This window comes from Prionailurus bengalensis, chromosome B3 (assembly GCF_016509475.1).
Source record: "Prionailurus bengalensis isolate Pbe53 chromosome B3, Fcat_Pben_1.1_paternal_pri, whole genome shotgun sequence".
NCBI classification, from domain to species: domain Eukaryota; kingdom Metazoa; phylum Chordata; class Mammalia; order Carnivora; family Felidae; genus Prionailurus; species Prionailurus bengalensis.
Window position 1 is genome coordinate 88,433,933 of NC_057355.1, and position 144,179 is coordinate 88,578,111.

Here is a 144,179-nt window from a genome sequence, read left to right on the forward strand (position 1 = left end):
TGGGCTTTGGTCAGTCAGACACAAATTATTAACCCCAAATGACTGGTATCAATACTGTTTGATATATGTGCGGTTATAGGTATTGGCCCAGAGGCATCTGTCATATGAAAAAAGTGGGCACTTTTCATAGAGGGCCCAAGGACTCTTGATATACGATGCAGAGGCTTAGATTGGGAGCGGGAATACCCACTCAATGACAAATACGTGTGTGAGGAAAACAGTTTATGTGCCTATACACCTGAGTTTTTATGCCCCAGCTGAAGCTGTGTTTCATGGGCTACTTGGGAAAAAGAAGGCACAACAGTGCTCCTTAAGAAGGGGACCACTACATCAGGTTGTCAATCAAAAGCCTGTAATCCTGTTAATTTTACCATCATTAACCCAGGAGACTAAAAATGGCAAAGGGGCACCCGAATTGGCATCTGGATTCATGGGCAAGGGAGAAACCCAGGGACTGTGCTATATTTCAAGAGAGTCATTACCACCCATCCAACCATGTCCCATCAAGGCTTCTACTCCTTCTATGAAGAAATAAGAAGTAGCCCCCTCCCATTTCAGTCACAGCAAGAAACTTGTTTCTAGCCCTAGCAGAGACTATAGCCCAGATTCTGAAGATCTCTTCTTGCTATGTATGCGGGGGAACCAACATGGGAGGTCAATGGCCATGGAAGGCTAGAGAATTATATCCTTGCAAACCATATAAGGGAACAGAATACCCCAGTCCTACTACCAGGGCTTAGCTCCTCAAAACCTCAATTATTGGGAAAAACTGCCTTGCCCAATGGGGAAGAAAGTTCACCATTTATGTTGGAAGCTTAACATGCCTAGGCCAAAGATTTTATAACTCAACTGTCTGGGAAACCCAATGGTGGGGCTCCCCAGATCTCCTTGAGCCAGATCCCCACCCCTTGTCTAACTTCTCTGATCTCTAAAGGCTTGGGACAATTTCAATGCAGCCATCAAGTGGTGGGCCCCAGGTGGACTATACTGGATATGTGGAAGGACAGCCCATACAGTACGTCCCTCAGGTCAGGGTCATGTGTGCTGAGAACTATTCGTCCATCTTTTTTCCTGTTCCCACTTGCCAGAGGGGAACAATTGGGAGTCCAAGTGTACGGGGACAGGGAGACTCAATGGAAATGACGTGCCCTACAAACTGGCGATTGGAAAGATGATGAATGGCCTCCCGAGCATATAATCCAATATTATGTCCCTGCCACCTGGGCAGAGGATTGCTCCTGGGGCTACTGCACTCCCATTTACACACTAAACCACATAATCAGACTGCAAGCAGTTGCAGAAATTATAACCGATGAAACTGCCAGAGCTCTTAACTTACTAGCCAAGCATCAGACCAAAATGCACAATGCTATCTATGAAAATTGCTGGGCCTTAGATTGCTTGCTTGCTTCTGAGGGAAGAGTTTGTGGAATATTTAATCTGAGCAACTGCTGCCTACAGATAGATGATGAAGGAAAAGTCTTAGAGGAGATCACAGATGCAATGAGAAGGGTTGCTCATGTCCTAGTCCAGACCTGGAAAGGTTGGAACCCCGGGGAGGTATTTGGAGGATGGTTTTCAACACTCAGGGGATTCAAAACCATCACAGGTATTATCCTCTTGATTTGGGGGCCTTGCTTAATCCTACCTTGCCTAGCTCCCCTGGTTATATGGTCTGTCTCCAGCCTTATTGAGGTAATTGTCAAAAAGAAAACTGCCACGCATGTGATGATGTCATGGAAATATAAACCTCTAAACTAAGATGATGCTCTTTGACCCAAGATAGGGGATCTGAGCATCAAAGGGGGGAATGTGATACAGCCCCTCCCTAAGGAATGTGGTGAAAACCTCAAGACAAGGGAAGGTAACGTGGCTATGTGTGCATGCATGGCATTCCTCATGACTCTGTAACATAGACTGCCCATTCAGACTGATTGGGAGACAAGGGAGTAAAAATTATATCAAAGACAACACCCCACTGCACTTGGGGCTCAGTCTTTTGGGGTCTTAGCCCGATGAGCCTGTGCTGGCACAAATAAAGCTGCTTCCTGGAAAGAAAAGTCTCGGTGTCCCGACACTCCGTGTGTGACTGGCCTCTACAATCTTAGGGTTTGTGAGTTTGAACCCCATGTCAGGCTCTGTGCTGACAGCTCAGAGTCTGGAGCCTGCTTCGGATTCTGTGTCTCCCTCTCTCTGCCCCTCCCCTCTTGCCCCTCTCGTGCTCTGTCTGTCTCTCAAAAATAAATAAACATTAAAAAAAAAAAAGAAAAAGACTATCATCATACTTTAAATCTATATTTAGGTTATGACAAGAATGGAAATATGGTCAAAATATTAAATATTCTACAAGAAATTATAGGCCAAAAATATGGTCACATCTGGAGATACTAGGATAATGTGTGACCTCAATATCAATGCAGCCTCTCTTATTGTGTTATAGAGTCCATAGTCACTGCTTTTAAAAGAATTGATTTACAAAGCAAATAAAAAATGTCATGTATTTATAATTTTCTTCTGGGAACTCCGATTATGAAAGCTTGTCATGCATGATGTGGAACTAAAGTCATCTCCAATTTTGTACACTTTCAACAAACTATTTTTCACTTTTGAGGTCCAATTATTTCAGACAGGAGTAGATATTAGCTTTCAGAAAACAAACACTAAAAGCATGGGTGTTGATAGGAAAAAAAATCACATAAAGAACTAGAAAAGTTCAGAATTTAAAGTGCAGGAGGAAGATATTAAAGCATGATTTGTTTTCAGTTATGTAGTAGCTACTGCCCCCCTGAGGTTAAAAAGTGTTAGTGACTCCAAGCAATATTCCCCTCGATTGAAATTTATTATTAGCACTTACTTTTTTTCTTTAAATTTGTAAAGTATTTACTTATTTTTGAGAGACAGAGACAGAGCATAAGCAGAGGACAGACAGAGACAGAGTGAGACACAGAATCTGAAGTTGGCTCCAGGCTTTGAGCTGTCAGCACAGAGCCAAACACAGGGCTTGAACCCACAAACCATGAGATCCTGACCTGAGCCAAAGTCGGACACTTAACCAACTAAGCCACACAGGCTCCCCTATCCTTAGCATTTTCTAACATGTTTCTCTGAAATGCTTCCCTTTGCTGTTTTTATTATGTTATTATTTATTTTCTTCCTTTAGTGATTCTCTCCTTTGTTCACTGAAGACTTAATAATATAAAAAATCAGAGTCAATTAAAGTGTTCCCTGAATTCAAGAACTAGTTCAGCAATTCCACAAATAATAGAAAGTGAAAATAATACAGAGAAATGTAATGACACATTCCTCAACGAAAAAAAGAACACAGAATCATTTTTGTCTCTTGACAAGTTTTGTCTCACATCCTTCTAAAAATTTAATAGTAAAGAATTTGCTAGAAATAAAACTTTATTAGTTTTATGAAATCACAGGATTCAGAAATAAATGACAATTATACTCTATTGTATGAGTCCTCTAACACATAAAAAAATCTTTCATTGATGGGCAAATATTAAATATGCCTTCCTCCCTACAGATATCTGACTGGTAGGTTAGTTCTATAACTTTCTAGAATCATCAGCAACTGATATTTTTAGCACAAAGCACTGCTGTATAGATCATTTTTACCTCTAATCTCTGAGGGCTTATGTAACCTACATACTATTACATATAATATAGTGATTGAATGGTAATATCTCTGAGTTACTTTTTAGCTACAACTTCCAGGAAACATTTATGCTACATATGGTGTCATTGAGTTGTGAAAAGAAGTGTCCATTTTTAACCCAGACTCCAAGCAGGGAGGGACTTCCTGTAGTTATAGCCCACAAGGAATCCCCACCCAGTAGAGTAGACCCAGCAGGCAGAAAAGACCATAACCACACAACATTGTGCAGAGAGCTGCTGCCTCGTGTCACCTTCCTCATTAACAAGAAAAGCAGGCAGATGGCTTTGTCCAGCATTTTAAAGGCAAGCATAACCTTTCATTAGAATTGGCTGATGAATGGGAACCTGGGTGGTTCAGTCAGTTAAGCATCCGACTTCAGCTCAGGTCATGAGTTCTGCATCGGGCTCTCTGCTGACAGCTCAGAGCCTGGAGCCTGCTTCAAATTCTGTGTTTCCCTCTCTCTCTGCCCCTCCCACACTTCACGCTGTTCCTCTCTCTCAAAAATAAATAAACATTTTAAAAAATGTAAAAAAGAATTGGTTGATAAAGGTTCAGCTGTTAAGGTTTACTTTGAGCAGTTTATAAGCAAATCCTGTAACTAGGAATAACAGTAAGAACTGTATATCACGAAATAGAGTGTGGAGGAAGAGTCGAGAGGGTGGGACTCAGGAGAAAAATCTGGGCAAAGAATGTATCAGAAAACAGACCCATTCCCAAGACATGCTGATTAAGAAGTATCTGTGAGAGGGGCATCTGGGTGGCTTAGTTGGTTAAGTGTCCGACTTCTGCTCAGGTCATGATCTCACAGTTCATGGGTTTGAGCCCCAGAGCAGGCTCTGTGCTGACAGCTTGGAGCCTGGAGCCTGCTCCAGATTCTGTGTCTCCCCTTCTTTCTGCCCCTCCCCCGCTCATGCTCGTGCGTTTTCTCTCCCCCCAAAATAAATAAACATTTAAAAAATAATAATAATAAAAAAAAGAAGTATCTGTGAGAGAAGAACCAGAGACTGACAGTGGGATTCTCTTTATGCATACCATTCATACTCTTCTTGTGGGTGTGTAACAAAGGGCTTGGACGAAGATGTCCAGATAACATAGCAGATCCCAGAGTGAGCTGTAAGATAGGCCATCAAGCAGAAATATAAATGGGGTGATGCATGCTTCCCACCTAGCACAGGACTAGCCATTGTTAAATGGGACTATGTCTATGACTTAGAGTGATCTTTAAGTCTATTTGGTGGGAGTAACCTAAAAGTGATCAGCCAGCTACAGTCTCCATTAGGTGGCTGAGGGGTGGGAAACTACACACGCTGAACAAGTTTAAAGGGACAGGCAGACACAAATTACAGTAGCTTTCATAATTATGGCTCATGATCCTACTCATTCAATATACTAGTTACAAAGATGTGGAGTGAATCATATATAACTCCTGTTACTCATTGACATTAAGGCTTTTGTTGTCTTCAGAAAGCTGTAAGTTAGTAATCCTGCTGGATAGTGTTAGAAAGACCCCTAAACCAGATGGGCAGATAAAACACTACGACTCCTGGGACTGTATCCAACTGTGCCACACTCTCAGTTCCTCTGATTAGTTTCATGAATACCAAATCCCTATTCTTTGCAATATCAGGTCAAAAGGTAAATTTATCATGGTCACTGTGATCTTCGTTTCACCAATAAGTTTAATTCTTCTCACATAATGGGGATTTGTTGTAGGGGCACATTTGGGAATCAGGATGAAAGGATTCCAGAAATAGCAATTCTGTAAGATTCAAGGCAATCTAGGAACCATTCCCCAGCTGGACTTCATGGATCTTAACCTTAATGTTCCACACATTTTGTTTCTTTTCTATCATTTTTCCTCTCATTACAGAATGGCTACTGTTCTCTGGATTTTTCTATTCAACTTTTAGGAGTGCCTTTAGAAAATTTGATCCCATCCCTTTGTTTAGGAAAGAGACTGAGGTTGGCTGCTTAACTCAGCAGAGGGCTGTAAGAGGGAGGACATCTCGGGTGTAGCAGACATGGTGACTGACATGTCTCATACACTATGTAAAACATTTGGTTTTCTTCATCTGTAGTGGTAACCTTAGGTTTTAAGTTATAAGTGGGTTTTAACTGTGACAGAAACTGAGCCATATATAACATATATCATAGCTACATCATTATTAAACACATTTTGTGATTATATTCTTAATAAATAAAAGTATTCTCTGGACAAATTTAAATGTATCTCTGACAATCACAGCTTCATAATCTATTTAATCAAAAGAAATCCCCACATCATTCCACAGAAATATGATTTTATGGAAGGTCTTGCAGAAAGGTGGAGAGTTTTTTTCAATCCAGTTAGTCTCCTTCATTAGAGACAGTCAGATTCTTAAGTTTTACAGACAACAAATGCTATTAACTTAAAACTGTAGGGGCACCTGGGTGGCTCAGTCGGTTGAACGTCTGACTTCGGCTCAGGTCATGATCTCACAGTTTGAGTTCGAGCCCCGCGTTGGGCTCTGTGCTGACAGCCCAGAGCGTAGAACCTGCTTCAGATTCTGTGTCTCCCTCTCTCTCTGCCCCGCCCCTGCTCACGCTCTGTCTCTCTCTGTCTCAAAAATGAACAAAAAACATTAAAAAAAAATTTAAAATAAATAAAACTGTAAGGTGCAGGTGGAGAAGCAGATGTAGCTGTCACCTGTATAGGCTGAGTACGCGCAGTGCTATGAGTGGGTGATGAGTGTTCCTGCCAGAGAACCTACAATAACAAAACATTAGTTCCCTGAAACCATGCTGGACTTTAGACTCCAAATGGAAACTAATCATTAGAGTCATTTACAACAAGCCATGTCAAATGTGTGTATGACGTTCAATAAGCAAACATAATCGAAAAGGTTCACTGTAAATAGATGAGAAGATGAGAAGACAAGAACATACACAAAACTGTAGTCTGTTGGTCTAAAGTCTGCTCAGACTATCAAATTTATTTTTCTAACTTTGGCAAGATCCATGTCTACCCTCATGCATAATAAACATACCTAATTAAGAACATTTCATAACATGTCTTAGCAATCTATCTCATGGTCCTAAAAAATGGAACATATCATCCTTAAAATGATTAAAGGCAATTGTTAATTAAGCCATTTCACAGATTATTACTTAGGATCTTATTTTCTCAAAACCCCTGTTAAAATACAGAACCTAATTCTGGGTATTATCAAAACCTGGGATTCAATGAAAACATTCTCTTTGGTCACATGATATTGTACTACCATTAATATTTCAGTAACTTGATAGCTTTTCTAATAGAAATACTTCCTTGCTGAAAAAGATATATTTGATAAATCAGTTGGCTTAATGTTCTCATTAAAAATAGAATTTTAGAATTAAACGTTGCAAGAGACCATACATGATGGCATAATCCATGCTCAACAGAGGAAGACTGCCTGACTGTGCTCCCTACATACATTGTTAGCACTTAGTAAATAATTAATAAAAGAACTTCATCTAATTTCATAGCTTCAGCTATCAAACTGTATGCTTATGGTTCCAAAACCTGAGTCTCCTGATTCCAGAATGCACATTTCCAACTGACTGTTGGACTTCTTTGTATGGAAGTCCCAAAACATGCTGAAAATGTTGCTTTTAGCAGAACTTGCTATTTAAATTGTGGTCCAGAAAGCAACACTGGTATCACCTGGGAACTTGTTAAAAGTGCCAAACCTCAGACTCAGTTTCAGACCTACTTCAAAATCTGCATTTTGATTATCTGTAGGTGATTCCTATGCATGTTCAAGTTTGGGAAGTACTGCTGTAGGATACATCTCTGTTGAATTTTACTTCTTCACAGATGTTTTCAAACATGCAAAGTATTTGACCTATCAGCATCTCACAAGGATTTTATGAAGATTAATGTTTAAACCTTTGCAGATTAAGTTATTTTTAAATTGCCTTGAAGACAGGAACTATCTGCTCTAATGCACTAAATAAAGTGAAATGTAATCCTTCATTTCTAGAGGTTCTTTTATCAGTATACTTATCACAGTTCAAAATGACATCCTTACTGTAACTCAAAAGCAATCTCCAAATTTGTTATTCTTAAAAAAATCTCTAACCTCTACAAAAATTGTTGATTCTATGGATCTCCCTACTTTGTCAAAACAAACAGTGTAGTTCCCAGAATAGGTTAAACATATACAGAAGGATCATTCTGGGACTGCTCTGCCCTGTTAAGGCAGCTGAGCATTATCTGGACCCAGGGCAGAAAACAGCATTTTCCCCAGGAGAGCAAGCCACATTTCCTATGGAAAACAGATTCACACCACTTGGCTCTGCAATGCACGTTTCTTTACTTAAATACTCTGGTTATTGCAGCTGGAAAACACACAGTGCTCTGTTAGAAAGTAGGTGCACGATGTCCTGCTTGGAAGCGGTTTTTCTAAATTGGCAAACACCTCCTGCATTATAGGCCGCCCTGCTCTCTTTTAATGACAGTATCAGAGAATGCCGGATGGCTTTGTAGGTCAATGATCACAGTTCCTCAGAATGTGTTGTATAAAACAGATTTAAATATTCTCCATCAAATTCTAGTCAAGGTTTATTTTGGTATGTGACATGTTATTCGTTCCCAATTCACTAACATTATCTTTAAACGTGTTAAGTCATTTGCAGGATTCAGCAATTTACAGCTATCATGTTTTACTTGTCACTGAAAGTACTTTACAGAGATCAGATGACCAACAATCTGGGGCTTTGACAAGGAATTCTTGAATTGGATAAAGAGGTAGGACTTGACTTCAGTGGAGCTTTGAACTCCAAAATTCCACAATTTCTCAAGTTTGAAACTACTTCTACATTCCTGGGTAGTAAATGTATGATTATAACATCTAATCTTCCCTGAAATTCATGAGAGGAAAAATTTTAGATGGCTTGGTCATTAAACAACTAAACAATTATGCTTCTTGGGGTGCCTGGGTGGCTCAGTCACTTAAGCATGTGACTCTTGATTTCTGCTCAGGTCATGATCTCACGGTTCATGGGCTCAAGACCTGCATCGGGCTCTGTGCTGACAACATGGAGCCTGCTTGCAATTCTGTCTCCCTCTTTGCCCTTCACCCCACTCTCTCTCAAAATAAATAAATAAACATGAAAAAATGTTTTAATAAAATAAATCATTACATCAGTGGAACAATTTAGAAATTTTTCTTGGTGTAAAGTTTTAGATGACATTAATCAAAACTCAAAATAGTTGCAGTCTAAACCAGGCTTAAACAATTTACAGTAAAATGCTAAGTTTTAGGGGTGCCTGGGTGGCTCAGTTGGATTAAGTGCCTGACTTCTACTTAGGTCATGATCTCATGGTTCATGAGTTTGAGCCCCACATCGGGCTCTCTGTTGTCAGCACAGAGCCTGCTTTGAATCCTCTGTCCCCTCTCTCTCTCTCTCTCCCTCGAAAATAAATAAAAATTAAAAAAACAAACACTAAGCTTTAGATCAGCACACAGAAACTGTAGAGAAGACAATTAAATATGCAGTAACAAAATATAAGAAAATAAACATTTATACTGAAGAATCAAATTTCAAAGAACACCATGAAAGTAACAGATGTTTGTCCTACATGGTCAAAAGAAGTAAGCAATATTCAAATGCCTTGATCTATAACTAACTGGACATTTCTTCGAAACCAAAGGATCAAATGTCAATATGCACCATCACTCAGCCACTTGCTCTCATTTTTGTGAAAGAAGAAAAACTTCAGAGGGTTTTACCAAATGTAATAGGAATTTATCTTCAATTTTCTAGTTTATATACTATAGTGGAAATTGTTCTACCAAGAAGCTTTTTGAAAGTCGCGAGCATCAATCCCGAAGAAAGTTTTAAGAATTTAGGAATTTATGAAATTTGTGAAAATATCAAATTTAGAAAGTTTTGCTATTTATATCTGTTGCTTCAAATGAAAAAAAAAAACTTGAAATTAATAAAAAGTGTTCTTCAAATAGTACATGATTTTGCTCATTACAGTGGAAAACCATTAAATGTTTTTCAATTTTAATAAAATACACTAAAAAGTATTAATCCAGTATTTTTTCCTTTGTCTTTTACCATGCTTTCCCTTTGCTACCTTCATTTTTCTTGCCTTTTTTTTTTTTACCACATTGCTTTAATTTTTTTAAATGTTTATTTATTCTTGACAGAGAGAGAGAGCACAAGCAGGGGAGGGGCAGAGAGAGGGAGACAGAGAATCTGAAGCAGGCTCCAGGCTCTGAGCTGTCCACACAGAGCCTGACATGGAGCTCGAACCCACAAACTGTTAGATCATGACCTGAGCCGAAACCAAGAGTTGGACACTTAACCAACTGACTGAGCCACCCAGGTGCCCCATGATCAGATTGCTTTTATTGCTTTTTTTCTTCCACTGGTTTGGAAGCTACATGATCTGGTTTGAAAGTTTCATTGGTTTCATCTGTGTTATCCTTAACTTTTAAAAATACATAGCTAATTTTATGTTGATTAAGCCTAAAATTGACATCTCCATCCATCTTCCAAATGCTTGAGACATTTTAATATTTTTGGGTTTTGTTTTTTTTTAATGTTTCCTTAGGAGGGAAAAAACCCCCAACTTCCCAGTATCACATCCTCAACCCAAATTATTGGACTTTATGTCGGTATAATCCATAGATGGGAAAGAAAAAAAATCTGAATTTCTTTAGTAATGTAACTTCATTATTCCATATCTAGTATTGTATACTGATTATTATATTCATCAGATAATAATACATTAAATCTAGATCAGCTTTTGTTTTTCTATTAAAGAAAGGAAGGATGAAGTGTTTTAATTTCACTACATAAACTATTAAAAAGCAAGCAAGAGAAACCATCTGAATTACTTGATAAAATGCTCAAGATGAATGCAAATCAAGCATGTGGGAGTATAAACAGTATGCATGCATGTATATCGGAAACATGGAAAATGAAAATAAAATGGAAAGATGAGCATTAGAAAGCAAATAATCCTAATTTGTTGGTGTTTGAAAAATAACTGAAAAATTATTTTCATTTAAAATAAAACCAAGTGCAATAAGCCACAGCACTTAATTTGTAACAGTTAATGAAAAATGCATTCGCTTTTGTCACTATATAATTCCCAAACACTACACCTAAGACTAATGCTTAGGTAGAACTAGAGACCTCTCTCCAATACTGCACATCTTTTCATCTGCGCCCTTGTGCTATTTTTCTAAAGGAGATCTAGGAACAAATTGATATGTAGTATGCAATGTTACTGGATCAAAGTATTTGGATTTTATTATTAGGGCAAAGGGAATGACATCATCAGATTTGTATTTCAGTGAATTGAAGAGAGGGGTGGAGGAGACTGGGGAAAGTAGACTGGTTAGGGGGCTGTTGCCCCAACCACGTAAGATATGATGAAGGTAGAACAGCAGTAAAACAGAGAGTAGTAAATAGATTAGGGGGATTATTAGAGAGGCTGAACTGGTGAATATAGTTACTAACGATGTGGAGAGTAATGATTCATTGGTTTCTGGCCTGGACAAGCACATTCTCAGATGCAGTCTGTGGAGGTAGGGAATATAAGACACAAGTTTATCAGTCAAGTGGGGAACTGGATAGAGAAAATGTCAGCTCACTTTTGGAATCAGCCAACAAAAGAATAAATTTATGTTGTTACAACAAAATAAAACTACACAGATGAGGTCTAAAGTTGTTTTTTAATTTTTTTAATGTTTATTTATTACTGGGAGACAGACACAGAGCGTGATCAGGGGAGGGCTAGAGAGAGGGGGAGACACAGAATCTGAAGCAGGCTCCAGGCTCTGAGCTGTCAGCACAGAGCCCGACGCGGGGCTTGAACTCACAAACTGCGAGATCATGACCTGAGCCAAAGTCAGTCACCTAACCAACTGAGCCACCCAGGTGCCCCTAAAGTTGTTTTTAGAGATAAGGCCACTAGGGGGCAGTAGGCTCAACAGTGAATACAAAATAGTTCTGGACCTACTGGAGCTTCTCAGTGCTGCTGCTGAGTTCACAAATGCTCTTTATTCACTCTAAATTTCATTAAAAGGGTTAAACATTTCGTTCTTCAACAATCAAATTAAATAGCTAATAATTTAGTAATATCTAAATTAGACACAGATCCCAGGTTATTTCTTTTAAATGTCAAGTTAAAAGGGCATGATACATTTGCTCCTCCTTATCCCTTCAATACAAAGGTGCTTCAGCTTGTGTAATTGAGTTAGCAGTAAAGGGTAAGTACTGACTTCTATCATTCGAGAGTAACAATGCATTCTTAAAGAGCTTAAGTTAAGGGGCCACACAAATAAACATGCATCATCATCACAGGGGCTTTCAAAAGTGTGTTTAACTCCAAAACACAATTTCCTTATAGCCAAAACAACTACTTTGGGGGGGGGATGAAAATACTCGAAAACTGATGGTGGTTGATCTGTCTTAGGCTCAGGTCATGATCTCACAGCTTGTGAGTTTGACTCCCCATCAGGCTCTCTGCTGTCACTGCAGAGTCTGCTTCACACCCCCGTCTCCCTCTTTCTCTGCCCCTCCCCTGTTTGTGCTCTTCCTCTCTTCCTCAAAAATACATAAAAACATTTAAAATAACTGTGGTCGATGATTACACAACTCTGAATATTCTAAGAACCTCTGAGCTGTACACTTTAAATGGGTGAATTGTGTGGGTGTGTGAATTAAACCCCAATAAAGCTATTCTTAAAAAATGAATACTTTTTAATCTACTCATAGCAGATTTTATAATTGGTCTAATTTTACATCAGGCTTCTCAGGCTTTATTAGACTTTGAAGTAAGCAGGAAAACACAGAAAAAGTATATTTTATTGGTATTTAGGCCTAGCACAGTTCAATTCAAATAAAATGGAACAGAGCAATTTATTTAATTGAATACAACATATAAACATTTTTTTTTAAGTTTCTGTTTTATCATACGATTGTGTTCATGCAAGTACAATCATCAAACTGTCCTTCCAAGCATTTATCATAGCACCACCTTTTATTTGCAGTACTTGATATAAATTTCATTGTCAAACATATCTGGCTTTAGCAATGTAAACATTTGCTGCAAGTAAACTTTAAAAGGTAAAAGTGAAGTATACTAATGAACAAATCAAAATAAAACTGAGCATCACCACATGATATAATTCAACAAAATATTATATAATACTGTTTGAGTAAGAACTTAATGCATTTCACAATATGGAAGCAGAAATAAGAAATAATATGTAAACTCCCAAAATAGTGTTAAAATACTGAAGGACATAATGTAAAATTTACCTCAGAAAAACAAGGGGAAACAACATAACCATGCAGTAAAAACCAAATTTGCTTTAGTAGTGATGACAGTTATTTTACTGCAAAGCCTTCCTAAAACGCATTCTGACAAAATGGTTTATTTTCTATCTCCCTTTTTAAAAAACTTATCACATCTCATTACATAGGTTGGGTACTTTATGGGAATTTCACATTTGTCAGTTGTGGGATTGTTACCCCAAAAAACTTTCCATCTCTAAACTATTTTTCCAAATGACCAAAAACATTAAATTATCTTCATGAAAATTACCATATATAAAGTCAAATAATTCCTAAACAAATCATCATAAAAATAAATCTGCCTTAACAGAATAAGTACAGAAAAAGGTGTATACATAAGTGCTTGAAAATCACAGATATATTTCAATGAATAGGCAAAAATGTTCACATTTATCATTACTGTCAATGATTTTGCTTACTTGGTTAAAATCAAGAAACAAGTTTTCAAAAAGTCAGCAAGGACATTCAGTGCCACTTTGTATTTTTCTGCAATATACAAATGAGTTATGTCTCTGTAGTGCAAGGCCAACTCTATTTCAACTCTTTAACATAATTAAGTTATAAAGACCTCAGATTTCTAAAACCAGCCATAATACTGTGGCAAGCAAAATAAATTTGTTCTTATTGCTCTTATATTCCAGCTTATTCTACAAATGTGAACATTTTTCCACATGTCTCAAACCATACTAATACAAAGAGTCTAGAGAGATACCTGTATTGGTCTCCACAGATAAACTGAAAAAGGAAATTGAAGTATTATTTCATCTTAAGTGTCCTTAATATGTTTAGCACTTCAAGCAGCACTTGACACAGCAAGTTTCTTCAAGTGATCCATAAACACTTGTAAACTAACATCATCTGTGAGAATAGGTGCTCCAGACTCCTGGAAGAAAAGAAAAATATTTGCTATGATTAAAACATAGCAGTTTTAACATAGAGTGTGCTGACAGCACAGAGCCTGCTTTGGATCCCGTCTCCCTCTCTCTCTCTGCCCCTCCCCGGCTTGTGCACATGTGTGCTCACACTCTCTCTCTCTCTTTCTCTCTCTCTCTCAAAAATAAAGGAATAAACATTTTTTAAAATGTAAATAAGTATGGGGCGCCTGGGTGGCGCAGTCGGTTAAGCGTCCGACTTCAGCCAGGTCACGATCTCACGGTCCGTGAGTTTGAGCCCCGCGTCGGGCTCTGGGCTGATGGCTCAGAGCCTGGAGCCTGTTTCCGATTCTGTGTCTCCCTCTCTCTCTGCCCCTCCCCCGTTCATGCTCTGTCTCTCTCTGTCCCAAAAATAAATAAACGTTGAAAAAAAAAATTTTAAAAAAAAAATAAATAAATAAAATGTAAATAAGTAAATAAATAAATAAATCACAAGAAAATCACTGTAAGCAGAATAATGCCTATGCTCCAGTTGTATAATACAGAACCTGACTGGCCTTACTTAGTCCCAGGTTCCCTAGAGGGAAATTCCTTGGAATTTCCTAACATAGTGTCTTTGAAAACATAGTGTCTTTGTTATTCATAAGCCGTCAGATCACACTTGAGTTTATGCTTTGAGATGAGATAACTCAGGATGAGGGCCAATCACCAGAAAGATCAATATGATTAGAGGGTGGGATGGGGGGATTTAAGACAGCCTGACCTCTAGGGAAGGGAAGTGAGGTGAAGGGAGGGAAAAGAGGAAGGGAGCTGGAGATTCAATCAATCCTGGCTGGTAGTAAAGAAACAAACAAGTAACTCTGGACACCAAAGCTCAGTGGAGCTTCCTGTTTAACAAATTTATCAATGCTAGGAGGGTGACACAACCTGATTCTACAGAGAAAGAACACAAAAGCTCTATCTAGAACCCTTCCAGACCTCACTCTGTGGGTCTCTTCGCTAATCCTTATTTGTAATCTTTAAAATAAAACTGTGATCATAAGTAACAGTGCTCTCCTGAGTTCTGTGAGTTGTTCTAGGGAATTATCAAACCTGAGGGGGGGCTTGTGGGGAAGCCACCTCCTACAACCACACACACATACACACGCACGCACACGCGCGCGCGCACACACACACACACACACACACACACACACAGATATGTAGCTAGTTGGTCAGAAGTACAGGGAACCTGGGATCCCACCTGCAGCTGGCATCTGAAGTTGGGGGCAGTCTTGTTCTGAACCATGTCCTTTCACTTGCAGAATCTGCATTACCAGTAAGTGGTCAGCATCAGATTTGCACCGCAGAATCAGAATAGCTCCAGACCCAACTTAATCTTTATAGTACTAAAGTAAGTGCTCATTTGTCTTGACTGTATTGCCGCTTTTATCACTACTAAGGAATAAATCTCTCTTGGTGAGATTATTGCTGCCTACTAAAATACACTTGAGAGGCACCTGGGTGGCTTAGTCGGTTGAGCTTCTGACTCTTGATTTTGGGCTTCTGATTCTTGATTTTGGCCAAGGTCATGGGATAGAGCCCTGCACTGGACTCCACACTCAGCATGGAGCCTTTTTAAGATTCTCTCTCCCTCTCTCTCTCTCTCTCCCCCCCTCCCTCTCCCTCTCTCTCTCCCCTCCCTCTCTTCTCTCTTTCCCCCTCTCTCCCTCTCTCCTGCTTGTGCTCCCTCGCTTTCTCTCTAAAATAAAAATAAAAAAATAAAATTGCACATATTTCGGGGCACCAGTGTGGCTCAGCTGGTTGAGTATCCACTCTTGCTTTCAGCTCAGGTTATAATTCCAGGGTCATGGGATAGAGCCCCATGTCAGGCTCTGTGCTGAACATGGAGCCTACTTGAGGTTCTCTTGTTCTCCCTCTCCCTCTGCCCCTCGCCCCTGCTCACAAGCTCTCTCTCAAATAAAAAAAAAGAAAAAGAAGGAAAATAATATTGCACATATTTGGGGGCACCTGGATGGCTCAGTCAGTTGAGCATCTGTCTGTTGATTTTGGCTCAGGTCATGATCCCAGAATCCCGGGATCAAGCCCCACGTTGGGCTCTGCACTGAGCATGGAGTCTGCTTGAAATTCTCTCTCCCTTTCTCTCTAGCCCTCTCCCCCCCACTTTAAAAAAAAAAAAAACTGCACATATTTTAACAGAAATGCCAGTTGGAAGGAAGAATATTTACAGTGTTTTTATTTATTTTTAAATTTTTGTTTTTTTTGAGAGAGAGGGAAAGAGAGAACAAGTGCGGGAGGGGCAGACAGAGAAGGGGACAGAGAATCTGAAGCAGGGTCTGTGCTGACAGCAGACAGCCCAATGCAAGGCTCAAACTCATGAACTGTGAGATCATGACCAGATCCAAAGTCAGACACTTAACTGACTGAGCCACCCAGGCATCCACACAGAATTTTTAAAATAAACTATTCTTATAACTTTTCATTCAAGTCACTTTAATTGATCTCTGTGGGTTCTAAGTAACAAGAGTTAGGGAAAATTCCTATCCTTTATTTTAATAAAAACTGTGTTGACAGAATGACCCTGGTAATCCAATCCACTAATAATGAAAAAGGTTTTCTAGGGGTGCTTGGGTGGCTCAGTCAGTTGAGAATCTATCTGACTCTTGATTTCGGCCCAAGTCATGATCTCACAGTTCCTGGGATTGAACCCCAGGATTCTTGCTTGGGATTCTTGCTTTCTGCCCCTCCCCCACTTACTCTTTCTTTCTCTGTCTCAAAATAAATAAATAAATAAATTTTTTTAAAAGTTTTTCTAGATTTTATATCTGGATTTTTAAATTTTTCACCTAATACTCAAGTTCTCATTTATAAGTAAATATAAAAAATCTAAAACAAAGTAGTTAGGTAATTTTCAGAGATTAGCAAGTGAGGATCAACTGTAAGATGGAAATTTATAGCTCTTGTAAATTCTAGTCTGGCATAGCCACAGACCTGCCATAACTTCTGCTGAATAAAGACAAGTCCATTTTATTATGTATTTTCATGAGCTAATTATAAGAATTTTAAAAACTTGTTAAGGAAGGGAGACAATAGCACTGGGATTAACAGCTTGGAGTTTGGAGCCAGACTGCATGGGCTCAATTCCTTGCTCAGCCACTTACTGCCTGTATGACTTTGAGGAAGTTACTTAACCCCTCTGTGTCTTAGTTTCCTCATCTTTAAAATAAGGATAATAACAGGACCTATTTCACATGGTTGTTATAACGATTAAATAAGTTCAACTGTATAAAGAAACAGAATACGTGACACACACAACAGGAATACGTTTCAACTATTATCATTATTACTTTTTCTGAAAAACCTATTATTTTATAACACTGAAATATCTTTCCTTATTCAACATTCACAGTTAACACAGAGAAGCAAAGGTCTCAAAAATATGACTTAGACTAGTAATAACCTGGTAGCTCTTGGATTTTTTCTTTCTGCAACTATTCCTGATTTTTCTTCAATTTACACATTTTCCACCTCAATTCACCCAAGCTCAGATCTATTTCTCCTGGTCAAGGCAAAATATATATCAATTTTCTAATTTATATACTGTAGAGATCTTATTTGAAATTATAAATAGTAACGGTCACCTCAAACTTATCAAAAACTTGCAGCTGATTGATCTTAATTTTTCAACTGTGCCTTTTTCCTCCTTAAAATATATCCAGGTTCAGGCAGAAAGATCTAAACTTTATATCATTTAGTATATGAAGCACTACAAGCAATGGGGAAACAGTGTTGCTGTGGTGCCCTCTTCAGGCCATCCATAGATAAAACTCACTGGGGACTCGATTTCTGACAAAAAGAAAACTAAAGTGTAAGATTGTATAATTTTTAGTAAAATGCCTGGCTATGAAGTTAACTTCCTAAATAGCAATCATCAATTTAATTTAATGATTAAAAATTCAGATTCTCCAGTCATAAAGGCCTAGAGTCAAATCCAGACCTGCCATAATTTGCCTATGTGATCCTGGATAAGTTACTTAAGCTATATAAGCCTCAATTTCCTCTTCTGAAAAATACAGTTAATAGTACTCCCTCATAAGAGTGTTTTGATGATTAAATAGGACTGCATAAAAATCTTAGCACAGTAACTAAAACAGCATAGATTCAATTTATTAGTTATGATATCTATAAAAATATTAGCATAATTTACAAAAATCGTAGGTCAAGAAAGACCTTAGGGCTCTCATTTATGCCTCTAATGCCTTTGCTTCCAGGCTATAATAATTAAACTTCAAAGTTTAAAACAGATTTTCTTTCCTATTTAAAATATCTTTAGGGAGAGACTTAATTTTTTTCCCCATTGATAACAAGAAAAACTAATATTTACCAAGTCTTACCATGCATATCAAGCACGTATTAAACTCTGTAATACACAAGGAAGAAAAGGCAAAGAGAAGACTTTGAAAACTTATAGAGGTTTCAACTACCAGCCCAGAATGATGTTTCTCCATGTTTAACGGCTCAACAAGTTCTTTATAAGTATACCAACTACATCTCCACGTTGTAATTTTTTTTTAAGTAGGCTCCATGCCCAATGTGGGGCTTGAACTCACGACCCCGAGGTCGAGAGTCGCATGCTCTACTGAGTCAGCCAGGTGCCCCCATGTTGTAATTTAAACCCGGAAAAGCAAGAAGCAAGTTATTATTTACATGATCTAAACTACATTAAAAAAAAAATTTTTTAAATGTTTGTTTATTTTTGAGAGAGGGAGACAGAGTGTGAGCAGGGGAGGGGCAGAGAGAGAGGGAGACACAGAATCCGAAGCAGGCTCCAGACTCTGAGCTGTCAGCACAGAGCCAGACGCGGGGCTCAAACCCATGAACTGTGAGATCATGACCAGAGCCGAAGTTGGACGCTTAACTGACTGAGCCACCCAGGTGCCCCTAAACTATATTTTTTAATGTAGAAATTAAGCTACAAAGATATATTTTATTTGGTCTGCATTAATGTGGGCTCACAACATTTTGTTAACTAAATTATGTGAATGGCAACAATCAGCTGGAGGGGAGGAACAGTTACCCCCTTTGGAAAAGGATTTCTGTATCCTTCCCATAAGCCCTCTGACCCCAGGTATTGCCTCTTCACAATGAAGAGTATCAGATTTTCTTATATTCATCCAGCTTCACTCATCTGTTAGTCGCCTGGCCCCTCAGAGCATTTGATAGGGGACCCGACAAATACTATTTTAAAGTATCCTTCAACCTCCCCTTCTCCATATTGATGATTAATCACCATTTCCATGAACTTTATTAACTGGTGCTACTTTCCTGTTTTCTTGCAACTTTTTTCCCTAAACAAGTTTCTCTTTAGTTGTGAGATCCAGAACTAAAACCAGTACTCAGATAACTAAAGTATAATGGAAAGGCTGACTTATGGTACATTCTGTATTCCAAAATTCCACGTCATAGTTGGCTTTTTGTTCTACAGCAAGTGGAATGGGGTAGAGGGTGATACTGATGATGTATATGTATATCCATTATATGGGCATACATTTTTTTACTCTCATGTGCTATATACTCTTTCTACATCTTCCCAGAGTGAGCTCCTGTCCTCACTATAAAAACCTTACCTTTCAGAACTTTTAGACCATGGATTCAACTTATTTATCTATATCATAAATGCTCCTTAACTCCTGAACACCTCCACAAAGCTCCCATACTCTAATCTCTGTTCTCCTGCCCAGATCTGTAATACTCAATACATGCTACGTTTAAGTACTGTGGAAAGTCAAAAAGTAAAAGGACATAGCTATTACTCCCAAGTAACTTACAAACTAACGGGAGGGATAAGACGCAACAGAAATGGATGAGGGGCACCTGGGTGGCTCAGTCGGTTGAGCGTCTTGACTTCGGCTCAGGTCATGATCTCGCAGTCCATGAGTCCGAGCCCCGCATCGGGCCCTGTGCCGACAGCTTGGAGCCTGGAGCCTGCTTCTGATTCTGTGTCTCCCTCTCTCTCTGCCCCTCCCCCGCTCAAGTTCTGTCTCTCTCGCTCTCAAAAATGAATAAATGTTAAAAAAAAATTTTTTTTAATGGATGAAAATAAGGAATGAAGGGGCAGAGATAGTATACAAATCAAGTCATGCAATGACAGAAAAAATTTCAAGGAGTAAGTGAACTTTGAACTCAGCCTTGATGGACGGCTACCATGTGTACAAGTGGTGATAGGGACAAGTCACACAGAGGGTAACCTGCTTAGTATATTCAAAGTGGAATAAGACTAAACAGTAGCTAAAAGTGGGAAAACTTATTTGGATTATGCCATAAATGACCCTCAAAAGAAGGTCTTATAAAGAGTTAATATGTAATTCCATAAGGGGTTATTTAAGATTAAAGATTTCTAGGAAGTACTCTGACCAAGAACTGCATTACAGAGACTACTCTGGCCAGTGCCAAAATGGAAAGAAAAGGGCTGAAACACTGACAGTCTATGTGAATAGTAACAGGGCTTGACCTCAGTTAGTGACCAGGAAAGGAGGGAACAGATAAGGGAAATAGATCCAACCATTTGTGAACAGTTAGAGACAGAAGGGAGAAAATAAAATGCAAATGACTACAGTTCCAAGCCTTGGGAAATGAGATATGGTGGGGCCCTCTGTAAAAATGAGAAAGTCAGGCAGAACAAGATGGTATGAAAGAGAAGTTCAAGTTGGGACACACAGCTTATGAAATGTCTACAGGAAACTCAAGTGATGTGTAACAGTCTATAGCTCAATGTGAGGCCAAACCAAAGGGAGAGGTTTGTAAGTTAGCCTCAGATGAAAGCTGAAGACACAGGATGTATGCAATTGCCCAGAAGAAGAGTGTATGCAGAGAAATGAGGGCAAAATATTGAGGCACCTCTATATTCAAACAGAAGGCATCTTCATCCTAATCACGGCTTCATTTATTTTCTACCCAGCCTGAACTTCATAGTCATTTAACATTGCTCTAAATTATTGCACTCCCTTTAATGTGTCCATCTTTCTTATCTGAAGTGCTAAATCACCCCCCAAAGTCTATCATCTTGGATGCAATGCCTGAACTATAAAGCATGGCTAAAGAACATAATGGAAGCAAGCTACAGAAATTAATAGTAAATAAAGTGGCCCCTCACTGCTGTAAAAGCTTCTTATTTACCTGCTGTTGCTTTCTTATATTCTGTATAGCTGTTTGTTTGTTTTTTTAACGTTTATTTATTTTTTTTGAGACAGAGAGAGACAGAGCATGAACAGGGGAGGGTCAGAGAGAGAGGGAGACACAGAATCTGAAACTGGCTCCAGGCTCTGAGCTGTCAGCACAGAGCCCGACACGGGGCTCAAACTCACGGACCGCGAGATTATGACCTGAGCCGAAGTCTGATGCTTAACCGACTGAGACATCCAGGCACCCCTCCTTATAGCTGTTTTAACATCTTTTCTATTTTCTAGTCCTTTACCCCTAGCATTTCTCACTCTTAGCAAATAATTCACCATTACTGAAAAGAAATAGGCAATTACCCAATGTGAGCTTTCTCTCCTCAATGTCCTTCTCTGTCATCACCCTTGATACCATTTGCTTTTGCAGAAATAAATGTCCTGCCTCCTTACCAATGCTGAAACTCCATATCGTGCTTGTGATCACATGATCTGCTTTTGAGGATCTTAAATATCTATAAGCTGTTATAACCTGTTATTTTGTCAGCATCTTACACTTGGTCTACAAATAAACTCCATGCCTTTACCCTAATAACAATCAACCTTCTATCCTATTACTTGAAATCAGGCTAAATTTGAAAAGAACCATTTACAATTACAACCTCCACTTCTTTAGCACCCACTAATTCCTTACAATCTATCTTCTACTCAACCACTATTTAAAACTGCCTACCAGAGGGGCGCCTGGGTGGCTTAGTCGGTTAAGCGTCTGACTTCGGCTCAGGTCACAATCTCGCGGTCGGTGGGTTCGAGCCCCGCGTCGGGCTCTGTGCTGACAGCTCAGAGCCTGGAGCCTGTTTCAGATTCTGTGTCTCCCTCTCTCTGTGACCCTCCCCCGTTCATGCTCTGTCTCTCCCTGTCTCAAAAATAAATAAACGTTAAAAAAAAATTTTTTTTTTTAAATAAAACTGCCTACCAGAGGGGTGCCTGGGTGGCTCAGTCAGTTAAATGTCCGACTTGGGCTGAGGTCATGATCTCACAGTTCATGAGTTTGAGCCCCACGTTTGGTTCTGTGCTGACAGCTCAGAGCCTAGAGCCTGCTTCAGATTCTATGCCTCCCTCTGTCTCTGCCCCTCCCCTGCTCACACTCTGTCTCTCTCTCAAAAATAAACAAACATTAAAAAAATTAAAATAAAATAAAATAAAATAAAATAAAATAAAATAAAATAAAATAAAATAAAATAAAATAAAATAACTGCTTACCAGGGCCACAAATGACCCTTGAAATCCATCTACCCTCACCCTCCTTCAAACATCTGCAGCATCTCAGAATCTGTTAACTCTCTTGCTTCTTTTTTCTATAAAGTCCTCCCTCACCTATTATGCCATGGTATAGTATTCTTTTCATTTTCCTCCCACCTCTGTGATTATTTATAAAATACTCCTACCACTTGTACTTCCTCAAGGTTTTATCTCATCCTTCCTCTACCTCTCTGCACTCTCCTTGGACAAGTAACACTGATGACTTTAAATATAACTTGTCCATGATCAACTTTCACATCCTTGCCTCATCACCAAACCCAAATTTCTAACAGCCTGCTCAATCTGGCCATCTAGATGTTACCTCAAACTCAACGTACCTAAAATCAAACGTTTTCTCTCTACCTTCCCACTTACTGGCACATGTTCTCCTAGTTACCCAGGCTCAAAACCCTACATTTACCTTGTACTCCCTCAATTATTTTTTACATTTATTTATTTTTGATAGAGACAGAGCACAAGTGGGGGAAGGGAAGGAGAGAAGGAAGAGAGAGAAGGAGAGAGAAGGAGAGAAGGAGAGAAGGAGAGAAGGAGAATCTGAAGCAGGCTCCAGGCTCTGAGCTGTCAGCACAGAGCCCGACGCAGGACTCGAACTCACAAACTGCGAAATCATGACCTGAGCCGAAGTTGGACACCTAACTGACTGTGCCATCCAGGCGCCCCTCCCTCAACTATTTTTTAAAAATTCAAACCTACAGAACAGTTGAGAAAAAAGTACAATGAACACCCACATACTCTACCTAAATTCACTGATTAACATTTTATTTTGCCACATTTGCTTTGTTTCTATATATTCTTCCTCTCCTTTTTTTTTTTTTTTTTGTTGAATCATTTCTGTAAGTTGAACACTTCATGATATTTTAACCCCAAACAGTTTTTTTTTTAATGTTTATTTATTTTTTAAAGATACACAGAGTATGAGCAGGGGAGAAGCAGAGAGAGAGGGAAACACAGAATCTGAAGCAGGCTCCAGGCTCCAAGCTGTCAGCACAGACCCCAACACGGGACTCAAATGCATGAACTGCAAGTTCATGACCTAAGCCAAAGTCGGATGCTTAACCGACTGAGCCAATCAGGTGCCCCACCCCCAAACACTTCAGGATATATCTCCCAAGGTCAAGGACACCCTCCTATATAACCACAACAGCAGAATCACACTCCAGAAATTTAATATTATACCTGTATCTGATATATGGTCCATATTCAAATGGGATACAAATCATCCCATTTATGTTCTTTATAGCTGTTTTCTCTAATCTAGAATCCAATTAGAATTCAGATTTTGCATTTAGCGATCTTGCCTTAGAGTAACTTTTACTTTCCTACAACTTCTAGCAAATCTCACTGGTTCCACTTTTAAAATATCACCAAAATCTATTCCTTTTCACTATCTTGCCTTCAATCCCCCTCATTTGGATTACTTCGAAATATAGTTTCAACCTACACACTGTTCTCAATTAATCTTAAGATTCAACTGTATTTTCTAAGACTCAAATTTGCTCCTCTGCCCAAAAGCCTTTAGTAATGTTTTATTACTTACCAATAGATTCAGCTCCTCAGCACTCAATCTGGCATTCAAAATCCTCTACAATTTAACTGCACAATACATTTCCAGTTTATTGTTCTATTCATCCCTATATGTCCCTGTACCTTACTGTCCTCTACCTGGAATTCCCTTCCTCATACAATTTCTACTTCTTCAAATAGTAACCATTCTATAAGGAAATGTCCCCTCTCCTGAGCTCTTTTCTTATCACACACTGTCTCCTGCTGCCACCATGTGCTCTCTTCCTCTCTTCCTTCTCTAAACCCTCTATATTTTATATCTTTCTAAAAGAACATATCTTATAATGACTCATGTATTTTAATTACTCAGATATGTATCTTTTCCTAATACTAGACTACAAACTCTTTAAAAGCAGGGATGATCAAGGGGCACCTGGGTGGCTCAGTTGGTTAAGTGTCTGGCTTGGGCTCAGGTCATGATCCCATGGCTTGTGAGTTCAAGCCCCGTGTCAGGCTCTGTGCTGACAGCTCGGAGCCTGGAGCCTGCTTCAGATTCTGTGTCTCCCTCTCTCTCTGCCCCTCCCCGGCTCATGCTCTGTCTCTGTCTCTCTCAAAATATAAATAAACATTTAAAAAAAAAAAAAAAAAAGCAGGGATGATGAAAACAATGAATCACTAAATTCTACTCCTGAAACAAATATTACACTGTATGTTAACTAACTAGAATTTAAATAAGAACCTGAAACATAAAAAAAAAAAAAAAAAAAAAAAAAAAATGGATGATCACTATGTACTCTAAAGTACCAATACAGAATCCTGTACATTGGACACTCAATAAATGTTGATATACTGTATCAAGAGGTAGGACATTTAAAAAATTAAAATATATTAACAATGATTTCCAGGCTTCCTGCCACTCTTATTCAACTACAATCCCTGACCTCTCCAACTTACTATGTGTGGCCCTTTTGTAGTTCATGTCCTAGTATTAGCTTAAATCATCACTTCCTATCTTATACACTATATTGCTTTTTGTCTCAAGGGTGTAGTACTAAACTTGGGATATGAAGGAATTCTATTTGACATAATTTTTATTTTCTATGGTGCCACCAAATGCTTAGTTCGATTTTCTACTCATTTTTTCATTACTTTTGCAACAGAAATCATTAGCAAATATGCTTAACTGACTGAGCCACCCAGGTGCCCCAAAATTTTTTTTTTTAATGTTTATTTTTTGAGAGAGAGAGAGAGAGAGAGAGAGAGAATGTGAATGGGGGAGGGGCAGAGAGCGAGAGAAGCAAATATGTAGGAAAATGTGTAGTTCTCATTAAAACGACAAACTATAAATACATAAAGAAACAATTTCCCAAATCCACTATTTACACTTACCTGTCCCCAGGCATACATATTATTATGAGTCTGGGAAGGGTTGACTTTTGAAAGCAGGAAACGGGCCTTAAAAGCAAAGAAGAAATAACATCCATCAAAAATAGATTTAGTTAATATGAGCCAAACAAATACATTATGTGATCTAAAATTTAATTAAAAGGCAACTTTTTAAAAATGAACTAATTTTGGAAATATGTAGGCCACTACATGTTACAAATAAATATACCCTCTTCTCTCTAAATCATACATTCATAACAAATAATAAATTAGTCAAAAATTCAGTATATAAAAATTATGTGTGCAACAAGTAGGACAAGATTAGTGTGAATTTTACTAAACACTTGGTCTGAAACATCATCAGAGGTCTGAAGTTCCAAAAAGTGACCTACACATTCTTTAAACAATGACTCTCAAACTTTTTTAAACTGCAGGCTATTCCATAAGACAAGTTACCTAACATTTTAACCATCTATCCATTAAGTCATATCATTGTAAAAATAATAACCAAAATAAAAGCAGAAAATAGCACTATACATGGTAAGATGGTAAGACATTGATGAGAGAACCAGGCATGAATATAATTTCATATTGGAAGAACACAAGCAGTCCTATCTTTTGAAATTTAGTACAACACAAAATCATTTTCTACTCTATGAGTAAGCAGCTTAACACAAGAAAATTGGCTCTAGAGTCAGAACACCTAGATTCAAATCCCAGTTTCTCCATTTACTGTGTTTCCTTGGCGACAAGTAACCTAAGTCTTGGTTTTATTATCTGTAAAATGGAGGTAACAACAGAATTGTTAGGAGGGTCCAATGGGATAAGGTGTGTAAAGTACTATCAGCTTTGCAAATTCTCAATACGTGGTAGCTCCTATTATACATATAATAAAATCCTAAAAATAACTGCTATCATTTCTGAATAATAGTTACTGATATTTACCACCTACTTTATAATACTGCACTAGGCACTACGGATACAACAATAAATGAAGCAAGATCCCTGCCTTTAAGGAGAAGAGAAACAAACTTATAATAATTTATAATTACTTTATTATAATTCTAATAAAATTACAAGGGAGAAGTAAAAAGTGTTTTCAGAGTGTACAGAGGCACCTGAGGCACCTGGGTGACATAGTCGGTTAAGTGTCCAACTCTTGATTTCTACTCAGGTCGTGATCTCATGGTTTATGACACTGAGCCCCACATCGGACTCTATGCTGACAGCACAGAGCCTGCTTGGGATTCTGTTTTTCTCTCTCTCTGTCCTTCCCCTGCTTGCTCTCTCTCTCAAAATAAATAAAAACAAAGTTAAAAAACAAGTGTATGGGGGTGTCTGGGTGGCTCAGTAGGTTGAGCATCCAAGTCTTGATTTTGGCTCAGGTCATGATCCTAGGCTCATGGGATTGAGCTCCACATCAGGCTCCATGCTGAGCATGAAGCCTGCTTGAGATTCGCTGTCTTTCCCTCTGCCCCTTTCCCCCACTTACTCTCAACCTCAAATTAAATTTAAAAAGGCGAAGGGGAGGAGCTCTTGAGTGGCTCAGTCAGTTGGGTGTCCAGCTTTGGCTCATGTCATGATCTCGCAGTTTATGAGTTTGAGCCCCACGTTGGGCTCTGTGCTGACAGTTCAGAGCCTGTTGCATGCTTTGGATTCTGTATCTTCCTCTCTCTCTGTCCCTTCCCTGCTTGCACTTTCTCTCTCTCAGAAATAAATAAACATTTAAAAAAAAAAAAGAGTGTATGTTAAGGGGTCTTCAACTTAGCCTTCTGAAAGGCTATATGCACACATATATGTACATGTGTATATGTACATGTATCTTATTTAATCCTAATAATTCTAAAAACCACAAAGCCTTTTGTAATATCATAATGTTTTCCTATTACATAACATTTTCTAGAAACCTGAAATGACAGAATAAAGAAAACAAAAAATTGTTACCATAAACTTCATATTCATAGACTTTTTCATTAAATACACAGATTAAAGAAAATTACACTGAAAAAGGTACACTAAATTATTTTCCAACTTGCTCTTCTTGCTCAGCTAAAGCAGACAAACCACCATAACACCATCCTGGCTCTGTTATTAAATCTGGGCTGGTAGCAGAAGATGGGAGAAACTGCTAGCTTTAGGTAACGAGTCAATAACCACTGCTTTGCACTCAAAGCTAAGGCAAAAAGCAAGCATATTTTCCCTTGTAAACCTCCTCCTATCCATCTCCTCCCTCTTTTACTTGCTTTGGGAAGCAGTCTATTCAAACTAAAGTCAGAAGGCAAATAGCAACAACTCATTACAAAACTAGCAACAAGCAAATTAACTGTACTTACCTGGCTACCTCCATGTTCAGTATCAATGTATCTTGGCATTGGAAATCTGGAGTGAAGAATCTCCTGGGCATCATCCACTGGGGCTTGTAGAAGATGGCGGAAATTTTCATATTCTGGCATGTCTTGGTATCCTGACTTGCGCCACTGTGCAATGGTCTAATTTTAAAACAATTAAAGGAATTATTACTTTTAATTTCTTACCTATTCAAAATCTTTAAGAGATTTTTACAAAGGAATTAATCTTCAGAAAATAAGAAAACTATAGATCATTATTTCATTTATCTCAGGTTTTAAATTAATACTACGTATTTTTGAGTAAATACATGAAAAATGAGGTTACTTCTCCTTTAAAAGTAAAAAGAAGTAATAAACCAGAAAATTTGCTAACAGAAGACTTCCCATATACTTCAAAATTAATCACCGACTATTACAAAATCTTTATCAATGGAGTTACATTCTAGCAAGACATGAAAACATAAAAACTTTAATAATAATAGCAATAACACTATAAATATGCCTGGAAAGAGCATCTGAGTCAATTCTTTTATTAAGGTAATGGCTCCAAAAAGCATGGGATTAAATCGACCAAAAATTTAAATTTGGTTTGGTTTCTAACTTAACTGCATCAGTCAATACATACTCTGCATCACTTTATATCTTTGTAGTTAACAGAGGAACAGTCATGTGCATTTCAGACTTCTCCTTTAATTACATTAACAAGCTACTTAAAATTACACACACACACACAAAAGCAAAATATTTCACTCTGTCATGTAATAGGCATTATTCTTAAAAATTAAAGGACATTAGTACTGATATCAATTAAAAACAATAATCAGTAAATCTTTTAAAAGGTCTAGATAATATTACTCAAAAGGATATTTTGAGTAACACTTCTACTCTTACAGTGCAAATCTAAAATCACAACTAAAACAATTGGAAAAGTAAATCTGCACAAGTTACTATAATTCTAGACTAGAAGTTTGAGTGTGGGTCTATGAAAAACGAATCTCTATCTTTCAAGGCATCCAGAAAACAGTACTTTCTTATACAGAGAAAGCATTTAATTATTGCTGAGTAAGTGCAGGAATGAACAGACCTCTGCTAAAGAACTGAATTAAAGTTTACTGACTACTCAAATATTCTTCTCTTTTCAATAATTTACCATTCCAATTAAGAGAAGGTATAAATTGGGGCGCCTGGGTGGCGCAGTCGGTTAAGCGTCCGACTTCAGCCAGGTCACGATCTCGCAGTCCGTGAGTTCGAGCCCCGCGTCGGGCTCTGGGCTGATGGCTCAGAGCCTGGAGCCTGTTTCCGATTCTGTGTCTCCCTCTCTCTCTGACCCTCCCCCGTTCATGCTCTGCCTCTCTCTGTCCCAAAAATAAATAAACGTTGAAAAAAAAATTTAAAAAAAAAAAAAAAAAAAAAAAAAAAGAGAAGGTATAAATTTTAATTCACTTATGCTTTAAATGAGTTTTTAGATCATGTGGAATATTTTTAAGAATAAAGTGCTTTATACACATCATACAGAATACTTTTTAAATGATTACGTGAAATAATGAAAGGGAAAGCCTGCCTACTGACAAAGGCAGACTTTTCTCCTCTTGAGGTCTTCAGGTAAAATCAAAAGTATTATACTCCTGTGTTTATATCAATGTCCTTACTTTCACAATACTATGCTTTGTGTAAAATCCACTTGTTGAATCATATGTAGACAAATGCACAAAATAACCACAGGTGGGTAAACTGCAAATGAAGTCTAAAAACCTGTAGTAGGAAAAATCATATTTAAACCTATTTTATAAAAATGGAAATAAAAGTTTATCATAGAGGAAACAGTAGCCATTTAGTGAAGAGGGGAAAGTTTCCATAAATAAAAAGACTTTATTGCACATACATGCATAGCTTTAAATGCTATGGAATCTTACCTCACCATGGTAAATCAAAATCTGGAAGAACGTGTCCATGAGAAGAATGCGATCTGCAAGAATACTGCTGCTATCAAGAAGAACCGGCTAATGGAAGAAAACAATGAGAGAAGAGGAAGATGGAAAAATAAATTATTTAAAGATACAAAATAGATCTTTCCAAGATATTTTTAAAACTTTGAATTTCTACCTTACAACTTAAGACATCTTGCTTTCATGAATTCTTACAGTATATTTTAATTTTCTGAGAAATCACAACAACTAAAGTAACAATAGAAAACCAGAGTAAAGCCAAGAGAAAATCAGGGATAACTCCTAAGTCTGGTGATGACCCCACTGAGTGACAGACAAAAAGCTTGGGAAAGGGGAAATTTGGAGACAGAAAAATAGTTCTAAATAGAAAATGAAAGGGAGTGGCCAGAATTAATGACATAAATTTGGGTATCACATGCATAAAGATGGTAATTAAAGCTATGTGATTATACTGTATCACTCAGAGAAAGGAAGACAGAGAAGAATCCAGAGATAGAGCCCTAGAGCATGCCACCACTTAAGAGATCTGAAAGGAAGAAGTCAGCAAAAGGAGACGGAGAAGGAACAGGCAGTGATTAGGAAGAAAACTAGTAGGAACTGCAGGTGTCAGTGAAGCCTAGGACAAAAGGTTTCTAAGGACAATCCTCATTAGGTAAATGCTGTTGAGAGTTCTGGCAAGATGTGGGACATTGGTAGCTGCTTGGTAAGAGTTGTTTCAGTGTAATGTTAGGGACAAGAATCTGAATAATCTAGGTTGAGAAGAGAATGTGAGGTGAGATCATACAGTTACTCAGGTAACTTACTGAGTTTAGCTGCAACTGAGACCAAAGAAATGAGGTGGCAATTAGAAAAAATGTGAAGCCAAAGGTGGTTCTGTTTGTTGGTTTTTAACGTGGGTGCTATTTAGGGTTCTATGTTAATGAGAATGATCCAGAGGAACAGCAGGTGATGATGCAGGAAGGAGGAAAACTCCAAAAGCAAAGCCTTAAGTAAATGAAGCTAATGGTGTTCATGGATTAAATGGCAAGGTTAGAATTTAACAGCAGCAGGTGATAGGGATGGTGGGATTCCAAATTTCTTCTAAACAGTAATCTACATTTTACAGGTATCTAAATTTACATATATTACTCTGAAATTAGAACAAAATCCCTAAAACTTTCTTTCCTGATTCAAAGAACTACAAGACCAAATAAATAACGAGACCATCACATTAACACCTTATATTTTCTAGAAAAGTAGAAACTATGACAAACTACCAAAAAAAAAATTATAGTAACAAAATAGAATGTTTTATAAACTATTTTTTACAAAACAGTATATAAAGGCATCACGAGAGATCATGAATCAAGAGATATTATAAATACCCCCTTTATACTGACCATTCTTCAATATTATTTTCACATATAGTCATTATATACTTTTAAGTGGTAAAACAGACAAATTAGCTACAAAATAGAAAAAACTGTTTATTTGATAATAGGTTAAAATAAGTGGGACAGTTTGCTAGGAATGGCATAGCTTTATCACGGATAACTTTATCATCACCTAAGCATACATCTTTATAATCAACTGTATCTCATGTTCAAGAGAGGCTACAAGAAAATGACATTTTAAGCAAGAAGCTTTGTTCAGACAGAATGTCCTGTCAGACACTAAACCCTGGAATAAGCTACAGGTTCTAGAATCATTACCTCTGGGCACTGTTAAAGATATGAGAACAATCATAAACCCTACAGAATTTGATCAACCAAATAACTGCATAAATTGATCTTAAAAGTTTCTTCCACCTCAATTTTTCTATTTTTTTTAAATGATTTCCTAGTGCAATCTAGCATATAATAAGCACTCATAAATATCTGCAAATATATGAATAATGTAACATAACTTCTTAAACTAAATTCTTATATGTAGTAACTATATTCCAAGAAAAACTTAATTGTTTTCACTTTTTGATGACACATCACAGCAACAACCAATTTTTGTTTTCTGTTTCTCTTACCTCTGGTGGTCCACTAAAAGAATATGCATACAGAATAGGCTGAATCATGATTAGAGACTGAGTCAAATCTTGACGCATAAAATGATGACGATAATATGAACTCTCATCAGGACTATTGTTAAAAACTTGCAAGAAAGGAGATCTTCTTAAATGAAACATAAACTACAAGAAAAAAACATGTGAGATAGGTTTTACTGATTTTATTGCAACAGTTTACTATTACAAAAGCATCTGATTATAACTATTAACACAATAAAACAAGTTATAATAAGAACATTCTAAACTGTACTCCTCAGAATCTTACTATGATCTTTATCAGTTATTTAAAAATATAATTCAACAAGACACTCGGTTGAATGTCCAACTTTTTTTATTTTATTTTTTTTTTACATTTTATTTTTGATATATATATTTAGAGAGAGAGAAACAGAGCACAAGCTCTGGGCAGAGAGAGAGGGAGACACAGAATCCGAAACAGGCTCCAGGCTCTGAGCTGTCAGCACAGAGCCCAACGCAGGGCTCAAACTGACGAACCTAGAGATCATGACCTGAGCAGAAGTAAGACACTTAACCGACTGAGCCACCCAGGCGCCCCATTGAGTGTCCAACTCTTGATTTTGGCTCAGGTCATACTTTCAGGGTCATGGTGTCCTACACGCAGCATGGAGCCTGCTTGGGATTCTCTCTTTCTCTCCCTCTGCCCCTCTCCCCAGCTCACATGTGCACTCTCTCCCTCTCAAAAAATAAGTTAATTAAAAATATGTGTGTAGGTGTGTGTGTGTGTGTATGTATATACAGAACAATAAAAAAAATTAAAGTAAAAGAGGTGACTCAAAAGGAAAACAAAAATAGGAACAAAAAACTCCTTGCTCTGGTCTAAGTTATACTACATGGTGCATTATCAGCATCCTTTGTTTTTATTCCTCATGTCTTTGGCCACAACTCTGAACTTTTTTATTACTGTTCCTTACCACCATCAAAAGACTCCAAGAGTAAAAGTAGATTAACAGATTTTCTACTTTTTGTAAGGCTCCCAAAAGTTGTACTGGGAAGGGTCAGCGATGACAAAAAAAAAAAAAAAAAAAGGACTTACATATATTCACATTTTTAAGTTATTCCTCATCCCTAAGAAACATTCTCTAGACTTTTTTTCATTACTTCTTTCTCCTTTCACTTTCCTTCTACCCACTCCTCATATTAAAGAGCTCAAAAGGGGAAGAGTTAGGCCTGAAATAGAGTCTCAGATACAATCAACAGAATCAGCTCTCCAAAGAACTCTCATTTGTCTTGGAGTTTCCTCCCAACTTCCTTCAGCCCTCAGGGCCCAAGTGCTTGTGTGTTGCTCCTGCCTGGGACTCAGTCCACGCTTCTCTCCCAGCAAAGGCAGCTCAGTGACATTCTCACTCCTTTTCTGTTTTCAGTGATCAGAACTCACTGAGAGGCTCTCTCATCCCTCACCACTTTAGCCATTCCTTACTAACAGAAATGTGTAATTGGTAAATTTGGGGGTAAATATTTTAGAAATAAAGACCTTCTTTAAATGTAAGCTATGCCACCTTTTGGAAGACCATCAGGCTTTGAAACCCCCCCAAAAAAATTATTTCTGGGCCCTCTGCTATTTCCAATAGAGGGGAAAAAATGGGATGTCCAGATCTCTTGGGAGATCTATCAACTATCAAAAGCCTAAAGAGAAGGTTTGGAGTTAGGAGAGAAGAAAAAGGAAAGTGTATGGCTTTCAGTCAAATACTTATTAGGCTAATGCCTTCATTCTCTTTCCTATTAGTTTCTGCTACTAATAGGCCTAAGGATTCCCAAATCAGAAACGGTTCTGTCTGCTTTAAAACAAATAGACTCTGCCTTTTGCTAGCTCTCCAAACCTGCAACCAGAGGTTTAGGGAAGTCTCCCTGCATAAACAACAAGTTTCTACACCAGAGATCAATAAAAAATGTTCAAAAAAAATATTAATAAGAGTAGTTCAGAAAAGAAAGCTGAAGGTTTAAGCAAAGTTTTCATGGGCAAAATTTAAATTTCCACATCTCAATGTAATCATTATTCCAGACTGAGCTAAAATGCTCCTTCTTCTATAAAGGTGTATCACAACATTCACTTGGAAGGATTCCTCTAAATTTCCTTTAAGTTTTGCATATCTCTCATAGCATTTCTTTCTTTCTGTTCTGCATTAGGTGTATTTCAAATGACACCCTTCAAACTGAAAGATCCTTGAAAGGAGGATCCATGTCAGCCATCTTTATTCTCCTAAAGTTCCCTTCACACAGAACTCAGGTGAATAAATGTTATCTATGCTATTCATCATATAAATAAGCAACCTAGACTTTTTAAAATATTGATCAAAATAAGACAGGTAGATTCAACTACCCAAGTGGAAAAACTTCCCTAAGATACATAAAATCAGCTCTTTCTATTTACCTGGTATATCAGATTGTTCTGTAAGACTAGCTGACCAGTAAAGTTACTTCCTTTTGGTACTACTGTAATTAGATCCTTTATATTAGATGGAAAGTTGAAAGTTAATCTGCCTGACATCTGATTCTACTCCACACTAGGACTCCAGTGTAAATTTCTACTCACCACAAAGAGATGAATATTTTCAAGGCCATCATAAAAATACTATACATTTAGGGGTGGGTGTAAAAAAAAAAAATACTATATACTTTTCACTGACTACTCAAGCACAATAGTGATTTCTCAGCTATCTCAAACTTACAACATTACCAAAAGAATAACCCAATACAACAGGTCCTATAAGATGAGTAATAAAATACAACAGGAAAAATGAGACCCAATGCTACTGTCAACACTAAGAAAAGAACATGGACCTTTTATCTACTCACCTGAGGGTAAAGGGAGAAAGTTTCTGAAAATCTGAAGGAGCTTGGATCATCTTTGTGATATTCTCCAAATTTCTGACACTAAATAAAATAAAATGTGTTAGCAATATTTTCCCTGGCACACAGCTAAACAACCCTCTTGCCTATATGTTTTCTATTTTTAAAAAGCTATTACTCTTTAGAAGGCAGATCATTGATATAGGATAAAATTTGAATATTACATAATTATAGACTTACCAAGAGAATAATTACAACTAAAGAAATACATCTGAATTTGAGAAGCAAACAACATATTGCTCCAATGAAGTAACCAGTCATCTTCAAATGTTTGGATTTTTTTTTTTTTTTTTTTTTTTTTTTGAGAGAGAGGGCACAAGTGAGAGAGAGTGAGAGAGGGAGAGACAGGTAAGTGGGGCTCACCAAAAGCAGGGCTCAAGCTCACCTGATGTGGGACTTGAACTCACAAACCATGAAATTATGATCTGAGCCAAAGTCAGATGCTTACTGACTGAGCTACCCCAGCTGCCCTAAGAAATCTTTTTTTTTCTTTTAAGTAAGCTCTATGCCCAACATGGAGCTCGAACTCATAACCCGAGATCAAGAGTCACATGCTCTACCAAATGAGCCAGCCAGGAGCCCATTGTTGTTATACTTGGGTAACCAGTGATATCCATCCACAAGGCTAATTTTCAGAGTAGGGCATGTTTGAGACTTATGTCCAAAATTTTCCTTGCATTATTAACATTTTGTATATCTTAAATATAATCTATTATTCCATTGAAACATTTTTCATATCACTAAATATAATCTATTATTTCATTTTTAAAAGCTGACTAGCATTCCACTACATTAAAATATACACCATAACAATCTTATCTAATCCCTCACTATTAGCATATATATTTATCCTGTTATATCTTTAGGATAAATTCTTAGTGGTAGAATTTCTAGGTAAAAAGAAGTTTTTAAGTTTTTGATATATGTCACCAGCTACCTTCTACATATAAGGTTATACAAATGTTTATAAAAGTTGTACAATTCAAACCTACAAGCTATGATGCTGTTTCCCTGAATACTAACCAATTCTTAAGCGTTACTGTGTTTTTCTAATTCTTACCAGTTTGACAAATATTGTTGTCTTTTTCTATTTTCTAACTTTGATTATAAATAAGATTGATAATTTTTTCATATGTTTACTGGTCACTTGTATTCCCTCTTTTGCTAATTCCTTGCTCATGACCTTTGCTCTTTTTGCCCAAATCTTATTGATTTATAAGAGCACATATACATGAATATTTCCACATTCTGCCAAATGTAAAGAATATGTCCTACATACAAATCATACATAAAAGATGGCATTAAATTCTGCTAATGGTATTTTTACTACACAGATTTTGTTTCATTTTAATATATCTCTTAATATTCTTATTTAATGCTCCTGCTTTTCATTTCATGTTAAAAGTCCTTCTGCCTCCAGGTTAAATGCATATTAACCTATTTCCTGATAAATATAGCCTAAAGTATAAACTATATATACAACCTAAATAAAGTATGTATCGGGTATAAGTATATATGTATAGGTTAAAGTTGTATGGGTTATACTACAGATAACAATACAAAACTTGCATTATATATATATATATATATATATATATATATACACACATACATATACACATTTCTAAACTTTGCATTACTTCTTAAAAAATTTTTTTTTAATTTTTTTAATGTTTATTTATTTTTCACAGAGAGAGAGACAGGGCATGAGTAGGGGAGGGGCAGAGAGAGAGGGAGACACAGAATCTGAAACAGGCTCCAGGCTCCGAGCTGTCAGCACAGAGCCTGACGCGGGGCTCAAACTCACAGACCGCAAGATCATGACCGGACGCTCAACCGACAGAGCCACCCAGGTGCCCCACTTCTTAAAAATTTTTTGAACATTTATCAAGTGCCCTAGCATTAATTACTGGAATCATGAGGAGCAGTCCTATACAACCTAACCAAAATACAAATATAGATGGGAAAAAAAAAAAAGATTGAAGCATAAAGGAAGTGTATCAAAGATTCATGGTCTGACTTATTCAAGAGTTAATAAAACCAGGCAGATAAAGCAACAGTAATATAATTTTCTTGAGGCATACAAATAAAAGGACCCTAATGGTCAAAGTCTAACCTCTATAAGAAAATGGTGGGGCACCTGGGTGGCTCAGTCGGTTAAGCGTCCGACTTCAGCTCAGGTCGTGATCGCCCAGTTCGTGTGTTTGAGCCCCACGTCGGGCTCCGTGCTGACAGCTCGAGCCTGGAGCCTGTTTCGGATTCTGTGTCTCCTTCTCTCTCTGACCCTCCCCCGTTCATGCTCTGTCTCTCTGTCTCAAAAATAAATAAACGTTTAAAAAAAAATTAAGAAAAAATAAAAAGAAAATGGTACTGACAAATGTGGTCATCTTTTTTTTTTTTTTATTTTTTAATGTTTATTTATTTTTGACACAGAGAGAGACAGAGCATGAATGGAGGAGGGGCAAAGAGAGGGAGACACAGAATCCGAAGCAGGCTCTAGGCTCTGAGCTATCAGCGCAGAGCCTGACGCGGGGCTCAAACCCACAGACCGTGAGATCACGACCTGAGCTGAAGTCGGACACTCAACTGACTGGGCCACCCAGGCACCCCAGAAATGTGGTCATCTTTAAAAACAACACATCTAGGGGCGCCTGGGTGGCTCAGTCGGTTAAGCGGCCGACTTCGGCTCAGGGCATGATCTCATGGTGAGTTCGAGTCCCGCGTCAGGCTCTGTGCTGACAGCTGAGAGCCTGGAGCCTGTTTCGGATTCTGTGTCTCCCTCTCTCTGACCCTCCCCCATTCATGCTCTGTCTCCCTCTGTCTCAAAAATAAATAAACATTAAAAAAAAATTTTTTTTAATAAACACATCTAAAGTGCCTCGTCACACTAATGTTAAGAAAAAATTTGGCTGGGGTAGCATTTAGTAGGAAAGTCCCAAGAGTCTTAAACAAGAGACATTTCCTAGGCCAAATCTAATCAGATGAACTGAACAGGGAAAATACAATTATTTTCAAAATAACTAACAAAACACTTGTTAGTGGTAAACCAAAAGTCTAAAATGGAAAAAAAAAAAAGTCAAATATCAAGTTTAAGTTGTAAAAGGATGTCACTCAGTAGAAAAGGTCAGGAGTCAAAAATGTAAGGAACAACAACAAAAAAGGTAAGAAACAAATCCATGAAGCTGGGCATAAATAAGATGGACTCAAAAAGAGACTGAGGATGGATGCAACAAATCATATGTTGATACCAATGTCTTAAGTGATGCTGACAAAGGGAAGCAAAGACTTACAGTAAAAGTGTCAGAAGCAATTGTGGTACAGCACCGATCTGGCCATACATTGCCCCATTATCTACAAACAGTCTTTTTTAAAAAAGATGTTGGGTTTCGGGGCACCTGGGTGGCTCAGTCAATTAAGCATCCAACTTTGGCTCAGGTCATGACCTCACGGTTCACAGGTTCAAGCTCCATGTAGGGCTTTGTGCTGATAGCTTGGAGCCTGAAGCCTGCTTTGGATTCTGTGTCTCCCTCTCTCTCTGCCCCTCCCCCCCCCCCACGCTCTGTCTCTCTCAAAAATAAACATTAAAAAAAAATTTTTTTTAAGATGTTTGTTTTGTTTTTTGGGTTTTTTTAATTTTTTTGAGAGAGAATGCATGCACACAGGCTTGCATGCAGGAAAGAGACAGGACATAGGGAGAGAATCTTAAACAAGCTCCGTGCCTAGCTCAGAGCCTCAGATGTCACTACCATGAGAGCAATGACCTGAGCAGAAATTAAGTCAAACACTTAACTGATAGAGCCAACCAGGTGCCCCAAAAGATGTTTATGTTTAACAAAAATTAGAGTCATCAAGAAAAAAAGAAAATTATATTCACTATGCCAAATTAAGGCAAAAAGTTTAATATAATTTCATAGATTTTTTTTCATTAGCAAAAATTTACAAAAGTATAGTACCTAAAAGGTATTACTAACCCCTTCTCTATTTGTTATAATTGCTACAGCTAAAATTTCAGCAGTGCGAAATCAGTACAAAAGTGTTTAGCTTCCATAACTAAGGTTCATTGGTCATCACCTGAAGCTTCACTTCAACTCAGTCGGTTGAGTCAGGCTCAGTCGGTTGAGCGTCCGGTCATGATCTTGCGGTCTGTGAGTTTGAGCCCCGCGTCAGGCTCTATGCTGACAGCTCGGAGCCTGGAGCCTGTTTCAGATTCTGTGTCTCCCTCTCTCTATGCTAATATTCAATCAAAGAAAAATGTAAAGATCACCTTCTTACCACATTTACCACATATGAGGGTCTCTTAGTCACTAGGGGTTCATAAGAGACTGTGATTTTGTCAAAAATTGGTGTTTGAACTCTGCATACCATAAAATGCCAGCCACGATGATGGACAGTTTTCTAAATCCTATTAGCAATTTCTTCTAGCCATCTTACAGTCCTGTGTGGCACTATGCAGTAGGACTATGCTCACTTGGAGAACTCCATTTCCAGCTTTTGATGTAAGACAAGGGAGGCCACCAATAACTGGTGAAAGCTATTTTGCCCAGAAAGCAGGGTGATAGTCTGATAATGCCAGCCTCTCCTTCCCAAATTACCTCTACCAATTTTCTCTTACACACATTTGCCAACTGAATTATAGGAAGAGACAAGCTAGGGGTGCCTAGGTGGCTCAATCATTTAAGCGTCTGACTCTTGATTTCGGCTCTAGTCATGCTCTCATGATTGAGATGAAACCTTGCATCAAACTTCACATGGAGTCTCCTTGGAATTCTCTCTCTCCCTCTCTCTCTGCCCCTCCCCTGCTTACATGCATGCTCTCTCTCTCAAAATAAATATGTTTTTAAAAAAGAGAAGATATGGGGCACCTGAGTGCCTCAGTTGGTTGAGCGTCTGACTTTGGCTCAGGTCATGATCTCACGGTTCACGAATTCAAGCCCCGCATCGGGCTCTGTTGCCGACAGCTCAGAGTCTGCAGCCTGCTTCGGATTCTGTCTCTTCCCTTCCCCTGCCTGCACTCTGTCTCTCTCTCTTAAAAAACAAATAAATGTTAAAAAAATTTTTTTTTAAAAATGGAAGAGACAAGCTATACTGGTGTGACAAAAGAGTAAAATTTTCAGCATGCCATGACTCATCTATTCTCTATCCCCAAAAGCCCTGCACTGCCATTGTAATGCTATAAAACTGCAGAATGTGCAGACATGAATTATAATTTTAGGTTTTTGTAATTTTGTACTTTTTGTTTAACTGTCTCATTTAGTTCTTTACAAGGCCATTTTGTTTTATATTTTAATAGTATTTCTGTTTTACAAGTATGTCAAACAATGCAGCAAATTTTGAAGTTCAGGTATAAGATAGAAGAAAAAGATTCTAGACATAAGCCCACAAAGAATTCTAAAGAATTATAATCTTCTGAGTCATTTCACTAGACTCGTGCAGCAAAGGACACAGAAAAGGTCTATATTTACAATGAAAGCTACTTATCAGTGGGTTTTATGTGGACTGATAACCAAGTTGTACTATTAAATTTTATGTCATATTTGATAACCTACAAATTCAGAAATAGTTCTAGTAAAATGCAAAAGCATTTTCCAACAAATCACAGCCATTTAGCAAATAAAGGTGCTGATTACTTCAAATACCTTCTTCTCAAAACAATAAAGTGTTTATTAAAACAAAGTCACCTTCATTGAAAAGGCTCAGGAAAGGGGTTGCCTATCTGGCTCAGGAGGTAGAGCATGAGACTCCCAACCTCAGGGTCGTGAGTTAAAGCCCAACATCGGGTATGAAGCCCACTTAAAAATATAACAGCTTCTCTATTCAGTTTGATGAGTCAACTGATTTCACTAATGCCATGTCTAACTGCTAAATGATAGTGAAATTCAAGAAAATGTTTCTGCTGTCCTAAACTAGCAAAAGTCAAAATATATTTAATATTTTATCTTCCTATCTAGAAACAATGGTTCACCTTAGAGGAACTGTGTTGGTATTTGTACTGATGGTGTCCAATTGATGGTTGACTCTATGAGAGGTTTTACCTCTTTTATTTTTTTTTTTTATTTTTTTTTTAACATTTATTTATTTTTGAGACAGAGAGAGACACAGCATGAACGGGGGAGGGGCAGAGAGAGAGAGAGACACAGAAAATCGGAAGCAGGCTCCAGGCTCTGAACCATCAGCCCAGAGCCCGACGCGGGGCTCGAACTCGCAGACTGCGAGATCGTGACCTGAGCTAAGTCGGACGCTTAACCGACTGAGCCACCCAGGCGCCCCAGGTTTTACCTCTTTTAAAAAGACATGCTGATGTTGTAACACTGTTTTCTTCACAGAGAGGTGCTAGTATAAAAACACTCTTGAAGTTAAAATGAAAAAAAAAAAGTTTTGGATGACGCTACTTAACGACGAATTTTATTTTATTTTTTTAATTTTTTTTATTTTTGAGAGAGAGAGAGAGAGACAGACAGAGCACAAGAGGGGGAGGGGGCAGAGCGAGAGGGAGACAGAATCTGAAGCAGACTCTAGGCTCCAAGCTGTCAGCACAGAACCTGATGCAGGACTCGAACTCATGGACCACGAGATCATGACCTGAGCCAAAGTCAGACGCTTAATTGACTGAGCCACCCAGGCGCCCCTCTGATCTTATTAAACAAAGACTAATTCACTCAAGAATGTGTTAAAAACTACACAAAAATCTAAACAAAGAGCACAAAAAACTCCTGCTAGAAACAGAAATCTGATAGCTTAGGGGCGCCTGGGTGGCTCAGTCAGTTAAGCGTCCAACTTCGGCTCAGGTCATGATCTTGCGGTTTGTGAGTTCGAGCCCTGCGTCAGGCTCTGTGCTGACAGCTCAGAGCCTGGAACCTGCTTCAGATTCTGAGTCTCCCTCTCTCTCTGCCCCTCCCCTGCTCATGCTTTGTCTCTCTCTGTCTCTCAATAATAAATGTTAAAAAAGAAAAAAGAAACCTGATAGCTTAGCAGAGAGAGTTCTCAACAGGGTGTTTGACTAAAATGATAGGCCAGAGTTTGCTGAGTAAAAACGGGGTATTAAGAACAGAACTTAATTGGGGTGCCCAGGTGGCTCAGGCAGTTAAGCATCTGACTGTTGATCTCAGCTCAGGTCATGATCTCATGGTTCATGGGATCAAGGCTCACATTAGGCTTTGTGCTGACAGCACAGAGCCTGCTTGGGATTCTCTCACCCTCTCTCTCTGCGCTTCCCCTGCTTGCTCTCTATCCCTCTCTGTCTCAAAAAAAAAAAAAAAAAAAAATACAACTTAATTGGACCACCTGGATGGTTCAGTCAGTTGCACGTCCACCTTCAGTCATAATTTCATGGTCTGTGAGCTCAAGCCCTATGTTGGGCTCGCTGCTGTTAGCACAGAGCCCGCTACAGATCCTGTGTACCCCTCTCTGTCTGCCCCTCCCCTGCTTATGCTTTCTCTCCCAAAATTAAATATGTTTTTTAAAAAAACTTAAAAAAACCCCAGAACTTAATTAAGCATTCTAGGTCATACTGTAAATAATGGGTTCCTGCCGTGTCAAAAACCCAAATATACCATCATTATCAATAACTTTACTAACACATACTTTAGTAACATAGATCCAGATAATCAAAACTTACCCATATTTTTGTATGTTAAAGTGTATAATTTTTATATCCCAATTAACTTCTCTTAAATAAACACAGAAAACTAAAACCATAGCAATGAAGAAAAAATATGCAAATAAGCACTAAAAAACAGTCACAATAATTTAGGATCAAATTTGGAACAAATGTGATACCAGCACCCCCCACCAAAAAAAAAAAAAAAAAAAAAAAAAAAAAAAAAAAAAAGAAAAAGAATAGGTTACATAATTGTCACTCTTTCATTTTAAAGAAAAAGGTATTTTAGCTCAGTTGGAGACATAAAGATACTTACTATTCATTCAAGCTGCCTTTCTCAGCAAGTTGAATAGGTATCCCTCATACAGTCTTGCAGTTAAAGTGTTAAGTATGTTGAAAGAGATTATCAGCAACAAGTACTTATGACAAACAAAAACATACAGATTGAATAAAGCACCATGTTTCCATCTTACCAGTCGAATGAGCTGTCTGTCTAGCCATCTAAGTACATCTGGTCCTTCCTCTGTTTCCGCCCTGTAGATTGCCAGCCGGGCCATAAGAATGGCAGCTGCCTCCTGGTCAAAAGATGCAGCAATGTTTTGGATTTGAGTTTGAGCATCCGCCCAGCTAAAGCCAAGAAGAAAGCATAGAAATGCGCTGCATTATTATATTCACAATATCATAGTTGACTATGACACAGATTTAAATTAAAATGATGCAGAAAATTACTCCAATATTTCAAAATTCCAACATCATCTGGAAAATTAACATTTTAAAAATCACTAACAGCAGTTTCAGTATAGCATTATTTTTCAGAAAAATATATCCAAACCTAATAAAGTCCTCTAAAGTAATTATTTTATTTATGTTTTTATTTTATTTTTGAGAGAGAGAAACAGAGTGTGAGTGGAGGAGAGGTAGAAGGAGAGGGAGACAGAATCTGAAGTAGGCTCCAGGCTCTGAGCTGTCAGTGCAGAGCCCGACATGGGGCTCGAACTCACAGACTGCGAGATCATGACCTGAGCCGAAGGGATGCCCAATTGACGTAGTCACCCAGGCACCCCAAGTCCTCTAAAGTAATTATAAAGACAAATCTCCAAACACACTCCTTAAGACATTAAGATTTTTACAACTAAGAAAATAGCACAGGTATGTGTGTGAATGTGCACATGTGCACATAGATATTCAAGTCTCTATATCAGACTTTAAATTGTATTTCTTCAAGGGCATCTGGATGGCTCAATAAGTTAAGCCTCCGACTTTGGCTCGGGTCATGATCTCCTGGTTTGTGGGTTTAAGGCCTGCATTGGGCTCTGCACTGGCAGTACAGAGACCATTTGGGATTCTCTCTCTCTCTCCCTCTCTCTCTGCCCCTCTCCCACTTGCTTTCTCTATCTTATTTAAAAAAAAAAAAAAAAAAGAGGGGGAGACTGAGTGGCTCAGTTGACTGAGCACCCAACTTTGGCTCAGGTCATGATCTCACGGTTTGTGAGTTCGAGCCCCACATCGAGCTCTGTGCTGACAGCTCGGAGCCTGGAGCCTGCTTCAGATTCTATCTCCTTCTCTCTCTGCCCCTCCCCACTTGTGCTCTGTCTCTCAAAAATAAATAAATGTAAAAAAATTTAAAAATAAAAAAATAAAATAAAATAAATTTTTAAAAAGGAAAAAAAAAGAAAATTTATTTCTTCAATTTTTTAAAGGCAGAAACATGGAAATATAACAAAAATAAGTAACTCATTTACTAAACTGTAAACTAAAAATTATCAAAAATTATTTTCTCATTGGTATTTAATTCAATTAATGGAAAAAATAATACAATTATAGTTTCTATGTATTCTTTTCCTTCCATGCTAAATGTTAGTAAAAATTTTAGTTTAAGGGATTAATTTGCTATTACACATAAAATAGCAGTAATCTATTAAATTCACATGTTCTATAAATACAATCCAGTCAAACTAATTAGTTTTAGTAAACTAAAAATTATCAAAAATTATTTTCTCATTGGTATTTAATTCAATTAATGGAAAAAATAATACAATTATAGTTTCTATGTATTCTTTTCCTTCCATGCTAAATGTTAGTAAAAATTTTAGTTTAAGGGATTAATTTGCTATTACACATAAAATAGCAGTAATCTATTAAATTCACATGTTCTATAAATACAATCCAGTCAAACTAATCCTGGGGAGACCCAGCAACAGTTTTTGTCTAATGTTTCACAGAGTTTTGTAATACTTCAGCTGATTCTAATTCCAAAGTACCTTACTTTAAGCAAGTCTAGAAAAATTTAAAGATTTTTGAAAAGCTAGACCACTTTTCATGACTCAAAGATGCAAGAAGTCATCCCCCCAAGATTTAGGCAGTAACATATTCAAAATTCTTCCTTCTTTCTCTATTTTTAATTTTTTTCAAGTAGACAAATAATTTTTTAATATTTTCCAGATGACTGGTAACTGTTAAGTATCTCAGTCTAGAGAAATAGCAAGAGGCAAAAAAGAATGAGAATCAGTAAAAAAATAAGAACCAGCAATTTTGAAATTATTTTTAAAGTAATTTAAACTTGGTGGTTATACTAATGGTTTACATTATTTTTTAAATTTTAATTTAAAAAATTAATTTTAAAAAATTTTAATTTAAAAAATTAAAAAATTTTAATTTAAAGAACTAAAACCAAAATTATCTAAATCAGCATTTTTCCAACTAAGATGACCATGATATTCTCTTGCTGCAATCTGAAACATAAAGGTGACATTTTAACTACATTGACAAATAAGCGCATGCAAATTCATGAATTAAATCTTATTTAGCTATAAATTAAAAATTATGCTCTTAAAATAAAGTTTAAAGAGTTTGTTCACATTGTAAAATCTATCTTTATTTCCAATATCCCCTCCTCACTGTAGTTCTTACAAGTAGTTTTAAACCAAACTTTCCAGGTCAAAGTTGTTTTCTATATGAAAAATAGGGTAACTTTTGACTGTATCTCAGGAACCTGAGTTCTTTACTTTCACATGGCTCACTTAAACAAGTACACTCGCCTAGGCCCCTAAAATCATATTACTAATAAATAAAGAAAAAATAAGTGCTGATTATTGAAAATAGGATAAGTTAATTTGAAAAGATGGGTGTTTGGGTGAGACATAATGACATAACTACCACAAAAACATACATGATATATAGCTCTACAATGGCCTCATAAATTCTGTGCAAACTGAAAATATATAGGGGCACCTGGATGGCTCAGTGGTTAAGTGTACGACTCTTGGTTTCAGCTCAGGTCATGATCTCACAGTTTCATGGGTTCAGGCCCTACACCGGGCTCTGTGCTACCAGCGCAGAGCCTGCTTGGGATTCTCTCTCTCCCTCTCTCTGACCTCCCCCACTCATGCTGTCTCTGTCTCTTCTCAAAATTAATAATAAAATAAAAACTTAAAAATATGTAAACCCATGAAATTTCTCCAAGAAACTCCCTTTCTCTTAAAAGACTACCTATTCTTGTTTGTTTCACGTTTTTATTTAAATTCCAGTTAGTTAACATATAGTGTCATATTAGTTTCAGGAGTAGGATTTAGTGATTCATCACTTACATATAACACCCAGTGCTTATCTCAACAAGTGCCTGCCTTAATGCCTATCACCTGCTTAGCCCATCCCCCACCCATCTCCCTTCCACCAACCCTCAGTTTGTTCTCTATAGTTAAGAGTGTTTTATGATTTGTCTTTCTTTTTCCCCCCTCTATGTTCATCTGTTTTGTTCCTTAAATTCACATGAGTGAAATCATATGGTATTTGTCTTTCTCTGATTTATTTCACTTAGCATAATACATTCTAACTCCATCCATGTTGTTGCAAATGGAAAGATTTCATTCTTTTTGATGGCTAATATCCCACTGTATGTATACACACCACATCTGTATCCATTTGTCAGTCAATAGACATTTGGGTTCTTTCCATAATTTGACTATTGTATATACTGCTGCTATAAACATCGGGGTGCACGTATCCCTTCGAATCAGTATTTTTGTATCCTCATGGTAAATACCTCGTAGAGCAATTTCTCAACTGTAGGGTAGTTCTATTTTTAACTTTTTGAGGAACCTCCATACTGTTTTCCACAGGGTCTGCACCAGTTTGCATTTCCACAAACAGTGTAAGAGGGTTCCCCTTTCTCCACATCCTCACCAACATCTGTTGTTTCCTGTGTTAATTTTAGCCATCTGACAGGTGTAAAGTGATATCTCATTATAGTTTTGATTTGTATTTCCTGATAATGAATGATGTTGAGCATCTTTTCATGTCTCTATTGGTCATTGGCATGTCTTCTTTGGAAAAATGTCTATTCATATCTTTTGCCTTTTTTTTTTTTTCCAGAAAGAGAGCGAGAGCACGAGTGGAGGAGAGAGGCAGAGAAGGAGAAAGAATCTTAAGCAGCCTCTACACTCAGTGTGGATCAGTCGTGGATCCCATGACCCTAGGATCGTGACCTGAGCCAAAATCAAGAGTCAGAGATGTTCAACCAACTGAGTCACCCAGGAACTCCTCTGCCCACCCTCCCCCCTTTTTAAGTTTATTTATTTTGAGAGAGAGAAATGAAAGAGATAAAGTGTGAGCAGGAGGAGGGGCACAAAGGACAGAGAGAATCCCTATCAGGCCCCATGCTGCCAGCACACAGCCTGACACAGGGCTTGAACCTAAGAACCATGAGATCATGACCTGAGCGGAAACCAGGAGTTTGACACTCAACCGATTGAGCCATTCAGGCTCCTGCCTGGGTCGCCTGCCCATTTCTTCACTGGGTTGTTATCTAACTTTTTAAAACTTTTCATTTTAAAAATATTTTACACATAAAAGCTATGAGTAGAATAAATTCCTATATATCCATCATCTAGATTTATCAATTGATAGCATTTTAACATATTTGCCCCATCATTCTCTCTTCCTTTATACATAAACATACTTTTTCATTTGCCAAACTTTTTGAGATTAAGTTAGAGATATTATGACCCTCTCCCGTGAACACTTCAGTATATATCTCTTAAGAACAAGAGTATCTTATAGTCTTATATAGCCTTAATTATCAATTCATGAAATTACACATGGATTTAATATTATCATCCTATACATAAACCATATTGAAATGTCTCCAATTGTCTCAATGGCATCCTCTATAGCAAATATTTTCCTGACACAGGATTTTATCCAGAATCACATATTGGCTTTAGTTGTAACATCTCTTTAGTCTCCTTTAATCTGGACTGGTTACTAATGCTTTTCTTGCCTTCCAAGACATTTTTGACAATTCTAAGCCAGTAACTTTGTAAAATATCCCTCAACTTGGTATGTCCAGTTCTTTCCTTAAGTAAATGTTCTGAATGTCCAATTTAAGTTGCACGTGTGTATGTGTGTGTGTGTTGAAGGGCATAAATAAATTGACATGTTTGCCAAGAATCAAACTTCCAAGTTCCTGATATGAAGTATTAACAAATCTAAGTGAATGCTTAGTCAGCTGGGATATTTACCTCAAATGAATAATATATTCCCCTGACACTGATGCAGGATTTTAAGTCAAAGCAAGGTAACAGAGGAGGACAATAAATAAATCTACGTATAATCCTGTGATAAGTAACAGACCATACAACCAATACTCAGTTCAAACATAAAGCTAATGTCCATCACTCACCAAAACAATCTCATGATTTTCAGGAATGAAGCTAGAGTATAAATACAGTTCAATAAAATGAGAGCTTCAGATGTCTCTGTGTTCATTTTCTAGCCCATGCTTAAATCAGGTAAGTTTATACTGATCAACACTTTCCCTACCCAGACAATCAAGTTCAAGACAAACAGAAATAGACCAAAAACTGGTTTGCTTCTAGACACACCTCATCTAAGAATCCTTTCCTAATTTTATTCCAAAATGATCTTCCCTTTGTTTTACATGTCACAAATATATACAGAGGGGTTATCAAAGGAGCTGAGAAATAATTTATTTGTAAGAAAACAGAGGGGCTATAGGTTCAGTTCAACCTGTTCTCTGCAAATGCTGTGCAAGAACACGTCACCAAATATATGTCTTATTCAGAGAATACATCATATAGATACGAACAAGAAAAGGCATCTGTCATGCCTAATCACTGCCTTTTGGAAACTTAACTACATTAATAAATGTAGGACATGGCTTTGTTACACAAAATACTACCCTATAATATTAACTGTGAAGAGACTTAACCTTTTGTGGTCTCAACCAGTGCTACTCAAAGTGTGGTATCCAAACCTAGTATCAGTTCACCATGTGGTAAGAACAGAAACTGAGACTATATGTTTACTAATTTTTAAGCAATTTAACAAAATAATTTTTTGTCTAATAAGTCTAATAAGAAAAATAGGGACCTGCATTGTGAATTTTTTAAATTTCATTTTCTAGTAATGCATTTTTAGTGTATTTACAAGTATCAGTCTCCAAAAAATTGGAAGGAAAAAAACACTGTCCCCTCACTACAGAGAGGTTGAGGACTGGACTCTTCCATATCATATAGCAGACCAAGTATGTTCAAGTCCTTTGCATTCCATACCCTGCCCCAAAATTACCTATGCCACAAAGAAGACGCTGAATGAAAATTTGGTAAATGAATTAAATGACATTATAATAAGAGTTGAAAAAACATACAATGATAATAGTAGCTAAGAACTTTATCATCAATTGAAAAGTAATGCTATTAATTATTGTGTTATATGAGGTATGTATATACATATTATTATTGCCTATAATAGGATGTTTATTAGCATTTCTCCTCCTCTCAGAGAAATATGGTAAATAAAGGAAATTTTTTTTTTTTAATTTTTTTTTTTTTTTCAACGTTTATTTTTTTTGGGACAGAGAGAGACAGAGCATGAACGGGGGAGGGGCAGAGAGAGAGGGAGACACAGAATCGGAAACAGGCTCCAGGCTCTGAGCCATCAGCCCAGAGCCTGACGCGGGGCTCGAACTCACAGACCGCGAGATCGTGACCTGGCTGAAGTCGGACGCTTAACCGACTGCGCCACCCAGGCGCCCCAGGAAATTTTTTTTTAATGTTTATTTATTTTGGAGAGAGAGACAGAGACAGAGACAGAGAGAGACAGAGTGTAGCAGGCAAGGGGTAGAGAGAGAGGGAGACACAGAATCCAAAGCAGGCTCCAGGCTCCAAGCTGTCAGCACAGAGCCCAACGCAGGGCTCTACCCCACAAACTGTGAGATCATGACCTGAGCCAAAGTCAGATGCTTAACCACCCAGGTGCCCCAATAAAGGAATTATTTTGAAGAATATGTCTTAGGAGTAGTTTTTTAAATTGCTTTACAGATCCTAACAATGAATATTCTGGCAAATAAGCTAAATTAAAAAGAAATAAAATGCTATTAGTCATAAATATTCATTTTATAATTATGAATGTCACTCAAAACAGAAACCCAGTTTGGAAGCATGACCCAGGATAGTTTTGATACGTAAATTAAATCTCTAAAAAATACAACTTACTTCCTAGCAATGGTGGTCACTCGGATGCGTCTCTGTCCACTTGAATGCTGATACTGAGTCACAAACTGGATGGCACCACGCCCTCCTTGAGGAATTGGAGCATTATGCTATATATAAATAAGAGTAAAAACTAAGCAAAATCTATTACAGTCTTAGCATATAGTTACTCTAGCATTAATGAAATTGATTCTAAAATCGACCAGAGGGATGCCTGTTGCCAGTGCATACCAAACAGCTATGATTTTCCACATAAGAGAAATGGACCTGGGAAAGGGGGAAAATGATGAAGGATAGAGACATGACTCCAGCTATGATATCAATTGCAAGTAATATGTAATTCAGAGGGACATGAAACAAAATGAAGGGAGAAGTATAAAGAAATGATGAGATACAGAAAGGCATAAGTAAGGCAATTTTGCCTAATAGTAATTGGATAAAGAGAAATTGAAGCAAGTTCTCCTCCCCTCGCTACGAAAAATGAAAACACAACTTTTAGGAAAATAATCACCTGATGAAGAGGTGACCAACAGAAAACTATTAATGAGAAAAGCCCAACAGTAGTATATAATAATGGTCCTCAGAAAGAAATAGCAAGTGGTCAATAAGAGAAACTTTCTTCATGACCTTTCACAATTAGCATTCTTGCTTTTTTGATTTTTTTTTTTTTTTTTTTTGGTAAGAACAACTCTTTTTCACCTATTTTGACGCTTAAAGAAAAAAAATGCCTGTACATGTCTTAGGAAGGCTATTAATACTTTGTGGTTCATTTTATGCCTAAAAACTATTAATATGTAAGTCAGTAATTTGTACATTATATCGTTCTTTAATATGATAACTTCTTCCTGCAGCAGAAAAAAAAATCTTTTCAAGTACTGGAATCTTTACCTTCCAATCCTTTTTTATGAATTTTGACATATTAAACTTTCTTGTAGAGATTTCATGTATCATTATATACCGTGTGACAACCAGGAGGAGCTAGATGCCTAATTATAAAAATGCATAGCTAGAACAGAATTTAAGATTTATTTAGTCTTCAATTTTATATTAAAACAACAACAACCACAACAAGAAAACTGAGACTAAAAGTTGGGTTGTCCAATGCTGGGAATTTGCAGGTTTCCCTAACATCTCTTTCTATTATAGTTTATCCTCTCACCAAAGAGTTTAGTCTTGAAAAACAGAAAATGACAAACAAAAATTCCAAAACAGAATAAGCTCTAGGTCATAATTACTATTAGAAAAAATATGAAATATTTATGGCCTAAATTGAGTACTTCAAGATAAAAAGTCATACCTGATTGACAACCTCAAAATATATGGCTAAGGTTGTAGTGGGACTGAGTCCACATATCTTCCATTGACAAGTGCCACCTGTTCCTATCTCCTGTAAAAAAAAAAAAAAAAAAAAAACATAGTATGTTTGAAAGCTAGAGAACACAATTTTTTAAGATTTTATTTTTAAGGGGCGCCTGGGTGGCGCAGTCGGTTAAGCGTCCGACTTCAGCCAGGTCACGATCTCGCGGTCCGTGAGTTCGAGCCCCGCGTCAGGTTCTGGGCTGATGGCTCAGAGCCTGGAGCCTGTTTCCGATTCTGTGTCTCCCTCTCTCTCTGCCCCTCCCCCGTTCATGCTCTGTCTCTCTCTGTCCCAAAAATAAATAAACATTGAAAAAAAAATTAAAAAAAAAAAAAAAAAAAAAAAAAGATTTTATTTTTAAGAGATCTCTATACCCAAGGTGGGGCTCAAACTCACAACCACAAGATCAAGATTCACATGCTCCACCGACTGAGCCAGCCAGGTGCTCCCAATTTATTACTATAATATATATTAAGGTAAAAGGGGGAGAAAAAACTCCAGTAAGAAAAACTAAATTTCAGGTGTCTAACTAATTTAATGAATGTTAAAAGTCTAAGATTTTTAAAGTCATATAAACTTATCATGAAATAAAATCAAGTAATTTTTACACAACAAAATTATAAAACAATTGAAATTCTTTCTAAATATTGATACAAGTTCTTAATATTGTAGGCTTTAACAGTATAAACTATTTAATGAAGTAATTACAACTATCTTTCTATCCAACTGTTTCACTGATATAAAGAGATACTGACTTAACACATAACATATGCATATATAGAATACAGGTTCTCTAGATCAGAATTCCATAAATCAAACACTCTGATTCCCAAAAAAACTTCTTAGATAAGAATTTTTACCATGGAAACTGCTTAAAATTAATTTTTAAACTCTGACACTTTACAGATGATTACTCACCTTATTTGCTCCATCATCCTCTCTACAGGTACATAATTCTACCATTTTAAAGTGTACTATACATCCACTAGATGGGTAACAAAAAAGAAAGGAATTGAAACTAAAATCTGGCTAATTTGGTTACTTTGTTGGAAATCCTACTAACAAAAAAAATTTCAGATTTGACTTTCAGAAGTCTCCAAATTTCCAAATCACAGTTGTTGGGTTTTTTAGGCACACTGGGGGAAGGAATAACTTAGGCATAAAAAAACAAAAGACTGGTGACAGCACGAAGGTTTTAATTTAGGGGTAGATGGTAAAAAGGGTATGCATAAAGAGCAACCACAAACAGATGTATACTAATGGAAACAGAACCACATTCTACTGAAAAACTTAGCCCACACAATAATTTTGAAAGGATTACTATAGGCTGTCATTCTAAGTCTATTGTTGGTCTGTCCTTCAAATTAACTAGATTTTCTTTTTAGAGTAAATTAAAGGTGACTTACATTTTCAGACACACAAGGTCCTTTAGAATTGAGAGACACACAGGGTCCAATAGCTCCTGAAATCTTTATTTCCCTTGAGGTCTGCAAAATAAGCATACAGTGAACACTTTAGTGTCCTCAAAGATAAGTTCAAATATACATTCAACTTTAAGTACATAAGAATAAAGACATCTGGGGCGGCTGGGATCAAGCCCCATGTCAGGACCCACACTAAGTATGGAGCCTACTTAAGATTCTCAGTATCTCTCTCTCTCTCTCTCTCTCTCTCTCTCTCTCTACCTCCCTCCCTCTGCCCCTCTCCCCATGCTCACACTCTCTCTGGCTCTTTAAAAAAAAAAAAAAAAAAAGAATAAAGACACCCTTCCACATTTATAACCCAGAGGTTAATGAAAACAAACTAATGTTAAAAATAATAGGGGCGCCTGGGTGGCTCAGTCGGTTGAGTGTCCGACTTCGGCTCAGGTCGTGATCTCACAGTCCGTGAGTTCGAGCTCCACGTCAGGCTCTGTGCTGACAGCTCAGAGCCTGGAGCCTGTTTGAGATTCTGTGTCTCCCTCTCTCTGACCCTCCCCCGTTCATGCTCTGTCTCTCTCTGTCTCAAAAATAAAGGTTAAAAACAAAAATTAAAAAATAATAATAATAATAAATCAGGGGTGCCTTGGTGGCTCAGTTGGTCGAGTGCATGACTCTTGATTTTGGCTCAGGTCATGATCTCATGGTTCGTGGGATCAAGCCCCACATCAGGCTCTGCACTGACGGTGCAGAGCCTGCTTAGGTTTCTCTCTCTCTCTCTCTCTCTCTGCCCCTCCTCTGCTCACGTGCATGTACATACACTCACTCTCTCTTTCTCTCTATCAAAATAAATAAATACACTTAAAAAAATAACAATAATGAAATCAGTGGACACTTCTAGGTTTATAACTCCCAAATTTACAATCTAGCCCTGACCTAACTTCAATACTCTATTTACAGCTGCCCATAGGAGGTCTCCATTTGGTAATCTCACCCTCAATTCAAAATAATACCATACCCAAAATTCATACATCCTAATTCTAAACTTTAAACACTATCTTCTGTTTTTCCTCCTGTAGAAAATTTGTCACCAAGATTGGTTTCTTTCCAATCTCTGACATCAAAATTTAAGCCACTGTTAGTTTCCATCTAAGAAAACTAGAAAACCTAATTCACTTTTCCTACTCGAGATTCTTCTTCCTGACAAACTGAATACCATTGTCAGACAAATTTTACCTGAAACACTATTCTTTATTAACTTACAATTGCTTCTTCTGGCTACACATGCATCACCAAAATACAACTGACCACATAATTAAAACTGTTTCCCTTACACTGCAATACAAACCATCCACTCTCACTGGGAAGTTTCCCCAAATATATCACGCTGATTCTCACTTCTTTACCTTTCCTCACATGGGATCCTACTAAAATGTGTTTTCCTCAACGAACTTAAATTCTGCCATCTTTCAAAACCACTGTAACTCACTATAAAACCATTTATCACCAAGAATAAATTGTGTCCTGCATACATTCATTTTTCTTCCCTAAACCTTTATAGGACTTTTATAATCTACTGTTATTTCATTCTATCACAAATGTTAATTTTATCTATCAAAACTAAGTTTCTTTTTTTTTTAATTTTTTTTTAACGTTTATCTATTTTTGAGACAGAGAGAGACAGAGCATGAACAGGGGAGGGGCAGAGAGAGGGGGAGACACAGAATCTGAAATAAGCTCCAGGCTCTGAGCGGTCAGCACAGAGCCCGACGTGGGGCTCGAACTCACGGACCGCGAGATCATGACCTGAGCCAAAGTCGGATGCTTAACCGACCGAGCCACCCAGGTGCCCCAGTTTCTTTTTTTTTTAAAGTAGGCTTCCCACCCAATGTGGGGCTTGAACTCACAACCCTGAGATCAAGAGTTACATGCTCCACTGACAGCTAGCCAGCTTCCACAAGACTTAAGTTTCTTCTTAAGAAGCACTGTGCCTTATATATCCCTTGAGATCCTCATAATTCCCCTGCCTAATGCTATACACATAGCAAGCATTCAATAAAATAAAAAGATTACGAAGAAATATTTAATGGAAGTTCAAAGTCAATGATTTTGTAATACGCTTTTATAACACTAAACTTTTGGGTTTTTTAAATCAAAATTTGAAGTGAACAATATCAGGGAACCTGGGTGGCTCAGTTGGTTGAGCACCTGACTCTTGACTTAGGGTCAGGTCATGATTCCACGGTTGTGGGATCGAGCCCTGCATCAGGCTCTGTACTGGGCATGGAACCTGCTTAGGAGTCTCTGTCTCTGCCCCTCCCCTGCCCACATGTACACACATGCGCACGCACTCTCTTTCTCTTAAAAAAAAAAAAAAAAAAAAGAAGTAAATAATATCAACAACCTACTAATCAAAAAAAACAATTACTGATTATCCAAATGGAATAGATTTCTCTTCAGTTACTGATTCCCAAAATAAAATAAATCTAGCACTCACAGAAGCAAATACAGCACTAAAAAAGAAAAAAACACACTTAAAAAGTTAAATCCCATATAAAGAAAAAGCAGTTAAAGGAAATTTTACCTATATAGTATCTCCTTTTCCAATAATTATTTGTAAATGCTCAAGTAAAATTTCATGTACATTTAATGATGATACATTTTTCTGGTAAACAAAATCTCTACTTTTAAAGTCTATATTGAATTTGATTAATGATATTTAAATATTATGGTCAAGACTACAAATTTCTTTTAATAACATACCACACATGTCAAGTTTTGATGCTTACCTTTATTTCTAATGTACCACCAAAGCCCATTTTAAACTGTCCATGCATATCTTTGGTAAAAACTCTTTGAAAAGTCTGCTTGAATAAGGAAGTGTTGAAAGAGTCACCCATTACCATGTATCCTCTGCACAGAAAGAACAAAAAATAATATATGTGACACAAGTACTGGGCCTATGTGTTAAAACCAGAAAAGTAAATTACCTCTCAATACTACCAACAAATTTTAAAGATACTTTCTAAATGTACTCTACTACCATTAATTTTAAAAACTCAAATATATGAGAATATCTTCACCCTACAAATAATCTCAATCCTGAGAGCATCTGAGTGCCCCTAACACTTGCATTTGTTCTCAGTAATTTATTAACATTATTTTTTATAAATAGATAACACATCCACATACTACAAAAATTCAAAAGATACAAAATGGCACACAGTAGCAAATGTGTCTCTTCCATCCCAGCCACCCAGTTCTCCAGCACACATTCTCATTCTTGAAAACAAATATATACCTGTATATGTATATATATGCATATACTGTCTGTGTGTATCAATCACATCAGACATAAAAGGATCATGAAACTTAGTGAAGAAGAATAGGAGGATGCTGTGGAACGATTTTCACTTTAAGCACTATGTACAAGTACTGTACAAATTTTTTCAGTAAGCATGTACCTGTTCTCATTTTTTTAAGTTTTAAAAAACATTAACTATCAAATAAAAACAGTTCTGAGGTACCATTTTTTCTCTAATCAGCAAAAATCACAGCCTGATGACATATTCTGTTGGTGAGGCTGTAGAAACAGTTACCCTCATATACTGCTGGTGGGAATGCAAAATGATGCAACCTCAACACAGGGGAATTTGCCAATATCTAACAAAATTACACTTGTGGTTTCTCTTTAAATCTAGCCAACCCACTATTAGGAATCTATCCCAAAAATATTCTGGCAACAAAAACAAAAAGTAAATATATGCACAAGGGTATTCAGCATTACTAGTTATAAAAGATTGGAAACAATCCGGAGGACCATGTATTAGAGACTAGTTGGGTAAAATATGGTACATCCACACAATGAGGTAATATACTGCCATAGACTACTATCTAGAATACAAGTGAAAATGCAAAGTGGATAAGGATATGTAGAATTTTCTCCTGTTCTACAAAAAGGGGATAGATACACCCATAAACTCATATGCATACAAACATTTACATACATTTGCTCATATTTTAAAATATTTTAAGTAGCTTTCAAACAATACAATAAAAATTAAAATTGGCAAAAGAATAAAACTGATATGGCATAATTAATTAATGGTAATTTTTTTTTTCAATGTTTTTTATTTATTTTTGGGACAGAGAGAGACAGAGCATGAACGGGGGAGGGGCAGAGAGAGAGGGAGACAGAATCGGAAGCAGGCTCCAGGCTCTGAGCCATCAGCCCAGAGCCCGACGCGGGGCTAGAACTCACGGACCGGACCGCAAGATCGTGACCTGGCTGAAGTCGGACGCTTAACCGACTGCGCCACCCAGGCGCCCCAATTAATGGTAATTTTATTTTTGATACTGGATTTATGTTATCTCTGATGTTATTATATATTATATATCTTTTTAAATGTTGTTTTATCTATATTTGTCACTGGTATACAAAAATATAGTTGAATTTTGTACAACGACCTTGATCTAGAAGCCTTGACAACTTAACATATTAATTCCAACAGTTAGTAAATAGGTTCTTTTATATTTTCTGCTTTTATAAACATCATCTATGATGATCTATGTTATCACTATACCTGGTGATATGCATCCTACATTAAAGACAACTTACACCACCCTACTTATCTTTTCCTTTTCACAACAAACCTCCATGAAATAACTGTCTATAACCTCACTACTCGGTGTGGCCCTTGGTCCAGCAACATTATTATCAGCAAGGATCTTGTTTGAATAGGAGAATTTCAAGTCCCATCCTATGCACAGCCAATCCAGAATCTGTACTTTAACAAGATAACCAGATGATCTGCACATGAAAGTTTGAGAACTTGTAATCTCTACCAGCTGTTTCCAATCCTCTCATTCTGTTCTTTTTTTTTTAATGTTTATTTATTATTCAGAGACAGAGAGAGACAGAGCATGAACATGGGAGGGGCAGAGAGAGGGGGAGACAGAATCTGAAGCAGGCTCCAGGCTCTGAGCTGTCAGCACAGAGCCAGACGCAGGGCTTGAACTCACAAACCACGAGATCAGGACCTGAGCCAAAGTCGGACGCCTAACTGAGCCAGCCAGGCACCCCTCTGTTCTTTTTCTAGTTCACTCTAAGTCAACTTGCACTGCTCTTAGATTGCTAAATCTTACAATCTCATCCATTTTTACTGCTATTAAAAAAAACACCAGTGGGGTGCCTGGGTGGATCAGCTGGGTAAGCATCCAACTCTTGATTTCCACTCAGGTCACGGTCTCACGATTCATGGGATCAAGCCCCATGTTTGACTCTGCACGGACAGAGCAGAGCCGGCTAGAGATTCTCTCCCTCTCTCTCTGCCCCTCCCCTGCTCATACTCTATCTCTCTCAAAATAAATAAACATTAAAAAAAAACCACGCACACACCATATTCAGACAACTCCCACATTTATGTCTCCAGCCCAGATCTATCTTCTGTATTCTGTTACAATATCAAACTGCCTACTCAACATCTCATGGATATCAACTGGCATCTTAAACCAAACATGTTCAGAACTAAACTCCTAATCTTCTCCCCAAATGCTCTTCTTTTCACAGTCTTACTCATTTCAATAAAAGGTAATTCAATCCTTCCAGTAAATTCCTTTGATTTTCAGTTTTCCCCAAACCCTGATCCAATCTATCAGCAAATCTTCTACTTCTAAATATATCCAAAATCCAACCACTTCTCAGCCACCACTTGGTATTCCTGCATTCCTATTCACCACTGAAGGTAAATGGAGTCAGATGATCCTTTTTACAGCATTACAGATCATATCACTCCTCTACTGATCTTACTCAAAGTGAAATCCAGGGGCGCCTGGGTGGCTCAGTCAGTTAAGCATCCGACTTTGGCTCAGGTCATGATCTCACAGTTCGTGGGTTAGAGCCCCGCGTCAGGCTCTGTGCTGACAGCTTGGAGCCTGGAGCCTGCTTTGGATTCTGTGTCTCCCTCTCTCTCTGCCCCTTTCCCGCTTGTGGTCTGTCTCTGTCTCTCTCAAAAATAAATAAACATAAAAAAAAATTAAAAAAACAAAAGTGAAATCCAAAGCCCTTACCATAGTCAAAAGACCATCACAATCTGTCCCTCTCACTCACCTCACTCCACTACTGTGGTCTCTTTGCTATATTTCAAACGCCCTATGCATGTTCTCAACTTTGCCCTTGCTATTCTGTTTGAACACTCTTCCTTCATCTATGCATATGGCTCACTACCTCATTTCCTTAGGTCTTTGCTAAAACCTCATCTTCAGTGAGGCCTTCCCTTCTCACCCCTTTAGAACTGCAAACCTCATTTCCTGCATTATTATTCTCCTTAACATTTGTTACCTACTGACATCCTATCTACTTTACTTGTCTCATCTCCTCTCACTAGAATTGTGCATCCAAACATGCGGCTATTTAAATTTACATGTAAATGGGGCACCTGTGTGGTTTAGTCAGTTAAACATCCCACTTTGGCTCAGGTCAAGATCTCGTGGTTCATGAATTCAAACCTTGCATTGGGCTCTGTGCTGACAGCTGAGCCTGGAGCCTGCTTTGGATTCTGTGTCCATCCTCTCTCTCCATCCCTCCCCTGCTCACACTCTCTCTCTGTCTCTCAAAAATAAATAAACGTTAAAAAAAATTTTTTTAATTAGAAAATACAAAAACTTACATGTAAATCAATTAAAATTAAAATTTTAAATTCAGTCCCTCAGTCACACTCACCAGATTTCAGTGGGACAACACAGAGAACATGTTCAATAGAAAATTACACTGAACCCTCCTACACTGGAAGATAAGCTCCATGAGGGTAAATTTTTAGGTTTCATTCATTGTGTATATCCAATACCCTGAACAGTTTGATACATAGTAAGTGCTCATTAATATTTATTAGATGAATAAAATTAAATAAATAAACCTGAGAAAATGTATAATTGACATACATAATTTTTTTAATGTCTTTGTACTTTTTTTTTATTTTTTTTTTATTTTTTTTTTAACGTTTATTTAATTTTGAAACAGAGAGAGACAGAGCATGAGCGGGGGAGGGGCAGAGAGAGAGGGAGACACAGAATCAGAAGCAGGCTCCAGGCTCTGAGCCATGAGCCCAGAGCCCGACGCGGGGCTCGAACCCACGGACCGTGAGATCGTGACCTGAGCTGAAGTCGGACACTTAACCGACTGAGCCACCCAGGCGCCCCTGTATTTTTTAGAGAGAAAGAGTGTAAGCAGGGCAAAGAGAGAGGGAGACAGAGGACCCAAAGCAGCCTCTGCATTGTCAGCACAGAGCCCAATGTGGAACTCGAACTCATGAACCATGAGATCACGACCTGAGCCGAAGTCGGATGCTTAACCGACTGAGCCCCCCAGGAGCCCCCCTAATTGAGTTTTTTAAAGCCTATTTAAATTATCCCCGAAGTAATGGTTACCAATGCAAGAGGAAGGAACACTTCCCAACTCATTTTATGAATCCGGTATTATCCTGATGCCAATACCAAAGACATCACAAGAAGAAAAATAAAACAACTATAGATCAAGATCCCTTAAGAAGATAGACACAAAATCCTCAAAAAATATTAACAAATCAAATCCAGCAATATATAAAAAGTATTATTCACAAATGAGATTCATCCCAGGAATACAAGGTTGGTTTAACATATAAAAATCACTGTAATACAACATATTAATAAAAAAAGGACAAAAACCATGTGATCATCTCAATAGATGTAGAAAAAGCATTTAACCAAACCTAACACCCTTTTATGACAAAATCCTCAACTAAGGATAGAAAATCCTTCAACCTGATCAAGGCATCTACAAAAACCCACAGCTAGGGAGCCTGAGTGGCTCAGTCAGTTAAGTGTCCGACTTCAGCTTAGGTCAATGATCTCACAATTCGTGAGTTCGGGCCCCGTGTCAAGCTGCTGACAGCTCACAGCCTGGAGCCTGCTTCGGATTCTGTGTCTCCCTTTCTCTCTGCCTCTCCCTGACACACACTGTCTTTCTCGCTTGCTCTCGCTCTCAAAAATAAACATTAAAAAAAAAAAAAAAAAAAAAAAAAAAAAAAAAAACCTCACAGCGAACATCATACTTAATGGTGAAAGATGAAATGGTTTTTCCCTAAGATCCAGAGAAGGTAAATCTATAGACAGAAAGTAGATTAGGGGTCTAGGCTGAGAGAGAAGGAGAAGGAAACCGCAAAGGGCATTGACTGCTAATGGGTACAGTTACTTCTTGGGGTAATGTAAATGTTCTAAAACTAAATTTGGTGATGGTTCCTCAACCTGTGAACAGATCAAAAAAACCCACATTCAATTGTATGCTTTAAATGGGTAAATTTTATGGTGTGTGAATTATAGCTCAAAAAGCTCTACAATAATAAAACAATGACTGCAGGACATCAAGATGAACTTTTCAAACAGAACTTGTGCGTTTATAACTGAATTTTAGAAAAAAATGTAAAGTGAGCTTTACTGAAAGCAGTATCAAAAACTGTTAAGAGTTGTCCTGGAGTGGTAGAATGATGGCTGTTTTTCCTAAACTGTCATTATTGGTCTATATTTTGTAAACTAATTATTAGCCTATAATCCTAAAAACTACAAAAATTTAAATACATACCCAGTAAGGTTGGGACAGCATTTCATCTCCAGGAGACCTGTCTGATCTAACGCACAGGCATAGATATCAATAACATGACCAGTCGTAGCAGCTCGATTAGCCAATGCTTCAAAATGCTAAAAAAGATTTTTTAAATCAAATCAAATCAATGTAAAAACTCAACCATCCTATAAATCATTTTTCCCATAAAGAGATCAAAATGGCCTAAAAAAATACTAAAACTATAACCCATAATAATTTAAGTGTGATATGTTCTAATTTTCTATAATAGAAAACTCCTCATAAAGTGATACAATAACTTCTATAAGTCTGACACTTTCACATTTTTAAGGCATTCTAATAAACTCCTAAATTAAGCTAAACTTGGAGAAAAGGTATAACAAATATCTTGCTCTTCATACATAAACATAGTAGAAGAGGAACACAGAACTCTTTTTCTTGGCTGAGTCCACACCCAGATAACAAAAACACCAAAATACAGAAAAACACTAACAAAAGCTGTAAGATAAACAAATACAAAACATTTTTTGGAGCTCTAAGAAAACTTCCAACCTCAAAAGGGAAATCTGGTGGCAGATTTCCAGTAATAGTGACAAAAATTATGTTATTATTTACACTTTTAAAAATATTATGACTACCAAAAAGAAGTGTTAATATAGTACAACTAAACTAAAATTGTAAACTCCAGAGAATTTTTTTTTTAAAAAGGAACACTAACAGCAGAACCAATTCAAGGGAGTCAATAGTCAAAAGTGAAAATGTACTAGCACAAACTCAAATAAAATTAAAGTTACATGAACAGAAAACAACTCATAAGTCAATGATGGACTATTCACCCTCTGAACAAAATACATATCTAGAGGAAGCCTCTTACAAATGAAAAACTGGAAAATTCAAGAAATTTTTCCTGAAGCAGGACAGATATTCTTTAACATGAATATCAAAAAAGGCACACAGGGTTTCTCTCAGGAGTAATCTTTAAAGAGACACTTACCGGGGTGGGGGGGGGGAAGAGCTACCTACTGGTGTTACTATTAAGTCTTTAAATATTTACAACCAGAAAAATTGTAACTTAAACTATCAAAAAAAAAAAAAAAAGAGAGACTATTTCTCCAATTCTGAACAGTAGTTACAGCATCAGACTTCACAATATCAGATTTATTATAAAGTATGCGTATTCTTCCTCTTCCATCAAATGAAATTTTTCTATTAAAACAAAAAACTTAACCAAATTACCTTTGTTCCCTTTTTAACATATTTGGCATTGTCTTTTTCAATGTCATGCCATGATCTTATAGGTGTCTTCAATTCATCTCCAACCACCATTCCAGGCCCCTGAGTGGCTGGACCGCCAATGAACATCATGATACGAGCACCAGTGTTGGGAAAAGTACACTATCAGAAAAAAGTAACTTGTCAAAAGAGTTTAAAGGAAGATACAAGGATATATATTTCTAAAAGTGAATTCTGATATATTCTTTCTAGAAAACAAGAAAGCATAAATTATCCAAGAATAATCTAATGTTTAAAATGAAATTTAAACACATGGTATTTGAATACCTTTCTTTTGAAATCTTATCTTAAATGATCGTGCCTTCCTAGCTTTAAAATAATTCATATGGGGTGCCTGGGTGGCTCAATTGGTTAAGCATCTGACTTCGACTCAGGTCATGATGTACAGTTCATGGGTTTGAACCCTACGTCAGGCTCTGTACTGACAGCTCAGAGCCTGGATCCTGCTTCGGGTTCTGTGTCTCCCTTCCTCTGCCCCTCCCATGCTCATGCTCTGTCTCTCAAAAATGAGTAAATGTTAAAAAAAATTTGTTTTAAATAATCTATAAGCCTGATCCCTATAAATAAGGATGCTGCTCCTGCTTAACCAGTCCTAGACTGGAAGGAGTAGAGAAGGAGTAAGAAAAGGGACACCTTCCTGTTTTGCTGCTGTAGTTCTATTTTTCTTTTTTATGTTTAAAACATATGCATGGCTGAGTATTCCAATCTACCTTTCCTTCTTCCAAAGTGAAATGAGAAAAATGGTAGAATTTTTAAAATAAATAACTACATAAATGAAAAATAAGAGTGCTATCAGTAGACTAGAAATTTTGAGGACTCAAAACAGACAGGATTGCAAAAGCTGTATCATTTACATTCTTTTCTGAAGCTATAATGTAACTTGAAAAATGTGCTCTGTATTTTTGTCCAACAACTGCTTACGGATATTGCAAAGTATTTCTAATATAATTATATAAATACCATTAACTGTGGAACAAAGTAATTATACACAGAAAGAAAGAGATGTAAACTCCATAATGATATTAATAAATAAATATAGAAACTGAAAGTTTTATGCAGAATGGGATATTTGCTTGGTTTCAAAGACTCTCATTTTCTAATGTTTATTGATTACAAAAGGAGGGGAAATAAGAGTAATTTTACAGTGGAAAAATGTGGCAGACACAATCTTAGTAAGTGATCATGGTGATTATATCACCTTGAATGGGGCAAATGAAAATCATGTGCCACCTGACAGGGTGTAATGAGAACACAGCATTATTTCTATGATAGTCCTGCTGCTATAAGACCTGAATCTAATTGTGAGGACATATCAAAACAAAAGTAATTTGAGAGTCTATAAAATAACTGGCCTGAATCTTCCAAAGCATCAAAGTCATGAAAGTCAAAGAAAAGTTGAGGGACTGTTCCACACTGTAGGAGACTAAATAGACATACCACTAAATACATGTCTCTGAATGTATTTTTAGTAAAATAAATTTTTAATAAGATTCTTTTTAGTAAAAGAAATTATTGAAATAATCTATAAAACTTGAATGAGATCTGAAAGCTAGGTGGTAGTAATGTATCAGTGTTAATATTATGATTTTAATAATTATATTATAGTTATATACAAAAATATCCTGATTCATAGGAAACAACTAAAGTATTCAAGTGGTTAGGAACATCATATCAGCAACTTAAATAGTTCAGAGGGAAAAATGTTCTTTACAACTTTTCTGTAAATTTGATAGCATCTCATTTTTTAAAAAGCTTTTTTTTTAAAGTCTCTTTTCTAATTATAAAGCTAAGGTATGTGTAGTGTAAAATTTTCAAATTCTACTTAAAAGCAAAATTCCCCTTATTCTACCACTGTTAACATTTGGATGAACAAACACCCTTCCAGATGCATCTCTATACACAAAAAAATATACCACAGATCAAATTTTAAGTATTTGCTGTCTTAATGACCTAATTTTTTCACTCAACACTGCCTTGTAGATATCACTGATACACAAACATACACGTTTACATTCCAAAACAAAGCTATTGTCACTACCTCAAGTAGTCCTACAGCTATGGAAAGTGCCACCCCAGAGGAACGCAAAGGTCTCTTCCCCTGTGGTACAGGCCAAGGGTCTCGCTGCAGTTCTCCCAGAAGATCTGTGAGATTCATGTCTATTTTCTGTACTGGCTGCAAGAATCTGCAAAACAAAATTAAATCAAAAGTCATTTATAAATGTTTATGGGTAAGACTGTAAGAAACAAACTGTTTCCTTTTTTAGAAATAGAAAAAAGTAATTTGAATACATGGTAGACCCATGGTTCTCTAACTTTTGTGTGCATAAGAATTGGTGGGAGGACTCATTTTAACAGATTCCAGGGTCTTGTTTCTGCAGGTCTGAGGTAGGCCCCAAGAATGTGCATCTCAAACAAGTTTCCAGGTGATGCTATCTACTGGTCCACAACCAAAGTTTTAGTACAACCACTGTAAGTGAAACACTCACACCAAGTATTATATCAGGACTACGTCTTTCATTTACTAGTCAGCCTTAGGGCTACTGAAATAATTATAAGAAGATATGTCAACTCAATTTTAGTAATACTACTTCTGATTAGTAAGTTTGGGGAGGGGGAAACTACCTCTAAGGCTAAATGAAAAGTTTTTTAGGCCCTACTTTTGTTTGGCTGCCTTCAACTAGTTTATGAACTTAAAAACAGGAGATCAGGAATATATCAAAACTAAAAAAGTCCTTAACACTGTAATAATAAGAAACCAACCATTTCAGTGGCATGATTCTGCCTCAACTTTTTAGAAGATGTACTAATGCTGTGTATTTATATTCCTAAAAATATAACAATATAGTATTACTGAATGTCTATGTTCCAGTTAAGGGTACAGGATGCTTAAAAGAGCTGCACAAGTTGTAAAATTCTCTTTGCCATATTTAATAATTACCTATTGGAAGGAGGTGGCTGTTGTACCTGAGGACCACGTGTAGCTTGAGTAACGGGTACTTTAGAGAGTCCCAGCATTTCCTGTAAAGAGATTATTTTTGTGATATCCATTTAAGTACTCCTACAAAGATGTATCAACTATTTACCATATGCAAAATGCTGTGCTAGGTATTAGGAACACAAAAATAAAGAACATAAAGTCTCTTTCCTTAGAATACAAAAGGTCTAGTTAGGGAGACCCTCAGGTAAACAACAACAATGCAAGGAAATAACAAGCATAAGAGAACAAAGTATAAGGTGCTATATGAGCAAACAGGGATACTAGCTCAGAAATAGTTTATTTCTAATTAAGAGTCAAAAAGTTACTATGTAACATCAATGTCTGTACTTCTTTTAAGTTTTATCTTATTTATTTAGAGCGAGAGAGCACACACGAGTGCCAACAGGGGAGGGGCAGAGAGAGAGGGAGAAAGAATCCCAAGCAGCCTCCGTGCTGTCAGCAAAGAGCCCGACACGGGGCTCATCTCATGGGGCTCAGTCTCATGAATGTAAGATCATGACCTGAACTGAAATCAGGAGCCGGAGGCTTAACGGACTAAGCCACCCAGGCGCCCCACATGAATGTCTGTATTTTTTAACTTGTATTCATCCATCCCTTTGAGCAACTATATTTCAAGTACCTGCTATGTGCCAGGCATCTAATGGTAAAAAATATATATATAGCCCCTGACCTTATGAAATTAAGATCTGGTGAAACAGACAGCAGTTAATAAAATCATTAGCTAAAAAAGTATAAAATTACAATTGTATTAAATGTTATAAAGGAGAGGTACATGAAATCGTATAAAAGGGGTTATAAGATATACATATGTATGTCTATACTTAATTTTCTGACTTAATTCCTAACCAGTTTTGTTTTGATTTTTAAGTGTACAAAATTCCTCTGTAGACACATGAAAATAATGTTATTTTACTGAAGTTTTCTTGAATCTTGGTCATGAAGTAACAGAGTAAAAGTATACAACAGAAAATCAGAAAGTCTAAAGATTTGCAAAGAAAAAATTATTGAACTAATCCTATATTTCCTACATTCCTAGCAGGAAGAGCAACTTTTTCCTAAGAACTTACTACGTGCTAGACTCTGTGCTAAACTCTTCACATATACTATTTCTTCACAGAATAATAATGAAGAATATTTTTTAATTCCTGCTTTATAAATGAAAACTGACACTCAGAAAGGTTTTTAACCTGCTAAAGCTTACACAACTAGTAAGTTGCACAGCAAGATATTAAGCCAGGGTTTGCCACAAAGCCCTGTAAGAGTTAACACTATACTGACTGTTCTTACATTATTTCCCTTAGCATGAATAGTAACCTGGTAAAGTAAGAATTATTTACCCTTTTCCACAGAGGATAAGAAAACAAGCAGAGATCAACCCAATATTACACAACTAGAAGGGTTTCAGATTTGAATTCAGGACTATTTGGGGAGCAAAGACCAGGCTCTTTTCAACCAAATGGATAGAGAAGGAAAACAAAAACATTTCATCACAGCACAGCCCAACAATAGTTAATGCTCAGCTATGGGGACCATGGGAACTTTCTGAAGATGATGGAACTGCACTAGGGTTGAAACTAATGGCTGTAGAGTTGTGTTTTTCAGCTTGAATCTCACCTGTGATTTACTTTTGTTTAATGTCCTTTCATGACTTGATTTCTCTCATATGCCAATGTATTTGTAGGTTTCCTAGATTTTATTTTTAGGGAGTGGGGTGATAATATCTTCCCATTTTTTGATTAAGCTGGTTCAGCTATGGTGCTATTCAGTAGGTATCTTCAGTGTCAGGTTCCATAGCTGAATGCCATTGTTATTATAATAATTACTTGTAATCACATTGTAAGCTTGAATTTGGGCTTATACCTGCATCTTTAGTATTTTGTACATTCAGTTATTTAGACTTTGGGAGACCTCCTAATCAACTTTGTAGGTTAAATAGACTTCATCAACTACAGTCTATTTTGAGTTTATAGTTTAATTCAGAATTGTATTAAACTGACATTTTGCATTTGACTTCATTTTACATTAGTTTGAAGTAAATTATTTCATTTTTGGATTCTGGAATTTTGAACATTTACTGTAATTGTTAATATAACTGCCGTGAAATATTTGAATAAAGATGGCAAAAAATAAAATAAAAATAAAAACATTTCAATGGAGGAAAAAATTTAGCCTGTAGGCATTTATTGCCTGCAACAAAAAAGCAGGTATCTTATGTGTTTCATATGCAATAACATAACTCAAGTAAAATGTACTCTACAATCAGAAGTAACACTACAGAACTTTAAATAAGTTTGCAGCTTCAAAATAACAATAGCAAACAGTTACAGGCACAACCCATTCAATTTTCATGACCACTGTATAAGGTAGACACTATTATTAACTCTTCCACAGATGAAAAAAACTAAGGCACAGAAAGATTAAACTTGCCCACTTTCTGTCCTGTCTCATGGAAACTGATGAGCCTCCTCTCCAAGGTACTCTGCCTCCTCTCTTCCTGAAGGCATCCCTATCATGTCCTCTGAAAGTTCAGCTCACTCTTGCTTTCAATTCACCCTCTTTAGTCTCTCTTCCCCTTCTATGTATAAACACATTCAAGTTCCCTTCCTAACCTAAACCTGTTAACTCGGTTCTCTCAAATTCCCACACTATTGTCCTCCTTACCTTCAACAAACCTCTGGAAAGAGTGCAAACTCTAATTTTCTTCACCTCCTCAAACCTTATTCGTGATCTTATTCACTGTTCATCATCCTCCCCATCCAAACTTGCAAATTCTTCCACTACTTTCTATCTCAGTTAACTGCAGCACTACTACCCCAGTCTGCTAAGCTTCAAATTAGAATCATTTAATATTGTTCTCAAAATCTTCTTTTCCTTTTCATTTGGGATACCTGGATGCTCCAAAGTCTGACTTCCTAGCTGTCTACTTTATGCAAGACTTACCTGCCATCTTCCAGGGTAACTGTTCTTATCAAGATTGTATCAGAATCATTTATAAAGTTTTCCAAATGCCTTACATGAACAATCCTACCCTTTCAACAGCCTCCCAAAACAAGCACACATTCACTTACTTTCTCATGGTCTAGCAAAATCTCTGGGCAAAACATATATATATATATATATATATATATATATATATATATGTATATATATGATTGAAAAATATCCCTAGATGATCCTAGTAAGTCACACATAACCTCTCTGCCTTGGAAGATAAAGCTTCAATTTACTCCAAAAATAAAAATGTTGTCCTAGTGTATGAAAAAATATGTACTCTTGGTTCATACATACATACAACTCTCAAGACTTAAAATACCTCCCCCTGCCAAACATAGTAAGAGTGTTCAGGTCCTAAATGAGATGTCAAAAACAAAAACTAATATTCTGTGGTTGCCTTCCCTCAGTCTTCAGCATGACTCTCCCATTAGCCCTTCAAATCTCTAGCAAAACACCTTCAGTCTCACCATTAAAAGTGAGGGGTCTTTGGGGCACTTGGGTGGCTCTGTTGGTTAAGCATCTGACTTCGGCTCAGGTCACGATCTCACCGCTCATGAGTTTGAGCCCCACGATGGGCTTTGTGCTGCCAGCTCAGAGCCTGGAGCCTGCTTTGGATTCTGTGTCTCCCTCTCTCTCTGCCCCTCCCCTGCTCACATGTGTGCACAAACTGTCTCTCTCAAAAATAAATAAACTTAAAAAAAAACTAAAAAAAGAAAAAGTGAGGGGTCTTCCATCTGTATAACAACAATTCAAGGGCAAATGAAAGAAAACTGACGTCAACATTAAATAAAGCCTTTGTCATAATACAATTATATTAGTCATTCACAGTAAAAATATTTTCTAGAAACTTAAATCCAGAAGGCATTTATAGACATTTATGGAGTGATGCCCACAGATAAGGCTGAAACTACCATTCTTGTTGTTTACCTGCAGTTGTTTGGCAGACAGATCTTTTGTTCCTCTGAACACATAGCTTTTTGAAATGCCCTCACATCCAAGTTCATGAACCTGTACCATTCTCCCAAAAGTAATAAGTCCAACCAAAGCTGTAGGTGGTAAAAGACTCAATGACATCTGCATAGATTCTTTCAGGGCTTGTAAATCTTCATCTTCCATGCAAGTATCAACCACATAGAGGAATATCAAAGGCATCTGAGGACCACGCTTTTAAAAAATGTTGTAATAATTAGGAAATAATGTATTAACAGTCAGCACAATATACAAGGATAATTAGTAGAGGATAAATAATTGACAATACATTCATAAAATGAAATCTTAATAAAATCATTTCAGAAATGAGAGAAGTTATCTATGCATGGAGAGATATATGAGACATACCAAAGGAAAAATTAAGTTTAAAAACATTATTTATAGTTACATAAAGGAGACTTTCATCTTTGATCTGTTTAACTGCATAAGGCTTCATTTCTTATAACAAGTATTTATTTCTCCTAAAATAAGGAAACAGTAGTTATAAAGCTTAAAAACAAAACAATAAAGATCTCAGCCTGAATTAGACCATAAGAGAACTGGGAACTAGCTAGGCTGCTACTTCCTGGCACATGTGAACCATACTCTGCTTTCTCTACTAGAATCACAGAGGATATCATTACTTTACAACTTAAAAATGTAAACAACTATGTAAAGCTGTTCAGAAAGGGAAGATAAATGATTTTCTTAACAAGGACCAATGCAAAAGTAACTTTAACAGTTAGACTTGGGGATATATCATCAGGTTCTAGCATCATAGTAACTTAACTATTTGTGAACTGACCTTCCAACCACACAGCAACATTGAGAGTGTACTGTTTATTGATCTACTCAGTATAGCAAATCACACCACACCACCCAATATCCTAGCCACCCGTTAAATAACTACAACAGGGAAATTACCTTGTTCAAATTGAATAGGACAGTTCTTATCTCTGAAATGCTCCATCAATTCAATGTGGGAATCAGGAACAATGCACTTTAAGTCATCTCAATTTAACAATTCTATTGGTATAAAGTAAATCGCTGAATATTTAAGACTTTCTTAAGGATTTATGTTCTTACCAGAACTACATATTCAATGCTAGAAAACTGAGGTAAGAGCTCCGCAGGTTGATTCAATTCAGATATACCAGCGTAAGTAGGTGGAAACTACAGAGAGAAAACAATGAACATTTTGAATGAATTATTTGCCAGAATGAAATTTTATTTTATTTTATTATTTTTTTTTTTTTTTCCAACGTTTATTTATTTTTGGGACAGAGAGAGACAGAGCATGAATGGGGGAGGGGCAGAGAGAGAGGGAGACACAGAATCGGAAACAGGCTCCAGGCTCTGAGCCATCAGCCCAGAGCCCGACGCGGGGCTCGAACTCACAGACCGCGAGATCGTGACCTGGCTGAAGTCGGACGCTTAACCGACTGCGCCACCCAGGCGCCCCTTAAATTTTTTTTTTCAACGTTTATTTATTTTTGGGACAGAGAGAGACAGAGCATGAACGGGGGAGGGGCAGAGAGAGAGGGAGACACAGAATCGGAAACAGGCTCCAGGCTCCGAGCCATCAGCCCAGAGCCCGATGCGGGGCTCGAACTCATGGACCGCGAGATCATGACCTGGCTGAAGTCGGACGCCCAACCGACTGCGCCACCCAGGCGCCCCAGAATGAAATTTTAAACTGCAAATAATTTTCTGATCACTTAACTACTAAAAACTATTTTTCATCATATGAAAAATTATTTCATCTTTGTTTAGAATATGCATTTTTCTACATATTAAGACCAGTACTACAGCATTAACATCTGCATTGGGGGTTTTCTTACCTGATTCCTTTGATAACAAAAGTTGCAAGCCCAGAGTTTTGCTCGGTAATCCACTTGACTGTTTTAAGAAAAGATACAATAGAGCTCATGTTTCAGTTCCATTGTACAATGATCCTAATTTTAATAAAATTAACTTCTTTCTAAAAGAACTCATATTTTTAACTGTATATACAAATGTTCAGTTAAATGAACATATTATTACTTTTAATATATAGCAAACATCAGTAAAAATAGTTTTTTTTTCAAATGATTCAGTGATTTCTACACTCAGATCTAGAAAACATTCATTTAATTCAAAAATGTATTTATTCAATGCTTAATATGTACCAGCCATTATCCTAGGTGCTGGTGATACAGCAGTAAACAAGAGATCAAAGGTCCCTGCTATCATGGAGCTTATTCTGGAACAGAAAGACATACAAAAAGAAAGTAGATGTAAAAATACAAATGATACTTTCAGACAGTGACAATAAGAGACTAAAGATAACAAAGCAGGATGTGAAAGTGTGTTTGGGAGGACTACATTATTTATTTTTTAAAGTTGATTTATTTATTTTGAAAGAGAGAAAAGGGAGGGGCAGAGAGAGAGGGAGAGAGAGAATCCCAAGCAGGCTCTGTACTGTCAGCGCAGAGCCCAATGGGGTGGGGTGGGGATCAAACCTAGGAACCACGAGATCATGACCTGAGCTGAAATCAAGAGTCAGACACTTGACAGACTGAGACACCACGGTCCCCTGGGATGGCTACTTTAAAAGAAGACCTTCTGAAATAAACAATTGAAATTTGATCTAAATGAAAAGGAACAGGTCACAGGAAAATCTAGGGGCAGAGTAATCCAGCAGAATATACAGCTATTATACAAATTCCAAGATAGGCATAAATTTGGTATGTTCAAGGATCAGAAAGTGGGTAAGGTATAAGGTAGATAACAATAAGGGAAATGGATGATATAACACATAGGGCTTTGTAAGTCTTAACTAGCAGTTTGGATTTCTCATTCCAAGTATAATAAGACAAAACTGAAGGATTTTAATAATCTGATATCCATTTGTAACATTCTAGCGTCTGGATAGAGAATAAACTACTGAAAGACAAGAATGGAAACAAGGGGGCCAGTTAGGTGGATAATGAAATTGTCCAGTAAAAAGATGGTGTATCTTAAAGTAGAGTGTACTAGCAGCAACTGAATACAGGAGACAGAATCAGTAATGTTCTGGAGGCAGAATCAATCTGAGTTGCTAACGGATTGGGTGGGGAGACAGAATGGAAAGAGGAATAAAGGAAGATTCTAGATATTCTGGTTTATGCTATAAGAAATTGTAACATTTTCAATTCAAACACCATACCAATCAATTATGACTTTTCTAATGACACAAGATGGGTCTAATGACACACAGCATCTAGATATACTAGTGATTGGATCTAACAGTTCATATAGTGACAATTGTACATTTGGTCTGTAATCAACTCACTACAACTAGAATATCCTTCAATTTTACAGCTCTTTGGATTTGACTATCCTAATTTGAAAAAATAACTATAAATAAAAAAGACATTTTTATATAAATGAACAAGAAACTACATTTTTAAATCATATTGCCACAGGGGCGCCTGGGTGGCTCAGTCAGTTGAGCGCCCGACTTCGGCTCAGGTCATGATCTCATGGTCCATGAGTTCGAGCTCCGCATCGGGCTCTGTGCTGACAGCTCAGAGCCTGGAGCCTGCTTCAGAATCTGTGCCTCCCTCTCTCTGCCCCTCCCCCACTCATGCTCTGTCTCTCTCTCTCTCTGTCAAAAACAAACTTTAAAAAATAATAATAATAATAAAAATAAATCATATTGCCACATTAATTGTTTCAATATATTTTAATTACCATAAAGGATTCAAAACTGCACGGCAAGTGGTCCTGCTACACAGAACAGGTTCATACTGAATAGGTGGTAAATCAGGTCTCTCCTTCAGTGGTGTAAATAAGGCTGCTACGGGAACAACCATTCTTGTAGCTTCTAGTCGACTTGATGGCCAAACATTCCAGCTAAATCGGACTCCATCTCGTTCTTCATTTTGTTGGATGAATTCCAAATAGGTTGTCATTGTAGAGCCTGATTCTTATTTCTGTGACAAAATTTAAGATGTTTAAAAATCCTCGTAAGGAAATCTAAAATAAATATTTTCCCCATGTTCAGCGATATTAATCCACGAGAAATCAAATGAAATAAAAGTATTCATCTCAGAAAAAAATTAGCAAGCAACAATAACCTCACTTATAACAAAAATAAATAAATCACCCTCCAGAACCCAATGCTTATTAAGCCCAGCAAGAGGTATTTTATCCTTATTTATTCATTCTTGAAAAAGCTAGAGCAAAAAAAAATAATAATAATAATGAAATATGTGTCCTATTTAAGTGTGTATAAGAAACAAAGATAAAAATGGGGGAAAATTTAGATCCTATGTTTTCCATATCAGCCTTGTAAGTTATATTATTCTAATGAACAGATTACTGAAACCATTAAATTCTAAAGTTCATATGGTTTTGTATGTAGAAAATGACAAGTTTCTACTAAACTTGCTAGAAGTGAATGCTTAACAGTGCATAACAAAAAGATTTTTCTAAAGCTAGGTACTTCTGTTTTAGACAGGTAATCTTTTCATTGTGCAAATATAGGGTATTTGTGGCACAATAAATGCTTAATAAGTGGTGTTCCCTATGATTTATATGCCATTTAACTTCTTTTGCAGAAAATTAAGCCGGAATATTTTTTTAAATGTTTATTTTTGACAGAGAGAGCACATGAGTGGAGGAGGTGCAGAGAGACAAGGGGACAGAGATCTGAATCGGGCTCCATGCTAACAGCAGAGAGGCCAATGTGGGGCTCGAACTCATGAACCATGAGATCATGACCTGAACCGATCAGACACCCAACCAACTTGAGCCACCCAGGTGCCCCTCACCCAGAATATTTTTAATATTCCAATTTAGGAGGGCATTTTTTTTTTTATTATTTTGGAAAGTGGGAGAGCATTTTAAACTCTAATTTGAGATATACAATTTCAATATAATCATTTACATTTATTAGCAGGGGGAAGAGGATGCCACTCTGGTTCGGGCCCAGTATCAAGAGACATCTCCATCTTGTTACTCTCTTACTGCCTGTCTAGAATGCCAGCTTTCCTACCTAGGCAACAGTTCTATCTCACAATCTCAAACTTCAGCAGTGACCAGTGATGGAAAGAAATTGCAAAATACACAGTTCTGAGAGGACAGAGAGTTTCAAGTGTTAGATGGCTGGCCAAAAGATTTGTAGGAGAGATGAAGGACATCAAGAACTGAAGAATTATGAAGGTAGGATGCCAAAAAAGCCAACATGGAGGGTGAAGTTGCAAAGAACAACAATAAGATGAGGAACTGATTCTAAAATGTAACTGAGAGAAGAAAAGGTATTTGAAAAAAACATACTGAATACAATAATTTTAATTTTAGAAAATTTTTCAAAGATTTGATAATAAAAATTCCAAAAAGTGAAGCTCAACAAATATGACTACCTTAGCAGCTAAGAATTTTCTTTTCTTTGGGGCGCCTGGGTGGCGCAGTCGGTTAAGCGTCCGACTTCAGCCAGGTCACGATCTCGCGGTCCGCGAGTTCGAGCCCCGCGTCGGGCTCTGGGCTGATGGCTCGGAGCCTGGAGCCTGTTTCCGATTCTGTGTCTCCCTCTCTCTCTGCCCCTCCCCGGTTCATGCTCTGTCTCTCTCTGTCCCAAAAATAAATAAATGTTGAAAAAAAAAAAATTAAAAAAAAAAAAAAGAATTTTCTTTTCTTTGAAAGAAATAAGAATGTTATATATTAAACATACCTCAGTTTAAAAAAAAAAAGAAAAATTAAACACTATTTCCTATCAGAATCTCAGACACAACTAGAGAATTTTACACTAATCAAAAGCAGACACAGAGTTTTCAAAGGCTGATAAGGATAAACAGGAATCCTAAGGTAACTAAATTTGTTTAGAAAAGATTATCTTTAAACTAAATATAGAAGGCAGTTTGGAGAGAGAGACTATGAGTTTTCAAGAAAATGTGGGTGTTGAAAAATAATGATAAAACAAAGATCTGGGATAGTCAGAGGTGTGTTACATGCCAATCTCAGTTTTGTTTGTTTATTTTTTAATTTTTCTCACATTCATTTATTTATTTTGAAAGAGACAACATGAGAGTACAAGCAGGGAGGGGGTAAGGGGGCACAGAGAAACACAGAGAGAGAGAGAGAGAGAGAGAGAGAGAGAGAGAGAATCCTAAGCAGGCTCCAAGTTATCAGTGCGGAGCCCCACATGGGGCTCAATCTCACAAACCGTGATATCATGACCTGAGCTGAAATCAAGAGCCAGGTGCTTAACCAACTCCGCCACCCAGGCGCCCTCCCCCCCCCCCCCCACCCCGCCAACCTCAGTTTTAAAGGAGAAACAGGGGCACCTGAGTGGCTCAGTCATTTAAGCATCCAACTTGGGCACAGGTCATGATCTCATGGTTCCGGGAGTTTGAGCCCTGTGCCGAGCTCTGTGCTGACAGCTCAGAGCCTGGAGCCTAATTCATAGTCTGCAGATTAGCAATAGCTTCTGTGTTACAGATGTGAATATAAATTCCGGGACTATTCAATCCTTCCCATAATTTCTACAGAATGTTAAGCAAATGAAGTTTTCTGTTTATTACCTAATTGCATGTATAATCTATGTCATCTAAAATGCATCACCAAAAAGCATTAAAATACCAGACCAATCAGGGTTTTTTATCTGAACCACAAAAACACAAAAAAATGTTTTGACTATTTTCTCAATTCTCCAAAACTGGTACATAACTAGTAGTTAGCTATGTGGCATACATTTTCTCAATAATGTTGAAGTGAGCCTGTAACCTGGAAAATAATTGACAGTATTTATTAACAATGAAAAAATTTGAGTTTTCAAGCAAATATCAAAATTTTTGAAAACCTTGGGTCCACTACCATGAGCTTCACAGCTTGCTAATATGTAAAGATTTTTCTGAGATCAGTGATGTTATTATCATGATTTTTCTATTATATAATGAACCATGTCCACATTTAGAAAATATACCTTACTCAGTGAAGCAAAATCTCCCAAATGATCAATTCACGATGTTACAAAATCATGCACAGGTCAGGATCCATGCATGAGTAAAGACCCATTCAAAGTGCAGAACAGACCAACGAATTTTAATGCAATAGAGTGCAAAAAGTTCATTTCTAAGATTTCAAATTTCACACTGCTATTAACCCTTGATTTATGAGTTAAAACCATCAAGTTGTAGTGCAGTATCTCTCTCTTTTTTTTTTTAAAGTGGCTCTGCACTGGGTGTGGAGCTTGAACTCCAAACCCCAGCGTGGGGCTCGAACTCATCCTCTTGTAGGGCTGGGATCAAGACCTGAGCTGAGATCAAGAGTAGGACGCTTAACCCACTGAGTCACCTAGGTGCCCCTGCAGTGTAGTATTAAAGAAGAATATGCAGAATTATCTGAAAAAGCTATTAAAATACCCCTTTTTCCAACTACATATCTATGTGAAGCCAGATTTCTTTCATACAATTCAAGTATAATAACATATCATAATAGACTGACCGCAAAAATAGATATGAAAATCCACCTGTCTTCTATTAAGGCAGGTGTGTGGTTTTTCTTTTTTGTTTTTTTTTAGAACCTCAGTAATGTTTAAGAGTCTAAAGTGGTCCTAAGGACCACCATCTTAGGACAATACGGCTTACTTAATTCGATCAAGGAACCCAGTAGAGAAAGGCTCTATGAGATTTAGCATAAAGACATTTACACACAATAACCAGATTGTAACTCCACATCCTGACTTTTTATTATGACACACTAAATACCACCTGTGTGATATTTTGTACACAATTAACTTCCTTTTCCTCACTTTTTCCTTTCAATCTCTCTGCTCTAAGATCATATATGCTCACTAAATAACATGTTTTATTTTGTACATTCTCACTTTCCAGTATTATTTTTTAAAAAGTCCCACCTGTTTCTTCTGAACTGGTCCAATGACATGGCCATGCACAACACCTCCTTGACTTCCCTCACTTTTCCACGGTAGGCATTGTGCCTTTTCAAAATCACTAATTCTAGATTTTCTAGGTAGTGTTTTTTCTAGTGTTAATTTCTAGATAGCTTTCTAGTAGAACATCTGCCAGGCTGGGCCCCATATCCAACAATGGCATATCTGAAATAAATTCTTTTTACAAACTAGCTTTTTATAAAATATCATTATTTGATCAGCACTCTCTCCCCTAAAATTATGTTAAAGCCAAATAAAAATGATTCAGACACTATATTAGGATGGAGATTTAATATAGTAGTCATATTTTTTGAAGTGGTACAAATACAAAAGACCATTCTAAAGAAATGTGTCATTTCCCAGCACAACTTATTGTGAGTGGGAGTTACTTTGGTTAATTAATTTCTCCTGGTATAACTAAAAGCAAAGAAGCAAAACACTTAATGCCTCTTTAACCTAGCATATCAAATACATGCCCACAGTATTTTTAAAAGCTTCACTTATTCAATAAATAATTGGAAATTTTCAATATTAGAGCACTTTTACAGACTCTAAATGAAAAATATTCTCAATTGCATGTAAAATTTGAGTTTCTTCCAATCAGATGTATTTAACAATTAAGTGTGCCTCTCTACTTTTCAATTGTAAAAACCTCAATAAAGTGTTTTCAATTGCTTTCCATAGCTGTATGATCTTGGACAAGAGCTTAACCTGTATGATCCTCAATTTCTCATGAAAAAGATAAGGGGCTTAGGCTAGAAACTACAAGGCCCCTTCTAACTCTAAAATTGTATGAGTCAAATAAAAATGATCAGACTTCCAAAACGATGTTAATTAGGCTACTGAAAAGGAGAGAGAAGGGAGACTTAACATTTATATTTAAATCTAAAACTTTTTTTAACCAAGTTAGTTTGTCTAGGTATACATGGCTTTGCAGGGCAGAGGTCGAAGAAATTCATGTGAATTCAACATACCCCAGAGGTTACATGTAGATTGACCATGCTTTTCCCTTCCCACCAAAACGGGAAGAAAACACTAGCACAACAGAAAAGACTGATTGGATGTGAAAACTGAGCTCCACTTGTAATTGAGGCCTAAGGCGTTAGCTTTACCGGGCAATTAATTCTCCTTATCCCCTTTGACTCCCAAGGCCGAACTACCGGTGACGAAGTCACCTGGGTTCAAAGTCTAGGGCACTTCAGATCCAGCAAGGTAAGAACCAAGAAGCCCAAGGGTCCAGAACCGGAGATAGGCTGGAGTAAGGAAGGCAGATCGCCCGGGAGGCGGGAGTGGGCGCTGGGCGAGATGATGAACTACCTTTTTTTCACCCGACTTCTATCTTTCGCACCTTATCCAAGGGAGCCTGGTGAGGGGACGGGGCCCCCAGGCCCCGGAAAAACGAAGCAGAGCGGCTGGTGACAGGGCGAAGGGGTCAGGATTCAAGGCTGCCCCCCAGAGCCCGCTCGCCACAGCAGGCGCGTCCAACCTGTTCCCGAGTATCATGAAGGCAGAGCGGGCACCATCGCGGAGACCCCGGCCCACCCGCCCGCCGGCCCACAGCCGCACAGCGCCCCTCCCCCGCTTTCCGCTGAGAGCCCGCGGCCCCTCCAGGGAGCCGGGAGGAGGCGGCCCAGAAGTCAGTCCCTACCACCGTGCCCCCAGACAAGATCCGCGCCGGTTGCAACCTCCGCCCAGCAAAATCGGTCCTTTCCGACGAGCTGGAGCAGCCGTGGCACTCGATCAGGGCCGGCGCCGCCCCGCCCCCGGCCTCCGCGCAGAACACGACTGGGCCAACATGGCTGGTGCCGCCTCTGCCACGTCAAGGGCTGGCGGGGCGGGGCGGCCGCGCCGGGGAACTTGAGGAGAGAGTGCGGGACCGGGCAGAACCGAGCGGGTATAGGGCGCGAGGGGAGAGGAGGGAGGTGGAAGGGGCGGGGACGGAGCCGGGGCGGGGCTACCAGGGGAGGGAACTAATGGTGAGAGTGCGGGACCCGGGCGGAGCCGAGTGGAGGGTGGGGAAGGAGAAGAGACTGGAGGGAAGGGAGGCTACGGAGCCTGAGGGGCGGGGACAACCAAGACAAACCAGACTGGGAAACGCCAGAGGGCTAGGGACCCCAGCGGAACTGGAGCGCCTTAATCCCTTCCCAGGAACCGCGGCCGACCCCACTCCCTGAGGGCCGCAGGCCAGAGTGGCACCTTCTGCGGCCACTCAGACAACGTCCAGTAGGAGGACATCCTCACCTGTAGGGCCCTGGTTGATTCCTAGGACTACAAAACCGCATCTCCCCAAAAAAATACAAAGTGAGAAGTTCGTTTGTTCACTTAGTGCAACAAATATTTACTGAACATCTACAATGTGCCAGGTACAGTAGCAATGCTAGTGATATTGATGTAGGCAAAACAGGCCAAAATCCGTGGCCTGTACATTGGATTTTTGTATTCCTAGACAGTCTACCTCTTGCCTCCTACACTACATCGGCCACCTCTCCTCCCCACTACTGCAATCTCTGGCTGATTCATCTTAATGTGTTTTCTGCTTCTCTTTCCCAAAGGAAGAGCTGAGCAAAATGGGAGAGACAGAAACGGGTTGGAAAGACATTACAGCTTGGGGATCTCAAGCACCCCATCCCTAAGTGAGGTTGCTCATGGAATTAATTCCAGACATGACTACACCTAAAACCTTGCCAGGCTTAGCCCTTGAAGCATTTTAAGGAGTTGGAAAAAAGATCAAATCCTTGTTCTTCATTATAGTTGAGAAATAAGATGTGCACCAAACATGTATTTTCTGCCTATAAAGTGTATGCAAAGGTTGTTTTGTAAGGTAGAAGAGGATGACTTTGTCTGTCAAATTTGAATAAAATTCTGAGGAGGAAATGGGAATCAAACAAAATTTAGGGGTGCCTGGGTGGCTCAGTCTGTTGAGCGTCTGAGTTTGGCTCAGGTCATGCTCTCCTGATCTGTGAGATGGAGCCCTGCGTAGGGCTCTGTGCTGACCGCTCAGAGCCTGGAGCCCGCTTTGGATTCTGTGTCTCCCTCTGTCTCTGCCCCTCCCCACTCGTGCTCTGTCTCTCTCTCTCTGTCAAAAATAAACACTAAAAAATTAAAAAAAAAAACCCACAAAATTTAGCATAGGCCTGCAAATAAGGTGAGCTCAGGATGCTACCTCAATGAGGATTCTTGACTGAAAGCACAGCAAGTAAACAGCTGTGGACTATGGTATAAAAGTGGAATAAGGACATTCACAAAAAGAAACACGATCCAAGAACCAATAGACATTGAAGAGAGGATCCATGGGGATCTTGGAATTCAGTGAGGAATAAACCAAAATACAGTACCTGCGGTAATTTCATTCATTTCACTGTCCCCAGAAATGTGTCTTGCCACCATGCAGCTCAATGAAGACTAAAAAGTCATAATTCCCTTGTTCTTAGCTGAACAAAAGCCTCTGTTACCTGTTACAATGAAACAGATGTTAGGATGGGTAATGAATTCATTTAGATCTGTCTTTATGTACTTTAAGATGAACTGGTTTGCATTTAACCATCAGATACAGCATCAAGATCTACTGGACCCAACTTTAGTTTTCTGGAATTTTCTTTTTCTTGGAGTTCTATATGTAAGAATCCATACTTAATGACTTTTTAATCTCTCTTAGAGATCTTCCAAAGAACACAGAAAATAATTTTTTTAATTTATTTATTTGAGAGGGGAGTGAAGGGGGAGAGGCAGAGAGAGAAGGAGATAGAGTATCAATCCCAAGTACGCTCCATGCTGTCAGCACAGAGCCCAACATGGGGCTCAAACCCACGAACCATGAGATCATTACCTAAGCCGAAAGCAAGAGTCAGACGCTTTTTTTTTTTTTTAAATAGAATAAAACTTGCAATTGCTTTATAAGTCCATTGGACTCTTGTAAATCTAGGATACATTATGGGATCTTAGTGATCTTATTTTTCCTATATCTTGAAACATTCTGCTAATTCATCATGAAATGATTTACTCATCAATTATTCCAACTCTTCTTTTAAAAAGACTAAAATAATAAGAAAACCAGAAAAATGATAGAATTACCCAAGATGATACAATAGTGGAGTAAGCTATCATTCTTGCATTTTCTCTTTGCAATGCCTAAAGTACTGCAGCATTTTTCAAGACCTTTGTACATGTTTTTAGTTTTCAATAAATATAGTTGAGAATTCAGAATTTGGAAGATGAATGCCAAGAGACAGAGAACAGCAATCTAGATCCTGATAATGACTGTGAAATCTTAGACTGTTAATCTTTGGATTACCATCTCCTAGATGAATTTCTCAAACTCAAGGATCATCATGTTAACATTATTTCTAAGGTCAAAAAAATATGTTATTTTCATCCAGTTATTCATTCAAAAGGATAACTTGATTACACAATATTTTGCAACAAAAATCTGGACCATCTCATTTTGTTAAGAACACATATTACAGTATTTCTTTCATCTTTTATGATGTTTATGTGGATAAATTTACTTAATATGATTCTTAAGTAGACAAATGCTAATGGCAGCTATGTATATACAAGATGATATCTAAGGAAATAGATAACCTAGAAATTAAAAATTCTTTAGGTTGATTACTTATAAAGCCAAAAATACAAAAGTCTTACAATTAGGGAGCAAAGATGGCTGTCCTTTCTTCAACAAAATTATGAGCCTTTTGAGGTCTCAAAAAATTCTTCAAGTCCTGTGTTTTGATGATACAAATGCATGAAGAACCAGAAGTAACAATTAGCTAGGATGTAGTAGTGATGCATCTGAAATCTGCAATCACTGTTTACAAGATAGGTATGTTCCAGATTCATGTATCACAGGCAATAAGCTGTTAGTTGCATTCAGAGGAAATTGCCCATTTTGGATATGTCTTCAAAACCAGGAAAATATGAAGTGGGTGATGGGCATTGAGGAGGGCACTTGTTGGGATGAGCACTGGATGTTGTATGGAAACCAGTTTGACAATAAATGAAAAAATAAAAATTTAAAAACTTAAAAGGAAAATATGGAATGAAAATTGGTATTTGCTATGCTTACTTAAATTTTCAATAAAGTTGTTTTCTTTTTTTTTTTTTTTTTTTTTTAATTTTTTTTTTTCCAACGTTTATTTATTTTGGGGACAGAGAGAGACAGAGCATGAACGGGGGAGGGGCAGAGAGAGAGGGAGACACAGAATCAGAAACAGGCTCCAGGCTCTGAGCCATCAGCCCAGAGCCCGACGCGGGGCTCGAACTCCCGGACCGCGAGATCGTGACCTGGCTGAAGTCGGACGCTTAACCGACTGCGCCACCCAGGCGCCCCAATAAAGTTGTTTTCCATTATCCCTTTACTCTTTTTATAACAGCTTTACTGAATATCCCTTTACTCTAATTTGTATAAATTCATGGAATGATATAAAGATATAAAAATTAAAAAGAGTCAATTAGACCCAGCTTGTAAATGGTGAATATTATTTTTCTTGGTATACTGAAAGTTAAGAGGTTTTGGGTTGAGGAAGAAGAGAGAGAAAAAGAGAGAGAGAGGAAAATTTCTTGAGCTCCTTAGAAAGGAGAGTCAGACTAGGAATTGGAGAAAGGGGAGACTCTCCTAAAACAACCTTCTCTGGCTTTCTAACTAAACTATAGACATTCCTGGACCAAGGCATTTGAGATTAATCTGTGAATCTGAAGGATATTTGTTAAACATTTACCAACATGCAACTGATTGCAATTGTTTGCTCTCATTACAGCACTTTGTCAGATCCTGACACAAAATGATTGTTCCTTAAATATTCATGAATAAGCATGATAACCTAAACAATTATAAATTATTATCATCACTTTAATGTTTTGAGATTGACTATGAAAATATAAAACCTGACATAAGCCCCCCAAAAAATTCCTTTTTATTTTCATTATTTAAAAACATTTTTTTTTTAATTCCAGTAGTAGTTAACATACAGTGTCATATTAGTTTCAGGTGCACAATATAATGATACAACAATTCTATACATCAGTCAGTGTTCATCACAGTAAGTGTACTCAATCCTCATCACCTATATTACCCATCCCCCCACCTACCACCCCTCTGTTAACCATAAATTTATTCTGTATAGTTAAGAGTCTGTCTTTTGGTTTCTTTTCTTCTTTGTTCATTTGTTTTGTTTCTCAAAATCATATGAATGAAATATGAGTGAAATCATATAAATGAAATATGAATGAAATGAGTGAAATCATATGGTATTTGTCTTTCTCTGGCTTATTTCACTTACCATTATGTAGTCTCTAGATCCATCTATTTTGTTACAAATGGAAATATTTTATTCTTTTTTATGGCTGAGTCATATATACACACATACACTTATATATACACTTCTTTATTCATTCACCTATCAATGGACATTTAGGTCATTGCAAATAATGCTGCAATAAACAAAAGTCTTTGTTAAAAGCCAATACTCTAAGATCATTACTTCCTCAAACTGGCATTTTTCAAAATTCCAGAGAATATTACAAAGAGACAGGGAGGGGTGGCTGGGTGGCTCAGTCAATTGAGTATCTGACTCTCAATTTCAGCTTACGTCATGATACCAGGGTCTTGGGATCAAGCCCCACATGCGGCTCTGAGATGAGCATGGAGCCTGCATGGGATTCTCTCTCTCTCCCTTTGCCCCCTCCCCCCTCCCTCACCCCCAAATGCTCCCACATGTGTGCTCTTTCTCTTTCTCTAAAATTAAATAAATAAATAAATAGAGAGAGAGAGAGAGAGAGAGAGAGAGAGAGAGTTAGTTTCTATAGTCAAATAAAGTTGGGAAACACCAGTTAAATTATGAAAAACTTGGTCTTTTGACTTGTCAGGGATTTTAATATGCTAACATTTATTGTGAACCTTTAAGAGCAGGATTTAAATACATTTCCCAAAGATATTTGATCTTGGAACTTTTTTTCCAGGGACTATCTGGGATCAAGTATTCTAAACACCCTGTGACTTTGTTTTCAGTCATTAATTACCTTAAATACTAGTTAATGTGTAACAACCAGTATTTTCCTTCCTACTTCTGAACCCACAGATGTTTCTAAACTGAAGATTGTAGCCAGAACTTCAAAGATAGTCAAGTGAAGTATATCATAAATTTCTTGGAATTTTACATGGTTACCACCAGATGGCGCTTTCACCTGTACTTTTTCTTTTTGGTTTAATCCATTTCCTACTACAAATGAAGCACTTTGCGTTTTTTTTTAACATGGATTCTCTTCCATTTGTTCAGATGGTGACATTACATGGCACTGGCCAATTCTTTTTGTAGTACTCACTAGAAAAACAATAATCAGATTGTTCTAACTTTGAATTTTCAGCATCAATAGGGTGTCAAGTCCATATATAGGATATTATGGGTCTGGTGCTCTAGTATGCACACACAATTACTGCAATCACATTATAGTAATACTAAATAAGGCTAATTAATAAATTACACAGGAAGTTACGGAATTCTAAATTCAAACAGACCTTAATGATCATTTGGTCTAATCCCTGTACATGACAATGAATGTAAAGATAAGAGAGGTTAAATTGCACATCCAAGGTCAAGGTGCTGAGGCTCATTTAAAACCTACAACACTGTTTTCATTTTATGGCTGTCTTTTCACCTTGAAAGGCTGACAAGACTTGCCTTTAAACTTTCCAGCTCTTGTTCAAACAGCAAGTGCTTCTCTTCCACAGAGTGACCTACCAGGATTATACTCCATCACTTCATTCTGCCACTCTGACCAACTCCAGAATGATTACTAAGAGTTTTATTTAATCAAGCTAAACAAAGGAAATACTTTCATCTACTCTTTTTTTTTTTTTACATTTATTTATTTTTGAGAAACAGAGTGGGACAAAGCGTGAGTGGGGGAGGGGCAGAGAGAGAAGGAGACACAGAATCTGAAGCAGGCTCCAGGCTCTGAGCAAGCGGTCAGCACAAAGCCTGATGCGGGGCTCGAACCCACGAACGGAGATCATGTCCTGAGCCGAAGTCAGACGCTCAACTAACTGAGCCACCCAGGCACGCTCTACTTTTTTTTTTTAATATAATTTATCGTCAAATTGGTTTCTATACAACACGCAGTGCTCATCCCAACAAGTCCCCTCCTCAATGTCCATCACCCACTTTCCCCTCTCCCCCACCTGGCATCAACCCTCGGTTTGTTCTCTGTATTCAAGAGTCTCTTGTGGTTTGCCTCCCTCCCTCTCTAACTTTTTTTCTCCCTTCCCTTCCCCCATGATCTTCTGTTAAGTTTCTCAAGATCCACATATGAATGAAAACATATGGTATGTCTTTCTCTGACTGACTTATTTCACTTAGCACAATACCCTCTAGTTCTACCCACATTGCTGCAAATGGCCAGATTTCATTCTTTCCCATTGCCAAGTAGTGTTCCATCGTATATATAAACCACATCTTCTTTATTACTTTTATCTACTCTTAAACCATTTACAGTGACACAAAGAAACAAATAATGGATATCTTTTTAAATACACAGGGTTTTTATTTTATTTTATTATTTTTTTAATGTCTTATTTATATTTGAGAGAGAGAACGTGAGCAGAGGAGGAGCAGAGAGAAAGGGAGACGGAGAATCCTAAGCGGGCTCTGCACTGACAGCAGAGAGCTTGATGCAGGGCTTAAACTCACAAACTGTGAGATCATGACCTGAACCGAAGTCAGATGCTCACCACTGAGCCACTCAGGTGCCCCTATTTTATTTGATTTGATTTGATTTTGTTTTGTTTTGTTTTATTTTATTTTGTTTTTTGTTTTGTTTTATTTTATTCTATTTTTTTAAGTAGGTTCCATGCTCAACACAGAGCTCAAACTCACAGCCCTGAGATCAAGAGTCACGTGTTCTACCAACTGAACCAGCCAGGTGCCCCTTCTTTTTACCTAACATTTATATTTTGATTTGTAAAGAATATAAAAATTATTAAAACTCATGTAGCAAAAAAGGGAACTTCCACTTCAAAAGGAAGAAGCTGGGCTTGTATTTTTACTTAAAAATATTTTTTTAATGTTTATTTTTGAGAGAGAGAGACACAGAGCGTGAGCAGGGGAGGGGCAGAGAGAGAGAGAGAGACAGACAGACAGACAGACAGACAGAATCTGAAACAGGCTCCAGGCTCTGAGCTATCAGCACAGAGCCTGATGTGGGGCTTGAACCCATGAACCGTGAGATCATGACCGAAGCCAAAGTTGGATGCTTAACCAACTGAGCCATCCAGGCACCCCTGTATTTTTACTTTAAAAGAGGAGTTAAGTTTTGATTTTGTTTCAGGTTCTATAATTAAACTAGTCCTTGACTTGATTTTCTGATATCAAGTTAGCTTTGTAGTCTTCTTTGTGGATCTGTACCCCAAAGGTGGAGGACAGCATTCTCAAAGAGAATGAGAGATGGAGACCTAGAGACAGAGAGATAAAGAGACTGTTCATGTCCAGAGGATGTATATTAAGACACACTCCTTATATTTATCTTTTCATTGCCTCTCTCGGCTCTATGCCTCTCTCTGCTCTGGTCATTAAGTCTCTATTTAGCTACTAACTTTTATTGAGCTGTATCTTGTGAAAAATAGGGATTTAGAGCAATGGCTCCTTAAGTCTGACCACGCAGAACAGAATCTCAACTGCATCCACTTCCTAGTTGGGTGACCTAGGCATGTCACATAACTTTTCCTGAGTTTCCAAAGTTTCCATAGTGTCTTCATCTGAAAGCGAAGATAAATACAGTAACCTGCCACTTAGGATAACAACATATTGTAAGGATTAAATGAGATAATCTATATAGAACATTTAGTCCTGAGAAAGAAAAGGAACTTCTTTTTTTTTTTTTAATTTTTAAAAAATGTTTATGTATTTTTGAGAGAGACAGAGACAGACCATGAGTGGAGGAGGGGCAGAGAGAGTGGGAGACACAGAATCTGAAGCAGACTCCAGGCTCTGAGTTGTCAGCACCGTGCCCGATGCAGGGCTTGAACCCACAAACAAAGAGATCATGACCTGAGCCAAAGTCTGATGCTTAACCAACTGAGCCACCCAGGCGCCCAGAAAAGCAGCTTCTAAGAGCCTGAAACTGGCCTGGCTTTATCAACTGGGCCTAGGTGTTTTTAGGAGCTGTCCTGGCACCCACAGCAAGACCATATTGTTCTCCTGTTAAATATAAAACAATTCACGGCACACCAGCATCAGACAAGGTCACTTAGTGTCCCTGAAGGATCAAGACAAAAGCAAGACAACTCTGTAAACGTGTCTGAACTCAGACAAATCAGGAAGATTGTCCAAACCACAAAATTACCAAATACCTCCCTAACTGGCTATTTTGAGTGACTGCTATTTCTTTACCAATTATAGCATTAGCTTCCCTTTTTCATTCTGCCTTCTATATAAGAAATTATTAAGATACCTAATCACAGAATTTGTCAAGTGCTCAGATGAGCTGGAGAGAGAATTGAGCTGCCAGATGTCAGAGTAGGCAATTAAAACAAAAATGAGCCAAAATGGAAATAACAGTGAAGCCTCTAATTACTTACTATGACTGTATAAGCGAAAGAGTCTGTCCCATTACCCCATGGAACCAACTCTCCCACTGGTTGAGGGTCAGGTGGATCTGTGCAAACCTGGAGGTTATCTCACTATTGAGGGAGTCCCCAACAAAAGCTTTCTGCAGATTTATGGAACCAGGGCCATTGTCTGGGGAGGGGGGAAGGGGAGGGGGTGGCAGGAATGGAAACGTACTGCATAGTGACAGAGTGGGTAAGTTTCCTGATAAGGAGACCTCCAAATGGGAACACCTGGCTAGGAATGCAACTATGGACAACAGCAAGGCCAGCCAGGTGGGACTGAGTCTTTGACTGCAACTCCCTTCAGAGACTGCAGTGAACTGGCTGTGCACCAAGCTGGTGCAGGAGCGCAGTTTTGCCCTGTGAAGCCTACCAGGTAAAGCCTTTTTAACTGCTTACGGTGAGGTGCGAAAATTCACCCATAGGTTTTTAAGCAGCAGTCAGACTCAAAACTATCCTCAATTCCTCCACCATCCCCAAATCACCAAGGCCCCAATCCTACGATAAATAAGTTAGTATTAGCATCCTTTTACTGAGACATACCCTAGTTACATAATCATGTGACTACAAGAGTGTTCCGGTAGTCTTTGGTTGGAGGGCATTGATAGCCCCCAGCACACAGCAAGAAGGTGCCCCATGCATAACTATAAACAGCTACATTTCTCACAACCCTTTCCAGGTCCATTCACTCCCTACTTTCTATGCATCAGCCATAATGACCTCCTTCCAATTTTTCCAACATGACCTACTTCTTCTAGTAATAAGGTATTGAAAAAACTCCTCTACCTGCTGAGATTGAATATACAAATGGGCAACGGCCAGACCACATATATATAAAAATAGAGGACTCTGGCCTACAATCTGCAGCAACCATCCCAGGAAACCAACCTATTATTCTACGGTAACCCGCCAGGGAAAGCAGCCTAGAAGTCAGACTTGTAGGATGTCATATGGCTATCTCTAGCAACAATCCAGGAAGCCAAACAAAAACCTCATAATAATTGTCCCAGAACTTGATTAACAGTTGACAGCTTTTCTAATATTTCCCCCTGATTCCAATTTAGGATCAACCAACCAAAGAAAGCCAAATATGCACCCCAAACCAATTTCATAGGATGTCCCTCTTCTAAGTAGAATAGGGGTTCAGAGCATGCCACCCCCAAATATGCCACTTTGGCACTTAAAGGCACTTTTTAAAAAAGCATATGCAAGAAGGACCTTCTGACCTTCCTTTTCCTTTTTTTTCCTGAAAGCAGGAAATAAAATTCTCATGTGAAAGGTAACCTTCCTATACCAGCAGGACTATCACCAGAGACAGGGGGACTTGAAGCCGAGATAAACATGTACAAACAAACCTTGTTAAACTAGACTCTTATCTTCCTACTTTCCTGCAATTAACTGTGCCAGCCCAGACCCCTTTGTCTTGTTACATTTTTCAAAATGTACTACTCTTTGTGCAACCTATTATATAAGCTTTCAGCCCTGACTCGTTTAGGTCTTGATTTTTCTTGTGAAGCGCCCCACGTCAACAAAATTTGAATGCTTTTCTCCTGTTAATCACTCTTATGTCAGTTTAATTATTAGGCCCAGCAACTCTTATAAATCTTTAATTTACTTTCCTCTTTCCTGAATGAACTCATTCCTATGTATTTAAATTTTACGGGCCCCTGGGGGGCTCAGTCGGTTAAACGTCTGACTTTTGATTTCCGCTCAGGTCATAATCTCACGATTTGTGAGGTCGAGCCCTGCATCAGGCTTCGTGCTGACAGTGTGGAGCCTGCTTGGGATTCTCTCTCCCTCTCTCTCTGCCCATGCCCTGCTCACTATCTCCTTCTCTCTCTCTCTCTCTCTCTCTCTCTCTCTCAAAATAAATAAATAGATAATTCAAAAATAAAACAAAAATTTAGAACTATTTCAATTCATTCACGTACTTAATTACTCACCTCTTCTTTGGAAAATAATTATTTCCCAGGACAGCCTTTGTTCCATTCTGCTATTCTCCTCCTCCATGCGTGGTTCTGCCCCATACTTACACAGTGAGTCCAGTGTTAAGCATTGTTCCACTGGTGGTTAGTCTTCTAGGTAATCACCTGTTCTTTTCTCCAAAAAATGAGTGGAAATTTCTAACAAGTTAGTTTCAAAAAAAAAAAAAATTGTGAGAAAATCCAGAAATGAAGTCATTACTTACTGTTTCTAATTTTTTCTTGATTATTACCAAAACACTTAGGGACAGAAGTCTCCACATTTTCCTCTAAGTTTGTCTCTTACAAAATCAGTAAAAAAAAAAAAAAAAAAATTGTTGTTGTTTTGAAATGCTAACCACCATAAATGTAGTTACCATCTGTCACCATACAAAGTTACTACAAAATCAGTAACATTTTTAACCAAATAACATTCTAGTTTGACTGCAGCCAAGCAATGTGTTTCCAGTCTCCCAATTGTTTAGTTACTGTTCAGAAGTACAAATTCTTCAGCACTTAACCTAAGGAGTGTGTCTTGACTTTATTTTCAAATGAGAAAGCTGCGTTCTGGTTTTGAAACCAGTTGCCTTGGGCACCTGGGTGGCTCTGTTAGTCGAGTGTCCGACTCTTGATTTTGGCTCAGGTCACAATCTCATGGTTTGTGAGATCGAGCCCCTGCGTCAGGCTCTGAACTGACAGCACAGAATCTGCTTGCGATTTTCTCTCTCTCTCTCTCCCCCTCCCATGCACGTGCAAGCACTCTTTCTCTCAACATAAATAAATAAACATTTAAAAAAAGAAGAAATCAATTGCTTGCAAGCTAACAGCAGTCTTTAAAAAAAAAAAACCTTAAAAATAAACATAAATCTTAGAAAATAAAAGTCAATTGTATTCACTCAGAGCTTGTTTAGAAGGAATGAAATATAATACTTTCATTGTTTCTTGGAATTTGTTACCCAGCACAAGTTACTTAATCCATTTCTGACTTGTTTCCTCACCTATAAAATGGAGATATAACAGTACCTACCTCACAGATTGGCTCTAAGATTAATCATGGTAACTTTTGAGTATTGGCATTAGCTTTATCCTTTCACTATTTTTATTTAAGCAAAGGGATCTTTCTAGAAAAAAAAAAAAAAAGAAGAAAGTGATGGCTACTCAAGGACTAACATTCATTTCAGACAAATATAAAGTGATCTTTCAAGTAACCAAACACAAGAAATTTCTCTGGAAAATTAATTCATTCATTTGGCATCAGATAAATCTGGGTTGGAAATGGCTCTTTCTCTTCGGGAGAAAGTCACAGTTGTAGTATTTAACCCCTCTTTGCATTGATTTCCTCCCCTACAAAACCTGGATAATATCACTTACTTCAAAAGATTGCTGTAAAAATTACATGAGTAAATATAGTTGACGTGTCTACCAGGAGTTTAAGAATCTAGAGCTGAGAAAGAAGGAAAGGAAGAAAGAAAGAAAGAAAGAAAGAAAGAAAGAAAGAAAGAAAGAAAGAAAGAAAGAAAGAAAAAAGTTTCTTGAAGACAATTAAAAAAAAAAAAGAATCTGGGGGTGCCTGGCTGGCTCAGCCGGTTGAGCATCGGACTTCAGGTCACGATCTTGGGGTTCCTGAGATCCAGCCGGGTATCTGGCTCTGTGCTGACAGCTCAGAGCCTGGAGCCTGCTTCGGATTCTGTCTGTCTGTCTGTCTGTCTCTCTCTCTCAAAATAAATAAACGTTTTAAAAAATTAAAACAAAAAAGAATCTGGAACTCAATAAATGGTAATTACAGTAACATGCTCGTTAACTCAAAAAAGTTCAAGAATCCCTCATTACTGCAGATGCATAAAGGTTAATAATCCTCAGTCTTTACCCTCGCCTTATAAGAGAAAACAAAGGGAAACACGAAGAAATACTTCAGAACCATCTTTGCAAGAAACGAAATTCACAGTCTTCGTTACGCTACCGAAACCTTAACCTCTGAACAATCCGCAGGCTTCCTCAAGAACAATTACGCCCCCTAAGCCCTGCCTCCCTCAACTCCGCGCCTAAGGTGCCTACTTCTGCGCCTGCGCCGTGACCTAAATTTGGCGCATGCGCCGGATGGGACTGCTGGATTAAAAACCATGGCGTGGATACCAGCAGAGTCTGCAGTGGAAGAGTTGATGCCCCGGCTGTTGCCAGTGGAGCCCTGCGACTTGACAGAAAGTTTTGATCCCTCCGTACCCCCGAGCACGCCTCAGGAATACTTGAGGCGGGTCCAGTGAGTGATCTGACCCTTGAGGGTGGGCTGGTCGTCCTCTCTGCCCCCTAAATGTGATAAAGCGCTCTGCCCCCGCCTCTGTGGCCGTCCCCAATCTCTGGCGAGGTAGGGTCGAATCAGGATCACTTGATTATATCTTTATATGGGCGAGTTTTACCTGTGTCAAGTTTGGTGCTCTTAAATTCCTTGCTTTCAGTCCAGTTAATTTCAGAAATATATTGTTTAGTACTTCAATTGCAATTCTGAACTTTGTTTTCTAATTTCGTTAAGAACTGTAGAAATGGATCGCTTGTTTTACTACACATGAACAAAGCACAGCCGTAATCACATTTCTTGGATTTATTACTTGTTTGTAGGATTGAAGCAGCTCAATGCCCAGATGTTGTGGTAGCTCAAATTGACCCAAAGAAGTTGAAAAGGAAGCAAAGTGTGAATGTTTCTGTAAGTTATATTACCCAGCAGGGGATTCTTCCTCCCCGCCCCCGCCCCCGCCTGAATTGAAAGATCAATGCTATGGTATCCCACAGTATCTCTGATGATATATGTAAGATTTGACTACTCCCTGTGACTTTAGACATTAACTTGTACTTTTTCCCCAAAAGGACAGTTGGCATTTACTGCTTCCAGAGAGGTTTTCAGTAACCCTGGCATTCATGAAGACTTACTGATCATATTTTAAGGAGGTGATCCAATCCTAAAGGACTATTTAAATAGGTTACTTACACTATCCTTTATTTTTAGGGAACCTTTTCCCGTTGTCTTCATAATTATTCTTGGACTGGTGTTTAATCTTATTTAGTATAGTTTGCATGTTTTGAATTTGACTGGGTTTTGTTTTTTAAGAATAGAAACTCAAGTTTCTTACATTTTTCTAACTACTTGAACACCTTGAACATGTTTTTTTCATTTATATTATCCAGAATATTTTTTTTAAGTGTTTATTTATTTATTTTGAGAGAGAGAAAGCAGGGGAGGTGCAGAGAGAGAGGAAGACAGAGAATCCCAAGCACGCCTGATATGGGGCTTGAACTCATGAACTGCGAGATCATGACCTGAGCTGAAATCAAGAGTCAGACGCTTAACTGACTGAGCCATCCAGGCACCACATATCCAGCATATTTTTTAATTAAGCAACTAGGTTGTGCCACTCACTGGGAATACAACAGAGAATAAGACAGAAAAATCCCTACCCTAGCAGAGTTTACATTCTCCTGAGGAAGACAGAGAGCAAACAAGCAAAGTAATAATTATATATTGTGACTCTTGCTATGAAGAAAATTAAATGTATAATGACCAATAAGTAACAAGATAAAGTAGTCACAGAAGATCTCTTTGGGAACTTACTATTTAACCTAAGGTCAAAGGAAAGCAGCAGTTTGTAAATTGTGATAAGTCCTTTTCCTTTTATGTTCTAAGTAATTTCTTTATCTGATGTTTATAATCAGGAAATTTTAACTTAGATACTGTAATGTTTCATATCATTCCTATTTATAAGTTTTTAGTTGATGGAAGAGAAGGTCTTATATACTTAGCTTTTAAAAAGTGGCCGTACTGTTTTATTTCAAGGCAGTATGTGATTAATTTTGAACTGTTGTGCTGTCTTAGGAAGCTGAAGTAGCCCTTGTAAAGTCAAGTGTCTTAAATTATTTGAGAACATTCTACCCATACCAAAATCCTTTATTTGTGATGTATCTATTTGTTTCCAAAGTTTTGTTATTTTTTTTAATGTTTTTTTTTTTTTAACGTTTATTTATTTTGAGAGAGAGACAGAGGGAGAGCAGGGGAAGGGCAGAGAGAGAGAGGGAGACAAAAAATCAGAATCAGGCTCCAGGCTCTGAGCTATCGGCACAGAGCTTGATATGGGGCTTGAACCCACAAACCGTAAGATCACGACCTAAGCTAAAGTCAGACACTTAACCAACTGAGCCACCCAGGCGCCCCAAACAGTTTTGTTATTATAGAAAGATAGGACTAGATTATATCTTCAGGACTCATATAATATTTCTTAGTTTAGAAACTTCAACTATGAACCATTCCAGATTGCTCTTATTGAAGTGACTATGCAAGGATCATTTCCTAATGTTTAATGTGTGTTTGTTTGAGAGAGAGAGAGAGAGAGAGAGCGCGTGCGCTCAAGTCGGGGAGGGGCAGAAAGAAAGGGAGACACAGAATCCAAACCAGGCTCCAGGCTCAAACTCAGGAACCATGAGATCATAGCCTGAACCACCCAGGCTCCCCATTTACTAATGTTTAAATTTGAACATAAATAGTAAAGTGAAAGGCCTATGTTTTGCATGTGCAAAAAGTATAGTATTTTTCTTATATGGTCTTCATCATCTACTTTATTACTCTTCATCTTGATTCTGCTTTTACTTTACAGAGGCATGAGATTCTACTTATACCACTGACATTTACTGTAGTATTTATGAATTGATCTCTAGCTTTCAGGATGCCAGCCTGCTCCTGAAGGATATTCTCCCACACTTCAGTGGCAACAACAACAAGTGGCACAGTTTTCATCTGTTCGACAAGTAAGTGTACTTTATTTAAACCAAATTAAACCTCTCTCCCCTCCCTCCCTTCCTCCATAAAGATTTATTTCTGTTCTTAGACCATAGTTGTAAAAATAAGATTCATTATTCTGAAGGATGAAGTTAAAATATTTATGAATCAATTACCAAATAATAATTATTAGAGATAATACAGTTTGAAACATGTTTTCCAAATTTCAGGATTGTTAGAATGTTGCACAGCTGATTTCTTTTTAGTTATCCATTCACTGGAGATCACTTGTCTAACTTTTCTTCCTTCAGAGTGTGATCAGACATAGAAGTCACTGGAAATCACAACAGTTGGACAGTAATGTGACCATGGTATGTAAGTTTCTTTAAGTTGTACAATGTGTACCTATTTGAGACGGTTCCTATTTATTGCCACTCTTTAAAGATTCACCTACTTAACCTATATTATTTTTGTTCCTTTTCACTGACCATTAATAGAAACAATTCCATTATATTGGTGGTCTTAAAAATATAGAATCAGTAATGCAAGCTGTTATTTTATGACAGTTTTAATCCACAGCATCTTGAGAGGCTTTGGATAGGTATTGTTAGGCCTCTACAAATTTTAAGAGTTCTTCTAGACATTGCTTTTTTAGAAAATAAATATATTTTTTAAAGAAAGAAAATAAATATATTTTCAGTATTTACAAAAAGATTCAATGAGGTAATGGTGCCATACCACAGACATTTTGCTAAAGCCCGTCATGCATACTAGAAAGTAGTATTTTCTGTGCTTTATCAACTTAGATATAATTTTAAACTCTTCAGGAAATATGTTCTCTCTGGACTACTGAATAAAAAGGGGAGTTGGGGAAGAGATGGATACATTTTTCCAGGACAATACTTTTAATGTTTTAGGGAGTCTCATGTTCTTCCTGAGAATCAAACGCAAGTTATTTATCTTCAAAGGAGAAAATTGTGTGCCCCAGCACACAGTTTTGCTCACAGTTTCAGGTAGCTGGTAGATTCCAGGTTTTAGAAGCTTCCTATAGGCAGTGCTTCCTAATGTCTTTTACGTGGTGACACATTGGGATAAACGGAGGAGGCTGCTTGCATAGCCTTGGACTACCAGCTGAAAGCTGAGAGATTCACTATATAGACTCTACTTTCTTCTCCATACCAATTGAAAGCTCTGCTCTAGGAAAAGTGTGAAATGAACTAACGTTACTTGCCCACAGTCATTTAACTCATAAAAGGGATAGCTGAAATTCAAATTGAAGTTTGTTTGGCTATAAAGCTTTTTGCTGTGTTGTGAGGCCTCCTGGTAAAAAGGGGGTAGGGGAGGAAGGGTAGATGAGTAGATTTTTTTTTTTCTTGCTCAGCATCAGGACTTTAGGGTACATGCTTACTAATTGAAAAAGAAGCTGCAGGGGCGCCTGGGTGGCGCAGTCGGTTAAGCGTCCGACTTCAGCCAGGTCACGATCTCATGGTCCGTGAGTTCGAGCCCCGCGTCGGGCTCTGGGCTGATGGCTCGGAGCCTGGAGCCTGTTTCGATTCTGTGTCTCCCTCTGTCTCTGCCCCTCCCCTGTTCATGCTCTGTCTCTCTCTGTCCCAAAAATAAATAAACGTTGAAAAAAAAAAATTAAAAAAAAAAAAAAAAAAAAAAAAGAAGCTGCATCAGTAACATTATGACAACATAATTTTGTCAAAAATGTAAATGACCTAACATAATTGATTGAATAAATTCTGGTCCATCAAAACAGTGGAATATTAATAGCAATAACATGTTCATCATGGCAAAAGTAATCGTTACGTAAATAATGAAATGAAAAATGTCTAAAGCATTCTGACATTTAAAGCAACTATGTAAATATAAACATTTATTGATCTATTCAATCATTTATTATAAAGTACCTGCTGTAGTTAATAATCCAGGAATTATTCAGTGTTACCTGAAGCAGAAATAGTCTCTGACCTAATGGAATAATGGAAAGGGCAAATACATTGTTTTAGTACAATAGACCTTTTCGGGGTCTCATATCTGTCCTGAGACTCTAATGAAAGCTATTTATCCTCAGGGGGAAAAACTGTACCTATGCAAAGTAATGTGCAAGTTGATATGTACAAATAAAAATTGTTTCTTAATGTGGTTACATTGAGCCGAATGCCTCTCCCCACTGGTCCTACATTTGATGGTGTAGTATAAACCTATTCTTTCTTTGACTGAACTGCCCTTCCAGGTATGTGAAGTACGTCATCCTGTCTCTTTCCCTGGTATAAACATCCTTTGTTCTTATAAACATTCTTAGTGTGTTTTTTTCCATACCAGTTACCATCTTTATCACCCTTTTCTGAGCCTACTCTTGTTTGTTAGTGTCCACTAAAGTGTGATCCAAACTAGACATGTCCCACGTAATATGTAACACTTGGGCACTGTATTAGTTTGCTAGAGCTGCCATAACAAAATACTACAGATTGGGTGTTTTAACAAACAGTAATTTATTTTCTCACAGCTCTATAGACTGTGAAGTCTCAGATCAAGGTGTTAGTAGGTTTGACTCCTCTTGAGGCCTCTCTGCCTTGCAGATGGCCGTCTTCTCACCGTGTCCTCACATGGTCTTTCCTATGTGCACAAGCATCTCTAGTGCCTCTGAATTTCCTCTTATAAGGACAGTAGTCAGATTGGATGAAAGCCCACCCTAAAAACCTGATTTTAATATAATCCATTATAAAGGTCCTGTCTCCAGATACAGTCACAGTCTAAGATACTGGAAGTTAGGGCTTCAACATACGAATTTTGGTGAGACAAAATTCAGCCCATAACAGGTACCATATCTTTGTGTTGAAGTTGTGGGAATACAGAGGACCTCACTTCTTTTTTTACTATTCAGTAAAAGAAAAATACATAGAAATAAGTAAATTCCTTTTTTTTTTTTTTTTCTTTTTCTTTTAGCCAAAGTCTGAAGATGAAGAAGGCTGGAAAAAATTTTGTCTGGGTGAAAGGTTATGTGCTGAAGGGGCTGTGGGACCAGCTACAAGTGAAGGTCCTGGAATCGATTATGTACAAGTAGGTGATATGTGGATAAACAAAACAAAAGTGTTCTAATTTTGGTGTGTAATTTAACATAAAGACTTCACAAACTACAGCCTAGGCCAAATCTAGTCTGCAACCCGTTTTTGTGCAGCCAATGAGCTACGACTGTTTTTTATAATACTAAGCGACTGAGACCGTGTGTGGCCTGCAAAGCCTAAAATACTTACTGTTTGCCTCTTTACAGAAAATGTTTGCCAACCTATGACTTAGTTAAGTGGCTCTTTAACTTAAAAATGTGCAGCCCAGCTTTGCACAGTGGAGTATCGTAGCCAATGAGGTTTATCCGAGGCGCGATTATTGCTAATTGAAAACTTTTCCCAAAAATGTGCAGCCCAGTTTTTGAAACAGTGTACTGTGACCTTTCTTAGGTGGGCTTCTTATCTCTTAGGTTTTAGCTATGTGATAATTTTGTGAGTTAAATAAAATTCAGGGTTTTTGTTTTTTCTTTTTAATGTTTATTTTTATTTTTGAGAGAGAACCACGCACATGTGCACATGCGTGCAAGCAACGGAGGGGCAAAGAGAGGAGACAGGATCTAAAGTGGGCTCTGTGCTTTCAGTGCAAGGCCCAATGCGGGGCTGAAACTCAGAACTGTGAGATCACGACCTGAGTGGAAGTCGGATGCTTGAGCTGCTCAGGTGCCCCCAGGGCTTTTTTTGTAGCCTGAGTTATGAGTTTTGAGTCGTCAGGGAAACAAAGGAAAACATGACACAGATGCTTAAAAATGCTTAGTAGATTTCAGGGGCACCTGAGAGGCTTGACTGGTTAAGCATCCAACTCTTGACTCTTGGTTGTGGCTCAGGTCATGATCTCACGGTTCCTGAGTTTGAGTCCTGCATCAGGCTCTGCCCTGACAGTGGGAAGACTGCTTGGGATTCTTTCTCTCCCCCTTTCTCTCTATTCTTCCCCGACTTGCATGCGTGCACTCTTTTTTTCTCTCTCAAAACAAATAAATAAACCTAAAAAAAATACTTAGTAGATTTCATATTCTGGAGATGAAGTGTTAACAACACTTCACAAAACAACAAAAACTAATTGGTCCAAAAAATGTAAAATCTCCAAAAATCATGAAAAGATCAAGAACCCAATTAAAACAGAAAAGGCAAAGGATATAAGTAGCTCACAGAAAGAAAAATATGAATTTCTGTTACATGAGAAGATGCCCGCATTCACTTGTAATAGAAATATAAGTCCACTGAGCTGCTATTTTCCAGCTAACGTTGACAAAGGAAATTTGATAATCTGTGTCAACAAGGGTTGGGAAAATAGGCACTCTTACACATGGTGGTAGGGGTATAAGTAAATTCAGATCTATAAGCTAGCTATCTTGACACTGTTTCTTACACAATCTATTGTTGTTCTGGGTAATATCCGTAATGTATGTTACATTTCAAAATGTATTTTAATTTGACAATTAAAACTTATTAAAATTTATTGTATTTATTTTACTTATATATACAAGTAAAATACATCATGTGAAAGAACCATTTAAGGACACAGAGTTAATGCATATCCTCTTAACTTTCTCAGAAATCAGTGCTGTTTTCATAATGAGGGATCCCAGCATTAAACTTCAGCGTACTTTTTTAACTGAATCAGATTAGGTTTGAAAAAAAATCACTCTAAGTCAAGTACCTTTAATTCCTAAAATGTTAGCTTTAGCTGAAGGTTTTGAAAAAGTGTATACAACATGTTATTGTCATAGTATCAATTTTTCATATTATCATTTTAAGAAATTTCATACTTTAACATTTTAATTACTAAAATCATTATCTTTAAATTTATGTAGTCAAATTGAAAAACATTTTCAATACCTCCTTTATAATACCATTTAGTAAATTTCAGTCTCATTTTTCTTTCAGATTGGTTTTCCTCCCTTGCTTAGTATTGTTAGCAGAATGAATCAGGTAAAATCCATAATAAGGATGTATTTATTCTTTTATTTCCAATGTGTATGAAAGTATTATGAATATATTTATTGAACACTTACAATATGTAAGATCCTGTCCTAAACTCTTTAACAGTTCTTATTTAATCACCAATATAACCCTTTATGGGGAGTTATTATTAATATCCAACTTTTATGGATTAGGAAACAGAATTGGAGATGGTTTTTCAGCAAAATTTAATGGCAACACTGGGATTCAATCCCAGTTTGACCTAATTCCAGAGCTCATGCTAAATCATTTTGCTAAACTATTCAATTGTGTACATTTCAGTTATAAGTCTTAGATTTTGGGATTTGAAGTAAAATGAAGGTGAAATTGCTATGAAATACACAGTGGCGCCTGGGTGGCTCAGTTGATTAAGCCTCTGACTTCGGCTCATGTCATGATCTAGCAGTTAGTGAGTTCAAGCCCAACATTGGGCTCTGTGTTGACAGCTTAGAGCCTGGAGTCTGCCTCGGATTCTGTCTCCTTCTTTCTGCCCCTCCCCTGCTTAAGGTCTGTCTCTCTTTACCTCTCAAAATTAAGCATTAAAAAAAAAATTAAAAAGAAAAAGAATAAAATAATTTCTTAGACAAAAGGGGAGAAAAATGGACTTTGGTTCTTCAGTCTTTTAGGATGAGGAATTCTATTACCTACTTAAAGAGCAAGTAAAAATTTTGATTGTTTTGCCTTCACATAGCACTAGGTGCCCTTGGAAGATAAATTTTTTTAAGGGTCATACGCTATTGTAAATCATATACTGGCTAACAGTTTCACTTACTTGATCATTTGCATTAAATGCTGTAGTAGTCATTCTCAGTGTCCAACTATACTTGAATAAGCGAGAGAATATTTTCAACAGTTTAATAAATTCTGTCTATATAGCTTTAAAACAGATCTTTCTCCACAGTAACTTTTTTTTTTATATTTTTACTTTGACTTAATGAAAATAACTTGAAGGTATTTATGCAAAGATTTTTTTTAAGAGCACATGGAATTTTTTGAGTATTTGTAAACTAAATCGTAGTTACAGGGGCGCCTGGGTGGCGCAGTCGGTTAGGCGTCCGACTTCAGCCAGGTCACGATCTCGCAGTCCGGGAGTTCGAGCCCCGTGTCAGGCTCTGGGCTGATGGCTCAGAGCCTGGAGCCTGTTTCCGATTCTGTGTCTCCCTCTCTCTCTGCCCCTCCCCCGTTCATGCTCTGTCTCTCTCTGTCCCAAAAATAAATAAACGTTGAAAAAAAAATTAAAAAAAAAAAAATAAAAATAAAAATAAATCGTAGTTACAAACTAAATCCTAGGATTTAAACCAAGATATTGATACTTGAAAGTATATAAGAATATTTGTCTAAAAAGTCTTCTCACTGAGTGAGCCACCTAACCAATTACTAACTACAGTCATAATTTTCTCTGGAAGTCTAAAGAATGGGACCATTTTAAATATCAGAGTTGTTTTCTAACTAAATTTAATGAAACCCATGTTGAGCTTGTCTTTGTTTTATTACTAATTCATTTCTTCCACTTCCCCTTTCTCCTTTTTTTAGGCAACAGTAACTAGTGTCTTGGAATATCTGAGTAATTGGTTTGGAGAAAGAGACTTTACTCCAGAATTGGTAGTATTGCTTCTTTTTATTTTAATAATGCAGACAAAATTATACATACTTATTTCATATATGAGATATGACTAACATGTTTATGTATAGGTTTATGTATCATACCTGTGTATAATTATGTGTATGATGTAAACTATGTTTGTTTGCACTGAAATTAGTAATTTATGCTAGCATGCAAATCAACATGCTACTTCTTTTGTTGAAAAAGACTTGCCTTAGAAAAAGTCAACTAAAGAGTTGATTTATATCCTGAGAGAAGCAACATCTCTCATGGCAGTGTAGTAACAAACAGTCACAAACTGGCATCCAGTCTGGAGGTCCCATTTTGACTGGCTTAACAAAGTTTGAAATACATTTTCTCAAATGGCTTTGAAATCCAATCCACAAAAGAATAGTAAATGCCAACAATAATACCAAGCACTATGTGCCAGGCATTACTCTAAGAACTTTGAATATAGTGACTCCTTGAGTCCTCCAGTAACCTATGAGCTGTTATTTGCATTTTACAGATAAGGAAACTGGAGCACATAAGGATTCAGTAACTTGGTTAAGATCACACATCTCATAACTGGCAGAACAGAGATTCACACCCCAGCAGTCTGGCTATACTCTTAGCAACTACGCTTCAATGGCCCCTCTACTTTATAGTTTTATATTCACAGCTCATTTTTCACCTTCAAAAACGGGGTCAGTTTGATGGGCATTATATAAATGAATTATCTGCATTAATCCCCTAGTAAGAAATTTTATTGTCCTTTGAAGCTAGATTTGATTTTTAGAAACATGTATTTTTTATAGTTAAAGATATTTGTAAAAGAGTGTACCTGAGGCTCCAAAGCTCCCTGTCAAAGCATAAGATATAATCTTTGCCCTCCAGAAGTTTAGAATCTGTCTGGGAGAAACAGATAAACCAACATTATATAGTGTACAAATTTCTAAGCTTGCCATTCAGCCAACTGGCTTAGATAAGGCTCTTACGTAAGTATGATGGTGATATCCTTTATCACTAGATTTTCATTTTTTGTTTTTGTATTTTATTCTTTTAAGTCTCTGCTATGTTACATGTACTTTTCTTAAGGGGAAAACAATGTTTAAAATCACTGCTTCTAAAAAATAAATCAAAATCAGTCACTGTTGGGGCACCTGTGTGGCTCAGTTGGTTAAGCGTCCGACTTTCGCTCAGGTCATGATCTCACGGTTTATGAGTTTGAGCCCCAAATTGCCTCTGTGCTGACAGCTCAGAGCCTGGAGCCTGCTTCCAATTCTGTGTCTCCCACTCTTTCTGCTCCTCCCTAACTCGGGCTTTGTCCTTCTCTCTCAAAAATAAATAAAAGCATTTAAAAAATGTTTTTAATTAAAAATAAACAAAAATTAAAAAAATAAATCACTGTTTCTGATTCAGTGCTCAAACATGTCTTTTACATAGTATAATTAACGTATTATTCTGGAATTTTTAGCTCATATTACATATATATGTTTCCGTATGATAATATAATTCACATAATTTCCATTGTCTTAATGCCTTATAGTTTACTTTGATTCTCTCATTATGATCATTTGAGTTCTTCCTTATATTTTACAATCATGACTAAATTATAAACATTTATATTAATTTCATTTTAATTGTCAATTTCTTAGGATATTGCTAGAATATAATTATTGGGTCAAGGTTTTATAAGCATTTGTAATACTCTCCCAGATTGCTTTCCAAAAGGAATGAGCTAGTTAAGAATGCCATCAGCAAAGGATTCTTATTTCTTTTCCCTGCAACTCTATTTTTCTGGAGCCATATGCAATTGCTATTTCTGTAATTTAAAAACATTTGATTATCAGTAATTCAGTATGGTTCAATCTAACATTTTATAATTTCTGTTTTCAAATTGAGTGAATTTATAGTAGTATTTCAAATTAAAGACAATTTATATTTCTTTCAGTGTCAGTGAAACAATATTTTTTCCATGCATTAGTATATTAGCTATACCTTCAATAGAAAACTTTGTTCATATTCGTGTTACTTGTTCATTGGCATCTGTGTATTGAACTCTAAATTCTGTATCAATTCTTTCTGTCTGATAGTGACCTTTTAGCAGTATTACATGACCTGTTTTCCTTCTCTTCCTTTTATTTTTTTAACTCTGTGCTGTAAGATTTTTTTTGATTTTTTTTTTTTTTTAACTTCTAAAGATTACTCACTGAAGAGGGTGGTAAGTTTGGCTTTTCCTATTAACTAGTGAAAGCATATTACCAAAAAGTAACTGTATTTGCCAGAGGAACCATCGAAGTGTTTCTGAACCAATGACAACTGCTTTACTAACTTGTAACCTAGTTAATCCTTTGAATCTAACTTTGAGTAACTGTCTCTTAAATCAACAGTGTTCAATTTCTGTATCCAAGTAACCATACCATCAGAACACTCCTATTGAGAATATCAGTGTTTAAAGTAAAAACCTAGATCATGAAGTTTGCTTATCATATACTAACAAAAGGAAAATGGAACTCTTTTTGAAAATTTCTGTACTTGGGATTACTTTAATATTTTTTTGAGAAATACAGCCTCATTTTTCATCCAAATATAAAAGTATTAAGGAAAATTTTTTGCTATTTTGTGGTGGGTTTTATGTTTTAGTATTGCCACAGTGTGCTCACTGTTTGCTGACCTTTGAAAAAAGGAACCTCTCAGTATAAATCTTAGACAATCAGAGGTTTAAGCACCATTTGAATACCTGAATGCCAGCTATATATAGTAAATGTGGTGCTGAACATGTGAGTCAAGTTTAAATGTACAATAGCTTTTTTGATACAGAAGAGAATTCCACTTACTATTTATTTAAAAAAACCTAGATGTGAATCTTTTGTTTAGGAAAAAGTTTTATTGATTTTGGGGTTGCTTGAGGAGCTAATTTACTTTTGTTGCATAAATTGCTATGTAACCGTTGTTCTAATATTCTTTACGTTTCTCCAAAGTGATGTATTGCTCAGATTAAACTCTGTCATATACACTGCTGGTAGAAATATAATTGGATACATCTTTTATAGAGTAAAATTTAGTGGTTATATCTCAGAAACCTTTATGAACATACATACGCTTTGATACCACCATTTTATTTCTAGGAATTTAGCCCAAGAAATCAATGAGAAATGCTCTAAAACTTATTTTAGGGATATTTATCACACTATTTTTTATATAACAGCAACAAATTAAACCTCTTAAGTGCTCAATAATAGGAAATTGGCTAAGTAAGTTTTGGTGCATCCAAAATGGAACATTCATTTCACACATATTTTAATTAAGCTCCTGTTGTGTTCCAACTCTAGACTGAGTCCTGGGGGTATAATATCTATCATTATAACCTCACAGAGTTTGGGGGAAAGAAAGAATAAACCAGCTATGATAGGAAAGTATGATAAGTACTTGGTTAAAGAGTATTTATATAAGTGCTATGTTGAGATTAATAACACTCCCTCGTTAATCCCATTTAACAATTTTGGGAGATATTTATTATGTATTGCAAGTAAAAGAGATGGTAACAAAATGTTATTACCCCACTATTAATGTTACAATAATGATAAAACTTTATCTTTTAAAAGTTGTATGTGTAAATAGGAAAAAGATGAACATTTTTTAAGTTTTAGCAAAAATTTTATCTGAATGGTGGGATTGCAGGTTTATTTGTTTGTGCTTTTTGTATTCTTCAGTTTTTCTGCATTAAGTATATATTCCTTTTGTAATTGAAAAGAAAAAAAAACCTATTTTATTTTATTTATTTTTAGTAGTCTGAAAAAAACCATTTTAAAAGAGGATGGGGATAGATTTCATTTGCCATGGTACTTAATAGAAGTATAGAAGTATCAAAACATTATTTCATCTAGAGTATAGTTCCTTTGTATAGACACAGGGGACAGAGTTATAAAATTATAAAATTATTCATGTATCTGTCTATGGACGGAAGAGGAAAAAATGTATCTTAATTTTTGCATGGACTTACACACTTCTTAATGTAGTTTTCTGGTCATGATTTAGGACTTCATTTATAGTAAGAACCTCTGAAATGAACTCTTTAGGGCTAAGGGTATTTTGAAGTGTCTGATGTTCTGTGTTTCTAGTAAGAGGATACAAAAGAGATCAGCTGGCTGTCTAGATGATCCTTTGTTGTCTGTATCCAAACATAATACAGTTAAATGTTACATAAAGTTATCCATAGCAAATAACCAGACACAACATTGGACATTTTTAAGTTAAACTTATAGTGTAGTATTTGCTACTTACTATCTTTTAAAATCCTGTTTAGGGAAGGTGGCTTTATGCTTTATTGGCTTGTCTTGAAAAACCTTTATTACCTGAGGCTCATTCACTGATTCGGCAGCTTGCAAGAAGGTGCTCTGAAGTAAGACTCTTAGTGGTAAGTTACAACTTACTATTTCAAATTGAAAGCACTTTTCAATTTATATGGTGATAAAAAGGATCCCATTGAAATAGGAAAATGTGGAATATTTTATTAGTGGAGGTTAGATTTAGGCACATAATAAAAATAGGCCTAAAATAACAGGTTAAACAAAATGGAACTGTTTTTTTTCTCAGATAAAAGAAGTCTGGGGGTGCCTGGCTGGCTTAGTCTGAAGAGCATGTGACTTGATCTCTGGGTTATCATTCAAGCCCCACATTGAGTGTAGAGATGACTTAAATCAAGTTTAAAAGAAATAAATATTAAGGGGTTCCTGGGTAGCTCAATCAGTTAATTGTCTACCACCTAGGCTTGATCTCATGGTCATGAGTTCAAGCCCCAAATTGGGCTCTGTGTGGAGCCTACTTAAAGAAAAAGAAAAATTTAAATAAGGAAAGTCTACAAGTGGATAGATCAGATCTAAGATGGCAGTAACCCAGGCCTTTCAGTTCTGCTTCGTGGCTTCCATCTTCAAGCTCACCTCATGATCCAGGACAGCTGCTGGAGCTTCAGCCACTATATTATTCGCTTTTAGAAAGCTAGAAAGAAGAAAAGGTATCCTCTAATAAAGTTTCCCAGAGGTTCCACAAGCACATCTGGCTATATAGCTCATTTAGCCAAAATTTAGTCACATGGCCATAAGGAACTGTGGGAAATGTTTACTTTTAGCTGGTGGCAGTGTCCTTAGCTAAAACTGAGCTTCATTTGCTAAATAGTAAGGGGACACAAGCTGGAATGGTCAACTAACAGTCTCTGACAAAATGATTATTTTGAATTTCTCCAGTCAGATGCTTAACTAACTCATGCCTGCAGCATTATAAATAAATTTTATGCTGGATTAAGCCCATTTGTAATTTTTTCTTTCATCCCTTCTTTCCCTTCCACAAAATGTATACTTGTTCTCCACTGACTACTCCAAAATATTTTTATTAAACATCCATGCTATGGCCCAAACTAACTTATATGGCCTGTACTCCAAGCCAAATGTACTTGCTACTAATACTCAGTAAATATTTCCCATGTTTTGTTCCTAGAATTTATTTCCTCTACAGAAGTGCCTTTTCAGGCTTCTAGTTCTGCATCTAAATACCATTTACTTTTTACAATCTGGCTCATATTCTACTACTTTTTTTAAAGTTTTTATCGATTTATTTTGAGAGAGAGAGAGTGCAAGCTGGGGAGGTGCAGAGAGAAAGGGAGAATCCCAAGCAGGCTCTGCACTAATAGTGCAGGGCTAAAACTCATAAACCTTGAGATCATGACCTGAGCCGAAGTCATACGCTTAACCAGCTGAGCTACCCAGGCCACCTCATATTCCACTACTTTCTATGATACTTTCCCTGATCCTAACAATTAAGAAGAATCTCTGTATCCTCTATTTTCCCAGTATACTTTGTATCTTTTTTATGGGCACTTAGCACATTTTTCCTTTGATTAAAGTTAATACAGATATTTCATCTTCTGTGCTATTAGCAAGTAGTAGGTTTTATTTAGCTTGTTCCATATAGCACTTGACACATAGAGTTGAGTACACTAACACCATGGAAGTTTGTCCTGAGTTTGAATTAACATGGGATATGTCTGTTACAACATTACTCAATAGGTTATTGTGACTATATCTTGAAATGTATAAAAATAAATATCAAGGGCGCCTGGCTGGCTCAGTTGGCAGGCCATGTGACCCTTGATTGTGGGGTCGTTAGTTCAAGCCCCTACGTTGGGTGTGGAGATTACTTTAACAAAATAAAATCTTGGGGTGCCTGGATGGCTCAGTCAGTTAAGTGACTCTTGATTTCTGCTCAGGTCATGATCTCACCATGGTTTGTGGATCAAACCCCACATGGGGCTCTGCACTGTCAACACAGGGCCTACTTGGGACTCTCTCCCTCTCTCTCCATGTTTTTTCCTGCTCGTGCACACACAAGCTCTCCAAAATAAACTTTAAAAAAGTAATTTTAAAAATTCTTAAAATGAAGAATGAATGAATGAATAAATTTTATACTCTGTAAGACCACTTTATAAAACATACAGTTCAGCAACTACCTTCATTACAATTGAGAACCCTTACCTGAACTGGTTTCTGGTATGTCTGTTATTTTTTAAACATTTATTTATTTATTTTTGAGACACTGAGACAGAACACGAGTGGGGGAGGGGCAGAGAGAGGGGGACACAGAATCTGAAGCAGGCTCCAGGCTCTGAGCTGTCAGTACAGAGCCCGACATGGGGCTTGAACTCACAAACCATGAGATCACGACCTGAGCCAAAGTCGGATGCTCAACCAATGGAGCCACGTAGATGCCCCTCTGGTATGTCTTAATTTAGAAGGGGTGCCTGGGTGACTCAGTGGTTAAGCGTCTGACTTCGGCTCAGGTCATGATCTCACAGTTCTTGGGTTCGAGCCCTGCGTCAGGCTCTGTGCTGACAGCTCAGAGCCTGGAGCCTGCTTCAGATTCTATGTCTCCCTCTCTCTCTGTCCCTCCCCGGCTCACACTCTGTTTCTCTCTCTCTCTCAAAAATAAATAAACATTAAAAAAATATATTTTTTTTAAATTTAGAAGCCAGGATTTCACTCCTCAGTTGTAAGCTCTTTAACACATTTTTATATAAATTTTTTCACTACTGTCTAGTTAGGATATAGGCTCCTTTTTTTTTTTTGCTCCTCTACTTGGAACAAGAAAAGATCTCTCTCCCAAGTTATTCTCCTTTGAGCCTTCAACTGTTTCTTTTCCCTGTTGAGGATCTTTTTTCAAAAGATCATGTTAGATGTTCCTCAAGGGTTATTAATTCTATAGTTTTATCCTTTTTCTTTGAGGTTTTCTATTGCCGTGTGATTATTACTATTATCTAATAAATTTTTCATGTTTTACATCTTAAGAGCAAATTTGCTTCAGAAATATTAGGGAGAACTCTACATTTTTCTGTTTTTTTCCCTTTAGGACAGCAAAGATGATGAGCGGGTTCCTGCTTTGAATTTATTAATCTGCCTGGTTAGCAGGTAAGTAACCCTTGGCTCCTTGCTTTATAATAGTGTTATTAATGGAGACTATTGTTTTCATTTTCTTTTTTTTTTTTTTTAATTTTCTTTTTTTTTTTAACATTTATTTTTGAGACAGAGAGAGACAGAGCATGAACGGGGGAGGGTCAGAGAGAGGGAGACACAGAATCTGAAACAGGCTCCAGGCTCTGAGCTGTCAGCACAGAGCCCGACACGGGGCTCGAACTCACAGACCGCGAGATCATGACCTCAGCCGAAGTCGGCCACTTAACTGACTGAGCCACCCAGGCGCCCCTATTTTTTCATTTTCTTTTCTTTTTTTTTTTTTTAATTTTTTTTTTCAACGTTTATTTATTTTTGGGACAGAGAGAGACACAGCATGAACGGGGGAGGGGCAGAGAGAGAGGGAGACACAGTATCGGAAACAGGCTCCAGGCTCTGAGCCATCAGCCCAGAGCCCGACGCGGGGCTCGAACTCACGGACTGCGAGATCATGACCTGGCTGAAGTCGGACGCTTAACCGACTGCGCCACCCAGGCGCCCCTATTGTTTTCATTTTCAAGCAGAGTAAATTAAGGCGTAAAGAAACAATATTATATGTATCGCAATTCCCTATTTTTAAAAATTTTTTTTTAATGTTTATTTATTTTTGAGGGACAGACGGAGTGTGAGTGGGGAAGGGGCAGAAAGAGGGAGACAGAGAATCCAAAGCAGCCTCCAGGCTCTGAGCTGTCAGCACAGAGCCTGATGTGGGGCTTAAACTCACAAACCATGAGATCATGACCTGAGCTGAAATCAGACGCTCAGCCGACTGACCCACCCAGGTGCCCCACAATTCCCTATAATTCTAGTTTTTCTCTGTAAGTAATGCTTCAGTGAAGATCCTATTATTTCCTGAAGGCAAACTCCTAGAAGTAAGTTGAAAGGCATGCCATGTAGTTTTATTTATTTATGCATGTACTTTTTTTTTTAAGTTTATTTATTTATTTATTTTGAGGTGGGGGGGCAGAGGGGAGAAAGAGAAACCTAAGCAGGCTCTGCACTGTCAGCATGGAGCCCAATGTGGGTCTTGAACTCAACCCGTGAGATCATGACCTGAGCAGAAATCAAGAGTCAGATGCTTAACTGACTGAGCCACCCAGGCATGTAGTTTTAAAACAGATATTTATTGGGGCGCCTGGGTGGCGCAGTCGGTTAAGCGTCCGACTTCAGCCAGGTCACGATCTCGCGGTCCGTGAGTTCGTGCCCCGCGGTCCGTGAGTTCGAGCCCCGCGTCAGGCTCTGGGCTGATGGCTCAGAGCCTGGAGCCTGTTTCCGATTCTGTGTCTCCCTCTCTCTCTCTGCCCCTCCCCCATTCATGCTCTGTCTCTCTCTGTCACAAAAATAAATAAACGTTGAAAAAAAAAATTAAAAAAAAAATAAAACAGATATTTATTAATAGTTTCCCTTCCAGAAACTCATACCTTTCTGTATTCCCAGAAAGTGTCAGTGAGACCGCCCATCTCCTATTCAACACTGGGCATTTTCAATTAATATAAATATTTCCATTTTCATAATAAAAAGATGTAAATTATTTTTATTTACTTGTGTTTAATTACCAGTGAAGGTAAAAAATATTTCATTCTACTGCAATTTTGTTTCATTTGATTATTTTTTATCTTGTTTTATAATTACATAAAATACTTACATTATTCCAAAGTTAAAATTTTAATTCAAGATACATTTGAAATATTTTAGAATTCACCTTTATCGTCTTTAGCCTTTCTCCCCCTTAGTTTTCCATTTTATTATAAATTTTTGGTTTATCGTTCATTGTTTCTTTTTAAAAGTATAAGCAAGTATATATAAATATATCTGCATTTGTACACATACTCACAAATGTAGCATACTAAACATACTGTTCTGTACCTTGCTTTTTTTTTTTCACTTATTAAATCCTAGAAACTGCACTATAGCAGTGTAGGTATTTTCCTCATTCCTTCTGTACAGAAGCCTCATAGTCTTCCACTGTGTTGATGTACTGTTATTTATTCAACCAGTGCCCTTATTGATGGATATTTGGGTTATTTGTGGTGTTTTGCTATTACAAATAGTGCTATTAACATTTTTTAAACGTACGTTAAATTCTTTATTAGGTATTTTGACCAACGTGATTTAGCTGATGAACCATCTTGATGGAGTTGATCTCTCAGGAATGGAAGATACTGGTGATGAAGGCAGCCTGAGTCTGAGGATATACAGTGACAACTCAAGTATCTTCAGCACTATTTGAAGGATCTTCATCTTAACCTGTGCATCTCAACTTGATATTCAGAAGATAAATTGCATTGCTTTGAATATCCAAAGTATCTTTGGAAAATCCCAGCGAGTTTTTGATGAATAGTTTAAACAGTTTTCTGTAATCACATGCTTTTAAAACAAATTGAGTGCCATTTATTGGTGAAGCATCCTGTACAGAAACTGTATGGTGAAATTGTACAGAGGAGCTGTTTCATTGTGTTTTTACATATATACACATGAACTTTTCTTGTAAATGTGTTTTTTGGGGCACCTGGATGGCTCAGTCGGTTGAGTCCAACTCTTGGTTTTGGCTCAGGTCGTGACCTCACAGTTGGTGTGATCAAGCCCCACATTGGGCTATGCACTGACATTATAGAGCCTGCTTGGGATTCTCTTTCTTCCTCTCTCTGCCACTCCTTCCTATTTCTCTCTCAAAATAAATAAACATTAAAAAAAAAAATCTTGTTTGACTCTTGACAAAAGATAATGGATAAATGTCCTTACTATTAGAATTAAGATAATTTTGATTGGGGTGCCTGCGTGGCTCAGTCGGTTAAGTGCCCAACTTCGGCTCAGGTCCTGATCTCACAGTTTGTGGGTTAGAGCCCCTCATCAGGCTCTGTGCTATTAGCACAGAGCCCGGAGTCTGCTTCAGATTCTGTGTCTCCCTCTCTCTCTGCCCCTCCCCCGCTCACACTCTGTCTCACTCTCTTTTTAACTTGTTAACTTTTTAACATCATTTTCAATAATACTTTTTCTTAACACATCATTTTGTCTGTCAAATCTCTTATTCATATCACTTATAATTTATGTATTTTTTATCTATTTCTTTGTTGGTTAGGAATATTTTCTACTTTAACAGATTCAAGTAGCAATGGCTTTTCAGTAGGGGATTATTTTTCTCACACAACAAGAAGTCTAGAGGAGCTAGAAGAGATGGCTACTAGCATTGGTTCCATGATTGATCCCACAATACCAATGTCTCTGAGAATCTTTTGGCCTTTCCCTTGTGATAACAAGATGGCCACTGCAGTTCAAGGCAATGTGTCTGTACTCAGGACCAAAAAAGGGGGAAGGAGTCAGAGCCTTTCACATCTGATTCTTTTGTCATGAAGGCAAAACCTTCTCCAGAAATTCACAGCAGATTTGTGTTCATCTGTTGGCCACAGTGTATAACAGGATCACCTGTAGCTTGGAGAAGGGTAGGGAAGCAAAATTGTAAGCCTTTCCAGTCTTTCCAGTAAGAGGTAGAAAAGGAAAAGGGAGGGGGGGGCAGGGGAGTGAAAGGAAGAGGGGATTGGAAATACCTGTGGACCAAGCTACCAGTAGTTTTGCCACGAGTTACAAATTGACTAGAAAATTTGTATTTGAATCTTGTTACATCTTAGCTGATTTTTAAATTATAGCCTAATAATCCAAATTGTGTTTTACCATAATTTAAACACTCTCATTGTTGGGTATCTAATCTGTTTTCAGTGTTAATCCCATATAGAAAATGCTACCATGAATATCTTCATGTATAAAACTTTTTCCTTTCTTTGACCAGAAGTTGCCAAGAGTAGGGTTGCCAGTAATGAATTTATCAGTTAATACTGCATTTGAAAACTGAACTGAGGTTTTAAAAATTAGGGATTTACTTTTGCTTCTCATAATAATTGTGGTGTAACAAGTTCAGGGTTGGTAAAGCAGCTCTACAATATCTTAAATGCCCTGGACTACGTCCAGATTTCTCTTTCATCAATTTTATTTTTTTTTCAACGTTTTTATTTATTTTTGGGACAGAGAGAGACACAGCATGAACGGGGGAGGGGCAGAGAGAGAGGGAGACACAGAATCGGAAACAGGCTCCAGGCTCTGAGCCATCAGCCCAGAGCCCGACGCGGGGCTCGAACTCACAGATGGCGAGATCGGGACCTGGCTGAAGTCAGACGCTCAACCGACTGCGCCACCCAGGCGCCCCTCTTTCATCAATTTTAATAGCTTTCATCTTTTTAGTCATGATATGGTTGCTTTATCTCTTGCCTCATATCTAGATTCCAGAAAGAATAAAATGGCACCACTCCCTCTTGTCTATATCAGGGGAGCAAAACATTACAAGAAACCCTCAATTTATGTATTATTTGCCAGCAATCTATAAAGTTTTCTAATTATAAAAAAAGCTGGAAAGTATAATTTTTTAGCTGATAACACTGTCAGGCCTGCCAAAAATGGGGGTTCTGTTAGAAAAGAGAGTGAATATTGGGTAGGGAGCCAGCACTGTCTACATTAAAGAGTTTAGATTTCCAACCTATACCCCAGTTACCAGTGTACAGCCTCACATTTTTTGCTGATTTGATGCTTAGGGGGTGAGGGGCTGGGGGTTGATTTAATAAAGTTGAAATATCAATTATTCTTTTAATTTACATTTCTTCTATAACTAGTGGCTGAGCATCTTGTTACACATGCTGCTCACAGAAGAACAGAATTCGTATGGACTAGATTAAAAGCAATTTTGCATGTGCAGAAGACAAGTGGTATAAATTAAGTAGTTACACCTCTATTTTCCAGCAAGCCACAGAATCTCTAATAGTGAACTGAGAACTCATGTTTATAAGGACTCATCTGGCATAGGATATTTTTCAGGAGTGTAGAGACAAATGAAAGTTAAAGACATTTTAAACCACTCATGTCCTAAGAATAAAGTAAGAAGACTACCAATATAGCTTTAGTGTTTATTAAGCCTTTCACAATTAAAAGTACCTTTGATTTTAATGAGAAATTGAGGAGAAAAATTTCCCCAACTCTTAGGTAGAAAGCCTTAAAGTTCAGGGGCGCTTGGGTGGCTCTGTTGGTTAAGTGAGTTCAAGCCCTGCATCGCGCTCTGTGCTGACAGCTCAGAGCCTGGAGCCTGCTTTGGATTCTGTCTCCCTCTCTTTCTCTGCCCTTCCCTGTCTCTGTCTCTCAAAAATGAATAAACGTTAAAAAAAAATTTTTTTTAAGAAAAGAAAGTCTTAAGCTTACTGAAAAATTACACATCTTAAATGTGAATTTTTTTATTTTTATTTTTAAAATTTTTAACATTTATTTATTTTTGAGAGAGAGAGCATGAGCAGGGGAGGGGCACAGAGAGGCAGACACAGAATCTGAAGCAGCTCCAGGCTCTGAGCTGTCAGCACAGAGCCCGATGCAGGGCTCAAACCCACAAGCCATGAGACTGTGAGTTGAGCTGAAGTTGGACACTTAACCAACTGAGCCACTCAGGTGCCCAAAATATAAAATTTAGAGGTATTTTGAAAATTACAGCTACCAAATGGTAGTTTAATCATGTCTATGATGGGAGCAGTGACAAAGTAAATTAGATTGCACCTATAATTTTTTTCCACATAAAAGATTACTTCTTTTGTTCAGTAGGATATTATATGTTTATTAAATTGTGATATTTTAATTAAAATTATATTCATTTCTATTTCTAAAAATAAGATTATTTCATCTGTATCTTTTAGCAGAATAAGCAGTTAGAGGCCGAATTAGATTAAAAGTGGTTCAGGTTATCAGTTCTAGCATCTGGGGACAAAGATAAAAAAATGTTTTAGAGGGGTGCCTGGGTGGCTTAGTCTGTTAAGCCTCCGACTTTGGCCCAGGTCATGATCTCACAATTTGTGAGTTCGAGCTCCACGTCAGGCTCTGGGTTGACATATCAAGAGCCTGCAGCCTGCTTTGGATTCTGTGTCTCCCTCTCTCTCTGCCCCTCCCCACCTGCTCGCGCTCTCTCTCTCTCTCCCTCTCTCTCAAAAAATAAATAAACATTAAAAAAAAGAAAAATGCTTTAGAAATTATTGAGACAGGTCAAGTTGACCTGTGTTCATGCCAAGATTATATTTTGCCTATATATGTTACCAAATTCCCATCAAATTTGTAAAAAAAAAGTTTCCCAAATGACGCCAGAATATTCATTTATGTAAGCTATTAGGGTTTCTGAAAAAAAAAAAATGGTACTGTGATCAAGTACTAGGTAAAATAAAATTAAGCTGATTATTGAGGTTTTCAGAACCTGTAAAATGTCATTAATGTGCATTAAAGATCTACAAAAGAGGATGGATTTCCAAAATATACTTGATCACAATGCTCATTTTTCAAAGAGCATTTTGAAAAGCTTTTGTAGGTTCTGTCCAGTTTCTTAAAATTTGATGACCCCCAAAACTGTGCCAATTCCAGTTTCTGCAATCAGTCTAAGGGCCTGAATGAACTCCCATCCTATAGCTATATTCTAGTAGAGCTTTGAAACAGTTCACCAGGCAATGTTGGCTCTAGGATTTTGTTTCCTTTTGTCACTGCATATTGCGTCCTGCTGTGGACTGGATACTTATGTCCCCCCAAAATCCATATATTAAAATCATAACCTTCAAAGTGATATTAGGAGGCAGGGTCTTTGGGAAGTGATTATTAGATTATGAGAACTCTGTCCTCATTATGTGATTAGTGCCCTTATAAAAAAGACCCCAGAGAGTTAGTTAGTGCCCTTCTGCCAAATAAGGACACAAGCAAAAACATCTGTGAACCAGGAAGCAGGTACTCACCAGACACTGAATCTCCTTGTCCCTTAATCTTGGCCTTCCCAGCCTCCAGAACTGTGGGAAATAAATTTCTGTTTCTTATAAGCCTATAGTATTCTGTTATAGTAGCCCAAATGGACTAAAGTTCTGATGACATCTCCAGTTACAAGGTTTGATTGCTAGACACAAGGACTCAAGCTGTGTCATTATGGTTAGTAGAAGCCACTGACTAAACACTTTATGCTGTCCTCATAGTTTGTCATTCATATGGTACACTTTTCTACTTTCTGCTCTTTTTTTTTAATTTTTTTTTTCAACGTTTATTTATTTTTGGGACAGAGAGAGACAGAGCATGAACGGGGGAGGGGCAGAGAGAGAGGGAGACACAGAATCGGAAACAGGCTCCAGGCTCTGAGCCATCAGCCCAGAGCCCGACGCGGGGCTCGAACTCACGGACCGCGAGATCGTGACCTGGCTGAAGTCAGATGCTTAACCGACTGCGCCACCCAGGCGCCCCTACTTTCTGCTCTTTAAAACAGGTATGCTACTCAGTAAGGGCCCTTGATGACTCTAATTAAGATGAAGTCATGCAAAAGGATACTGAAATCTAAGCCACTTTCTAATTGCAAAAGGCTTATAAACCAAAATATTCTGTGTGATATTTTTATTCTTTATTTCCATATGTACACACAATAGGCACTGTGCTATTTACACAGAATATCTCAATGTTTACACCAATCTTATGATTTTATCCCTTTTAGCAGGTTTCTAACCTGGAGCCCATGAACTTGAAAAGGAAAAAAATTACATCTCTATTTTTACTATCCTCCTTTTACTTAGCATTTCCTTCAGTTATAAATATAGGAAATAAACCATAGTATCACGCATCAATACCTGTGACTTTGTTAGTTAGCATCAGAAGTCCTAGATGTTTTCATATCAAAGTGTAGTTGCAGATGTTTCAGAATATTCACACAGTAGTTCAGAATATAGTAGTTATAAAACCTGCCTTTAGATCATGTCTGACTGCAGATTTCCTGTCTACAGCTTCTGGTGCCAACTAACTACAGGCCTGGAAGCCAACACCAAACATTGTAGTTGTGTGTTCTCACTCTGGTTTCACAAATATCTGCATTACTTTCTGGTATTACCTAGGTATGACTGATCTACAAATGGAAGGACCTGAGCCACAAGACTACTTCAGTTTAAAGAACACCCCACAGGTTCTTAGGCAAGCTAAACAACAGCTGTCATTCTGATGTCTTCACATAAAAATTAATTTTAATTTGTCTCTCTCTCTCTCTTTATATATATATATATATATTTTTTTTTTCTAAGTTTGTTTGTTTATTATCTTTGGTAATCTCTACACCCAACATGGGGCTCAAACTCACAATCAAGAGTCACATGTTCTTCTAAGCCAGCCAGGCACCCCTTGCCTCTATTTTAAATATATTGCCTTGTTTAACATAAAGCACATATATCGCATGTTTTTTAATGTTTACTTTTGAGAGAGAGAGAGACAAAGCGCAAGCAGGGGAGGGGCAGAGAAAGAGGAAGACACAGAATCTGAAGCAGGCTCCATGCTCTGAGCTGTCAGCACAAAGGCCGATGCGGGGCTCGAACTCAAACTGTGAGATCATGACCTGAGCTGAAGTTGAGCACTTAACCAACTGAGCCAGCCAGGCGCCCCTACATCACATTTTAAATACTTTGAAGTGCACCTGGGTGGCTCAGGTGGTTAAGCACCCAAGTCTTGACTTCAGCTCAGGTTATGATCTCACAGTCATAAGACTGAGCCCCGCACCAGGCTCCACACTGAGCACGGAGCCTGCTTAGGATTCTTTCTCTCTGCCCCTCCCGTTTGTGCTCTCTCTCAAAAAAAATAGTTTTTTGATAACATTGTATCAGTACAATTGTTTCCTTTGTAGCCTTATGTATTTTATTTGTGCATTAAAAACATTATGAGAAGGAGTTCATAAATATCAACACACTGCCAAATAGGAGTCCCCGGCCCCCAAAAGGTTAAAAAACAAACAAACCCTATACTATGAGGAAATGAGTTTTCACCACTGTCCCATCCATCCCAAATATGGGTCCTGAGAGTTTTCCCCTTCAACATTCCTCCCAAGAACTCCTGCTACAGGGGCACCTGGATGGTTCAGTCGGTTAAGCATCCTACTCTTGATTTCAGCTCTGGTCATGATCTCAGTCTTAAGATTGAGGTCAGCCTCAGGTTCACAGTGAGTGTGGAGCCTGCTTAAGATTCTCTCCCTCTCCTTTTGCCCCTCCTCCACTTGTGTTCTCTCTCAAAAGATAGATAGATAGATAGATAGATAGATAGATAGATAGATAGATAGATAGATAAAATAAAGAAATGCTTCAAAGAAGGGGTTATTATCCAAAAGGGGCAGTTTGGATGAGGCTCAGTACAACTTTGGGTGAGACTGGAGAAGTATTCCTTCTGCTAGCAGATCTATAACTGATAACCCATGGATTCCCCCTTTTGAAAGAGAAAACAACAGCTTACATGGTTCCTCAACACAAATGGCTGAAATACTTCATGATCTGCATCACTGGCTTGACTTCCACATAGTAAACGATCTCTTCTCTGTGGCACTGGGCATCTTGATGTACAATAAATCCTCTTTCCAGATGGCACCCTCCATAATGTCTTTCTCCTTAACCAAAGACCTCTGCTAGTTAGCCCTCCTGACTTAGGGATTGTGGGATGATTACTTTAAAACTCAAATAATATAAAGCTAAAAGTAAAAATCTCCATTTATTATACAATTTACTTGTAACTTTCCAGTCTTTTTGATAGTATCATGTATATTTATACATTATATGCGCAGTATCCTATAACAAACTTCTCTTAATACTAATTAACATTCATTTACATAAATATGTTGATCTAGTTCCTCCCTTTCACCAGCAGCACAGTATTTCCTTGTATGCCAGTACCATAATTTAATCAAGTGTCATCAATGAACACTTAACTAGGGGCACCTGGGTGGCTCAACTGGTTGAGTGTCCAACTTTGGCTCAGGTCATGATCTCGAGATTCATGGGTTCTAGCCCTATGTTGGGCTGACGGCTGTCAGCGCAAATTCCACTTCAGATCCTCTGTCCCTCTCTGCCCCCACCCCCGCTTGCACTCTCTCAAAAATAAATAACACATTTTTAAAAAATGAACACTTAACTAGTGAAAATCCTTATACATACAAGTTTGCCTACTCATTTTTCCCAGCTTGAGATATATTTGACATATAACATTGTCTTTTAAGTGTAAGGTGTAGAGTGTGCTGGACTAATATGCATATATATTGCAAAATGATTACAATAGTGAACACATCCACCACTTACTCCAGTTAACAAAATGTTGTGTGTGTGGTGAGAACTCTTAAGATCTACTCTCTTAGCAATTTTTTTTTTTTTTTAAGTAGGCTTCAAGCTCAGTGCAAAGCCCAGCACAGGGCTTGAACTCATGACCCTGGAGATCAAGACCTGAGCTGAGATCAAGAGCCAGATGGTTAACCAAGTGAGCCACCCAGGCATCCCCAGCAATTTTCAAATATACAGTATTGTTAACTATAGTCACCATGTTATACATTACATCCCTAGAACTTATTCATCTTATAACAAGATTATACCCTTTGACCACATTTACCCTCATTTATTTTCTTAGGTTAAATTTATAGAAACGGAATTGCCACATTAAAGGATATCCGTGTTTTAAATTGATGTACTTTTATTTTTTTATAATGTTTATTTATTTTTGCGAGAGAGAGACAGCACAAGAAGGGGAGGGGCAGAGAGAGACACAGAATCTGAAGCAGGCTCCAGGCTCTGAGCTGTCAGCACAGAGCCCGATGCAGGGCTCAAACAAGGAACTGGGAGATCATGACCTGAGCTAAAGTTGGACACTTAACTGAGCCACCCAGGTGCCCCATTGATGTGCTCTTTTAAAGGGCAGATATGCACTTATGGCAAATATGGTATGCACTATATTTTCCCCTATTTTAACATTTTAATAGTGTTTTCTGCCATGCAAATAGTTTTTAAAATTTTTGTCAACAGTTCTGTCTGCAGTAAAAAAATTAAAACACATTAACATGAAATCTACCTTCTTAAATTTTTATGTTTACAGTATTGTTAACTATATGCACATTGTTAATACAGATCTTAGAACTTTTTCATCTTGCATAAAACAAATCCTGTACTCCTTGAACAACTCCTAATTTCTCTTTCCCCAGCCCTGTCAACCTGCTACTTTCTGCCTCTATGAATTTGACTACTTTGGGTACCTCGTAAAAGCGATAACCCTTTTTTTTTTTTTTTTTTGGTCATTCTGTGACTGGCTTATTTCACTTAAGCATGTCCTTAAGGTTCATCCATGCTGGCATATGACAGGACTTTCTTCTTTTGGTTAAGGTTGAATAGTATTTCACTGAATGTATATACCATATTTTCTTTATCCATTCATCTGTTAAAGGGCAAGTTGTTTCTACCTCTTGGCTATTGTGAATAACACAAGAGACAGGAGAGTTCAAATCTCTTCAAGTTCTTGATTTCAATCTTCTGAATAGTCACAAGCAGGATTGCTGCATTATACAGCAGTTCCAGTTTTAGTTGTTAATGGAAATTCCATAGTATTTTCCATAGGAGTTATATCATTTTACATTCCCACTAACAGGGCACAAGGGTTCTAAATTCTCCACATCCTTGCAAAAAAATTTTTTTTGGATAATGCCATCCTAAAAGGTGTGAGGTGATATTACGGTTTCAATTTGCACTGGTGATTACTGATACTGAGCATCTCTTCATATACGTGTTGGCCATTTGTGTATCTTCTTTGGAGAAATTAAGTCCTTTGTCCATTTTTTAATTGGGTTATTTTTTTGCTATTGAGCTGTAAGAGTTCCTTATATATTTTAGGTATTAACCCCTATAGATACATAGTTTGCAAATACTTTTCCCATTCGGTAGGCTACCTTTTCACTGTTTCCTTTATGTATAGCAGCTTTTAAATTTGATGTTGTGCCATTTGTCTGTTTTTGCTTTTGTTGCTTGTTTTTGGTGTCAAATCCAAGAAAATATTGCCGAGACCAACATTATGAAGCTTTTCCTCTGTTCTACGAGTTTTTTGGTTTCAGGTCCTAAGTATCAGTCTATAATCCACTTTGAGTAAATTTTTATGTATGGTATAAAGTAAGGATTCAATTTCATTTTCTTGCATGTGGATATCCAATTTTCCTAACAGCATTTGAAGAGGTTATTAATTTTACTATTTTCCTTTATAACACTGTACATTTTTTAAAAAGTCCTTCTCTACTACAAGATAAAACTAGTATCTTCTTTAGTATTTTATGGTTTTATCATTTTACATGTAAACCTTTAAGTTCTTCTCTTCCCTCCCTTCCTGAGAGAAAAAGAAATTCAATTCTCCTATATTGTTTTTTGTATAAACTCTCTCCTTGCCTCAGCTAGAAGAGACTTCTTTTTGACTACAAGTAACAAAATACAGAACCAAAAGTGGATTGAACAATATAAGGAATTTATTATCCCATGTAACAAAAAGTCCAAAGGTAAAGCAGTTCCAGGATTGGTTAATTCAGAAGCACAATAAAGGTGCTTCCTATTGATGCATCGTGCTATCCTCAATGTGATGACTTTCATCTTCATGCTTGTCTTCTCTCGGTTATCAGATGGAAGAGGAGATGATAGACACACTAGATGAGCACTGACCCAACCCACTGAATAGACATTGTCCAATGAATGTTGGTGTGACTAAGCCAATTATCCACCCCTATGCTCTTGGGAAATAGTAATTAGGGAATAAAAATAAGGATGTTAGAACCTTCACCAGTCCTTCCACACATGGGGAAAAAAGGTGAAAGTCAAAACTGTAACAGGAGTAAGTATAAAATTCCTTCCTAAAATGCCTAATAGTCTTTGGCCCTGGAGTCACTGAATTCACATTTAAATTAATCTATATTACACTTTAATTACATTAATGGAGTTCTCAAGGACTGAATTCTATTAAAGTAAAATTAAGGACTAAATTCTGTTAAAGTAAAATGAACTTTTTTGCAATTTAGGCGGTTAGATATAGTATATATATGTATCACACACATAATACACAATGTATATAATAAAATTTTCACAGGCATAAAAATTCTTAATAGAAATAAATTATAATAAAATAAAAAATGTTTAATTTAGTGTACTGTTTGCTTTTCTTAAATAACTAAAATAAATTCATAAAGCAAAACTGAAATTTGCTCATTTTTACAGAAATGATTCTGATTGATACATACTTTTTTAAATTAAAAAAAAGTTCGTAATGTTTTATTTATATTTTTGAGAGAGAGAAAGAGAGCATGTGTGCGTGTGCTAGTGGGGGAGGGGCAGAGAGAGAGGGAGACATAGAAGCTGAAGCAGGCTCCAGGCTCCGAGCTGTGAGCACAGAGCCCAACGCAGGGCTTAAACTCATGAACCACGAGATCATGACCTGAGCCAAAGTCAGACACTTAACCAACTGAGCCAACCAAGCACCCCTGATGCATGCTTTTCTTAATGCTAATTTATCAAACCCTGAGTTTTGCTTTTCTATCTGTGGTTAAATACATACCAGTCTGAGCAAATATGAATGTTTAAAATAAGGGTTCTAAATCTTGGGGTTTAGTTGTTTGAAATCAGGTTTTCATTCTGAATAGTTTTAGTAAAATCTATGTTATGGTAGAGTGTGTCTTTATCTGCTTTAACTTGGTCTGTGTTAAATTAATAAAATACAATCCTGCTCCTGGTTAAGAGTGCATCTTTCATTACATAAATTAGCAAATGGCTTATATCAATACAAATGTCCAACTACTTGAAATACTTTATACACGAATAATTTATCTCTTTACACTGTTGAAGCCTTGCCTTGCATTTCAGTGTTTTAGAGCTTCTGTATCATCACCTGAAATTTACCTAAAAAAAGAAAAATGAAAAATCATTCCTTGACTTAGGTACAAAGAAAACAAGCTTAAACATCAATTTTCTGTTCTATTAGAAAGTAGTTTCAATGGAAAAACCTGCTATGTCAAACAACTTTTCACACTTTTCACAATACTCAACAAAGCAAATTTCATTTTTATGAGGTGATTATTTGTTTTGTGAATAGATAGGTGTCTGCTTCTCCTCTTTGTGATTCCTACCTTTTGGGTATTTCACTGCTAATTATCATTGTGAATAAAAAGGAAATACAATGATGCTCAAGTCAATTTTATTCTTGGTTGGTAGCTCTGGTGAAAATATCTTTGGAAAGGAGTTTAGCAGTAAAAGACTAGTTGGCTTTATATAGCTTTATATATAATAGATGTACTCTAGAAAACTTCAGTGTTTATTTTTGAGACAGAGAGAGAGAAAGAGAGAGAGCATGAGCGGGGGAGAGGCAGAGAGACAGGGACAGAGGACCCACGCTGACAGCAGAGAGCCCAATGTGGGGCTTGAACTCACGAATCACGAGATCATGACCTGAGCCGAAGTCGGACGCTTAACCGACTGAGCCACCCAGGTGCCCCTAGAAAACTTTTTAAAAAAGACATTTTCAATGCTATAGGGCAATTTGCTATCTTAAAAGAATAATGCAGAAATTTTTCCTTTAAAAGTTAAGAATCATCACTTAAGCTGTCATAAATTTGGACTACTTTAGCCTAATTTCTTAAATCGTTACCATTATAAATTTTAAAATCTTTGAATATGAATATAGGGATGCTACATATTACTACATTAAATGTTAAAATTGGTAAAAGTAAAACAAAATGTTTTAGCATTTTAAATTTCCTCTAAGTTAACTCTAAGTTAACAAAAACAAACAAACAAAACCACCAGACTTGAAAAATAATCACTAAAAATAATCACATTTTTAAGAAATGTGAATTCAACTTACAGGCAGGCATTGAAGACACTTCAGCCGTTACAATACTTTTTATCCCCAAGTTTGATAAGCCACCTCTGATTAAGCCACAGGTAAATGCCAAATACTGAAAGGAAGAAAAAAATGTAAAGAATATTAAGGATTTACTAAGAAAGCAATGCTATTGATAAATATGACATTGAGTCAAGCCTTCCTATTAATAAGTCATTGCTGTTTAAAAAAAGGTAGTGGAAGAATTTTTTAAGTTATTGAAAATTATGATTGTTAAAACAAGTTCCCAGCTTCCTGGCAACTAAACCATGGACACGTGACTTGGGTACTCCAGTCACAGACTCTGAATCTAGAATGAGTGAAAAAACAACCTGGAAACAGGTTAGAATTAGTTCTAGAGGCAGCAAACGTGGCTTGTGTCTGTTAGTGCAAAGGACTCTAACTAGACCCTGCCTGAGGAGTGACTTGGGCTGTCTTTCTGGCTGCCCTAACCTTCTACAGTTCTTTCTGAGCTTTCTCATCAATTCTGTATGTTTTTTTCCCCTATTCAATCAGAGTTGGTGTCTGCTTTCTACAACCAAGAATCTTGATTTGTTCAAGACTTACAGCCAATCTGCCATAACAAAGAATTATCCCATTCAGAATCTCAACAGTACCAATGTGGGAAACCCTGTCATATGGAAACAAAAAAAAGGGAATGGGGCTGAGCTACAGCACAGAAAGCCAGATAAGAACAGGAACCAAAAAATAAATTATCCAAGGAATTTTTGATTATGCACATGTTTGTACTGCATGACAGCCAATAACACAATATATCTATGAATAATATAGATAATGTTATAATTACATAAATGGGTACTGATCAGTAATTAAATCTGGAGTCACGAAATTTTGACCTGGAAGGGACTTTAGAGATTGTTAATAATATAGGTACTATTATAACCAACTTTATTAATGTGGGAATTAAGGTCCAAAGGGGGTTATATAACTTATCCAATGTCACAAAACTATAAATTGCATAGTTTAAAATTTAGATTTATTTGGTTCCAATTCCATGCTCTTTCCACTATAACTATAATGCTTTTGTTAGATAATTTACGTACAGATAAATGTTTACAGATAAATAATAGCTCATACTGCCCCAGATATTTTAATCATCTCAAAAGAACCCTTACATTAAACTTGTCAGCTTTAATATATCTGATCTACTTATTGATTCCTAGCTGAGACTGAAAAACAAAAACTAGACAAAACACAGAAACACAGATATACTTAACACAAAAGACATATTCTTAGAAATACGTTAATAACAGGGAAAAGTTTTTGTTTTAAGTTTATTTATTTATTTTGAGAGAGAGAGTGCACATGCAGGTGCAAGCAGGGGAGGGCAGAGAGAGCGGGAGAGAGAGAGAATCCTAAGCTAGCTCTGCACTGACAGCATGAAGCCCGATGCAGGGCTCAATCTCATGAACTGCGAGATCATGACCTGAGCCAAAATCAAGAGTCAGATGCTTAACCAAACTGAGCCACCCAGGCGCCCCTCAAAAAATTTTTAATTAGCTAAAGGATATTATAAATATAAACTCAGGTGAGTAGTTTTGCACAGTTAATACCAGTTTTATAAGTTTGACTATCTTTTCTGATACACCTATGCTAAATTCAAGAATCTAACATTAATCTACATTTCAATGGCATTTTGCTATAGTGTTTCATTAATCATCATAAGCTACTCAGCTATTGGTTAATACAGATTATTTTAGTATGATGAACACCTGTCTCCTATTTCACAGAAACGCACTTAAACAAGAAAAACAACAACTTTAAAACCTATTTTAAATTCAAAACTCTGTTGTGGTTAACATCGTACTCTTCCCTATGAAAATCCCAATCTTCTATTCCAATAAATACCTTAGATGCATGTTCTAAATACTGTTTTCCTGCAGACATCTGAGTAAGCAGACGAAATTTGTTGTCCTGAAGTACATAGATGCCCTGTTTCAAAAACAGAAAAAACATCCAGAGTCAATGTATGCTGTAGTCCTTAAAAATTTTCTCCTCACAACAATTAAGAGTTTTTTAAGTTATTAAAACTCTCCTTTCCATTGGTCAAATTTCTTTAAATGAAAGAGTTTTGCAATGTGTAGGCTGAAGAATTGTTGAGAACTTTATAAAGCTAATATTTATTGAAAGATTTAAGATACTATAGGTACAAAGATGCAAAAGATAGTTGCTACCCTTAAAGAACTCAAAGGAATCAGAAATACATGTCCAGGTGGAATTAACAGTTATATATTATTAGCTCATATCTAGAAAGCCAATAACCAAATTCACTTCCTCTCATTAGCATTTCAATACTCACAAGGTAACAGTAATATTGTTATATAAAAAAATGAAAAGTACTGGTAACTACTAGATACGTTATTTTCATTTTCTAATATTTAATCAAAATGCCAAATCCACTCTAAAATATTTCCTTGAGTTTTATAAATCTATTTAAATGCATAATTTTCCACACAATCTATTAAATTTTATCTATTATATTTTTTTTCTTAAAAATATTTTTTAATGTTTACTTATTTTTGAGAGAGACAGAGTGTGAGTCAGGGAAGGACAGAGAGAGAGAGAGAGAGAGAGAGAGAGAGAGAGAGAGAGAGAAGGAGGGAGGAAGAGGGACAGAGAGAGAGACACACAGAATCCGAAGCAGACTCCAGGCTCTGAGATGTCAGCACAGAGCCTGATGTGGGGCTCCAACTCACAAACTGTGAGATCATGACCCGAACTAAAGTCGGAGCTTAACCGACTGAGCCACCCAGGTGCCCCAATCTATTAAATTTTATTTAACAAATTATTTTAATAGAAAAATGACCAACAATGCAACAAATAATGCAAGAGTTACTTAAATATGCTCTATAAATTAGACATCAGAAATTACTCTAAAGACAAACATGATATATTTGTGGTTCTACATACAATCACCATTAAGTAATGATAACTAAGGAACCAAATCCTAAAACCTTTATCATTCTGATATTCTGCTACTTTTTAAAACTCAAGATAACGTTTTTATTTGGGGGAAAGAAACAGCTATCATTACTGATAACTATCTATTTGTTCTTATACACTGTATCCTATTAGAGAAAAACAATCATGATGTATTAATAACATGTAAGAGAAACATTTCAAAGTTGACTAGAAATTATTTTAAGTTTTATATAATAAATAACTAAAATAGGACATTTATATTAAGTCAAAGGACTTTAAAAAATAGGCCTTAATTTGTCTAAATACCTGATGATTTGTCCTTAGATTGTCGATTTGTTTCTTGAATACTGTAGTCCAAAAATCTTTACAAATGAACTTCATGATATCTAATTCATCCTTGAACCTGGCAGTATCTTTTGTGAACCTAAAAAGATCAACTAAAAGTAATCAGTATTTTTCCTCCAAAGAAAGCAGGAGGGTCACATTATTCACTAATTTGGAAATGCCAGAACAGCACTGAACATTTATTGATGGTCACAAAGTGATAAGCACCAAGCAAAGGAGATCTCATCTCAATTTACATTCTGTTATGCAATTACAGTATGAAAATTAGTCTAATAGCAAGCTGCAATTTTAAGTAAAATTAATTCTAGCACATTATTAAAAAAAAAAAAAAAAGCTGGGCATAATCACGGTATTGTTATAGAAAATATAACCAGAGTTCAGCTATTCAAATAATGAGAAAGGAATAAGACCTTAAGACTGGATCTATAAATTGAAAAATTAGTACATACATTAACATAGAACTCTAAAGAATTTCTATCCCTTGCATTTAAACAAAAATCCATTTAGGTTAAAGAACCTACTAGACCTTAAGTAGAAAAGGCAGCAAGATTTTATTATTTATTTTAATAAGCTTTTAAAAAATGCTTATTATTTTTGAGAGCGCAAGCAAGGAAGGGGCAGAGAGAGGGAGACAGAGAATCCCAAGCAGGCTCCAAGATATCAGCCCCGCACCCAACGCTGTCAGCCTAGCACCAACATGGGGCTTGAACCCACAAACTGAGATCATGATCTGAGCCAAAATCAAGAGTCGGACACTCAACCAACTGAGCCACCCAGGCACCCCGAAAATGCAACAAGATTTTAGATAGTACACCAAAGTTTTTAGGAAAAAAGTCTAAAATACAAATATATATTTTCTTCTGATATTAAAAGTTTTAACCGAGTTAAAATGGCATCAGAACTAAAGAGAAATTTCAATCTATGAGTTAAAGAACACAGGATAAATAAAATTTAGAAATTAAAATTAAAGTACTTCAAATTTTATGCAATCTTTTGAAATGGATCATCTTTGTTTATAACCTACCTGGAAGAAAATTTTCAAATCCATACTGCTCACCTTTCTATCAATCCTTGTCCCACTCGAAACCCCATGTTTTCCAGCTTAGTAATACAGCGTCCATTTTCCTATTTTAAAAAATAATTGTTTTGAATATTTTTAGAATACCAAAATATCAGTATTCAAAAATTGTTTTAAGATGTTGACTAAAAATATAAAAGTACTTATACTTTTTTTACTAAAATATTCTAAGAAAAAGTGAATTATAAGTTATATTTCAATTATCTTAGTACTAATCATTTCATAAGGCAATAAGGTAAACAGGGAACTGTTACTACTTCTCAGAAACGCCAAAGCCTCTGCCTAATTACTCCCTCTACACATTTTTTTTCCATTTTCAACTATTCTTCTCTCCTCAGTTATAGAAATGAAGTCAAAGTATCACCTTTCCACCAGTCACTCCCTTTGGACGGTCATTAAATTCTATTGTTCCTGGCTTCAAAATGTCTCTTAGAGTCATCCAAGCTTTCCAGTCCTCAATGTGTCTTAGTTGATGATCCCACCATCCTATGTCAGAAATCATGCAATTGCTTTGTTTTTTCTTTGACAATCTCATCCAGTCTTCAGATTGTAAATACTACCGCTATGCTGAAGACTCTCAAAATCCTCTGGATCATCTACAAAGTTCTCTACAATCCAGATTTCTCTACCCCTCGGGTCTCAACTTTCTACTTTTCTTCACTCACATGGGCTCTAGCTACACTGTTCTTACTGTCCTTGAATATGCCAGGCATGCTCCCACCTCAGGGTTCCTGCATGGGCAACTCTTCTTCCAGATATCCACATGACCAATTCCCTTGCTTCAAGTCTTCACTCACATGTCACCATCTCATGAGGTCCATCCCCACCCCCCACCCCCCCGCCCTGCCCCGCTTTTTCGGGTGTACAATATAATCATTCAACAATTCTAATAGATTACTCAGTGCTCACCACAATAAATATATTCTTAATCATCCTAATCTATTTCACCCATCCTCCCACCCACCCACATCAGTGAGGCTCTTTTTTACTATCTTCTTTAAAACTAAATTATTCCCCTTCGGAAATTCTCTATTCTGATGATTCTCAAAGCGTGCCCCAAGACCAGCAACATTAGCATCAAAAGCTGCAAATTCTGAAACCCAGTGTAATCTGTGTTTTAAAAAACCCTCTAAAAGTAGGGTGCCTGGCTGGCTCAGTGGGTAGAGCATATGACTCTTGATCTCAGGGTTGTGAGTTCCAGCCCCATGTAGGTGATAACTGATGCCCAATCCCATTTCTCTGCTTAATTTGTCTCCAAAGAACTTCTTTCATCATTTAACATACTATATACTTTACTAATTTCACATTGTCCATGTCTCTCTATCCCCACCCTCTGCTAGAATACAGCTCCAAGATGGCATGGATATTTATATAATGGAGCCTGTTTCCACTTCTTAGTGGGAGTGGAAACTTCCATAGGCCTCATTATTTGCTCAACTTTTTTTTAAGGAACCATGTATTCTACTAATGAGGTTGTGACAACTAAATCTGTACTTTTATAGTACAGACTTCATGGGACAGAGCCATCTAGAGGCCCCACAGTTTCCTCAAATAAGGCATATTCAAAATGATATTATTTTAATGTCCTCATCCTGTGCTGCCTCTAAAATTCCTTAACTTCATTAAAAGAACCACTATTCATCTAGTTACCCCAACCAGAAAACTGCCATTTACTTTACCTCTTTATTCCCAACCTTCCACATGCACTGCAGTCCTACGAAGCCTATTATCTACATGCTTTCAAAATCCATCTCTCTCTATCCTTACTACTTAAGTTAGCCCTTCTCTTTTCCCTACTAGTTTCCAGTTAATGCCTTCCAAATTACCTCTTTGTCTCTAGTTTTTTCTTCCTTTGATTTACCTCCTATATTTCTGATATAGACTTTCTAAAAAAGAAATCAGGTTATTTCTCTACTGAACCTTTTAACACCCTCTCCTCTTTCTTCAAAATAAAGTTCAACTCCTTAGCATGGCATTATGTGCCTTTCCTTAAATGATCCCGGTTAGTTAACCAGATTTACTAACAGCCATATATCCACAAACATCTCTCCTTCTTCCACTCTGAAATTTCTGCAGCAACTCCAGAGTTCCATGCGCATCCACTCCTTAGCACATGCTGTTCCACAGACTATACATCCTTTAAATTCAGTTCAAGTATCACATTCTCCCAAAAGCCTTCCTTGACACTCCTTTGGGTCCTATGCTGTCATAATGGTCTGCACACAAATATACTATCACAGTCATTCGTTTTTCTGTTATTCTCCAACTCATTTCAAAACATGTTCAGGTGAGAACAAACAAGCATGCTCAGGTAGAGTAAGTAACCCATAAGTTTTGTGGAACAATACGTTTTTTGTAGAATCACCCAAGAGTATGTTGATTAGCAGGAACTATGTTTATGTAGACATTCTCAAATACTATGATCACATAAGCTTTTGAATTATGCCCTAGTAAATACCTCCTGATTTTGCTACTTGTTCATTCACTTTGGCATCTGTGAATGCTCACTAGTGGGTACCAAATTTTTAAAGAAAATAAAACTTGGGAATATTTTATTCTCTATTAACCTTTTAAAAAATCTATTCTCCATAAATTGGTAAATGTCCAATTACGCCATTTTTAAAAATTTAATTCCTCTCCAAGCATAGTTTGAAAATCATTGATTTGAAGGGTAAAAACTACTGGTTCTTTCCTTTATTTCACTTCAAAGTTTATTTATTTTATTTATTTAAGCAATCTCTACACCTAATGTGGGGCTCAAACCCACAACCCGGAGATCAAAAGCCACGTGCTCCACCAACTGAGCCAGTCAGGCACCCCCCTTTATTTCACTTCAGAATTTAATGACTTCATCTCTGAAAAGGTATATAAAAACTACAGCTTAATGTCAGGATTACATGTCTTTCTTTTACATTTATTATGAAAAATTTGAAATACACTCAAAGTAGAGACACTAACACAATGAACCGTCATACACCTAGATTCCAACATGGATTCTAGTCTTCACAGCCACCTTTTTTTTTTTTTTTTTTTTTTTTAACCAGGCTCCAAGCCCAAGTTTGAACTCAGGACCTTGAGATTAGGAATCACATACTGTATGGACTGAGCTAGCCAGGCACCTGTGCTACGTAACTTTTAAAAATCCTTTTGGCTTATATGTACTTTCGATTCCTTACTATAAGCAAAGTGCAATAAGCAAAGAAAGGTATTATTAGTTTATTCATTTATTTTTAAAGTAGTTTGTGTATTTGCTTATTTATTCATTTATTTTTAAAGTAGTTTGTTTATTTGCTTGCTTATTTATTTATTTATTTATTTATTTATTTATTATGTATTTAGCTTCATGCTCAGCACAGATCCACAGGGCTTGAACTCATGACCCAAGATTTTGTTTTAATGTTATTTTACTTATTTACTTATTTATTTATATACTTATTTTATTTCATTTTTTGAGAGAGAAAGAATGCATGAGCAGAGGAGAGGAGCAGAGGGAGACAGAGAAAATCCCAAGCAGGCTCCACGCTGAGCTTTCACTCCTATACTTAACTGAGTCCTTGAGATTCTACCTCCTATTTTACAAACCATTCTCTCTTCTTCTGTCTTCAGATCTTCATCATCTCCTGCCTGGACCCCTGAATTAACAACTATGTCTCACTACAAAGATCCTCTCTCTCTAAACTAAACATGGGATTATCTTCCTAAAATGCAAATGGACCATGTCTTTCCCCTCTTTAAAAATTCTCCACGGAGAAGGTCAAATTCTTTAATCATACAGGACTCTTTCCAGCTTCAGCTTTTAACACTTCTCACTCTCCAATCATTCAATTTAGTCACAGTGAAATATTTAAGCATAAATACACCACACTCTTTCATACATCTGTGCCTTTACTTTTGCCCACTTTCCACCCATCTTTATCAGCAGCATTATACAAAGAGCTTCTGACTTGAGCATGACTTAGGAATATCTCATTTTTAATAACCATTACAACTCCATGATTCTATTCCTAATTACTACCCAATACATTAATTATTCATTGAACCCCTATTCCCCAGTAACTATGATCTTATCTAGCACAGTGTCAGGCTCACAATACACCTGATAAATATTTTCTGAATGAATCAGTGAATGAATGAGGATTCCCACATATTAGAGGTAACCTCCAGGAAAATGGAGTCACTGTTTCGTTCATTACTATACTCCCAACACACAAAACCACCTCTGACACATAAGGGCACTAGATAACATTTTTTAAAATTAAATTTGTTTCCTAATTATAGTAACGCCTGCAAATTTTCCTTTAATCTTAAATCTCATTAGCCTTCTGTCTTCGAGAAGCGTGAATACTGAGGGTTACGGAGAGGGGATAGGGGTTGATTCTCAAGTATGTCCAGTGGTAGTGCTGGAAGTGACAGAATTAAGTAGGGGTGCCAAAATCAGCGTTGCAATGAACCCTGCCATAAATCATGGTAGCAACAAGGCTAAAAGTAAGAAATTTTGTGACCTGCAGGAATCAGATATGGGCCTGGACCCAAAAAAAGTGTCAAACAGAAAATGCGAAAGAGAAGAGGATTAAAGACTGAGGACAGCTCACAGGTTCTAGTCTTAGGATACTTGGAGGTGGACCAGTTTATCTACACTTCGGGTGGTTTTGGGTGGCGATAGGACAGGGACTGAAGGAAAGAACTGAGAAGAAACAAAAAGTGTCACCGCGAAAGGACCTCAAGGGCCTGTGGGAGAACTCACCACCTCCCCCTGCTCCGCGGACTTGTACACTCCAGAAACCATCTCGTTATGTAGAAGCAAAAACAACGCCTCGTCCGCCATTTCCTGCTTATTCTTCCAAGCGCAGAGTTTAGGCTCCCGTTTCGGCCGGGCTCAAGGGTTCCGGCTAGCGCCTGAGCGATTTGCACTGTGGCGCCGCAGCTCCTTCAGTCCACAGCCGGTCCCTGGTTGCTAGGAGACCAGGAATTCGCTCCGTTTCCCCAAGGCTGTTACAAGAGTGAGGCCGGTACCGGGGCGAGCCCACCCCAGGGCCAACAAGCCCTCAGGCCCAACGACGAAATCTGACAGCAGCCGGAACCAAACGGAGTCAGCGGAGACCCTATCCGGCCCCTGGGCGGGGGGCGAAAACCAACTTCCGGTCCCCTCTACCCCGGCATTCCGCCAGCTCTATGATCACAGAGTTCCTTTTCCGTGCTGAACTCCTCGCGTACCCATAGGGTAAAGGTTCCTCCTCCAGACGCTATCGGAGGCGGGGGAGAGAGGGAGCAGCACAAAATAAGACAAAAGGAGCTCCCGCTGCCGTCCGTGTGTTACCTAGCTATGTGTTAGAACTGACAATCAGCTTCATCAAAAGCTTTTATTTTTGCCACATGTTCAATAGGGAGAAAAGTTGTAAAAAAAAAAATGAATAAATCATTTTTTCAGGCTATAAAGTTTAGATATATTGAGAAATTAGCCCAATCCATTGTGGATTAAGCCTGGGTATGCAAAAAGATTTAGAGTCATTATGGCCACAAGGAAGTTTACTGGGAGTGGGGTATGAGGGTCAAAAGGGATGAAGTAAGCAAAGAACAGGACGTACTTGAAACAAAATACAGGGGCACCTGGGTGGCTCAGTTGGCTAGTGGGACTTCAGCTCAGGTCATGATCTTGTGGTTCCAGACTCTGTACCGGACCGCTCAGAGCCAGGAGCCTGCTTCTGATTCTGTGTCTCTCTCCTGTCCCTCCTCAGCTTATGCGCTCTCTGTCTCTCAAAAGAAATAAAAATTAAAAAAAGAAGAGAAGGAGGAAGAAGAAAAAAAAAGCAACTTCACTGTGAGAAGTAGTTCATAAGAATGTACGGCAGATGTGGGATTTAACTACTACACAGATGCAAATACATAACTAGATCATGTGCACCTCTTAAATTTTGGCAAATTCTGGCTTAAAAGTGTTGCTTAGCCTGTGATTGTTTCTTTACTTAGTAATTCACAAGGAAGATTTTTTTTCCCCCAATTAATGTTTCCCCCAAATTAACATACTGAGTTTTCTCAAGTTAACAGTAACCTCTCAATTCTCCATATTCTTCCACAGATATTTAAGATCATGTTCCATAATTAGAATTATGGCAGCTTCTTTCTTTCTTTCTTCCTTCCTTCCTTTCTTTCTTTCTTTCTTTCTTTCTTTCTTTCTTTCTTTCTTTCTTTCTTTCTTTCTTTCTTTTTTAAGTAGTCTTTATGCCCAGTCCAAAGCCCAGCACAGGGCTTGAACTCAGGACCCTGAGATCAAGACCTGAGCTGAGATCAAGTCAGAAGCCTAACTGACTGAGCGACCCAGGTGCCCCTGGATCAGTTTTTAGAGGATCACATAAAAATTCCACCTAAGCCTTTGAAAACACTGTTAGAAAGAAAACCACAGGCCCAAAATGGAGTCATTTATGTTAGGCCCCTCACCAAACTGGAGCTTACCTCCAGAAATGTAGTCTTAACTGGTCAGTTACGAATATTTCTGGCCGGCACCAATAAGGTAATCTGTCACAGAGGCCCTCTCTAACCCCCAAAGATAGATGTAGTAAGCCACTTTATAAGCCCTTTTGTCCCCAAAGGAAGGTGACCTCACCTCAAATAATCCTTTTTTTGTTTATGACTTCCTTGTCCTACCTCTAAAAATCTTTCTCTTTTTGTAGACTTTTGGAGCTCCCCCTCTGCTTGCCAGATGGGATGCTGCCCAATTCATGAATCAATTAATAAAGCTAATTAGATCTTTAAAATTTATTGTTTAGTTTTTGTTATTTAACAATAGTAGTGAATTTCGAAGATTATTTTGCAACCATAATCTTACTTTTTCCAGCACTAATATTTCCATATATGAAATCAGGTCCCTTATGTCCTGACTGCATTCTCCCTTCATCACCACCATCAATTGTTGAATTGTCTAGAATCCTAGTAATGGGTCCTATGGAAGTAGGAACAGATCCTATGTTTTTGGTTGCCTCTAAAAGCATTTTCTCATGGGGCCACCTGGGTGTCTCAGTCAGTTGAGCATCCGACTTCAGCTCAAATCACAATCTCTCAGGGCTCTTGAGTTTGAGCCCCACATTGGGCTCTCTGCTGTCAGTATAGAGCTTGTTCCAGATACTCTCCCCCCTCCACTCTGTCCCTTCCCCGCTTGCACTCTCCCAAAAAATATTTAAAAAATAAAATAAAAGCATTTTCCCATGTAAACATTGTTACATTTGGTTAGGATCTACTATTACCACAATCTTATGCTTCATGTTCAATCTATTACACAGCCTTGTAGTAAGGATCATTGGAGACTAAGTATGTTTACAATCATAATTAATTTCTTATTTATCAACCCTTATCCCATTTACCCAGTTTTACTTTTTTTTCCTATAGCACTTGTCCATTTCTAACATGTTTTGTAATTTACTTATGTTTATTGTCTGTCTCCAAGCTCCTTGAAGACAAAGATCTTTTTGCACACTATGACAGTACCTAGAAAAGTGCCTGGCACATAGTAAGTGCTCAGCAAATACTTATTGAATGAGTGAATGAGTTACATGAATGATTTTTGCTCCTTGAAGAGCCTACAAACTCCACAGAAGCAGGAACCACAGCGATCTTGTTCTAGGTTTTATCTTCAGAGCCTGGATTACTGGTGATGCTCAATAGGAGCTTTTAAAGAGACGAATTAAAACGGTAACTAGAGTTAAATAGTGTTGTCTAATGCTTGGTGCAAGGTTGATGCCCGGCTAATAGACGATGAGAACCAAGGTAATTTATAACACTGTTTCTTGGGGAAATGTTTTCTGAGCTGTAATTTGTAAATGTATTTCTGGAACAAAACAGTTCTCATGTTGGCTCTGTACACAGAGCAGAACCACGAGCTAGAGGACACTGTCGTACACACACAACTAACAATAGGGCCGCTACTTCAGACCCCATCTTAAACCAGTTGTATAGGCCGGGTGTAGAGGATACCTGCGGTCTTTTCGTCGGTATTTTCATCTAGTATACCCTTGCGAGGGTCTGATCAGACACCGATTCTCAGCTGGCGTGACCTAGAGATAGTTACAGTATCTACTGATTCAATTTCCTTATCAGTAATAACAGGCAGCTTATTCAAGCTTTTGGTTTGTGAGGGACAAGTTATGTAAAACGTTTCATTTAGTATCGAACAAAATAATTGTTAGCTATTACGATCAATGATTTTTCATGTTCATTTTTTGCTTCCCTCATTTTGGTTTAATCCAATGAAGGGAGGACTGCGCCACCCCTCCAACTCCTCTCTGGGCATGCGCACCAACAGAATGGCCGCACCCTTTCCTAATCTGATCATTTACTGGGGAGAGGGTTAAATAGACTCGCCTCCATCTCACTGATGTGATTAGGTGGTTAAAACGATACAGAGCACGTCATATCACAGGTTAAAAGGTCTGGAAAACTCTGCGCGCCGCGCCACAAGAGCAGATCCGTGAGCCGGCGTCTTCGAGGACCCAGGAACTCTCAAACGCGCCCCTGCTCTGCGCTAGAAGCGGGGCCCCACCACCCGCTTCTAATTGGGGAGGGAGCCAACCACCTAGAAGACTTTTCATTGGCCCCGAGCCACAGAGGCCGTCAGCTTCTCCCCCTTCCGGACGCTGAGTGGTTGAGGCCGAAAAACAACGCCTATAGTCATTGGCTGGGCCCTGCTGTCAGTCCTCTCGCGTCTCGCAGCGCGACACAGCCAGGCGCGGCCTGTAGAGCAGTCTGGAAGCCTGCTGCAGAGAGAAGATGGCGGTCGCGGTGAGAACTTTGCAGGAGCAGCTAGAAAAGGCCAAAGAGAGCCTAAAGAACGTGGATGAGAATATTCGCAAGCTCACTGGACGGGATCCGAATGACGTGAGGTAAGAGGTGGATGAGAAATGCCGGGTCCGAGAGATAGCTAGCAAGCTGGGGTGAATTGGGGGCGGGAAGGGCGGCCAGCCTTGAGAAGACTAGAACATCGAGGCCTGTTCCCGGGAAGGCGGGAGAACCCCGTCCTGGACGAGGTGAGGAGTCTCCCAGGTCCTCGACGTAGGTTTCGGGGCTCAGGTGCGCGAGGAAGGAAAGTGGGTCCTAGCCATGCCGGATGGCTTTCTGCCGTGTTGGAAGGCCTGGGCTGCCGATTCCCGCCCTCGGCCCTGCAGGCCGGGAACTGCAGCACAAAGCCCCTTCCCCATCCGGCGGCTACCCGGCCTGGTGCTGGTCCAGAGACTCTCCTGGGACGCGGGCCGCCGCCTCTCCCCCGCAGGCTTTTGCCCACGTGCAGCTTCCTTGGAGTTGGCGAAATTCGGGCCTGATCCAAGCTTATTAATGGGTAGTGGCAATGAGGTAAATATATAATTCCTGTGATGCTGGTTTTGTAAAAAAACAAGGGAGTTAAAATAGTATTTCCTGTCTGGTTTCAAGCACGTGTATTTGAAACCGTGTTATTTGAACCTTTCTGGTCATTTTTCTCTATGATGTACCGCATCCGTGGAATGTGGGGTAACATTAAGTAAGTCCACATGGTTTTCTTACTGGTTTGTAAATATCTTTTAGGCCTATCCAAGCCAGATTGCTGGCCCTTTCTGGTCCTGGTGGAGGTAGAGGACGTGGTAGTTTATTGCTGAGGTAAGATTTTCTTAGGACTTAATTTACATGCTAAGATTGTACAGACTTAATACTAAATTAAGTGTTGGTCTAAAGATTCGTGGTAGGGTCAGTGTTAGAAATGTTTGTGTTTTGTTTAAAGCTGTGATCAGCTGTAGTTTTCCGTGTACTTGTCTTGGAACTTCATTTATATGTAAAACTAGAGACTGAAGAATACATTAACTACCAGCTTTGTGTAAACTTGGTTTATTTTTGTGGTTTTTAAAATAGTGCTAAAAAGCATCTTGGAGTGAATGCTTGTTTGTGGTTGCTATAATTAGAAGGGTTTTTTTTTAAACTCAAATTGTCTTGCTAAAGGGAAATATCATTTATCTTAAATTTCAAGTGTTTTCTGTTGCACCTTTTTAATTGCAGGCGTGGATTCTCAGATAGTGGAGGAGGACCCCCAGCCAAACAGAGAGACCTTGAAGGGGCAGTCACTAGGTACGTTGGAGGAAAGGTTCCGAAGACATTCTTGTATGCTCTTTTCTGAGGTAGCATGTAAGTTTAAGTATTTAATAAATACTGTTCAATTGTGTTAGAGTTGAGCAGTATACCACTTCCCTTGATTCTGTTCCCTTTACGTTTGACTGAACTAAGCCGATGTCCCTCAGAACTCAGTTCTTCACTAACAATAACAGACATTTTACCAAAATAAAGATCATGAGAAGAATAAGATTGAGAAAATAGTTTGTGCCACTTTTCTGCTTTGTACTATAAAAATTTAACCACTTGAGAAACACAGGATATCAATATTTGGACTAAGCATTGGTGACACATTTTATCCTTTTACTACCAGAGGATAGAGTAGAATGGGATGGAGACTGATAAAATGAGACTTCTAGAAATAAGTCATAATAAAAGTAATCACTTGACCTTGGTATGCACTTAAATCAAATTTTAAAATTTGGCCTTTAAAATTCTTCTATGTTAGGCTGGGCGGGGAGCGTCGGACAAGAAGAGAATCACGCCAAGAAAGCGACCCAGAGGATGATGATGTTAAAAAGGTAACTGAGATCAAAAGACTTTCTATACCATGTTAGTATGTTTTGGAGTGGCACCCTTGAATATGCTTGTTAAATTACTGAGATTTGTTTTCTCCTGCAGCCAGCTTTGCAGTCTTCAGTTGTAGCTACCTCCAAAGAACGCACACGTAGAGACCTTATCCAGGATCAAAATATGGATGAAAAGGGAAAGCAAAGGTATCTTTAGTTTTTTATGTGTGAGAAAATTCCTGTCAAATAATGCAATTTTAGGATAATGTATCTTTTTTTTTTTTTTTAATTTTTTTTTTTTAACATTTATTTTTGAGACAGAGACAGAGCATGAACGGGGGAGGGGCAGAGAGAGAGGGAGACACAGAATCGGAAACAGGCTCCAGGCTCTGAGCCATCAGCCCAGAGCCCGACACGGGGCTCGAACTCACGGACCATGAGATCGTGACCTGGCTGAAGTCGGACGCTTAACCGACTGAGCCACCCAGGCGCCCCAAGGATAATTTATCTTTAAAAATTGTTCAAGTGCCTGTAGTATGTTTCTTTTAGGAAATGGTGAGCTTAAAAGTGGAACCTACTGAAATTGAATTTTTCTTTCTGTTCTTTAGGAACCGACGAATATTTGGCTTGTTGATGGGCACTCTTCAGAAATTTAAACAAGAATCCACTGTTGCTACTGAAAGGGTATTTACAATTTTCCTTTGCTTCCTTTAGGTTATCAAAGTAGTTTATTACATGTTTTGAAAGAGTGGAAATGCTCTTGAGACTGAATTGTAAGCCTAAAATGAAGCTGAGAAAAAAACTTGTAAAATGTTCTGAATTTGTTATATTTTTAGCTGGTCTCTTTTTGAGGTCCTGTGAAGTAACAGAATGAACTTCTCTTTATAGAGCCAAGAGCCTTGGTCTGTGACTCAGGAGAATTAGGTTCTGATCCCAGCTCTACAACAGTCTTATTTTGTGGTCTTGGAGAAGACTTGTCATTCTTTAGGCCCCAAAATACTTTCTTTCAAACAAGGGAGTGGAACTCAATCAGCATTGTAGTTCACTAATTCCACATAGCACTCTGGAAGTAAAAGCCTAAACATTCCCTGCCTTCCACAGTTTGTTTAACTATGCAATCTTGGTAGAAGTTTTTGTTTTATTAAACCTACAAAACTGTGTCCTTGGTGTTGAACACCCAAGTTATTCTCAAGGGAGAACTGTGGTGGAAAGGGAGATAACAATTCAGTTATAGATTAATAAAGTTCTATTATAGCTTTTATATGTTAACTTCCCTAGAGAATATAAAAGGCTTCAAAGCATCATGTTCGAAAATAGGATGTCCCTTCTGTCACATTCTTTGATTCGGGAGAAAGAATAACTAAAGATAACTTACGAAGACAGTGCTCTTCTTTTTTAGCTTAATTATGAAAGAACCTTATTTAAAAGTTATGTTAAATGGAACAGTGATTGATAGTATGGCTAATGTCCATGGTATTTCAATTTTTAAATGGAAAGGCTTCAGTCTGCCTTTCATGAAAGAGAAATTGGGATTAGCTTCAAATGCTAAGTACTAAGTTTGAATTAGCTGGTATCCTGAATTGCAAATATGAAACCTATACAGATAACTTAGTAAAATTGTAATGTTTCATATAATCACGATATGTAATAAGTTGTTAAAGATCATCGCTTATTTTCAGCAAAAGAGGCGCCAGGAAATTGAACAAAAACTTGAAGTGCAGGCAGAAGAAGAAAGAAAACAAGTTGAAAATGAGAGGAGAGAACTGTTTGAAGAGAGGCGTGCTAAACAGACAGAACTGCGGCTTTTAGAACAGAAGGTTGAGCTTGCGCAGCTGGTGAGTAGTAGTTCCGAATTGGAATTCTAAGATTGGTAATCCTTCATGTTTACAAAAACCTGACCTTTTACCTTTTCTTTAGCAAGAGGAATGGAATGAGCATAATGCCAAGATAATTAAATATATAAGAACTAAGACAAAGCCCCATTTGTTCTATATTCCTGGGAGAATGTGTCCAGCTACCCAAAAATTAATAGAAGAGTCACAGAGAAAAATGAATGGTAAGTGTACATGTAGAGATACAGTGAAATTTTCTTAACGAGTAAGGTGATACACTCAACGTATACATGTTTCCTGTAATTGTGTATCAGTAGTTTTTTGTTTTTTTTTTTTAAAGATTCTGTGAGATCGTAATGGGTTTGAAGCAGGAGTGTTTGATTTATGATGGAATTTAACCTGAAACTTACCATGTTTTAGGCAGTATTTACATAGATTTCTTAGGTGTCTGAATGAGAGGATTTCTTTTTAGCCAGATATAAATGCTAATGAAGCAAGACAAAAGTGAACATTGATGTAATCCATAGAGCACACATGGAAGGATAGACACTGCTGAGATGGTGATTAGATGATTAGTGTTTTTCTGGGATCAGAAAAATTAATGCATGATATGATAGCATAAAAATGATTGTATTTCAAACAAAATTTATTTCTCATCCAGCATGAAGTAAAATGGCAAAAAATTGTTTTGTTTTCCATCAGTTGGATAATGTGGTGTAGTTGCCTACTGATAATAGGTTTTTGGGGGGATCTTTGCTTGTGTCATTTTATGTCAATTTGTAATTGCTTGCTATAATCAGTCTTGTGTCATTATGTCTTTACAAAAAGACATTTAGATAAAGCTTGATGACAATTTGTGACTAAGTGTCAAATTGTGAGTTTGAGGATTTTTAATTATTTATACATGTATGTTTTTACCCTTTAGCTTTATTTGAAGGTAGACGCATCGAATTTGCAGAACAAATAAATAAAATGGAGGCTAGGCCTAGAAGACAATCAATGAAGGAAAAAGAGCATCAGGTGGTGCGTAATGAAGAACAGAAGGCGGAACAAGAAGAGGGTAAGGTGGCTCAGCGAGAGGAAGAGTTGGAGGAGACAGGTAATCAGCACAATGATGTAGAAATAGAGGAAGCAGGAGAGGAAGAGGAAAAGGAAATAGGTATAGTACATAGTGATGCAGAGAAAGAACAGGAGGAGGAGGAACAAAAACAGGAAATGGAGGTCAAGATGGAGGAGGAAACTGAGATAAGGGAAAGTGAGAAGCAGCAGGATAGTCAACCTGATGAAGTTATGGATGTGCTAGAGATGGTTGAGAGTGTCAAAAATGTAATTACTGAGCAGGAGGTAATGGAAATCAATCAAGTTGAAAGTGTAGAACCTTCAGAAAATGAAACTAGCAAAGAACTGGAGCCAGAAATGGAATTTGAAGTTGAGCCAGATAAAGAATGTAAATCTCTTTCTCCCATGAAAGAGAATGCCTGTGCTCTAGAAATGGAAAATGAGCCTGAGGAGAAAGAAGAGAAAGAATCTGAGCCTCAGCCTGAGCCTGTAGCTCACCTCCAGCCCCTGCCTCAGCCTCAGCCCCAGCCCCAGCCCCAGCCTGAGCCTCAGCTTCAGCCTGAGCCCCAGCCCCAGCCCCAACCCCAACCCCAGCCCCAGCCCCAGCCCCAGCCTCAGCCCCAACCCCAGCCCCAGTCCCAGCCCCAGCCCCAGCCCCAGTCCCAGCCCCAGCTCCAGCCCCAGCCCCAGCCCCAGCCCCAATCCCAAGCAGTACTCCAACCTCAGCCTCTTTCTCATCCTGAGACTTTGCCATTAGCTGTTTTACAGCCACCAATTCAGGTTATTCAGGAGCAAGGGCATTTACTACCTGAAAGGAAGGAGTTTCCTGTGGAATCTGTAAAACTCACTGAGGTGACGGTAGAGTCAGTCTTAACAGTACATCCAGAGAGCAAGAGCAAAACCAAAACTAGGAGCAGAAGTAGAGGTCGAGCTAGAAATAAAACCAGCAAGAGTAGAAGTCGCAGCAGTAGCAGTAGTAGTTCCAGCAGCAGCTCAACCAGTAGCAGCAGTGGAAGCAGTTCCAGCAGTGGCAGCAGTAGCAGTCGAAGTAGTTCCAGTAGCAGCTCCAGCACCAGCGGCAGCAGCAGCAGAGACAGTAGCAGCAGCACTACTAGTAGTAGTGAGAGTAGAAGTCGGAGTAGGGGCCGGGGACATAATAGAGATAGAAAGCACAGAAGGAGCGTGGATCGGAAGCGAAGGGATACATCAGGACTAGAAAGAAGTCACAAATCTTCGAAAGGTGGTAGTAGTAGAGATACAAAAGGATCAAAGGATAAGAATTCTCGGTCCGACAGAAAGAGGTCTATATCAGAGAGTAGTCGATCAGGCAAAAGATCTTCAAGAAGTGAAAGAGACCGAAAATCAGACAGGAAAGACAAAAGGCGTTAATGGAAGAAGCCAGGCTTTCTTAGCCTATTCTTTGCAGCAGAAGATTTCTTGATGAGTAAAAGGATTACCTTTCCTTGTAAGGAGGATGCTGCCTTAAGAATTGCATGTTGTAAAAAATCTTTTTGGAAAATACAGACTGTTTGTTTACCAGACATTCTTGTACTTTTTGCATAATTTTGTAAGAGTTATTTATCAAAATTATGTGAGGTTCCAAAATATGTAAAAATAATAATAATAAAAAAAGATTAACATCCCTTGTCATCTTTTTTAAATAATCCTATACTCTTCAGTAAGAATCTGTATATTTTAATAGGTAAATCTTTAAGTCTGTTCCCTTCTAATTCTGTACCATACTTTGCTTTTGTAGAAATAAATGTGCATTTCTTTCATTAGTTTTGGGATGTCCTCGTTGACACTTGTATAATAAATACCCTCTTGATATCATTTTCAGCTTTTATCACTAGATACTGAACGTGATTAGAATGTCTTTGAAGGTTTCTTCACTTTTACTTGCCTTAGATGATTATTTTGAGTTGTCAAAGTCAGATCTTTGCAGTTTTCAGGGGGAACATAGTTCTCAAAGTCATTTACTATTTTTTTCTAATCTCCCTTGTTATTTTAATCTAAGTATTTCCCCCTGTTTCTCATATATAAATCATATATTTGGTAGATAACTTAAAACAGTATAATTTGGTTGGCATTTTTTCATGATTATGGGAGCATCATTCTTTTGTCTCCATGGCTACTTGTGTGATATAGCATATACATCTATTGAAGAAAATAATCACTTTGTAGGGGAGGGAGGTAGAAAAGTATACTCTAAACTTGGTTTTTGAGTTTGTGGTCTTGTCTTAACTTTTGTGTTGGCTCTAACTGAAACATGCCAATATGTGTTTTCAAGAGTTTTTGTTTAAGTATTGTATGAAAGTTTACAGAATGAAGGAAGTTCATCTACACTTGAATCTGTAAGCAAGATAACACACAAGTGTACCAAGTGATTAACTTTGTTGTTTTATCAATTTGTATGAATTTGGAGTATCTGTTGCCATTACTATACATGTGCAAATAAATGTGGCTTAGACTTGTGTGACTGCTTAAGACTAGTACTTGTATTAACTTTTTGATGCTTTTACACAAGAGAGCACTTTAATTGCAAATGGCCTTTGAGTTCATAACATCGACTAGTATTAGGCTTGACAATATTATTTCTTCCCTTGACAAGTAAATGGTGACAGTGAAAACGTCAATAAGTATTTCCAGCACTGTAAAAATATGAGAGGACATATTCAAGTACTCTAAAAAAAATCCCTTCTTGGAATAATTATTAAGCAGTAAGTGAGTAGAACTTTTGAAACTGCAGAGCTAGCTACCTGCATTCCTGGGCTAGTTTCCACCGAGTAACTTCATCCGGGAGTTTTAGTAATTTCTGGGATGCAGTATAAATTTTATCCTGTATAACATGATAAGGAAAAGGTTGGTAAAAATTTAAAAGGGATGACCGTAAATGTAACCTGGTTCTTAAAATCCTTATTAGATGAATCTAAAATAATTGTATGTATTAAGATCCGTTGTAAAGATTAAGTTTTCACTCATTTTTACCTGGAAAACTTGAACAC

General features: G+C 37.6%; 4 protein-coding genes, 1 long non-coding RNA gene and 1 pseudogene across 13 annotated transcripts; 3 read left to right on the forward strand and 3 right to left on the reverse strand.

The window, feature by feature from the left end:
• Positions 1-12,499: 12,499 nt before the first annotated feature.
• Positions 12,500-79,062, reverse strand: SEC23A (SEC23 homolog A, COPII coat complex component). 5 transcript variants are annotated; one of them, XM_043556029.1, is made up of 20 exons: positions 78,780-79,062; positions 72,931-73,172; positions 71,058-71,115; positions 70,303-70,389; positions 69,175-69,411; positions 65,194-65,273; positions 64,294-64,438; positions 62,199-62,357; positions 60,963-61,078; positions 55,138-55,261; positions 52,337-52,417; positions 50,871-50,960; positions 49,577-49,683; positions 42,536-42,689; positions 34,412-34,489; positions 31,559-31,720; positions 29,527-29,613; positions 27,599-27,754; positions 25,269-25,334; positions 12,500-13,892 (listed from the first exon to the last, which is right to left on the reverse strand). In XM_043556029.1, exons 2-20 carry the CDS (start codon positions 73,149-73,151, stop codon positions 13,803-13,805), a joined length of 2,298 nt encoding a protein of 765 aa, XP_043411964.1. In that variant the 5' UTR covers positions 73,152-73,172; positions 78,780-79,062; the 3' UTR covers positions 12,500-13,802. The 5 variants fall into 5 exon arrangements, with proteins under 5 accessions (XP_043411964.1, XP_043411966.1, XP_043411965.1 ...); XM_043556031.1 differs by having other exon boundaries at positions 78,817-78,929; XM_043556030.1 differs by having other exon boundaries at positions 78,244-78,906.
• A 1,404-nt stretch (positions 79,063-80,466) lies between these two features.
• Positions 80,467-83,451, reverse strand: LOC122467938. Its single transcript, XR_006293104.1, has 2 exons — positions 83,407-83,451; positions 80,467-80,583 (listed from the first exon to the last, which is right to left on the reverse strand). It is a non-coding gene; the product is annotated as an uncharacterized LOC122467938 (long non-coding RNA).
• An 8,316-nt stretch (positions 83,452-91,767) lies between these two features.
• On the forward strand, positions 91,768-111,045 carry GEMIN2 (gem nuclear organelle associated protein 2). Of its 4 annotated transcripts, XM_043556034.1 has the most exons (10): positions 91,768-91,946; positions 92,303-92,387; positions 94,388-94,477; positions 94,760-94,819; positions 97,401-97,514; positions 99,404-99,448; positions 101,012-101,080; positions 105,370-105,480; positions 108,462-108,520; positions 110,656-111,045. In XM_043556034.1, the coding sequence occupies exons 1-10, from the start codon at positions 91,810-91,812 to the stop codon at positions 110,693-110,695; spliced, it is 810 nt and encodes a 269-aa protein (XP_043411969.1). In that variant the 5' UTR covers positions 91,768-91,809; the 3' UTR covers positions 110,696-111,045. The 4 variants fall into 4 exon arrangements, with proteins under 4 accessions (XP_043411969.1, XP_043411971.1, XP_043411970.1 ...); XM_043556036.1 differs by lacking the exon at positions 105,370-105,480; XM_043556035.1 differs by lacking the exon at positions 99,404-99,448 and having other exon boundaries at positions 91,786-91,946.
• On the forward strand, positions 97,786-97,897 carry LOC122469651 (annotated as a pseudogene).
• A 9,823-nt stretch (positions 111,046-120,868) lies between the features above and the next one.
• Positions 120,869-136,060, reverse strand: TRAPPC6B (trafficking protein particle complex subunit 6B). 2 transcript variants are annotated; one of them, XM_043556040.1, is made up of 6 exons: positions 136,005-136,060; positions 127,632-127,699; positions 126,536-126,653; positions 125,156-125,239; positions 123,269-123,362; positions 120,869-122,307 (listed from the first exon to the last, which is right to left on the reverse strand). In XM_043556040.1, exons 1-6 carry the CDS (start codon positions 136,008-136,010, stop codon positions 122,276-122,278), a joined length of 402 nt encoding a protein of 133 aa, XP_043411975.1. In that variant the 5' UTR covers positions 136,011-136,060; the 3' UTR covers positions 120,869-122,275. The 2 variants fall into 2 exon arrangements, with proteins under 2 accessions (XP_043411975.1, XP_043411974.1); XM_043556039.1 differs by lacking the exon at positions 136,005-136,060 and adding an exon at positions 132,397-132,875.
• PNN (pinin, desmosome associated protein) lies at positions 135,941-143,661 on the forward strand. The gene is made up of 9 exons (XM_043556038.1): positions 135,941-136,522; positions 137,199-137,270; positions 137,664-137,732; positions 138,223-138,295; positions 138,396-138,490; positions 138,892-138,967; positions 139,963-140,118; positions 140,201-140,339; positions 141,041-143,661. The coding sequence occupies exons 1-9, from the start codon at positions 136,410-136,412 to the stop codon at positions 142,561-142,563; spliced, it is 2,316 nt and encodes a 771-aa protein (XP_043411973.1). The 5' UTR covers positions 135,941-136,409; the 3' UTR covers positions 142,564-143,661.
• Positions 143,662-144,179: the final 518 nt, after the last annotated feature.

Coding starts and splice junctions, on each gene's coding strand:
- SEC23A (XM_043556029.1), bottom strand. CDS start 73,151: ATGACAACCTATTTGGAATTCATCCAACAAAATGAAGAACGAGATGGA. Junction 50,961..52,336: donor GACCTTGTGTGTCTGAAAAT/GTAAGTCACCTT, acceptor TTTTTTTTACAG/GAGATAGGAACAGGTGGCAC. Junction 27,755..29,526: donor TTTTGATTTACCATGGTGAG/GTAAGATTCCAT, acceptor TTTTAAAATTAG/ACCATTGCACAGTGGCGCAA.
- GEMIN2 (XM_043556034.1), top strand. CDS start 91,810: ATGGCGTGGATACCAGCAGAGTCTGCAGTGGAAGAGTTGATGCCCCGG. Junction 94,820..97,400: donor TGGACAGTAATGTGACCATG/GTATGTAAGTTT, acceptor TTTTTCTTTTAG/CCAAAGTCTGAAGATGAAGA. Junction 105,481..108,461: donor CTGAAGTAAGACTCTTAGTG/GTAAGTTACAAC, acceptor TTTTCCCTTTAG/GACAGCAAAGATGATGAGCG.
- PNN (XM_043556038.1), top strand. CDS start 136,410: ATGGCGGTCGCGGTGAGAACTTTGCAGGAGCAGCTAGAAAAGGCCAAA. Junction 137,271..137,663: donor CGTGGTAGTTTATTGCTGAG/GTAAGATTTTCT, acceptor TTTTAATTGCAG/GCGTGGATTCTCAGATAGTG. Junction 138,968..139,962: donor CCACTGTTGCTACTGAAAGG/GTATTTACAATT, acceptor GCTTATTTTCAG/CAAAAGAGGCGCCAGGAAAT.
- TRAPPC6B (XM_043556039.1), bottom strand. CDS start 132,477: ATGGCGGACGAGGCGTTGTTTTTGCTTCTACATAACGAGATGGTTTCT. Junction 126,654..127,631: donor GGACAAGGATTGATAGAAAG/GTGAGCAGTATG, acceptor TGATCTTTTTAG/GTTCACAAAAGATACTGCCA. Junction 123,363..125,155: donor ATTTAGAACATGCATCTAAG/GTATTTATTGGA, acceptor TCTTCCTTTCAG/TATTTGGCATTTACCTGTGG.